Raw genomic sequence first — 142667 nt, 5'->3', positions numbered from 1 at the left:
TTAACATAATCTAAAAATAAATAAAGATAGTACACGAAATATCTCTTAACAACCTGGTACAATACTAAACGTTTTCCCGTGTTACATAACAGAGCATGACTCCCATTACTAAAAACACATCTAAAAGACTAGCTCCTCCGACTAACCCTTGCGAGAAGCTCCACTATCCTCGGTGCCTGAGCGATGTCGCATAGACCATCATTCCAACAGAAGGGTGAGAACTCATATCTTATGGATAAGCATAATAATAATCAGTTCAAAAGCTTATAAAATTTATCCATACATACATCATGCATAATTAAGAAAATAAATCATGAAATTTAATATAATCAATCAATTTCACAATATGTTAATACTTCATAATTATAGCTCAGATAAAGCAAATATAAATATCTCCAATTACCACAACAACAAATTCTCCAAAAATATCGCACTTGTCATTATTTAACGATCAACAGCTCCCTATAGTAACATATATGACTCAAGTGTGACTCCGTGCAAATGCCTTTGGTACCAAAGTGTTCTCATTAGCGGTATCACCGCGTCCACTCCAGACAGATAATCACCAATAAAGCCCGTCCACTAGGCTTTCAAAAAAATCTTCAGTTTTGGGACAAGTAACTAGCCTCCACGAGAACTAGCAAACATTGCCTCTTGACAACTATGCAGTGTATTGTGCAAAATTCAACAACCATATGCATATTTAGACCATCTCCAAATCCTAATTAATTTAGCATATTCATCTCCAGCTCAACAATACAAATCATCTCCAATTTCACACAACATAGCTTATATGTTATCAATTACACAACTAGCAGTCATAGTAACTTAGCAACTCAACACATAACATCAATTCAGAAACAGTACCATATAATGAACTTCAAAGTAACACCCTCCAAAAATTCTAATATATTTACCATGGGTTCTTTTACAAGTTTTATAAATCCATGTAATTTTTCAAGTCGAAATTCAAAGTATAAAATTCAGGAAAAATCTAACATTAACAGAGTTCGTGAGAAACGGGACAACTGAACTCATCCTCACTAAAATGCATATAACTAGAGCTACAGACGTCGGAACGACGCGAAGCCAACGGAAACAGTTTTATAACTTAATGGGATACAGCTTTTATGAAGACTACTTCTTCAAATTCAATCATTAACACAGTTCGAAAAGGGGTTCAAGAGCTCGTAAATTTCTGCTGAGTTTTCCTTTTCAAAACCGCGCCATGCTCCACGCGCTGCGCCTCCCGCGAGCAACCTGCGAATTAAGCGCGCGCCATGCACGCTACTCCCTCTCTTCCTCCCACAATTCGTAACCCTAAATTCAAACTATCCACTTTCAGTTTAGAAAAATCTGCATCCTAGGGTTCCTAAATCATGTTTTCTATCACTACCACTACTATACCAATTCAGAAAATATGAATTCAAACCCTCACCTCTAGTAGATCAGTTCTAGGTTTTCTCCACTTTTTCTCCCCTCCTTCCCTATTCACGTGTTCTGTTCTGCTCTTCTAATCCTTATTTTTTTTTCTTTCTATTTCACTCCTAACCCCTAATATAGTAGTACTAGTGGGCTTCACTCCATATATCACCTTAACTCAACAACCTTATCTAATTTAATCTTATCTCACTCAAATACAAATTAAATAAATTACTCATTCCATATATCATATAATCACTTAATTATCTAATAGGCTAAAAAGCACTTTTGGCCTCTGATGTTTCAAGTTTGTGCAAATTCTACCCCTACTCTATTTTTGTCGATGTTTCTACCCCTCATGTTTTCAAACAGTGCACCGTCTACCCTCCGTCAGTCAAACATTAAAAAACTAACGGTATGAGCTGATTTGGTTTTTTTTTAAATATTTTTCTGACCTGCCACGTGGAAATTACAAGTGAAATTGAAAAAAGGGGGCATGGGAGATTCAAACTCAAGACTTGTAAGTAACAAAATATGCATTTAACCATTTCAGTTACATACATAATTGATATATACATCAAGCAAATTTAATTTATATCATTTCCTTAATCATCATCAACTTCATATACTCATTTTCATCTCTCCAATCCATTCAGGAACCTCTCCTGAGGAAGCATGACTGACGGAGGGGTAGACGGTGCACTGTTTGAAAACATGAGGGGTAGAAACATCGACAAAAATAAAGTAGGGGCAAAATTTGTACAAACTTAAAACATCAAGGGCCAAAAATGCTTTTTAGCCTATCTAATAAAATCACATAATTACCATATATCATAATAATAATTAAAATACAATAGTAAATAACCTAATAACGAAAAAAATGGGGTGTTACAGTGAGGGTTTTGTGTCTAATAGAAATGGAAGAATGGTTGGATGTTCTTGTCAAAAAAACAAATTTGAAATATCGGGGCTTTCCACAACTTTGAAGTAGTTTGAGTGCCAATGTTTGAAGTTACTTTTTAAGGGGTGAAAAAGAGACATGTTATTTCAGGCGGACAAAGGCACCTATTTTGTAGTACCAGGATTTCTGGTGGCAGTTTTATAGAAGAAAACGAAGAGGATATAAGTTGGGGGTGACATTAAGGTGTTTGGAAAGAATTTCAAAGCACCGTATGAAACCTCAGGCATTAGGGAGTAGTTTCGAAGGGGCGACGTTTAAAAAACATAACATGTTGTAGATAAAAGGAGAAAAATGAAGTTTCAATCCTAACTTAAAAAAAAGTCCTATATGTAGAAAAAATGGGGCAACTTCATGTTCTCTAGCTGACGGAGTGTGATATGGTTTACCTCGCCGCATGGGGTGACATTCAGGTTGTGATCATCATTGCAGTTGGTTGTGGGGTTGATTTAGAAAACCCGCCACCAGAAATACGTTGATGGGCGATGCTAGAGGCACTACCCCAAAGAGAATCAACTAAGCACTTGTCAAGCACATGCTCAGGATCCAAACGTCATGTGATTGAAGGGGCTGAGTTTTCTATTGACAATATAGAGAAGATGAGCTCGGGCGACCTAAGCCTAGAAACTAAGTGTGACAGGCCAAAGACTTCTATAACAGAAGAAGATGAAGATTCATCTTGGGAAGGGGAGGACAATTCAAGAGAAGACATACTTTCACTACCTACTCCGATTTCACCAAATCTCATACAACGGTCTTCTGGGTAGAAAATTAGGAATGGTGAGAGGAAAGATGAAAAGTCGACAGTGAAAAGAAGAGTATAAGAAAACAAGGACAGGAAACTAGCCAGAGATGGACAGAAGCGACGATGAATGACCAGAGTTAGCGGGGGAAATGGGAAAGCACCGCACAATTGTGACAGTTGGAAAGTAAGAAAAGGAGGAAAGCTTCTTGGAGATTCTTGATAGCAACGACGAAAAGTGGCGGACTAAGGACTCGCCCAGAGCTTTTTGAGATCTTTTGAAAGTATGAAATGAGAAAATTGAGGGAACTCTTATAGAGAAGGTTGAAGATAGAGTGTAAGGCCCTGATTTTAATAAGTATTGTATTGCTATTTGAGATAAATAATGAATGTGGACTTTAGTGAATGATGATTTTTGTTTGATTGATTATGTGATGTGATGAAGGTTACTTGATGGTCAAGGCATAAGGTTTTGGCCGTGTAGTGAAGAGAAAAGAGAAGTGAATGTTTGCCTTGAATTTATCTTCGATTTATTTGGGAAAGATAGGGTTTTAGAATGAGGGAAGATGATTATTCTATTTTATTTATTTGATTCAGTTTTATTTAATAAAAGATGGAATAATTGGATTAAATTCAATTATGTTGTGAAGGGAAGAGAATAGGGTTTTGGAACCCTAATGGTGTTTGTGGCCGCCGGCCACATTAAGGAGATGGGGAGGGTTTTATTTGATTTTTATTTTTGATTAATTGCTAATTAATAGGATTAATTAGGTTGTCTTGGACTTGGGCTTGAAAGGAAGAAAAAAAAAACAAAACCTAGACCTAGACCTATGTGTGTTGTGTGCCGTCGAGTTTTATAAGGGAGAGGGGACATGTTGGAACATGTTGCCATGCATTTTGTCAAAACAACCGATTGTCGAAGCAGATGTCGTGGCATCTGATCTCGTGAAGCTAGGGCATCAGTCCTCAGCTTGTGTTTCTGTTGTGGGCCTTCTGAAGATTTACTGAAGATATGTTTTTGAGTTACTTGAGGAGCAAGTAGCTATTCCAGAAGGGTTTATTTGTTGGGTTGTTATTTGTTGAAACAATCTTTGTTAAAAGATTGGTTTCTATCTTTACTTGTGCAATAAGAAACCGAATCTATCAAGATTGTGTTTTGAATTGCTGTTACTGCAATCTGTTTTTTCAGCCCGTGCCAACCCTAAAGCCCATGCTACCGCTGCTGAAGTCTATAAAAGGATGAAGACCTAAAACATGAAGGTGTCGAAGCTGATAGAGAGAGATCGAGTGTTTTAGGATTTGTTAATTGTGCTTTGTCCTTTGTTAGTTGTGAATCTGTCTTTGCTCACTGGTTCTATAAAGCAAAGAGAGATTCTGTGTGTTTGTTTGCGTTCAAACTCTACTTGTTCATTGTGTTCACCAATCACTGTGGCAGTGATTGTGAGAAAGTGAGAGGGGCTCTCATACTTAGGTTGAGATTCTAAGTAGAAATACACTGGGTAGATTAGGAAGTGAACTATGAACTGAGTTGTTCATGAGTGTCTGTAATTCCTGAATCTTGAGATAGTGGATTTCCTTTCTTTGGGTGCAAACCCTCCAGACGTAGGTGAAAGTTTTCACTGAACTGGGTTAACAATTACTGTGTGTTATTGTTTCTGTTGTTAAGTTTTGTTTTGCTGTTAAGCGGTTGTCGAACCTCTTGTCCCAGCATCGTGTAGGACAATCGTATCAGAGGGAACCTGAATTACAATTGGCATCAGAGCAGGCACCCTGTTCTGGTTGGGTGAGCTCCAGGGATTTTTATTCAAGTCCTCCGATAACAAGGAGGGAGGATCAGTCAATAGGCCACCCATTCTGGATGGTACTAACTATGACTACTGGAAGGTTCGCATGACAGCCTTTCTCAAATCAATTGACAACAAGACTTGGAAAGCTATTGTCAAGGGTTGGAAGCACCCCACTAAGGCTGAGGTTGAAGGCACCTCTACTACTGTTGTGGAAAAACCTGAAGAAGAATGGACCAGTGTTGAAGATGAAGCTGCTCTTGGAAATTCAAAGGCTCTAAATGCTATCTTTAATGGAGTTGACAAGAATATGTTTAGGCTGATCAATACGTGTACTGTGGCAAAGGATGCTTGGGAAATTCTGAAAACTGCACATGAAGGAACTACTCGAGTAAGGATGTCAAGGCTTCAGATGCTTACTACTCAATTTGAAAATTTGATGATGACTGAAGAAGAGACTATTTCAGAATTCCACATGCGTGTCCGTGACTTGTCTAATGCTTCATTTGCTTTGGGAGAACCTATGTCAGATGAGAAGCTTGTAAGGAAGATCTTGAGATCTCTTCCTCAGAAGTTTGCTATGAAAGTCACTGCAATTGAGGAGGCTCAAGACATTGAGAACATGAAGGTTGATGAACTTATTGGCTCTTTGCAGACATTTGAGTTGAAATTGAGTGGAAAATCTGAGAAGAAGAATAAGAGTATTGCTTTTGTGTCAAACACTGATGAAGGTGATGATGAAGATTGTGAGGGTGAAAATCTTTCTGAGGCTCTGGCCATGCTAGCAAGAAAATTCAACAGAGCATTGAGAAAGATTGACAAAAGAACCAGGCCTAATGTCCAGGACATGAAGTTCGATAACAAACCCAAATTGTCCAATTCACAGAGGAAGACCAAAGAAGAAGAAAGATCTGGTCAGAATAAAGGAGTGCAGTGTCATGAATGTGAAGGATATGGTCATATCAGGTCTGAATGTGCCACCTATCTAAAGAAGCAGAAGAAAGGTATGATGGTAACTTGGTCAGATGAAGACACTGAAGATGAGGAGGAGATATCTGTAAACAAAGTCAATGCTTTCTCTGGATCCATCTATGAGTCTGATACAAGTGATGAGGACATTACAGATGAGGAACTGGCTGAGACTTACAAGCTGCTACACATCAAGTGGGAAGAAGCATGTAAACTTGTGAGAGAAAAGCAAAGTGAGATAGAACAACTTGTCTCTCAGAATGAAAGGCTGAAAGAGCTCAGCACAAAGCTGAAGGAAGATCTGGAGGAATGGCAAAGTAAGTTTAAAAATGCTGATGTTATGGTAAAAGCTAATCTAGTGTTGATTAATGCAGGACTTCAAGAGGAAGTGGCAACTCTGACAAGAAAGCTTGAAGCTACTCACAAATCTGTTAGAATGTTGAACAGTGGTTCTGATATGCTTGATGAAATTCTGAAAGAGACTAGCAAGCAAGGAAGGAGTTTGAAGGGAATTGGCTTTGACTATAGAACAACAAACAAAGAAAATTAGAAAGGTTCAAAGAAATTTGTGTCCGCTGCAAAACAAACTGAGTTCAAGAAGCCCAAAAATTATCAGCTGTCAGATTCATTGCCTCGACATGTACCTCTGCATGTGAAACCCCAACTTAAGCTTGACAAAACTGTACCTTGGAAGTGTCACTACTGTGGTAAGAATGGTCATATAAAGCCCTACTGTTACAGGTTATATGGTTATCCTCAGATGTACGATAAAAAGCCTATTCAGATGAGGAAGCAATGGAAGCCCAAGGGTGAAGTCAGATGTCAGGTAGCCTACACGTCTTTCAGAGCATCATCAAAGGAAGATTGATATTTTGATAGTGGTTGCTCAAAGCACATGACAGGAAACAAGAGTTTCTTGCAAGACATCAGAAGTCACTCCACCAACTATGTTACTTTTGGAGATGGAGCTAAAGGGAAGATCGAGGGAGTAGGAAAACTTGTCAGCACAGAATCTCCTAACTTGAACAATGTGTTACTTGTAAATGGTTTAACAGCCAACCTAATCAGCATAAGTCAACTGTGTGATCAAGGATATGATGTGAAGTTCAATAAGATAGAATGTGTTGTGACCACTGATGATGAGAGGGTTGTGATGAGAGGAGTCAGATCGAAAGACAACTGTTATATGTGGACATCAGAAGAAAAAGGTCATGTTTCCAGATGTTTGTTAACTAAAGAAGATGAGGTGAATGTATGGCATCAAAGACTAGAACATCTCAACTACCGAAGCATGCAAAAGATTCTTGCAGATGAAGCAATAAGGGGGCTGCCCAATTTGAGCTTGGGAGAAGGAAAGCTATGTGGAGAATGTCAGATTGGTAAGCAAATCAAGGTGCCACACAAGATGCTCCAGCATCAGACCACGACAAAGGTTCTAGAGTTGCTTCACATGGATCTCATGGGTCCCATGCATGTTGAAAGCTTGGGAGGAAAAAGGTATGTGTTTGTCTGTGTAGATGATTTTTCAAGGTATACATGGGTTGAATTTATGAGAGAAAAATCAGAGACTTTTGAAATATTCAAGAATCTATGTATGAGACTTCAGAATGAGAAGGACTGTGTAATTGTAAGAATCAGAAGTGATCATGGAAGGGAGTTTGAGAATTCAAAATTCTTGGAGTTCTGTGGAACAGAAGGTATTAGTCATGAATTTTCTGCCCCCATCACGCCACAGCAGAATGGAATAGTTGAAAGGAAAAATAGAACTCTCCAGGAATCAGCTAGAGTAATGTTACATGCTAAGAAGATTCCGCACCAGTTCTGGGCTGAAGCTTTGAGTACTACCTGTTACATACATAATAGAGTCACCATCAGGGCAGGGACATCCTCCACACAGTATGAGCTATGGAAAGGTAGAAAACCGTCTGTAAAATACTTTCACATATTTGGAAGTAAATGTTATATCCTTGCAGATCGTGATCCTAAGAGAAAGCTTGATCCTAGAAGTGATGAAGGAATTTTCATGGGATATTCTATGAACAGCAAAGCTTATAGAGTTTTTAACTCTCGCACAAGGACCATGATGGAATCTGTGAATGTGACTGTAGATGATGAACCAAGCAAGAAGGAAGAAGAAGTTCTGAATGAAGATGATGATGGTACTGATGTTCCAGCTGATGCTCCAGCAACCGCCCTCGACAATGAGTCAGAAACAAGTGCTGATGAAAAGGAAGACAAAGATATCACATCAAACAAAGCTCCATCAATCAGGGTTCAGAAGAATCATCCTCAAGAAAACATTATTGGTAACCTTCAAGAAGGGGTGACTACCAGATCCAGAAGTATAATTGCTCACAATTGTTTCATCTCTAAGATAGAACCCAAGAATGCCAATGAAGCTCTCACTGATGAATACTGGATAAATGCTATGCAAGAGGAGCTAGAGCAGTTCAGAAGAAATGAAGTGTGGGAGTTAGTTCCTAGACCTGAAGAAGTAAACATCATTGGTACTAAGTGGATCTTCAAGAACAAATCAGATGAAACTGGAACTGTCACAAGGAATAAAGCAAGGCTAGTTGCTCAAGGATATACTCAGATAGAAGGAGTTGATTTTGATGAAACCTTTGCTCCTGTAGCTAGACTGGAATCTATAAGACTCTTGTTAGGTGTATCTTGTCTCTTGAAGTTCAGATTATATCAGATGGATGTGAAGAGTGCTTTTCTGATTGGCTATTTGAATGAAGAAGTCTATGTTGAACAACCTAAAGGATTTACAGATCCGCATCATCCAGATCATGTGTACAAGTTGAGGAAGGCCTTGTATGGTTTGAAGCAAGCACCTACGGCTTGGTATGAAAGGTTAACTGAATTTCTTGTAAGCAATGGCTACAACAAGGGTGGAATTGATAAAACTCTGTTTGTGAAGAATGACAAAGGTAAGCTCATGATAGCACAGATTTATGTGGATGACATTGTCTTTGGAGGAATGTCGAACTCAATGGTGGAGCATTTCGTCCGACAAATGAAATCTGAATTTGAGATGAGCCTAGTTGGTGAATTGAATTATTTTCTAGGACTACAAGTCAAACAAATGGAAGATTCTATGTTCATATCACAGAGTAAGTATGCTAAAGGGTTAGTCAAGAAGTTTGGCCTTGAAAAGACTGGTCACAAGAGAACTCCTGCTGCTACACACATCAAACTTTCCAAGGATGAGCAGGGGGAAGATGTTGATCAAAGTCTCTATAGAAGCATGATTGGAAGCTTGCTGTATCTCACTGCTAGCAGACCAGACATCACTTTTGCTGTCGGAGTTTGTGCTAGATATCAAGCAGCTCCTAAAGCAAGTCATCTGCTTCAAGTCAAGAGAATTATCAAGTACATCAATGGCACAAGTGACTATGGTATTCTCTATACTCATGATACAAATTCCTCCTTAGTTGGTTTCTGTGATGCAGATTGGGCAGGTAGTGCAGATGATCGAAAGAGCACATCTGGTGGATGTTTCTTCTTAGGGAATAATTTGATTTCATGGTTTAGCAAGAAGCAGAATTGTGTCTCATTGTCTACAGCTGAAGCAGAATATATTGCAGGAGGAAGTAGTTGTACTCAACTCATGTGGATGAAGCAAATGCTGAAAGAGTATGATGTTGAACAGGATGTCATGACATTGTACTGCGACAATCTCAGTGCAATTAATATTTCTAAAAATCCCATACAGCATAGCAGTGAAGGTATGAAAAACGGTAGAAAGGGGGGGTTTGAATAACGTTTTCAGTATAAAACTTCCACCTTAAAGATTTTGACAAATCTTTCGAGAACTTAAGTGCTAAAGATAAGAGATAGAAAAGCACACAAGGATTTTATCCTGGTTCACTTGATAAATCACTCAAGCAACTCCAGTCCACCCGTTAAGGTGATTTCTTCCTTCTTAGAATGAAGGCAATCCACTAATCAGGTAAGAGTTACAACTGCACTTGAAACCTACAAGTGACTAACAATTACACTGACTTAGCTCACACTAAGATTCACTCTCTTAGTCTTCTCTAGGATCCGATCAACCTTGATCTCCTAAAGGAACTAAACAAACTGTTTATCAAAGAATTGTTTACAAGAGATTTGCTTCTAAAAAGCTAATAGTAAACTCAATGAATTTCAGATGAAAGAAAACTTAGAAGACTTTAAGATTGTCTTGCGCGTATGTGAAAGCTTCTTCTCGCTTCTTTCAGTCTTCAGCCTCTTTATATACTCCAAGGATTAGGGTTGAGCGTTGCATGGGAAATGCTACCGTTGGAGGGCAGTTCTGGAAAATCCAGCTTCTGCTATGTCTGAGACTGTTAGGTAGGTCGTCAGGATAGTACATATGCTTTTGTACTTGGATAGCGACGCGACCTTTAAACCTAGGAGACTTCTGATCAGGGGAATGCTTCATATTGGAACTTGTGAAGCCGGTTGATCAAAGTCAGAGGGAAAGCCCAGATCCTCTGACCATTGTTTCTTCTGATTCTGAACTCAGAGGGAAGAACATGGTCTTCAGAGTATCTTGCTTCTGGACATCAGAACTTCACTAATCAGCTTCTGGATCTTCAGAGTCTTCTACACCATCAGAACATCTGAGCCTTCAGTGTTTCTTGGTTATCAGACTTTCTGGATCTTCAGAGTCTTCTACACCATCAGAACATCTGAGCCTTCAGTGTTTCTTGGTTATCAGACTTTCTGGATCTTCAGAGCTTCTCGTGACTGAGTCCACATCAGAGTTTGTATAACTTCAGAACTTCTGAAGCTTTTCCACTGTTCATACTGAACATGGTGAATGCGAAAGCGTTGCTTGGGTAGCTCTTTATACACAGTGCTTCTGATTTGTGTGAGATTGAGTTGAGGTCAGAGCCTGCAAATAGTACACTCAGAAAAACACGTTAGAGTACCACAATTGTTCATATCAAAAGGTTAACTTGTAATCATCAAAACATAGAGTTGTACTACTAGATCAAAACTTGATCTTACAAGCAGGACCAAGCATATTGACATTAGACATCATTTTATTAGAGACTTGGTAGAGGATAAAATTGTTAATTTGGATCACGTTACAACTGACAAGCAATTGGCTGATATTTTCACAAAACCCCTTGATGCAATCACGTTTGAAAAATTAAGAGGAAGTCTAGGGATTTGTCTTTCTGATGCATAGCAATTAGCATGCTCCAGTGTGTTAACGGCTAGTTTATTCTTGGTCATCATTAACTGCCGTTGTGACATCAGCAGAGAGAAAGTTACTTTATGGTTCACTTACCCTATAACTACCTCCAACGGGCAAATTGTGTTCTCTCAACCGCTTGTGCATCTTCTTCAAGATTTATCATCTCTCATTTGCAATTCTGTTTCGTTGTTCTGTACTCTGTTTGTAATTGCTCTCGATTCATCATGTCTCAAAGTTCAGGAAAGAAGGAATCTGTCAAGGCCAAGATTGAAAGAACTGCTAAAGGAGTCAAGTGTATGGGTTTGAAGAGTGATTCTTCTCAACCATCTTCTGTGTCCAAGAAAGCTCCCAAGAAGATGAGATCACGAAACCCAACGTGTAAGGTCTACAAATCACAGGTCAAGAATAGCAAAGCTCCGAATGTTCCTATCCTTGAGGATGTTCCTGACGAAGAGGAAATCAATGATGAAGATTCGCCTGTGAAATCGCCCCCTGATGTTGTGCCTGATGTTGAGACATCTGGGTCTAAGGGAAGTTCTGCTCAAGAAAATTCTGGAAAGGATTCCACTTCTCATGAAGATTCAGGTGGTGCTACCCAGCCTGATATCTATGTATCATCCTCATCTAAGGATGCTAATTCAACGAATGATAACTCTGCGGGTATCAATTCTGAAGAGCCAATCCAGGCTCCAACCTCTGTTCAGGACATCTCTGATGATGCTTCTGATGATGTTCCTCTGACTGAGACTTTTGCTGATAGTGTTGCTGCGAGGATGAAGAAGAAAAGAAGGATTTCTTCTCCTGAAATCACTCCTACTCCATCAAAGAAATCCAGACAGGCCAGTGTGAAGAGTAAGGGAAAGCAAAAGGAAGAAAAGACTCCCACTGAGAAGAAGAAGAGGAAGATTTCAGTTGAAGTTGAAGACTCTGGGTCAGATGTTGAAGTCGGTGTCCAGGACATTCGATCTTCTGAGAAAAAGAAGTTTTCTGGTAAGCGTATTCCTCAAAATGTTCCTGCTGTTCCTATTGATAGAGTGTCTTTCCACTTAGAAGAGAATGTTCAGAAGTGGAAGTTTGTTTGCAAGAGGAGAATGGCCAAGGAAAGGGAAGTTGGTTCTGATGTTCTTGAATGCAGAGATGTAATTGCACTAATTGAGAAAGCAGGTTTGATGAAGACTATTCAGAATGTTGGAAGGTGCTATGAGAAGCTTGTGACAGAGTTCTTGGTGAATCTCTCTGTTGATGTAGGACTTCCTGATAGTACAGAATTCAGGAAAGTCTATGTGCGGGCTGAATGTGTGATGTTCTCACCTGCTGTGATCAATCAAGCACTTTGCAGAAGTGCTATTGAATTTGTTGATGAAGAAGTGTCCATGGATGATGTTGCCAAGGAGCTTACTGCAGGTCATGTGAAGAAGTGGCCCAGCAAGAAGTTGTTGTCTACTGGAAATCTCAGTGTGAAGTATGCTATTCTTAACAGGATTGGTGCTGTAAATTGGGTTCCTACTCAGCATACCTCTGGTGTTTCTGCAACGCTTGCCAAGTTGATCTACAGGATTGGCAAGTCTATTGCTTTTGATTTTGGAACTTTCGTGTTTGAGCAAACATTGAAGCATGCTGATACTTGTGCTGTGAAGCTGCCTGTGTCATTTCCTTCACTTCTTACTGAGATCATACTGAAGCAACATCCTCAGATTCTCAGGGCTGATGATGTGGCTATGTCTCGTGGTGTTCCAATCACTTTGGATCAACGTTTGTTTCTGGAGCCACATGTGCTAGACATTGCTTTACCAACCAGCAGAACATCTGCTCCTCCTGTGACTGAATCTAGCACTAAGGCCATAATTGCTGAATTACTGGAAGTCTCCAAGGCTTTGCAGGAGACAATCAGGGTGAGTACTGCCAGGAAGCTCAAAGTTGATGCGTTGCTACACAAGCTTCAAGAAGAAGAATGTCAAGGTGGTGAGCACAGTGCTGCTGCTACAGCTGCTCAGAAAGTGGGTAATGAAGAGGTGAAAGGTTCTGAAGAAAGTGCAGAAGGGTCTGGAGAGGAGTCAAGTTCTGAAGACTAGTTTGCTCTGATCTTGTGCTATTTTCTTTTGTTTTTGGATGCACCCTTTGCAAATTTGTGCTAAAAAAGGGGAGTAGTTAGTTGGATTGAATTGAAGACTGTAATGTTTTTTGTTTCTACTGTGAAGTTGTTTCTGATCGTGTTAGCGCTGATAGTGTTAGCTTTGGTTTGTTTAATTTGAAGACAAGTTCAAGACAATGGCTATGTTTGTTTCAAGAGGCATGCATGTTCTGATAGCAGTTTTTTTTTTCCTGATGGCAATTACTTCTGAAACGTTACTTCTGAAACGTTACTTCTGATAGTAGTACTTCTGATCATGTGCTGTCATCTTCTGATGGTAGTATTTCTGATACGATGATGTTCAAGCTGATCTATTTTGGTGTCATCATGTGCTAAGGCAGATTGTACTTCTGGTTGTGTGTTTGTGCTGCTAAGTGGTATGTTCCGACTATGCCTTCTGAAGTATGGTAGTTGGTTGTGTAGATGCATCAGTTTGAGGGGGAGCTCTGACTAAGGGGGAGAATTGTTTCTCTTGTTTTTATCCTCTCTGATTGTGAGTTGTTTTAGACAAAATTTGACAAAGGGGGAGATTGTTGGAACATGTTGCCATGCATTTTGTCAAAACAACCGATTGTCGAAGCAGATGTCGTGGCATCTGATCTCGTGAAGCTAGGGCATCAGTCCTCAGCTTGTGTTTCTGTTGTGGGCCTTCTGAAGATTTACTGAAGATATGTTTTTGAGTTACTTGAGGAGCAAGTAGCTATTCCAGAAGGGTTTATTTGTTGGGTTGTTATTTGTTGAAACAATCTTTGTTAAAAGATTGGTTTCTATCTTTACTTGTGCAATAAGAAACCGAATCTATCAAGATTGTGTTTTGAATTGCTGTTACTGCAATCTGTTTTTTCAGCCCGTGCCAACCCTAAAGCCCATGCTACCGCTGCTGAAGTCTATAAAAGGATGAAGACCTAAAACATGAAGGTGTCGAAGCTGATAGAGAGAGATCGAGTGTTTTAGGATTTGTTAATTGTGCTTTGTCCTTTGTTAGTTGTGAATCTGTCTTTGCTCACTGGTTCTATAAAGCAAAGAGAGATTCTGTGTGTTTGTTTGCGTTCAAACTCTACTTGTTCATTGTGTTCACCAATCACTGTGGCAGTGATTGTGAGAAAGTGAGAGGGGCTCTCATACTTAGGTTGAGATTCTAAGTAGAAATACACTGGGTAGATTAGGAAGTGAACTATGAACTGAGTTGTTCATGAGTGTCTGTAATTCCTGAATCTTGAGATAGTGGATTTCCTTTCTTTGGGTGCAAACCCTCCAGACGTAGGTGAAAGTTTTCACTGAACTGGGTTAACAATTACTGTGTGTTATTGTTTCTGTTGTTAAGTTTTGTTTTGCTGTTAAGCGGTTGTCGAACCTCTTGTCCCAGCATCGTGCAGGACAATCGTATTAGAGGGAACCTGAATTACAAATCCTTATTGATCACATGAGAAAAGTTGCCAATTTCCCACTATGTTGCTAGATTTGTCTTGGATTTCATAACATGTATTGGATCTGGATTTTTGATGAGACTTGATCATGAATCCCTACTGGAATTAGGCTAGAGAAAACTTGATCCAACAAGATCAAAGATTTGGAAAACCCTAGCCTAAGAATGCTCACGGCCGAACCCATTTTTAGGGTTTTCGGCGGATTTTTCTTATGCTCCTTGATCCATGAAATAGCTTGATGTTTTGGTACTGGATTTTGTATGATACATATGTATATGTGAAAGGTGTTGTTATTTGGCCGAAACCAATGCTCCCTAGGGTTAGGCGTTTGAACTTGTTTATGAGATGGGAGATGTTTGATAAATTTTCTGTTTTGGCAAGGATGGGTGAGAAGCCCTAATAATATGCTATGCATGATGGTTATTGGTATACTTTTATATTATCATATTAGGAGCCAACTATAGTGATGCGAACTTCGCTTGCAAGTAGTGAATGATATGGTTATAGTGCTAAGGTATAGGCTATGGACCATGAGAACGATGGTGCCGTTAGAGACAAACGGTTGATTGCACGCGAGGGAGAAACTTTACGGATTGACTGTGTGGTCTCCATGTGATTAACCCTGACAGAGTCATGGGTTAGGGATTGAATGTGTGGTCTCCCCGAGAAATGTGGGTTGACTGTGTGGTCCCCTCGAGATTGTTCATCTATGGATGATCGTGGTTGGCCAAGGTGAATGTGGTGGTTGTGTGATGATGAGGACGTTAGCCTAACTAAACTATTAGGTTCCTAACTGAGATATGAATATGTATAGTCCCTGTTTATTCATGTGATAACATTATGTGATTACCTGTTTTACTTGCGAGTATTGTATGGGATCTGACCCTCTATTATCTGTTATTTGTTTATTCTGGGGGGGGGGCAGATGGTTCTGACGAAGAGTTCGGTGTATTCTTCAACACCGAAACTTCACGATGAGGACAATGACGACGCTTGGGTGGTCGACTCGCGCCAGGTGCATCGTATTTATGTCGGCAAGGCTACGATCACGGGACGCGACAGCAGAGGAGTAGTCATCCAGACTCAGGAAATGGAACATGGGAGGGTGAAGGTGCCTTTTGCACCCCCTCGTTTCTATTTCCCTATGGACGTGGGATCCAAGACATCTTCTGCACAAGTTTCTGAGGAGGAGCTAGATCCTTCGGAGAATATGGAGATCGCTTTGGGGAGGCCATTGGCAGGGCCTAGTGCACCATTGGTACCAGTTCCGGAGGCCGCTCCCATCAAGCATAAGGCTAAGGAACAGGAAATGCCGCGGAAGAAGCTGAGGGGATTCTTTGATCGACTGGTGCCCTATGAAGTAGATGAAGATGAAGATGAAGAGGAGGAAGAGTGGTCCGAGTGACTTTACTTTACTGTTGGGTTGAGTGATCGATAGCACCGTACTTATTTATTTTCTTACGTTGGATTTTATTTCCTTTTGGAAATTTGTTGTAATCATACTTTGAGGATCTATTTTACGGTTACCTTTTTTGCGACATGATTTTCATTTAACGTTGAGGTTATGACTATCTTTTTATTCCGCAAGCGTTTTGGTTAAGTTTTCAAGAGTTTCGCAATAATAGAACTTTTGTCATTAATTCAAGATTAATAATTGAATCGACGAAAACTCTTTACGAAAATTGATTAATTGGTTATTGTGTGACACTCGAGAAATCGGGGCGTTACAGAGAGAAAGGAAAAACTGAATCGTCACGCCTCAAAACCCTAGGTTTTCACCAAACGATGCAATCCTTGGGAGTGTCTGAAAAAGTTACTCCATCAATGCTAATGATAGAAAATTCCTCGTAACTCACAAACGCGTGTTAGTGACTGAAGTGACGCTTGATTGAAAAGGCATGGTCGTTGGACAACACATCGAGCGATCAACAGGTAACTCGCCCACAATGAATAGAACTATTTAATGTTTGAAATTTTGTGCAGAAAAATAATCATAGGTGAAAATTGGGCGTTCAACAAAGACGCAGGTAGCATGCGGGAATGATACATAGATGCCAAAGAAAATTTCTAGTATTATGGAGGCGAGTAACAAGGGGACACTCGGGGGTTATGGTTGTGACTTCCAGCCGAAGAGTTATCCTTGAAACAGACCTTGATGTAACTAGAACTCCGCAGAAAGACCATGAAGACACCTTAGCTCTTAGACTTCGAGCATAATGTCTTTTGTTCAGGAAGTGCCTAGTTTTTCAAAGAAAGTTATCGTGAAATACAGAGGTGAGCATAGCGTCGTAAGGACATGAAGACATCTTAGCTTTTAGACTTCGAGAACAGTGTTTTGTGGGCTTGTGGACCGGATAAGCCCTTTAGTCAAGGGACTCACCTCAATTATTAGATGTGGCTATACAGGAGGATGGTCACGTATAGGGCGAGCCTGGAGTAAGGCAGGTCATTCGCATAGGACAGTCTTCCACATGAGTGGGTAAGACAGCCCCAATAGGTAGCAGTCTTAGAATTATATATGTAAGGGGAATCGGGCCAATAATTATGAGGCCGAATGACGCAATAGTTTAGGGTTTCAAACCACCCCACTATAAAAGGGAGGTCATTCATTGCATTAAGAATATTTTTGCTCATTTATGACATAACAATTTTATTTACATCACCTGCTATTTTTATGTTCTGCTAGGGTTTCCTATAAAGGTCTTTGGTCTTGGCTAGATCCAGGTCAGGAAAAATAATTTTTAACTAATAACAAATATACTTATTAATCTATAACTCATGAATAAAATTTATAATATAAGTTCTTAATAGTAATAAAGATTGATGTGTTAATATATTTAAAATTAAAAACAAGAATTGAATGAGAATGGAAAATAAAGTAGTACAAAGTAAAAAAAATAATAAACATATATGAAAAAAATAATGTTGTCGTTTGACATGACCGTAACAAATGTGAAAAACAAAAGAATAAGTATAATTAAAAGATTTTAAATAACATGAGATGTAAATAAATAACACAAGAAAGGGGGTTTGAATTGTGTTCTTAAAATTTACTTTTTAAAACTTAGGTTTGTGAAAAGAATATTAGTTCTTAAGAAAACGTTAAGTATGACTTTTCGTAAACCGTTTAGTGCAGCGGTTGGGCTACGTCCAGTACTTGGCCACCACCAAGATTTTCACTAGCAAGTATCAACGACTTTTCCAATACAAGTATTCACCAGGACTTCTCCCACAAGTATTATCACAGACTTCTCCAAGTATTCTACTAGACTCCTCCTACAAGTATTGTTCAGGACTTCTCCAACAATCTTAAAAAGATTATATCATTCAACAAGGTTTCTCTTCGTTCAAGAGTAATGGTAGATAATTTATGGCACTGGAACTCTAAGTGTTTGGGTTCAGATCTGACTTTGAAGCACTTAAGAGTTCTGAAACTAAGTGAGAGGAGAATAAAGAGATTTGACTCTTTTAAGGTACGAGGTTCTCTCTTTCACTTGCAGAAGTAAAAGCTTTGGTTTGACTCTTAGAAAATTTCTTCTTGAGCTTTGAATGCTTTTGGGAAGATAGAAATGAATGCTTGAGTTCTTGTTCTTTTCAAATTAATTCTCTTGGTCTTCAATTCTTCAAGAGTTCCTTATATACTCGCTTGCTAGTATTGTAGCCGTTGTGAGCTTTAATCTGATCGTTGCTCTTAGCTGTTGCGTAATGAGATCGAACAGTTGATTCAAATAGTTTTGGTTGGTGGCTTCATTAAATGTGAGCTCAGAGGCAAGTCTATCCTTTAGCCGAAAAGGTGATGTTTGTCAGCTAGTAGGTGGTGATAGACTTGGGCTACTTTTCAGACATGAGACAATTGAGAAATATGATGTTGACGGCTTGTCATTTTCCCTTGTTGGTCAGCGTGCCTTTAGCTGAAGCAAACTAGTCTTCACGTGGTCTGATTTGAATATTAGTCAATTGGTTTCCTTTTGATTTGAATGTATGGCAACTGGTTACAATCCAACTTCAATTTTGGCGCTCAAAGTTTATCTTCAATATATCTGACTGATGATGTGGCATTAGACTGTCAGAGAGTTGAGTCTTGAATTTGAATGAGTTTGCTTGCCAAACAGTCTTGTAACTTCTGAAGCTTTTCTTTTTGTGATGTTTGAACGTTGAAGCATATAACATAAGTTGAGTTTCTCCCGAAATTCAAATGTTATAATAAGTTTAATTTTCAATGAAATTTTTTCTATAAAATTGTTATGATCAAAATAAGATTTTAAAAACGTTATAATGAGTTTGAACTTAACATAACATGGATGAATGAAATTTGCTACTATGGATAATGTTTTGTAGTATTATGCAAGATGACACTTATGCTTTGTTTGGTGAAATGATGGAAGAGAGTTAGTAAAGAGAAAAGAGGAAAAGAGATAGGGAATTGTTATTCAGACCTCTCCCGCATCTATTCCAACCCCCTTAAAGTGTAAAATACTAAAATGTCCTTAATGAAAAAAATTATAAAAATTCATCACCTCATCCATACATTCTCTCTCCTCTCTCCTCCACCACCACCACCACTGTCACCACCACCGTCACCACCACTGTCACCACCACCACCACAACAACAACCTCCATCTTCTCCTCTCTCTCCTCTTTTCTGCTGTTATGTTACAGTTCATTTTTAGAATTTTTTTTTCTACAACCTATCGCACTCTGAAAGTGAGATCCTAACGCACTTTCAAAGTGAGACAGTTGTCTGACTTTGAAAATGTGTTAGGTGTGATAAGGATCGCACTTGCAAAGTGCGTTCGACAGAAGTATTTTTTGGTTTCTAGAATTGTTTGGGGTAGAAATAGATGTGAGGGGTCTGAATAACAATTCCCAAAGAGATATACATAGAGAAGAGAAATTCAACGAGGGTGCACTTTTTTTTTCTTTCATTTAAATTTCCACACATTTTCTTTTTATTCATTTTTACATTTTTTATTACATCATAAATGATATAACTTATTTCTCTTTTTTCTCTTCTGCATGGCTTAAGGCAATAGTTGAATTGAAAGAAGATTAACACAACATTATTCAAAACTCAACCCACCTCCGTTTGCTTTGAGGCCACCATGAAGAGAGATGAATTTTGGTAGGACACACCTACTTTTCTATTCTCTCCTATTTTGTGAAGAAAGTTGGTTGTGCATCTCCATTTTTTTGTTGACTTCCCATTATACCCTCACCTCTCAAAAACTCACGTGATATATATTGAAAACAAATTAATTTTCTGGAATCTAATTATTAGCTTGGTATTTTCAAAAGTAAAATAAAAATTATTGGCTCGGTACCTTCATCAATTGATTGTTCTATTTACAATTCAGAACATGACTAAATTACCACTTGATATCCAATGTGGAACATAACAGTTAGATCTAAAACCAAATAAAATAACTCTAGATATCCATATAATTTAAGTGGGCTAAAATAAATTAAAACAAATTAAAAATTGCAAAGTACAACTTTAAACGTTATAATGTAAAGTTCACTCCAAGGCACCAATAACACTTCTCTAAACAAATGAAAATAATTATAGAATTAATAAACGAATATTAAAATTTAATTTATTACACTAAGAATTATAGTATTAAAGTTACGAAAATATAAAGTATAAAACTAAAATATTCAAAACAAATAATTGGATAAAAATTAAAGGGTGAAAAATGTCATTCCATACAAAAATAGCTCTCTCTTCTCTTTTTCTATTCGACCAAACAAAACAAGAGAGATTTATGTCATTCTTTCTCTTTTATCTCTCTTTTCTTTCTATCATACCAAATAATCTATAAACTTACTCTATTTCTCACATCTTTCTTTCTACTCATATTCTCTCTTCTCTACTCTCTCTCTTCTATCTCTTTCTTCTCTACAAAACAAAGTATAAACTTGTCATTAATAACGTGTTTCCTCTTTAAAATAAATGTCTTTCATATTAATTTAGATCAAGACCACTTATTTGTTGTGGCGAAGACGTTGAACCCATGACTCGATAGTACCTTAGCGAAAATATAAAGTTAAGTTTAATAAAAAATAGAAAATGACTATTTTAATTTTCAAATTTAAACTTATTTTTACCAAATATGTAATATTTAATGGTGTAATCTTACACTATATGCTTTTATCGGTTATAGAAGGTCAACACGTCTTTAAAAAAAAATTAAAAAAGAGGATGTTTGTTTCTCCTGTAAAAAAATGTTTTGGTCTACTTTAACGGGTCAAAGTACATGTGCAAATTTGTACCACTTTAAATTACTGCATATTAGGGAACCCTATTTTTGGAAATATTTTTATGAAAATGTTGTCTAAAATTTAGGCATAAAAGATTTCACCTCTATTTTCTGTTTTGAGTAAAATTGAAAACAAAAACCACACAAACAGAACAGACCCTAAATTGTGATTTTATCGAAAATAAATCTCGATAACCCAAACAATCCCATAAATAAACATAAATAGTTGAGCCACGTGAACTTTAACATTATAATACTATCAATGAGTGAACAATGAAAGATTTGCCATGTCACTATTGTCCTTAGGCTGAGCAACTATATATAGATAACCTCGCAAGCCCTTAATCGATCATGGATCAATCCCAAATTAAAAAATCATTTTAGTTTGAAAATTAAATCATTTTTTAAGCTATGGGTCTTACGCCTGATTTTCTCTCTTTTTGCCTTGAATTCTCTTGGACTTTTTTGCTTGTTGTGATATTTTTCTTTATAATTTTCAAAGTCACTAAATCTCACTCAGTTAACAAGTCCAAGAAATACAAACTACCCCCAGGTCCCAAACCGTGGCCTATTGTTGGCAATCTCCCTGAGATGCTTGCAAACAGGCCTGCAACTATATGGATACACAAGCTGATGAAAGAAATGAACACTGAAATAGCGTGTATCCGCCTAGCAAATACCATTGTTATCCCTGTGACGTGCCCCACCATTGCCTGTGAATTCTTGAAAAAACACGATGCTTCTTTTGCATCGAGGCCAAAAATCATGTCCACTGATATAGCCAGCGATGGTTTCTTAACCACGGTTCTTGTACCCTATGGGGAACAATGGAAGAAGATGAAGAGAGTGTTGGTCAACAACTTGCTTTCCCCTCAAAAGCATCAATGGCTTCTAGGTAAAAGGAATGAAGAAGCTGATAACCTTATGTTTTACATCTACAACAAGTGTTGCAAAGATGTGAATGATGGTCCTGGCCTTGTGAATATTAGGATTGCGGCGCAACATTATGGTGGTAATGTGTTCAGGAAATTGATTTTTAATACAAGGTACTTTGGGAAGGTAATGGAGGATGGAGGGCCAGGTTTTGAGGAAGTTGAGCATATAAATGCTACTTTCACAATACTTAAATATGTTTATGCCTTTTCCATTTCTGATTTTATTCCATTCTTGAGGAGACTTGACTTGGATGGCCATAGGAGCAAAATCATGAAAGCTATGGGGATCATGAAGAAGTATCATGATCCCATTATTCATGATAGAATCAAACAGTGGAATGATGGCTTGAAGACCGTTGAAGAAGACTTACTGGACGTGTTGATCAAACTCAAAGATGCCAGCAATAAACCATTACTCACATTGAAGGAAATCAAGGCGCAAATTACAGTAATATATACTTAATTGTTTCCTTTAATTTTCCTCCGCATGCATTATTTTTGCTTACTTAGTACACTTTTCAAATATATTTGTCGCATGTTGTTATTGACGTTAAAAATATTTTTTTAATTCAGAAAATAGTTATGGTACGTACATACGTACAATATTACAAGAATATTGCGCAACACTATTTTTAACACTTTTTTTTTATCATTTTTTTATAGATAATGAAAATTGCAAGTATCTAAAAAGACCCCACAACCAAGAAAGAGAGACACTAGAAAAAATGCATCATTAAAACCTTATTAGAAAAAATCCTAGTAAGAAAAAATGCATCATGTGTGTTCCCTGAAATTAGAAAACTAAATATGAAAATAATCCACACATATGCTCTGCTATTCTATGTATTATTCTTAACATTTTTTTTAGTAATGGCATGCAACCTGTTACGGCTTTTAAGCCTGTATGAGAAACTTGAAAACCAATTTTTTCTTGCAGGAATTGGCGATTGAAATGGTGGACAATCCATCAAATGCTTTTGAATGGGCACTAGCAGAAATGCTAAACCAACCTGAGTTGCTCAAACGAGCCACTGAAGAATTGGACAATGTAGTTGGCAAAGAGAGGCTTGTCCAAGAATCAGATATTCCTAAGCTCCAATTTGTTAAAGCTTGCGCAAGAGAAGCTCTTCGACTTCACCCCATGGAGTATTTCAATGTTCCCCATCTTTGCATGAATGACACAATGGTCGGTGACTACTTGTTCCCAAAAGGAACTCAAGTACTACTAAGTAGAGTTGCTCTTGGTAGAAACCCAAAATTCTGGACTGATCCCCTCAAGTTCAACCCGGAACGCCATCTCAAGGAGGGTATTGATGTGGTTTTGACAGAGCCAGATTTGAGGTTCATTTCCTTTACCACAGGAAGACGTAGTTGTCCTGGTGTAACACTTGGTACCACAATGACTATAATGCTATTTGCTAGGATGCTTCATGGCTTCAGCTGGAGTGCACCACCCAACGTATCAAGCATCGATCTTACCCAGTCCAGTGATGACCTGTTTATGGCTAAGCCACTTTGTGTTGTGGCAAAACCAAGATTGGCTGCAGAGCTCTACAGTACTAATGAATTTAAATGAATCTTGATCATATGAAGGATCACCAAATATTTGATAAATTGATGGAGAAACCCCCAAATAAAAGATAGTTATGTCATGACTATCTTAGCTTAGTTACTTAGTTAATAAGTAACAATGGCTCATTTTAAGGCTACGCATAGGTTTGATGTTACTCACGCATGTGCATATGCTGAGTGATAACACCCATATGCTTAGTTAAGTTTCTGAATTATATTGTGTTTTTCAATTTCTCTATAGTTAGCATGTTTGTTCACATTGTAAAAGCCATGCAGTTGTTGAGTGCCTCAAGTATAAAATAAAGAAAGAGCAGAATCAATGACTTTTGCGATTCTGATTCATTCAACACATTTCAATGTTATATTTTATCTGTTAAATCTACCTTAAAATAATTTTTCTGTGGAGATTTTATTTTTCTTTGCTGAGGAGGTTTGTTAACTCTAATGATTAAAATAGATTTTTCCACAATTTTTAATAATAGCCCTTTTTCCTTTAATTTTGTGAAGTTATATATAATAACAGAGTCCAACGTCCCCGAATGATAGCTCAAGTGATAAGAGCCAGGAGACATGTAGGTTGGGTGAGGTAGGTCTAGGAATCAATCCATGAATGATGCAATTTATCTTTCTGATATAACAAAAAAATTAACCAAGCCCAACTAATTGACTTAATAAAACTATGTGAAAACACAAACAATGTCATTAAAGATGGAAATAGGTTAGGTTAGACTTTGCTTAAATAGGTTTGATCTACCAAAAAAAATTAAGACTCGAGTCTGGACCTTTTGAAAATTTGGTCTGCCTGGTAGCCTATATAAAAACTAGCATATTTAAAAACTTGTTATATAATCTCACATTTCTTTTTTTTTTCTCCATCGGAAACTAAATAGACTTTTAAAAAAACTTTTGAATTTTTTTTTTGTAAATAGCATTTTTTACATTATTAAAAAAATGGGTTTCATGCTAGTTGTTTGACATGAATGCCGGACCAAGGCCCAAAGGCAAGTCGTTAACCAAGTCCATGTTCTGGTCCAAAGCTGTGTTGTTTAACATCTTATGAATCCGTTTTTCTGATTTGCTTCTCTCTTTGGATTCAATTCGATTCTGTTCTCTGAAACATGTCTGGGGAAGAGGAAGAAAACGCCGCAGAACTCAAAATCGGAGACGGTAATTTCATTCTCGCTCACTCTCTTTTCAAGCATCAATCCCAATGTTGTTACATGGTAGAGTGGTAACTGGTTTTTTTGTCAAGGCTTCGTTTCAATTTTTATTTATTTATAATTCTATATGAATTTGGGAGTGTTTGATAAGGAAACATAGGGTTAGTAACATGTATATGATTTTTTTTACTATGGTCTCTTGCTAAATGCTTTAATTGTGTCATGTGTGCTGTTAAAAGCATAGTTAATGTACTTGGTGTGACAAGCTGCATCATTAGCTGGTGGATGTTATGTTACTTACATCAAAACAGAAGGATGGATGGATTGCAGATTGCATCACTAATGCATGTTGCACCAATAAGCTTTGGGATTGACTGGATATGTTCCTTTACCTTACATTTATCACATTGCTTGACAAAGAATTTTTGTGATTGTGTTGGAAGTTTAAGGACCGGGACAATAGGTCAATACTTCGAATTTCACATTCAATGTTTCGGTGTATTGTTTTTTCTTTTTTGGTGAGATAAGAAATTTTAGGGTGACTGGATGATGCCATGGTCCAAGGTTGGGGAAGCCTTTGGGTTCAAAAAATACTTACTCAGGACTTGCATTTACCTCACCCCTAGGAGATGAATGGAGGCTCGGACCTACAATTTGGGTGTATTGGTTTTAAGGTTTAGCGTAGAGCTTTCACTTGTGATCTTCATAAATTGTTGTAAATTTTGGCGTACAACTCACTTTAGGTAAAATCTTGTTAAAGTATGTCTATTTCTCTTCTACTTGCTCTCAGTTGCATATCTAGTTATAACATATGCACTGGAGTGAAGGTTCAACTGTTAGGTAAAGTCTAACCTTGAAAAGATTTGAATATTATAGTTGGGTAAAGTAAGGAAGCAGTTAAGATTCAGAGACTTAGAATCTTAGATATTCCAGGAAGTAAAGTAATATGTATTTTCATCTGAAATCTCTAAAAATTAAACTTCAGTTTACATTGTTTCTAACTTTCAGCTTTGGTGTTTCTTTTTGAGATTTAAATCAGTGCTGTCAATCCTGTCGCATAGTGGGACTGGGATGGTCGCTACGCTGATTTTTTTTTTATAAATTTTATGCAATATATGCTATATAATACTTAAATGCTTAAAAATACGTAAGACTACTTAAAATTCATGATATTCAAAATTAATACTAAAAAGCCACAAATGACATAAATAAATCATAAAAGTCGAACCTGTGAGATATTAAAAAGGAGTGAATAAAATCAAAATAGAGCCCAGTTGCCTGAATTGTTGTGAGCTAGCATCATGCACAGTTGCACACCTTCCACCTTGCAGATAACGAACTGATCGGTTCTATTGGTTTGATAGATGATTCTATTGTGTTACATCATGTTGGATTGCTTGAGCATGTTTTTAGTTTGGTATAATTGCTATCACCTTTTGATTTCACTCTAAACTCTAGATTTTTTTAGAGTTTTTGAAGGCAAAGTGCTTGATGAATTGTGAAGTTTCATTGATTCTTGAGCACAAGTATGAGCAGCTTCAACAGTCATCTGATGATCCCATGAATCAAGTTTCTCAGTGAGTTAATTCCTTTATCATGTTTTTGTGTTATTTTGACATAAAAGTCAAAAATACATTTTTTATGGCTTGAGAACAATGAGCTTTTACCTTAATAAAATATATAATCTGGTTTCTTAATGCTTCCAAGGTCTTTGTCTATTGATATAATTGCTGAAAAAAGTGTTCTACTGTGGTGTCCTTTAACTGTGATAGTATTCTTAAAACTTCCCAATCCCAGTTCACATTGATCCAATATTAGATTTGACATTGATTGAGATGGAAAGGAACAAAGTCGCTAACCATGATTAGCACCTTATATTGTATTGATATCTTCCCTCTTTTTGCAGGGTATTTGAAAAGTCATTGCAGTATGTGAAACGGTTTAGCCGGTATAAAAATCCTGATGCTGTTAGACAAGTCCGAGAGTATCCTGCAAACTGAGATGATGATTCATTTTCTATTTCTACTTTTCCTTATATATATTTCAATCAAGATTTGCTGGTGTCCATTTCATGTTCTTTCATAGTTATAATTGGCCTAATTTTCTTTTGTCTATTGACATGTATCTAAGTTAGTACATCTGAGATAGTTGGTCTATGTTAATTCCATTTTTCATGAAAGGGAATAATAAGTATACATTGAAGTTTAAATCCTTGTATCAGAATTGTGATCTTAACTGTCATAAAGAATTCTTGCCAGATACCAATTGGCCGAGTTTGAGGTAATATTCCGATTTCCTTCATGAACTCTGTTTAGGAAACAAGTTTTCACATTTAATTCAGAAAAAAAAGTGAGCAAGTTCTCATTTTACACAATACAATATATAACTATCGGTTTAATGGATTTACTGCAGCTGTGTGTCCTAGGCAATCTTTGCCCGGAAACTGTGGAGGAAGCTATTGCTATGGTTCCATCTATCAAGGTAGATATAATTCTCTTCTCCTTTGTGTAGATTTTTCCTTATTTTTCGTGTGCGCGCGTGAGGTTGTGTGGGAGGAAGGGAGTTTTTGGTGACTGACTTAAATGGTGGTGGGCTGACTTAAATGGTGAAAACCCCAAAGTTTCGGGCCATTTATGGGTACCTCTTCCCATGCTTGTTCATTATTTACAGATCGTTCACCATCCCCATTCATACCCGCCCACCACATGTTCCTTATTATGATGCTTTTCTTCTCTTGTTCAATATGATGGTTTCCGCCCACCACTTTGTCCTTGTGTAGTGCTTGTTCTGGTTTCATTTCTTCCTCTGAAACCTATGATAGACGACCAAAGTCATACCTTCACTGAAATTGTTTGACAAGTGCCTTTAAGAATCCACAACCTATATCATGTTTGTTTGCGCCATCCCCTCCCTATTATCAAGTAAGGGAAAGGCTTAGAATTTTCTTCCTTTGAAATTTGTTTTGAGCTTCTTCTTGTCCAGTATTTTCTTGATGTCTAACTGTGGCACCACTATGATTAGGCAACCATACTTATCTTTTCCATTGATCACTGATTCTCTATTGCTTCTAATGATCTGAAAATGGCTTCTCTCCAGTATTTCTAAACTGAACCTTGTATTGCTCTCTGGATATATGGAGCTCTAATACCATTTTTAAGATACTGAATCAGAACACAGAAGTGTTTATTGATAGAAAATCTCTATTACACCTTAATATTCACGAGAAAACCATCCCTCCCCATTTTCCTTTCCTATTCGAGGTAAACTCCCCATCCTTCTCCTTCTATTATTTTTAACCTACCATCATCTCAATCTCTCTACTAACTTCCTAACAAACTATTCCAGTCAACAAATGGAGTTATCTACCTCGTCATTTGATCTATTCAGCTAACTCCACCTAGTGGGAAAATATTTTAATCTTGGGTCATTGTTGAGTACAAAGGAAAAAAGAAATCATTTGGTGTTTTGTGAAACGTATCAATAAGCTAGACACATATTTTGAGTTGTTTCATTCCATAAATTAATTCTTAAGAAATCCACATTGAATAAGCGGATTCACTCATTTTACAACCAAAGAGTCTTCTGCTCTCGGGGCAGAAGCTATTTGTTAAGCTTTATGTCCGTAGTTTGTATAATTCTATCTTCGCAAACAAAAAACTCCCATAAGGCATTATGGTTATTTAGTTTTGATAAAGTCCCTCAATTACAGAGCTAACAAAGGTAAATGCTGATTGCTGAAAGATTTGGTTTAGTTGACTAGATATCCCTCACTTTCTTCCTCTTAATGGCATCTCAGAAAAAAATATCTTCGTTTATCCTCCGTCCATAGACGAGGCGTCGGTCACATTGTTCTCGTCATTTACTAAGCCCTCACACGCTTCAGTTATTTGCCACGTTGGACTTTACTCTAGAGATATTTTCCCTTAATTGATAAGCCTTCCTTTTTGGGTGTGTATGTGTTATCCAACTGAATTAGACCTTCCTCTGTTGGTTTATAATCACAGCACATCAATACAATTAAAATCCTATGCTTGTCGATTTCTTGTTTCACATGTTGGTTCTGATTTTTAGCATGTTACATTTTACGCACTATTTGGACGATAAATGTTTGGTAATTTTTTTTACCTGCAGACAAGAGGACGGGCTCAGGATGATGAAGCAATTGAGAAAATGTTAAATGACCTATCACTCATTAAGAAATTTGAATAAATGTCTTGCAATTGTAATTGGTACTGTGTAACAATAACATCTCACTTGCTTGTAAGCAAACGTGTTTTTCCTTGATTCTATTACGGAAGTCATCACTGGTAATTTTTGTTTTGTGACTTATATCAAGAATGGTTTGACAGAGATGTGTGTTGATGTATGAGATTGTCTCCAACCTGTTATAGTGTAATGAAGTAATTGTGATTATTGTCTAAGTCATGCCTTGCATCCTTCTATGTATAACAAAAATTAAAAAAACATGTTATCCTTCAAGTGATAACCCCATATAAAAACATGTTATCCTCCTATGTATAACAAAAATAACTCGTATGAAACAACCAGATAAATGCTTATAAGAGATGTCGTGGTTGTTTCATGGATTGTAAAGCTATTCATAAATTGTCACATTCTTATTTTTTATAATTGGAGTAAAGTGCACTCACCCCCCTTGAGGTTTGTTAGAATTACACTCCACCCCATTCTTATCTAAAATCTACATCCCACCCCATTTTATATAGAGGAAAGTTTAGTGACGAAAAATATTCTTCATTAATAATTAGTTATTATTTAAATTGTTAATCAATAATTTCAAAAACAAAAAATCAATATAATCCAATAAATTTAAAAATGAAAACATCACAATCCTCCTCATTCTCTCAATCACGTTTTTCCTCCGTAAATTCACAATGCAAATTATGCAATAACACACCTGCCCGATTTACAAACCATATCTCGAGCATAGTGAAACATGCTTGTGTTTTCATATTTGGTAATAATTCAATTTTAATCAAAATAATCTCTTTATACCTCCAATTTTCAAAATTGGGTTGTAGGCCAAAAAAGCAACACAAATGGGTGAAGAAAATAGAGAAACAAAATTATGAAAATATGAAGTGGATCTGAGGTTATTAGAGCCCAACGAGGCGGTGAAGCATCGTTTTTAACAAAATCCAACAATATCTTAGACCAACAGAGCGTTCGCTCACAACTTAAAGGGGTGAAATTCACAAGAAGTAGTTGAACAAGTGGCTTTAGGGATGTGCGATTCACGTTCTGGGGTTCACGTCGCAATAAAACTTTGAGGCATGGTGGTGCCATGGGGTTTCACATTGTGGGACAGTGAAGCCGTGTTAAAGGGAGTAAAGGCTTGGTGGTGGCCGTTTGTGGTGAGAAATATGATTTGAAGATAGATTGGACGTGGACTTAACAGACAGAGTGGATGGTTTTTTTAAATTTAATTCAGTAAAATTATTTTCATAAATTAATGTATGAGAGTGTATATGCATTAAATTTATTTAAATTTTTACTAATTAGTAATTAGTTTTTAGTAGTGACGAATTTGTTTTCGTCACTAAATTTTGCCTTTATAAAAAATGGGGTGGAGTGTAGATTTTTAAAAAGAATGGGGTGGAGTGTCATTCTTGCAAATCTTGAGGGGGGTGAGTGTATTTTACTCTTATAATTGATATATGTTTCCATGTTTGTGTGCGATATGAGTTAGTTACCTATGTATTGAAGAGTACATTGTTAAATTTCCAAGTTTTAAATATTTTCTTCTACAACATATTTAAAGAACTACAGTGTTATTTCACTCTTATTAGAATATTTTCTGTAACTCATTAAAATTAAGTTAAAGAAAATATTCTGTTAACAAGTATCAAAAAAAGGGTTAATTTTGAGAGGTGCATTAGTGAGTAAATTTATGTTAAGACCAATTTCACAAAGAGTAATATTACGCCTTATGATGCAAGAGTTGATATTGAATCATATTTGAAGTTAAAGTCTGAAAATAAAATAAAAAAACTGTGTAGCCTTGCATGGGTATTTTGCCCACAATGGGGTTACCTGGTATTTTGATTACGTGTTGTACTCGTGAGGAGGTGCCATAGGCTTTGGCACCAGATTAATGACGATGAGTGGTGGCTGAAGCGGAGGGAAGATGGTTTCGGGGAGAATTGAAAGAGGACCTTTTGTCACATGTCCAAATATTAATACATAAATGAGCTTAGTAAACACCTGGAAACCTTGGTAGATAAAAGCGTGAAATTTTTTTATTTTTCAGAAAAATGTTTATACCAGGTAAGGGTTCAACACTTCAACTCACCTTGTTCTAGGTTATACAAAGTGTTTTTTTATTGATTAGGCAAACCCAATAATATCAGCAATTTCCTTTCACAAATTGATCAAGAGAGTTTTTTTTCACACCACACACGTTTAAAGAGAGAAATGAATAAAAGACAGAAGTGAAAGATGTGATGAGAAAAAACAATAATAATTCATTCACACTTCATTTTTTTTATCGTCTCATTTTTCACACATTTTTCTTGTTACATTTCCTCTAACATCTCATATATATACCACTCAAGACTCAACATCATTAGGTGAAAATGCATTATCAACTCAAGGATATTCATTAGTTAACTAGCACTTGCTTGCTAAGTCGTAATCAATGCAACAATAGTCAAACTCTCTGTCCCATTGCTCTGTATGTTTGCGTTATTGCCTTGTCTCTTGCAGCATCAAGCATTGACTTCAGTTTAGTCCTTCCTTTCATCGAAACCGAATCAATGGCGTCTTCTTCATCCTCCTCCAATCCCCAATGGGCCTACGACGTGTTCCTCAACTTCAGAGGCTCCGACACTCGCACCAGCTTCGTCTCTCATCTCTACGCCGCACTCTCAAACGCCGGCATCAACACTTTCCTCGACCAAGAGCTTGCCAAGGGAACGGAGCTGCAACCTGAAATCCTGCGAGCAATCGAAACCTCTCACATGTCAGTGGTTGTTTTCTCCAAAAGCTACACTGAATCATGCTGGTGCCTTAACGAGCTCGAAACCATCATGGAATGTCACAGGGTTCATGGGCAGGTGGTTGTTCCTGTGTTTTACGACGTTGAACCCTCGGTTGTGCGTCATCAGAAGGGTGCTTTTGGAGAAGCTTTGGAAACACTCGTGCGGAAAAGGTGTTCAGGGTCAGGGTTGAAATATGTGCGGTCTTCTTGGAAGACTGCACTCACTGAAGCTGCAAATTTAACTGGCTGGGATGTCACCAAGTACAGGTAATATAAAATTTGAAACATGTTCTGTTTTCTTGGATCACTTTAGGCTTTATATGTGAGTTCTTAGGAGAGTGGAGGGGAAGAAGAGAAGGTAAACTCTCTTTGAGTCAATGAATAAATTATCCCAAAAAGTTAAGCTTAAGCTATTGGGTAACGGTTACCTGAATGATTTACACTACTTCATCCGTCCCCTATTATAAGACCCTTTATTGTCAGACAGTAATGAGTCTTATAATAAGGGACGGAGGGAGTATTATTTTTAACACCGTCCTCACACAAGAGCTCATTTGAGCTTACCCGTTTGGACTTGAAGCGCAGATAATGCACATGTCCACTGCCACAAAAGCCCACAAAACCCCCTAATTTGAAGGAATTCATAACACATCTAGAGTTTCTCTGCTAGCCAGTGCAAGCTCAAATATACAAAAATTAATCATTTACTAAAAGAACACTTGGATATTAAGTGATGAAAGAAGGGAAACACCCATGTTAAAGGGGACAAAATGGTGGTCTATTTATAAACAAGTGAAAGAATGTGGTGTTTTGATTAGGTGATAAAATGTTATCTGATTCAAAGAGAAGCTGAAATCATCATTGTTGTGTTTGTACTAGAACAATTGTTAGGACAACCTTAGGGTGGTTTCAAAGACATTCAATTTGGTTTGATCTCCTTATTCTACAAGTCAAAGTCCTTTTCTGAACTCTGTTGTTCCCATCATTATGGGTTCAAATCCCATTCATTGTTCATTTGTTTGTTTGACACACTGTTCCGCATGCAAGATTAAATCTATATGGAACTGGAGTGAAGATTAAGCAGATTGTTGGTCTGATGTAACTCTCTTAACTAATATTACTCGAGTTCTTGTTGCTAAAGTAAGAGTTTTGATTTTATCTGTTGCATTAGAGTACAGGCCAGATATTGGTTTCATTTTTTTTATACCGTAAAACAGATAGTTTGCATGAAATAGCTGAAAGGAAGGTTTTAGAAATTTCTCAAACCCTTCCTATCTTTTAAATACCTTCCACTCCCCTTTTATCCCCTCCAAATCTCAACTCACAAAAAGACCCTTAGTGTTTGAAATAGAAGTTTATTTGAGCTTATTTTGTGCGAACTTATTATCTTCAATAATCTTTGCGGATTCTGTGTGTTGAATAATTGTTACATAATGAAGGAATGAAGGTGAACTAGTAAAGAGAATTGTTGAGGACGTTTGGACAAAACTAGACTACACATTCTTGTCTATTACTGAATTCCCAGTTGGATTGGAATCCCGTGTGCAAGAAGTTACTAGGCTGGTTGAGAACCAAACAAGCATAGTTCGTATGGTAGGGATCTGGGGGATGGGAGGGTCAGGTAAGACAACCACAGCCAAATCCATCTTCAATCAAATCCATCGCAACTTCATGTGTAGAAGTTTCATTGAAAACATTAGAGAAGTTTGTGAAAGTGACAGTACCAGAGGACTTATTCATTTACAAGAACAACTTCTCTCTGATGTCCTGAAAACAAAGGAGAAGATGCATAGCATTTCCATGGGGACAGCTATTATCGAGAAAAGACTCAAGTCGAAAAGGGCTCTAATCATACTAGATGATGTTACCACATCTAAGCAGTTGAAAGCCTTGTGTGGAAATCGAGAATGGTTTGGATCGGGAAGTGTAATAGTTGTTACAACTAGAGATGTACGGTTACTTAATTCGCTTAAAGCTGATTATGTGTATAGAATGAAGGAAATGGATGAAGATGAGTCCCTTGAGCTTTTCAGTTGGCATGCTTTTGGAGAAGCAAGTCCAAGAGAAGACTTGATTGAACTCTCAAGAAACGTGGTTGCTTACTGTGGAGGGTTACCACTCGCTCTTGAAGTCCTTGGATCTTACTTGAATGAAAGGACAGAACAAGAATGGAGAAGTGTGCTATCAAAACTGGAGAGAATTCCCAATGATCAAGTGCAGGAGAAACTCAGAATAAGCTATGATGGTTTAAAGGATCATTTGGAAAAGGAAATTTTTCTTGATATATGTTGTTTCTTTATAGGTAAGGACAGAGCCTATGTGACAGAGATACTAAATGCATGTGAACTTTATGCTGATATTGGAATAACGGTTCTCACTGAGAGGAGCCTAGTTAAAGTTGACAAGAAAAACAAGCTTCGAATGCATAACTTGCTGCGAGACATGGGAAGAGAAATTGTCCGTGAAAGTTCAGAAAAAGAGCCTGGGAAACGTAGTCGATTGTGGTTTCATGAGGAGGTGCATGATGTTTTGACAAAAAATACTGTAAGAACTTTCTCTACATATATTTGAAACCTTTGATTGACCTCTGTAATCTTATCATCATCATGTGACGCTGTTTCTGAATTGTTTTGCTCTTATAACTATTGACTAAAAATTGTTGGGAACATGAGAGTATGTTTGCCTGGTCATATGTTCAGATCAAGATCATATATCCCTAATTGGTATTCCAATTATATATTCCCCTAGTGAAAATTTTTCCATGTCAATTGAAAAAGTGAGGGACAGTTACCAATTTACACGACGGTTTATATTTGACATATCAAAATTTTATTGGTTGAATAGAGAACGAGACACAGTTTGGGGACAAAAGATTTTTATCTGTCATGTTTACTAGAAGCAGCGCCGCGCTACTTACGCCTCTTTAGCTTTATGTATAACTTTCTAACAAGGAGAGGTAGAAGGTTTCCCTTACTTTTCTGTCTGTTTTGCTTCACATTCAGGGAACAGAAAAGGTTGAGGGATTGGTTTTGAAGTTGCAAACAACAGAAAGAGTTTGCTTCAGTACTGATGCTTTCAAGGAGATGAAGAAACTGAGACTTTTACAACTTGATCATGTTGACCTCTCAGGAGATCATGCATATCTTTCAAAAGAATTAAAATGGGTCTATTGGCAAGGATTTACCTTAAACTCTATACCTGATGACCTTTATCAAGGAAATCTCGTTGTTATTGACTTAAAATACAGCAATATAAAACAAGTTTGGAAGGAAACCAAGGTATAGTATTAACATTTTATTTTAAAAGTCAATTTTATTGACATTGGCACTTGTAGCCAACTTTTTTACCCATTTTCTTCCCTAAGTTTTATTTTAAACATTACTTGCAGTTGCTGGAGAAGCTGAAAATTCTCAATCTCAGTCATACTTGAAAAAAACCCCTGACTTTTCAAGGCTCCCGAATCTAGAAAAGCTCATTCTGAAGGATTGTCCAAGTTTGAGAGAGGTACACGAGTCCATTGGAGATCTCAGTAATCTTCTTCTAATAAACTTGAAGGACTGTGCAAGCCTTAGAAATCTCCCAAAGAAGATTTATCAGTTGAAATCTTTGAAAACTCTCATCCTTTCGGGTTGTTCAAAGATTGACAAACTGGAAGAAGATATAGTGCAAATGGAATCCTTGACAACATTGATAGCAAAAGACACAGCAATAGAAGAGATTCCCTATTCAATAGTAAGATCAAAAAGCATTGGATACATATCCCTGTGTGGATATGAAGGATTAGCACGTGATGTTTTTCCCTCCCTCATTTGGTCTTGGATGTCACCGACAACAAATGGCGTGCGTACTCCAACATTTGGGGGCTTGTCATTGTCTCTAGTTTCCATGGATGTACAGAATAATATTTTGAGCTACCTATCTCCTTTTATTAGCAGCCTTTCGGAACTTAGAAGTGTTTGTTTACAATATGACTCGGGGATTCAACTAACTCAAGAATTAAGAAGATTTCTTGATGATCAACGTGATGTAAATGTCATTGAATTGGAAAGTACATCAATTGCATCAGCCTTAGATCTTTCCTTGAGATCGCTTTTCATTGTAATGGGAAGTTGTAACATGGTCATAGATACTCTTTGCAAGAGCATATCGCAGGTTCCTTCTCTATCCTTCACATTTATTAATGCCATATTTTCATGAATCAAAAACATACAAGTTTTACACAATTGACTAAGCTTTTTGGTTTATGTCACAGGTATTGACAACCAATGGGTTAGATGATTTTCCTCTGCTGGGCGACTCTTATCCACATTGGTTGACTTATACAGGTGAAGGAAATTCAGTGCTTTTCACAGTTCCTCAAGATATTCATTGTCACATGAAGGGAATGACTTTGTGTGTTGTTTATTCATCAACTCCTGGAAACACGGTAGTTGAATGTATTATTAGTGTCTTGATTGTCAATTACACAAAGTGTAGCATCCAAATATACAAACGAAACACAACAGTGTCCTTTAATGATGAAGATTGGCAGGGAATACTATCTCATCTAGGATCGGGTGATAAAGTGGAGATTTTTGTTACTTCTGGTCATGAATGGGCTGCTAAGAAGATAGTTGTTTATCTGATATATGATGAATCAATTGACATGGAAATGGCTTCCCATATATGGCCCTACTCAACTCAATTAAAATTGCCTTCTTTGGAGAATGCATATGGTCTTGGATCAAAAAATTGCATGGAAAAGGTTCCTTCTCTGCAGCAAAGGAAAGAGCCTAAGAAAAGTTTGTTTGTAAGATTCATAAAGAAAATTGTAATGTGTAACTGTCATAAACCAATTATTTCAGAAGTTTAGTTCTTAAGTGAATATACATAAATGATTTTATATTATATTTGTTCTATAAGTAAGAGCCTTATGAAGAATCATTATAATGAACTGTCTATATAATTTAAATTATTAGGTATGTTGCGTCAACATGCAAGTTCCATGTTGTTTAAGTTAGTGAAGGATGAGGAGTCCAAAACCATATATAGACTCAAGCTTACCCTACAAGAAAGACTTGATTTAAAATCCAAAGTTAGCGTTTGGAAGTGTGTTCATACCTTGGTGGGGGGTTTTGGTTGACAAGGCTAAGGTGGGCAGCGGTGGGGTTGGCGTTCAGCAATGGAGGTCGAGGCTTGGGGTTTTAGTGATGGAGGTGGCATTCACGGTTTGGGTTGGTTGGTTTGAGGGGGGTTTGACACTTCTGTATTTAGGAAGGAGAGCATTAACCTCCCCGGCCACAACGGCTTTCGAGACTCTTTGGAATTTCTCATTTATTTCAAGGTACGAACTCCTCTGGCACACTAAACTAAAGGCTCACGCCTCCGGTCAAGCCAATTTCAACCTCGAGGATAAGAGCCAGATCCTTCACCCCTCTCTGCCACCTACTCGGCGTCTATGAGACCATTTCTTCCTTACTTGTACTGTGAGTAATACTAATCTCCCCAATTTCTCCTTATTTTCTTTGGGTGCATTTCTATTATTAGTTGAATGATTTTGATTGTTGTTCCTGTAGCTGCTCACTTTTTGTTGTTTTGATCCGTAGAAATTAAGAATAGTAATGATTTATTCATACTTCATTGCCTTCGCGCTTTGTTTGTCCTTTATATCTCGGCCCAAGAAAGCACTGACAACAACAAAAAGGAAGGGGTCCATGTAGCTGCTGCGTCTGCCCCGTTCTTAGAGCATCTCCAATGGAGTCCTTATTTACCAAAGTGAAAAATAAGGAGAGAAATAAATAATATAAATATATTGGGTACCGTGAGTCCAGTCAAAAGTAAAATAAGATCTCAACCACTAGAGTGAAATGTGCATAGAGAACTCATGAGTGTCTTAAATTCTATTTGACAATCTGAGCCCACAAAAAGTGAGTTAAATCCCAAAATAAGATCACTAGAACTGACTATTTTGAATATATAATCCAAGTGTAGAGTGGTCTCTCCCATCTCTTCTCTGTATATTTTTCTTTCTATACATTTCAATCATTGTTTAGTAATTATACTACGCCCTTTAATAAAATATACTCCAACATTTATCTGAATAAAAAAAGTCCATTGGTTGCCTAAGAATGTGATCGACAACTTGCAAGACGCTGAGGCGGCTGAGCTGGGCGAGCACGAAAGATAAAGAGTGGTATTATTGACCCATTGCATCATCACTCTGTAGTTTGCTTTCTATATTCATGGAATCCATGGGTTGTCTCTACGACGTGTTCATCAATTTTAGGGGTGAGGACTCACGAACGAGCTTGGTTTCTCACCTCTATGCTGCCCTCTCCAATGAGGGAGTCTCCACTTTCACCGACAAGAAGTTAACCAAGGGAATGGAGCTGGAACCAGAACTATTAAGAGCAATTTCTCAGTCTCGGATATCTATCGTTGTTTTCTCCGAAAACTACACTGAATCCAGTTGGTGTCTCATCGAACTTTGCGAAATCATGGAATGCCGCAGAAAGAGTCACCAGGTGGTTCTGCCCATATTCTATGGCGTTGACCCTTCAGTTGTGCGTCATCAGAAGGGTGATTTCGGAAAAGCATTGGAAGAAAGTGCTGCAAAAATACGCTTCACCGTGAAACCATTGTTGCGAAGTTGGAGGACTGCGCTAACTGAGGCTGCAAATTTGTCTGGTTGGGATGCCAGCAATTTCAGGTAAATCATATATGTAACTTTCTAATTTCTTGCTTCTGGTGGATGAAATGAAACCTTGTTAGATTGATAATTCTGTTAGTCGTTGAGTATAGGCCTCCCAATTTATAATATGGTATCAGAGCTTATCCTAGATCCATTTGTTGTTTGTTGTGGAGACCTTCCATATTTGGGTCACCCGTTGTTGTTGATTCTAGAGTCCTAGACGTTTGGGGTGTTAGAGAAGTCCCACATTGACTAGAGATAGAGCATAGATAACCTTTATAAGGGTAGTGCAAGCCTCAACTCTGGAGCTAGCTTTTGTGGTTGAGTATAGGCCTCCCAATTTCTAATAAATTCGAACTGCAAATTTTTATTTTAACTTCTTTTTTTTATTGAAGGAGTGAATCTGAACTAGTGAAGAAAATAGTAGAGCAGGTTGTGAAAAAACTAGACATCACACTCTTGTCTATTACCGATTATCCAGTTGGATTAGAGTCCCACGTGCAACAAGTAGTTAAGTATATTGAAAGTCAATCAAGCGAAGCGGTTGAGTTTATTGAAAGTCAATCAAGCAAAGTTTGTATGGTAGGGATCTGGGGAATGGGAGGGTTGGGTAAAACAACCACAGCTAAAGCCATCTACAATCAGATTTATCGCGTATTTGAGGATAGAAGTTTCATTGAAAATATTAGAGAAGTTTGTGAAATGGATAGCAGAGGGCATATGCATTTGCAAGAACAACTTCTTTCTGATGTGGTCAAGGCAAAGGTGAAGAAGATACATAGCATTGCCATGGGGACAACTATGATTAAGAAAAGACTTTCTGGAAGAAGGGCACTGGTTATACTTGATGATGTGACCACATCTGAGCAATTAGAAGCCCTGTGTGGAAATCGCAAATGGTTTGGACAAGGAAGTGTTATAATTGTTACAACTAGAGATGTAAGGCTACTTGATTTACTTAAAGTCGACTATCTTTATAAAATGGAGGAAATGGACAAAAAGGAGTCCCTTGAGCTTTTAGTTGGCATGCTTTTGGAAAAGCAAGTCCGGGAGAAGACTGGATCGATCTCTCAAGAAGCATGGTTGCTTACTGTGGAGGGTTACCACTAGCTCTTGAGGTCCTTGGATCTTACTTGAATAAAAGAACAGAAAAAGAATGGGGAAGTGTATTGTCAAAATTGAAAATAATTCCCAATGATCAAGTGCAACAGAAACTCAGAATAAGCTACAATGGTTTATAAAGGATGATATGGAAAGGGATATATTTCTTGACATATGTTGTTTCTTCATTGGTAAGAACAGAGCCGATGTTACTGATATACTAAATGGCTGTGGACTTTATGCTGATATTGGAATAACTGTTCTCATAGAGCGGAGCCTAGTAAGAGTTGACAAGAATAACAAACTTCGAATGCATGATTTGGTACGAGACATGGGTAGAGAAATTGTTCGCGAAAGTTCAGCAAAAGAGCCTGGGAAGCGTAGTCGATTGTGGTTTCATGAGGATGTCCATGATGTTTTGACCAAAAATACTGTAAGAACATTCTCTACATACAGTTTGAAACCTTTTATCATCCTTCAAAATCTTTTCAGGATCATAGAACTTTTTGATTGTTATTGAATTGCTTTTCTTGTCACATTTGCCATGTCATGTTCCTTACAACTGTTGTTTGGCTACGCTGCTGCAGCATTATGTTTCTCCTTATTTATCTACACGTACATGCAGGCAACAAAAACTGTTGAGGGACTGGTTTTGAAGATGCAAAAAACCAACAGAGTTTGCCTCAGTGCTAATGCCTTCAAGGAAATGAGAAAACTGAGACTTTTACAACTTGATTGTGTTGACCTCTCTGGAAACTTTGGTCATCTTTCCCAAGAACTGAGATGGATCTATTGGAAAGGATTTACTTTGAAATATATACCCAATGACTTATATCAGAGAAATCTAGTTGCTATGGACTTGAAGTACAGCAGTATTAAACAAGTTTGGAAGGAATCCAAGGTATAATACTAACATTTTATTGAAAAAACTTGATGACAAAAACTATTATTACCAGCATTTTCCCATTTTCTCCTCTAATTTTCTTTGAACAATTATCTTCTTGCAGTTGCTGGAGAAGCTAAAAATTCTCAATCTCAGTCATTCCAGGTACTTGGAAAACACCCCTGATTTTTCCAAACTACCGAATCTAGAAAAGCTCATTCTAAAGGATTGTCCATGTTTGTCCGAGCTCCACCATTCAGTTGGAGATCTCAGTAATATTCTTCTTATAAATTTGAAGGACTGTACACGCCTTAGCGCTCTCCCAAGGAAGATCTATCAGTTAAAATCTGTGAAAACACTCATCGTTTCGGGTTGTTCAAAACTTGACAAGTTGGAAGAAGATATAGTGCAGATGGAATCCTTGACAACACTTATTGCAAAAGATACAGCTATAAAAGAAGTGCCCTATTCAATAGTAAACTTGAAAAGCATAGGATATATATCCCTATGTGGATATGAAGGATTAACACGTGATGTTTTTCCTTCTCTTATTCGGTCTTGGATGTCACCAACAATGAATCCCCTATCTCGTATTCCACTACTTGGGAGCATGTCATTGTCTCTAGTTTCTATTGATATACAGAATAACAGTTCAGACAATTTATCATCATGGCTAAGCAGCGTATCAAAACTTCGAAGTGTTTTGATACAATGTCACTCAGAGATTCAACTAATTCAAGAGTCAAGAAGAATTCTTGATGATCAATATGATGTAAATTCTACTGAATTGGCATCATCATCATCATATGCATCACAAATCTCAGATTTTTCCTTGAGATCACTTTTGATTAGATTGGGAAGTTGCCACACAGTCATTGATACTCTTGCCAACAACATATCACAGGTGACTTCTCTATCTTCTCACATTTACCGATCTTTATTATTTATTTTCTAGATGCTATCTGCGCTTTGCACAAGCCTATATTAGTTTTTTATGGTAAAATAATGCATATTTTAAATTAAAATATAAGCTTTATTATAGTGCAATTTATGGCAGTTACTGAATATCACATAACAAGTATAAACACTATTCATGGGTAAATCATATTTTAACATGGTCCCTGATTGTTCTTGTTCAAGAAATACACAATGCATTGGGTTTTGGGTGAAAGATGTGACGTCCTTCAATAATGTGGTTTACTCCTCATCCATTATGGTTATAAAAGATGGGGTTGTCTAGGATACACCACGTGTTCGGGTGGTGTGTCAGTACACGGTTTGTAACTTGTAAACATACAATTTGTAATCACATGAAATAAGAATTGTGAGCAGAAAAAATTAAAAGCAAAATTATGAACAATATATTAGCTAGCAAATAGCAATGAATTTGCTTCATTTGTAGCTAATTCACAACTATTTGGCAGTAATGTATCAGTGTACCACCCAAACAGGTGGTCTACCCTAGACAACCTATAAAAGATATATCATGCCTCCTCTGATGCTATAATAGTGAGAGACACCCTCACATTATAACTGATATTACGGCCGGTAGTTGTGGCCCTGAGACGGACAATAAGATGATGACGGACACTTAAGGGGAGATTGTTGAGGCTTCAAGTGTGAATAGTAATAGTAATAGTAATAGTAATAGTAATAGTAATAGTAATAGTAATAGTAATAGTAATAGTAATAGTAATAGTAATAGTAATAGTAATAGTAATAGTAATAGTAATAGTAATAGTAATAGTAATAGTAATAGTAATAGTAATAGTAATAGTAATAATAGGTCCCACGTTGGATAAAAAAAAGTGTTGAATATTATGTAAGTGAAAAGGCTCGTACACCAATTCCTTAGAGTTTTCAGTGAAAGATGTCTCATTTTTCACTAATGTGGTTTACTTCTCATCTAAAGTGGTTATAAAAAGATATATGTATGCCTTTCTCATGCTGTAACAGTGAGGGATAACCTCACACCATACCTTGTCTCTCGTGGGGCGAGGCTGTCCCCACCCCCAATTCCCGGGGTAAATTTTTACCCATCACGGTTCCCCATAGGTTCTTCCTTGTCTCTGTGTTTCTTAATGCTACATACTATGATTATATTTAACATTCACCTTTTGGAATTCAGAATGACACAATGAGTGGTACAAAAACTCCATTTGAATGATTCAATAAATAACCGAGTATATATGTGCTTCATACAGGGATTGACATCCAATGATTCTAGTAATTTTTCCCTTCCGTGTGGTAATTATCCTTCTTGGTTAGCCTATAAAGGTGAAGGACCTTCAGTAAATTTTCAAGTGCCTGAGGTTTGTGATTGTTACTTGAAAGGAATAGTTTTATGTGCTGTTTACTCATCAACACCTGAAAATATGGCAACTGAATGCTTTACTAGTGTCATGATCAATAATTACACAAAATTGACCATTCAAATCTACAAGCAAGATACAGCCATGTCCTTTAATGATGAAGATTGGGAGAGTGTAATATCAAATCTAGATCCTGGTGACAATATGGAGATTGTTGTTGCTTATGGGCGTGGATTGACTGTGAAGGAGACAGCTGTCTATCTAATATATGGTCAGTCAATTACTGTAAAAATTGAGCCATCAATTACTATGCAAGTTGAATTTGATTCGTTAGTTAATGTGAGAATGGAGCCATCAACTGAAGTGAACTTGCTTCCATCACCTGATGTGAAAATAGAGCCATCACCTGAAGTGAACATGCAGTCATCACCTAGACTGAACATGCTGCCATCACCTAACAAGAAAATGGATCCATCAACTGAAGTGAACATGCAGCCATCACCTAATGTGAAATTGAAATCATCACCTAACATAAAAATTGAGCCATCACCAAAACCAAGTAAAAATTTCTTCACAAGACTTGCAAAGAGAATGGGAGAATGTTCATGCTTGAACCAAACTTGAGCTTTCAACAGCAGTTTTTTATTGGGTATGCCTTTGTCATTATATGGGATTTCCTTATCTAGAAGGGAGGACGGACAAAGCCATCTTCTGCATGCCAGGTTTATCTCTGCCTCCGAAGGTTCCTTTTACCAGGTTTGTCTCTATCATTGATGTTGATTTCTGTTCTAAGGATTCGTCCCTATTGTTGATTCTATTCTTTGATTCTGACTTTTGATTGTTAATTTAAAATCCTTGTATCGTATGTTATATCTCATCAATGATTGATTATTTTGTTTATTTTATGTTATTCCTTCCTTATCGTCCTCAATTTTTCAAGCATTTTTGACCTTTTAGCATTCATGTGATGTGGTGTTCCAGGTTCGTTTTGATGTTTAACGTTTTGTATTTCTTGGCTTTTTGTATGACTGTGAGGGTTAAAAGAATAAATGAGTTAGAAGTTTTGATAGGAGGGTTTGGTTACATACACAAAAACACTCTTCACTTCAGTCAGCCTTTTTACTGTTTAGAGACATGAAAGAGGCAAGGGTTACAGACATGCAAGATTTAAATTGAAAACTGGTTGAAATAATTAAGAATACTTTTAATCTACTTTAGAACATATCTTGAGCTTAATTTGGGTCAATAATCAGTATAGTATATTTAGTTTTCCAAAATTTTTAAAGATTTTGGAGTATGTTTTTGTGCGCTTAAGTTTTTCGAACCATCCATCAATGGTGTGCTTTGGAGGCATTTTGGTTAATATTTTAATTGATTGCTTTCAACTTTTACCAGAACAGACTTTGAGATAGTATGATTCTCCCTGGAGAAATTAACATTATATATGGTTAAGTGTCAGGAAAACATAGCAGCCTAATTTTGTTTTATAACTGAGGTTTACAAAGTTTAATTTTGAATGAAAAGGATGATATTGCCTAGAAACGACATAGACGTTGATAAGAACCTTGGGAGAACCACACCACAAAAGCTAGCTGTTGTAGTTGGAGAGCCCAAGGCCTTATAAATCCCACATTAGAATCCCATACTTCCAATGTGGGACTCAAGTCCCATACCTTGCAATGGGGTCCTAACAGACGTCAATCTCTTTTGTCTCTTGGACATAGATTTATGAGAGCTGTGTGCTAGAAAATTTAATTATATATATGAGATATTGAGATCTAATAATTTTCTTGTATTTCTTGTTATATATAACTATGCTAACCTTTGATATTCCCTTCCCAGAAAATGTTAGCCAAGCACCTCAAACTTTGCATAAACTGTTACATTTCCCACTATACCATCAATTACTGCAAAAAACTGTGTTTTAAAACTATCCTAAATGAACTTGTTAGGTGAATCAACTTAGCTAATTTTTTTATACTCTTTATTCAGTCAGGTAGGAAGAAGGGGATTTATACAATGACAGTAGTTCATATGGATATCATAGCCATAGCACTATGGGGTTTCTTGAATGTAATGTTTACTGATGATTCACTCATTGGTGTCTCAAACATGGATAGTCACTAGGTTGGATATCAGCAAAGGAGGTAAGTTTGAGTTTTTGTTCTTGCTACATTCTCATATGTTGATATACATGCGTTTTTCTTTAGTCAGTACTTTGTCACTTTGTGCTCTCAGGACATCTTTATGCATTCCAAATCTAAAATACAACTATAGGAGGGTGAAAAAGAAATACCTTAGCATTAAAAGCTGCGCGAATGAGAAAAAAAAGGTAGACCAGTAGTACAGCATCACAGGTTTTGATTGAACAATGAACAAAAACAAGAACTAGAAACTTGGGATAAACAAAGCAAAACAAATTCATTAAACCAGCTAATGAACATTATTTTTAAGTTTTAAATTCGAAAGGATTTGATATAAGCACTTGAGTTTATTAATAATTGCACTGAATATCATTCAGTTCTAAGGAATAAATTTAGTTCCAAAAATGAGCCTATACAGCACTGTTATTGAAAACAGAGATCATTGCATTTCAGTGGAAGACGAGAGGATAAGACTTGACTTTGTGCTATTTTTCAGGCCTCTCAGTTGAGAAGACTCCATACTAAAAAATTTCGCCTGGGAATCTCGCTGTGTTGGACTGCCCACAAACTCACTGCTGCTCTGCATCAAAATTTTGTGTTGTGTCAACTGATGTTGCCATTGGGGGCAATCAACCTTGGTTTGTATTTGGTTATCCGGGACGTTCACACACACTTAAAGATAGAAGGCAAACTGATCTCTTTTATGGATTGAGTTTGAAAGTCTGTTCATGCTGCATATTCAGACACACCTTGAATACGGAGACTTCCTCAGTTCCTTATCATTGATTGCTGAACACTAACTCCACCAGTGGATTGAAATGTGTGGAAATGAGATAGAAGAGAAAGTGAGGTGTGTATGTATCATTACTCATGCTTATATTGTGGTTGTCTTTTGTCCTGTCTGGATTATAATCATCATCTTCAGAATCATCCGATGGTCATTCTACTTCAGGATATAATGATAATTAATTCATTCTTGGGAGCAATTATACATTTCCAAGGGAACATGTCCCACTTTGAGATCTTGAGGAATCTGCACATTTTCTTTAAGTCAATATCAAGAAAATAATTATAGGGTGATAGGATTAGAGGTAGGCCTATAGTGAATGTGTATGTTAGGAGGCCTACTAAGGATAAATAAACTGAATACTCAGTTAGGGGTTTGGGAATAATAATGTGTTTGTTAAGGGACTTCAAGTCCAATTAGTAGAATAAGTACAGAGAGGCTATAAATAGCTGGTTAGCTGGTTAGTTAGGCAGTTTTTTGGTTAGTTGGAATTGGCATAACTGAATTGTGGAATTCAGTTGGGTTCTCTCTATCTCTGTAACCATTTCTGTTTCAGTTCAATAAGATTCTTCTCCATTTCTGGAGAATTCTCATCCTGTTTCCCAATTTCTCAAGGATCTTGATTACCAGTTCTAACACTGGTATCAGAGCACCGATCTTGGTGCCCTGATTCGCTTCCGCTGAAGGATTCGTGAACGCCGGAAGAATTTTGGAGATGGTGACTACTCGCGCGGTGGCGCAGGTCGGAGACGAAGGTTCGACGGAGAAAGAGGAGCTTCGAGCTCGCATGGAGCTCAACGAAGCCAGAACCAAGCGCATTGAAGACGCGATTCAGGAAAACGAAGCCCGAGCAAAGAGAATTGAAGATTCGCTCTTCGCGGTTCTCACAAAATTGGGGATTTCCCCTGTTGAAGAAACCCTAGCTCGTGAAGTGCAAGCTGAGGACGGCGTCGACCCCAATCCCGAACGCGACAAAGGTAGCAGTAACAGTAGATGGAGAAAATTGGAGATTCCAATCTTTGGAGGTGACGATGCTTACGGTTGGACTCACAAATTGGAGCGTTATTTTGCTTTGAGAGGAGTTGAGGAAGATGAACGCATGCAAGCAACACTCTTGGCCTTGGAAGGGAAGGTTTTAAGCTGGTTCCAATGGTGGGAGAGGTGTAATCCTGCACCTACCTGGGAAGGGTTCAAGCTAGCTGTAATCAGAAGGTTTCAGCCTGCGATGGTACAAAATCCTTTTGAACTGTTGTTGTCCTTGAAGCAAACCAGTACTGTAGAAGCCTATGTTGAAGAATTTGAGAAGTATGTAGGTGCATTGAAAGAGATTGATCAAGACTTTTCCAAAGGAATCTTTTTGAATGGCTTGAAGGAGGAGGTTCGAGTGGAGGTAAAATTGTATGAACTCTCTTCTTTAACAGCTGTAATTCAGAAATCACTGATGATAGAACAGAAAAACTCAGTCTTGCATAAATCTAGCTCAAACAATTACTCTAAGCCTAGTAATTACAATAGGAGCAACACATTTAATAGAGTTGTAACTGTGGATGCTAAGGGACTTAGTGATAAGAAAACTGAGTCAGTAGCTGGAACTTCTAATACTGGTAATACTGGAATTACAAATACAATCAGAAGTGGAGATTATAGGCATCTCACTAGTGCTGAAATGAGAGACAAGAGGGAAAAGAAACTCTGCTTTAGATGTGATGAACCTTACAGCAGGGAGCACAGATGCAAGAATAAGCAGTTGAGAATGATTATCATGGAGGAAGATGATGGAAGTGAGGGGGAGGAAGAGAACATGGATGTGGTACAATTCAAATCCATCCAACTGTCCATTTACTCCATGGCTGGCCTGACAACTGCCAAATCATGGAAGATTGCAGGAACTTTAAGGGGGCAATCTGTGGTGGTACTTATTGATTGTGGAGCCTCCCACAACTTCATTGCAGAGGAGACTTTATTTCAGTTGCAAATTCCAGTGTTGGCTACTCCCAAATATGTGGTAGAAGTGGGGGATGGACACAAGGTCAAGTGTCAAGGAAAATGCCAGCAGTTAATGCTGGATGTGCAAGGAGTTGAAATCTTACAAGATTTCTATCTCTTTGGGCTGCAAGGGGTTGATTTGGTCTTAGGACTTGACTGGTTAGCAAGTCTAGGGAAGGTGAAGGCAGACTTTGGAAAATTGGAGCTGTCTCTCAAACAGGGGAACAAGTGGATGAAGATTTCTGGTGATCCATCCCTGGCCAAAACCCAACTATCCCTGGGTTCTCTTATGCAAGTACTGAAAACTGAAGAGGAGGGATTATTACTACATTGTACAGGAGAAGTTTCAGAGAACACGAAAGAAACAACAGTACCAAAGGAGCTTTTGAAGGTGCTGCAGCAAGCTGGTAATGTCTTTCAAGATCTTGAGGGACTACCACCTTCAAGGGTGCAAGACCATGCCATACACCTTAAGGAGGGGGCACAAATGCCCTCATTTCCAGAAATCAGAAATAGAGAAGCTTGTGGGGGAAATGTTACAAGCTGGAATAATAAGGCCTAGCATAAGTCCTTATTCTAGTCCTATTATTTTGGTAAAGAAGAAGGATGGAGGATGGAGGTTTTGTGTAGATTATAGGGCTTTGAATAAGATTACAATTCCTAATAAGTTCCCTATTCCTATTATTGAAGAGCTACTGGATGAGATTGGGGGAGCTCAAGTCTTTTCTAAGCTTGACCTCAAGTCTGGTTATCATCAAATTAGAATGAGGGCTGAGGATATAGAAAAGACTGCATTCAGAACTCATGAAGGACACTATGAGTTCCTTGTAATGCCTTTTGGCCTTACAAATGCTCCCTCTACATTCCAAGCCTTAATGAACAAGGTTTTGAAACCATTTCTGAGGAAATTTGCTTTGGTTTTCTTTGATGATATTCTGGTTTATAGCAGAGATATTACTGATCATGTTTCTCACTTGGGCCAAGTGTTGGAGGTTCTGGACAGAAATTCATTAAAGGCCAACAGGAAGAAGTGTAGCTTTGGTCAAGGTAGCTTGGAATACATAGGCCACATCATCTCAGGGCAAGGAGTTGCTGCAGATTTGAAGAAGGTGGAAGCCATGCAGCAGTGGCCTATTCCAAAGGATATCAAAGGGCTGAGAGGTTTCCTTGGTTTGACTGGATACTACAGGAAATTTGTGAAGGATTATGGCAAATTAGCCAAACCTTTGACTGACTTGACTAAAAAAGATGGTTTCAAATGGAGTGAGGAAGCTACTCATGCTTTTAATTCCTTAAAATCTGCCATGGTAGAGTTACCACTATTGGTTGTACCTGATTTTTCCAAGCAGTTTGTAATTGAAACTGATGCTTCCAGCAAGGGCTTAGGGGCAGTTCTAATGCAGGAGGGCAGACCATTGGCTTATTGGAGTAAGGGTCTATCCAAGAGAACACAACAGAAGTCAGTCTATGAAAGAGAACTTATGGCACTACTAGTGCAGGCAGTACAGAGATGGAAGCACTATTTAATGGGCAGACATTTTGTGATAAAAACTGATCAGAGAAGCTTGAGGTTCTTGACTGACCAGAGGTTGTTCACTGATGAACAATTTAAATGGGCTGTGAAACTCATTGGATTGGACTTCGAAATTCAGTACAAGCCTGGGGTGGAGAACAAGGTTGCAGATGCATTATCCAGAAGAGATATGTATTGTGCTTTGTCTGTAATCAATAGTGAGGATACAGCAGCTTGGATTCAGGCAAATAAGCATAGAAGGGATGTGGTTTATGCTGTGGAGGATTGGGTTTACTTGAAATTGCAGCCTTACAAGCTGAAGTCCTTGGCACATAGACCCTATGCTAAGCTGGCTGCTAGATACTATGGCCCTTACCAGGTGGTGGAAAGGATTGGGGAGGTGGCCTACAAATTAGCATTACCTGCTCATGCCAAGATCCATCCTGTCTTTCATGTTTCATTGTTGAAGCCAGTCCTCAAGCCTCAACAGCACCCTCAGCCACTACCTCCCATGCTCAATGAGGAGTATGAATTAGAAGTGGAGCCTGCAGATCTGCTGGAATGGAGGAAAACTGCTCAAGGCCATTTGGAAGTTCTCATTTCTTGGCAGGGTCTCCCATCTTGTGAGAATTCTTGGGAATTAGCTACTGACATGTTGGCTGCTTTTCCTCAATTTCCCCTTGAGGACAAGGTCGTTCTTTTAGGGGGGAGTATTGATAGGATTAGAGGTAGGCCTATAGTGAATGTGTATGTTAGGAGGCCTACTAAGGATAAATAAACTGAATACTCAGTTAGGGGTTTGGGAATAATAATGTGTTTGTTAAGGGACTTCAAGTCCAATTAGTAGAATAAGTACAGAGAGGCTATAAATAGCTGGTTAGCTGGTTAGTTAGGCAGTTTTTTGGTTAGTTGGAATTGGCATAACTGAATTGTGGAATTCAGTTGGGTTCTCTCTATCTCTGTAACCGTTTCTGTTTCAGTTCAATAAGATTCTTCTCCATTTCTGGAGAATTCTCATCCTGTTTCCCAATTTCTCAAGGATCTTGATTACCAGTTCTAACATAGGGAAACAAAGAAAATTTGATAAAAACAAACTATTGCAGTAGGCGACACTTGTAATTCTCAAAGGCCATGGAAATCTAGGAATAGGACACAAAGTAACAGTCTCCATTGCAACCTAGCATGAATCCCATTGTTTCTATATTGCAATACAACAATTTTCTCACTAATGGTTAAGTATTGCAATACAAAAATTGTTTCTATTGCAATAAAATAATTTTCAGCTCCTTAGCATCTCTTTGACACAGAGGAGCTAGCAGAAATTTTTTGGAGACTGAGACAAGCTAAGGAGCTGAAAATTCCAAAATCAAGTAGAGACTCTAGCAAGCTACTGGTGTTAATATTCATCCATCCCAGAAAGGTTAGATGCCGAACCCCAGTCTAATTTGGGGAAGCTAGAAATGTCATTGCATCTACGAAATGGTAAATGGTTGAAGATTGTTTGTAGGAAACCCTCCCCCTAGGAAATGATTTTAGTTTAGAGCAGTATTTTATTTATGTGTCTAAGGTTGTGAAGATCCTGGTACAACTGTGGTAAAACTATGAGATATTTGAGGCTACAACAGTCTTGTGTATGAGGATCATGAACTGATGTGAAGACTTAAGAGGTACAAAGAAAAGGATATGAGAATGTCACAGCTATTTACTATGCAAATCTTCAAGTGCCTTGTGATGCCTATTAGCATGTTCATCATATTTATATGGACACTGAAACTGAAAGCAATGATTACTATCCATCCATTGATCTTTTAACATTAAATACTTCACGAACTATCTATTCAAAAGTGAAGGGAAGGGGTTCACGGTGTACAGTGTTATGTCTGATATAACTTTGCAATGTGTTGCTGAAGGTTACATGGTTTAGTTCATTCTTCATTAAGTTGATTAGTTTTACTACTTTTAAAGTTTTGGAGACCAACTATTGATATCAAGTTATTAATTAGTATTCCCTTCTCTACAATTTACACGTGGCTTCTGCTTGCTGATAAAAACATTGAAGCAGAACAAATAAACACACCATGTAAAAGTATAAAAGGGGAACACAGGAAAATAAAAAATAATCGAAAAACTAATATTTGTCCCCAAAGTAAAACATGGAAAGCTAATCAAGGATTAAAGTCAGGATTGAGATATAAAAATTGGTTCCATATGCTGTGTCCTAAGCTAATCCACAGTAATTATAAAATAAGTCCCATCAATCTTCCCTATGTGTCAAACCATGATTTCAAAGTGAGATATTTTAAGAAAAGTAATAAGAAAGTCAGTGGAATTAGATGGCTAATTTGGACTTTCAGAAACATACATGCGTCTTCCTTTTCAATCTTGTGCAAGGAAAGCAAGCTGCTAAAAAGTACTAAAATTATCTAGCTAGCTCCCGGGAACAAACAAAAAGAAGCAGAACAAAACTGATAAATACCAACGCTAAGCAAGACTGGTATGGTTGGCCTAAATGGAATTTTATATAACAAAACTTCTTAAGTCCAAGGTTCAAATCCTACGAGTAACGAATTTGCTCAACAAAAAAACCAGCACTAACCAAGGCCACATGTTCGGAGCAATTGAGCTGTAATTAAGTACTAAAATTTTGAACACACCTAGACACAGATAGCAACTTGGAAAACATTTTGCTGATTTTCTCTTCCTCAACTTTTACATGGAGCCAATAACTCAATAGAAATGACAATTATGACCTGACTTTTGTCTCTGTAAATGGTGAACGTTCTAGCTAGCAGCGTATCAATGTATGCTGTTATTCATCACATGGATCTCCTACTGCTGTGACAAATAGTAAGCAAATAGTAATAGTATCTAAGTGCAATTTAAGTGGAAATATAAGTACAAAAGAGAATTAGATTTGAAGGTTCATTCCTGCCAGTGGTATGTTTTAATTTTTCAGCTATAAGCTGTGTTTGCATGAATACATCAACAAATATGTAGTGTTTGATCCATATTGAAGAGCCTTTGGTGATGACTCCATTTCCTCATTAGTTGTTGGCTGCAAATTTACTTCAGGTGAAGGCTTCATTTCCACATTAGCTGATGGGAAATTCTGGAAAACTTGATTAACAATTGCATTAATTGCTTCAGCTTCACTCCTTCAATAATAATAATAATTATAATTATTATAATTATATTAAATACAAAACAGACTGATAGAATGAGCATAAATAAATAAGGAAAGCTCAAAATATGCATTTTTTTTTCAAATTAAAGAAGGTTCCATCAAGAAAGTAGAAAGAGTATTGATTTACCTATCAGTGCTCAATTCAAAACCAGACAAACTTGCAACTTCGTGGAGCGCGGCACTCCACCTCCTCACGTCCCTTTTGAATCCTGCTCCTCCCAAAGCAAAATGACCCTTCTGATCACGCACGTCCGATGGAATAACGTGGTAAAATATAGGAATAACCACTTGGCCATAGTTTTTGCGGGTTTCCATGATTCGGATGAGTTCATCAAGACACCATGTAGATAAAGCATAGTTGGTGGTGAGAACAACTAAAGATATACGAGAAAGTTTTACTGCTTGCACAAGTTGATGCACCTCATCTCCCTTTTCAAGACTCCCATCCTCAATAAAAGCTTTGATTCCCGCGTTTGAGAGGGCATCATAGAGATGAGAAACGAAGCTGGGATGGGTGTTTTCTCCATTGAAGTTTATGAACACGTAGAGCCATTGATGATTCGAGGATGAAGAAGACATTGTGATTCAAATTTGACAAAATGCAGAGTAGCTGGCAGGAAGGAAGGACACCTTTGTTTTGTGGACTGTGGAGTATATATAAGAATAAACTACACTACCACCTAAGTTTGCCAAAATAACACCTACCCCCATTTTTAGTTAAGAATAGAATATACGCTCCACTGAAGTTTGCCAAATTTGCTTTTCTGCTATTATGCCTTTGTAAGGCAGAGTCCATGATATTTGAGATAGAACTTAGTAGTTTTAGAGTTTTAATTAGAACTTATATAAAAATAAATCGACGGCATGGGCAAAGAAAGCATAATCCACTATGTCATATGAACTGTAATTAAGTGCTAAAATTATGAACACACCTAGACACAGAAAGCAACTTACTTGGAAAACATCTTGATGATTTTCTCTTCCTCATCTTTTACACGGAGCCTATAACTCAACAGCAATGACAATTATCATTAAGCAATCTGCTAGTGACTTTTGTCTCTGCAAAGTGTGAGCGTTCTATGCCTAGCAGCGTAAACGTATGCTGTCATTCAGCACATGGATCTCCTACTGTTGTGACAAGTGGTAAGCAAAAGTATTTCAGCTTATAGCTTGCATACAAAAATAGTCACATCTAAAGTCCAAGTCCAAAACACAACGAAAAGCTCAGTATTTTCTTACCGGTGTATAAACTAGAACTTTCACAATAAACAAAGAAGATAAAAGAAAAACAATATTATGACAGCTGCTTCTTGTGTTCGAGAGGATAGTGTTAGGCACAAGCATTCATAGTGGCTCCAAAATCTGATATGTAGATGCACTACCTACTTTTTAGTTCAACATAAAGAATAAGGTTTTCCTAGAAACCCTGCTTGATTTGTCCAAGGAAATGTAAACCATCAAACCTGATGAATCTTGGTCAAATGGTTCTCAAAGATATTATGATAGCATGCATAGTTAGAGATGATCACAGTCTTCTTTTCTTCAAAGGTCTAGAAGAATTAGATCTACTTGAATATGATAATTTCTGATATTTCATATATTGATAAACTTGTACAATATATATAGATGTAAAAGAGATATCTAAACTATATCTTCCTAAATCTTGAAGATACTAATCTATAATAGAAACCTAAGATACTAATCTATAATAGAAACCTATATATGAACCATAACTCTATTTCTAAACTAAATCTTAATAATAATATTCAACACTCCCCCTCAAGCTGGAGCGTTGGAGCATATATATCTAATGCATCCAGCTTGTTACATATATATTGTATCCTAGGACCTCGTAAAGACTTGGTTAACATATCTGCAAGTTGATCCCTAGATTGAACATAGGAAGTCTTGATTACGCCTGAGAGTATCTTCTCTCTGATAAAATGACAGTCGACCTCTATATGTTTGGTCCTCTCATGAAAAATTGGATTTGAGGAAAGATACAAAGCTGATTGGTTATCACAAGCAAGCTCCATAGGTCCTAACTCACAAAACTTCAACTCCTGAAGCAAGTGCTTTAACCAGAGCAATTCGCACGTAGTATTAGCCATAGCACGATACTCTGCTTCTGTACTAGACCTTGCAACAAGAGTTTGTTTCTTGCTTTTCCAGGAAATTAGATTCCCTCCAATAAGAACACAATAACCTGTAAGGGATCTTCTATCACTAACATCACCTGCCCAGTCTGCATCAGCATATGCAATGACATCAGTATGATCCTTGTCTGTATAGACAAGCCCCTTTCCAGGTGATACTTTAATGTATTTTAGGATCCGGATGACTGCATTCCAATGACTATCACATGGTGAATTTAGAAACTGACTCACAACGCTAACTGGGAAGGCAATGTCAGGTCTAGTCATTGTAAGATAATTCAATTTCCCAACTAATCTTCTATATCTCCCTGGATCAGGATATGGCTCCCCCTGATTAGGAAGAAGCTTCACATTGAGAACATAGGTGTGTCAACAGGTTTACAATCAAGCATTCCAGTTTCCTCTAGAATATCAAGAACATATTTCCTTTGAGAAATAGCAATACCTGCCTTTGATTGTGCCACCTCAATCCCAAGAAAGTATCGTAACTGACCAAGATCTTTGGTTTGAAAGTTCTTGAACAAGTGTTGTTTCAACTTCTCAATACCCTTTTGATCATCACCTGTAATGACAATATCGTCCACATACACGACAAGATAAATGGATTGATTGGATGATGAGCGTTTAAGAAACACAGAATGGTCGGCTTCACAACGAATCATGCCAAACTCTTGAATGACTTAACTAAACTTCCCAAACCAAGCTCGAGGTGACTGCTTTAAACCATATAGAGATTTCTTCAACCGGCAAACCTTACCTAACTCCCCCTGAGCAACAAACCCAGGTGGTTGCTCCATATAAATCTCCTCCTCTAAATCACCATGTAAGAAAGCGTTCTTAATAACAAGTTGATACAACAGCCAATGGTGAATGGCAGAAATAGCTAAAAACAAACGAACAGATGCCATCTTAGCAACGGGAGAGAAAGTATCACTATAATCCAAACCATATATCTGAGTGTACCCTTTGGCAACAAGTCGGGCCTTTAAGCGATCCACCTGTCCATCAGGGGCAACCTTAATGGTAAAGACTCATCGACATCCAACTGTAGATTTACCATGAGGAAGTGGAAGAAGTGTCCACGTATGATTGGCTTCCAAGGCAGTCATCTCGTCAATCATAGCTTGTCTCCATCCAGGATGTGAAAGTGCTTCTTGAACTGTTTTAGGAATAGTAACAGAAGACAAGGCAGACACAAAGGAACAATAGGAAGGTGATATAGGCTGGTCATCAAGAGGATCAGGGAGGACCGCAGCAGGAGGAGATGGTGGAGCTGGATTTGAATCACGAGTCTCAACTGTAGGAGAAGGTCCTGATATGTCTGATCGTCGTCGCTCATAAGTAATACCAAATCGACGAGAGTCAGCGAGTGGCACAGGTAATACTGGAGATGTAATACCAAGGTTAATAAAATCCTGCGAAGCCACGTCGGATGCTGAGTCAAAGAATGGTTTATCCTCAAAGAAAGTAACATCCGCACTCACATAGAACCGTTGTGTAGTTGGTGAGTAACACCGGTATCCCTTCTGACAGCGAAAGTATCCAAGAAATATACATTTAATAGCTCGTGCAGCCAACTTGTCACATCCAGGGGAAAGATTATGAACAAAGCAGGTAGAGCCAAACACCCGGAGAGGAACAACATAAAGAGTGTCTTGAGGGTGCAAAATACTGTGAGGAACCTTATTACCAAGAACAGCAGATGGCATGCGATTGATTAAATAACATGCAGTAAGAATGGCATCACTCCAAAACTTCAATGGTGCGTTAGCAGTGATTAATAAAGTTCGGGCTGTGTCTACCAAATGACGATGCTTACGTTCAGCCACACCATTTTGTTGTCGTGTATGAGGGCAACTGGATTGATGAATGATGCCATGAGATGCCAAGAATGAAGTAAACTGTGCAGAGAAATATTCTTTTGCATTATCGTTGCGTAAAGCGCGAATAGTCTTTCCAAATTGGTTCTTGATCTCAAAACAAAAAGTCTTAAAAACATCAAATAACTCAGAACGATCTTTCATTAAAAATAACCAAGTACATCTTGAAAAGTCATCAATGAAGGTAACATGATACCTAAATACTAAAACTGACGTAACACGACTTGGACCCCAAACATCAGAATGAACGAGGTCAAACGGTGATACAGTGGGACTACTAATACTAGATGGAAAGGATGCTCTAACATGCTTTCCAAGTTGACATGACTCACACTCCAATGTCTTCAAGTGAGAAAGCTTCGGAACCATTTGCTTCAACCTTTCAAGACTTGGGTGACCCAACCGACGATGCAAAAGATCAGGAGACTCGGAGACTGCACATAGTGTTGATAGATAAGGTTGCATGTAATAGAGACCACGTGATTCATATCAAACTCCAATCGTCTTCCCGGTACTTCGGTCCTGTATGAGAAAAGAATCAGAAACAAAGGTTATGGAACAATTCAAAGCACGAGTAAGTCGGCTTATGGAAATTAAATTAAAAGGGGAACCGGGTACAAAGAAGACATAATCTAAGGATAACGAGGAAAGGGGTGAAGCTTGACCAATGCCCTTGACTTGTGCTTTAGATCCATCAGCAAGAGTAACACTATGAGGTGCTTTAGGAGGTGTCAAGTTATTGAAAAGGGAAGGATTACCAGCCATATGATCAGAAGCACCAGTTACTAAAATCCACGATCCTGCAGATTGAGAGAGACAAATGGTAGAATTACCAGCATGTGCTACGGTGGCTGAGGAAGAGGATTGTTGAGCTTCCTTAAGTTAAAGAAATTCCTTGTATTCACTAGCAGAAAGACGATGTTCCTCAGATTCGAGCTTTTGTTCAGTAGCATGTACCGGAGATTGAGCAACAGTGGTAGTTTTGCTAGGAAACCCAACTAAGTGGTAGCAACGATCCTGAGTGTGGCCGTCCATATCGCAATAGGAACAATGAAGATTGCTTCTTCCTCTACCACGACCTCCATCTCTACCTCCATATCTACCTCCACGACCTCGACCAGAGGAGTTAGAGGCCAAAACAGATGACTCGGAAGCGATGTGAGAATCCATCTCTGGTGGCGGAACCCTAATTAAACGACCAATAAGCTCTGCAACTGTAGGAATTTGTCAGAGTTTGATTTCGAATAGATTCATAGTCTTTATGGAGGCCATGGAGAACAAGTACCATGAGCATATTATCAATCTTCTTTTTCATCTCCTTTACATCATCATTTTCCAACATCAGTTTGACTTCATCACAAAGAGACTGAGCCTTCTTCAGATAGGAGGGCAGGTCAGAATCTGTCATATGAAGAGACGATTTACCTCGAGCTGTCTCATAAAGCCTTTGAACATCATTCGCATAAAAGGTTTCAGCTGTCTTCCAAATATCATAACAAGTTTTGTAAGTGTGAAAGTGAAGAATCAAACTTGGTTCAATCGACTGCCATAACAAGGATACAAGCTGAGCATCAACTTTCTTCCAATCGTCTTTTTTAGAAGCATCAATGTCAGAAACCTTGTATGAAAGATGGTCAGATAATCCCTGACCAACAAACCAAACCAAACTTTGCCAACAATGAGAGGTGGCACGAAACAGGGTCAAAACAGAAGACCCACAAACCAAACGTGGCCAAAAGGGAAAGAGGAAGGCCGGGCGATCGCTCTGGTGGCGGAAAAACGGCGCGTGGCGGCCTGGAGCTGTGGTGATGTGGCGGCGCGCGGGTGGTCAGACGAAGTTGAAATTTCGCCTGAGAGCAGATCGGCGGCCTCTGGTTCTGATGGCGGTGGTCATGAAGTCACTTAACCACCGGAAAAACGAGCGGAAGCAGCACAGTGGCTGCTGGAACAACAAACCAGTAAAGAGAGAAAGAAACCTAAAAATCTAGCTCTGGATACCAACTTGAATATGATAATTTCTGATATTTCATATATTGATAAACTTGTACAATATATATAGATGTAAAAGAGATATCTAAACTATATCTTCCTAAATCTTGAAGATACTAATCTATAATAGAAACCTAAGATACTAATCTATAATAGAAACCTATATCGGAACCATATCTCTATTTCTAAACTAAATCTTAATAATAATATTGAACAGATCTGAAGGTTCATTCCTGCCAGTGGTATGTTTTATTTTTTGAGCTATAAGCTGTATTTGCATGAATACATCAACAAATATGTAGTGTTTGATCCATATTGAAGATATCAACTTATTTTACGTTGGCTGCCGAGGCCTAACACAACCCTCCTCCTTTCCCCGGGCTTGGTACCGGCAATGCAAGCATAGGCGGAGTTTGTGTTTGCATGAACAAAAGAGAACATTTATCACAACTTACAATCCGTTATTGAATGAAGTATGGGTAAACCACACTGCATGCAGAAAAAAAATAACAATACAACTACATTCATCGTGCAATTGACTTCATGTTCTCCATTTGCTGAAGTTCACACAAATAAAACTGCAGTAAACTAATAATACCTCGCACCAACTCTAGACTTTTGCGTATGAATCTCGTCTTGTGTAAAGCTTTTCCTGTTTCCCACGCGTCCAGAGGATGCCAACCTAAATTTAATGTGTCAAAATATTTGGAAGTCAGTACTGTTGATTCTCACAAGATAAGAAATTATAATTAACAAATAAAGGCACTTACTCATCAGAAATTGCCCCATTTACCCATTTCTCTTGAATGTTAGAAACATAAATAGAGAAGCTGCTCCAAGCTCGCTAGTGGACTTATGCTTAAAATTGGAATGTTTATATAATTATATTCTACAAAACATTTTCAGAATCACAATAAACACATGAATTCTTCATTATGCATATACAACATCGCGTTGTACTTCCTCCTTACTTGAAAAATATTGCAGTACACATAAGACAATGGAATCCCATATTAGGATAAAGGCATTCCCAATCAAAAATTGTTGAAACCTCTTTTCTGGCTCAAGCATGAACATTCTCCCATTCTCCTTGCAAGTCTTGTAAAGATATTTGGCTTTGGTGATGACTCCATTTCCACATCAGCTGATGGCTGCAAATTTACTACAGGTGAAGGCTTTATTTCCACATCAGATGATGGGTGCACATTCACTTCAGGTGAAGGCTGCATTTCCACTTCAGGCAATGGCTGCAAATTTACTTCGGGTGAAGGCTCCATTTCCCCATTAGGTTCTTAAAACTATCACCGATCAAAAAGATTACAAATTTCTAAGTCAGAAAATTCTCGTAATTTGTTACCAAACCAACCAAACCAGGGAAGTCGATTACCACAGAACGGTTTAGAGGTAATATGTTACTAGAGAATGGTAATCTGTTACCAAAAAGCAAAGTTCATGCAAATCTCATATTTTTACGACGGAAACGATATTAACATCTAATTCAACCATTCATAAGATTTATGCAATCAAAAGCAGCACATATAATGAATCAATTTGAACCATATTAACTTGCAAACTCAAAAGCCCCAATTTTTTAAATAAGAACTCTAAAAACCAAATTAATTGCAAAAATTAAAGAAATGAGAGTTGAGAGGATCACACCAGAGATTTATCCTGGTTCACCTCAACTGTTTGGATGAGGCTACATCCAGTCCCCATCTTGGTAGATGGGATTTTTTCCACTGTGATAAGAAACCAAAGCAATTACACCAAGAACCTTACATCTTATCAACCAAGCAAGAACAAGAACCTTATATGCTCTTCCACACCAAACTCTGTGGTGCACAATTCAATTCTTGAATTGATCAATGAAGAAGAAGAGATATGCAGGCAATGACATTCATCCTCATTCAATTGAGAGAGAAGACCAAAGATAAAGAACACTTGGAATCCTTTTGATAATGGGCTCTCAAATCTCAAATCTAATGTAAAAGTGTGTTGTGTGTTTATGGAAGTGAGAAAGCCTTATATGTTCGTGCCCAACCTCTCATACAATCATATTCAACTTCTTATATGACCCAAGAGAGAAAAGAAAGTGTTTTTAACAAACACCTGTGCTACCACTGCACTGTTTCAGCCTAGTAATCTATTACTGAAATCTGGTAATCTGTTACCCAGATTGGTTGTTTGCACCATGAAGGACTTAAGTGTTTTTCATTAGAATTAAAAACCTACTAAGTAAGCAATAAAGAAAGCAATAAATCTAGTTATTACAACCTTCACTCCTCTAACTAGAGGTCTTCAATTCTTTTTCTTCTTTGTAGTGTTGTTGTGATCATCAAAACCATGCCTAAAGTTGGAGGAGCAAGACCTTTTCTTCACAACATTTACTTCAGGTGAATGCTCCATTTCCACCTTAGCTGATTGTTGCACAATCACTTCAGGTGAAAGCTCCACTTCCACTTCAAGCAATGGCTGCATATTCACTTCAGGTAAAGGCCCCAGTTCCACATTATGTAATGATACCACGTTCACTTGAGGTGATGGCTCTATTTTCACCTTAATTGATGGCACAATTTCTATAGCATTTGACTCACCATATATTAGATAGACAGCGGTCACTTTAACAATCAATCCATGGCCAAAAGCGACAAAAATTTCCACATCGTCACCAGAACCTAGATTTGATATTACACCCTGCCAATCTTCATCATTAAAGGACATTACTGTGTCTCGCTTGAATATCTGGATGGTAAATTTTGTGTAATTAATAATCAAGACACTAATAAGACTTTCAGTCGCAATGTTTTCAAGTGTTGATGAATAAACAACACATAAAAGTATTCCCTTCATGCTACAATCACTATCATGGTCAGGCACACCAAAATGTACTGAAGTTCCTTCACCTGTAAAGGCTTCCCAAGAAGGATAATTGTCACCCGGAAGGAAAATGTTGTAAGAATCACTGGATGCCAATCCCTGTATGATGAACATATTTTTGGTTATTGAGGTTTAATTATGTTATCCAGATGGACTTTTTGAGCAACTTATAGTGCAATAGGTACATATAATATATGAAAAGGTGGGTGAGTGGGTTCGAAAATATTAACATGACACACCTTCAGCTTATAAGTGAAGAAACAAAGAGACATGGAAAAAAGAGGAATTGGGTGGCACCGCCTAAATCTTGACTCAATTTTAGGGCCGCAGCGAGCATGAACCAGCTAAAATAGTGATCCATGGGTGCACCACCAAGTAAAAATAAAAAATTCAAAATTAAATAACACTCAATTTTGCTAGAATGTTCCTTTCTTCAACAACTGATTTTACAAACCCTAAATGCATACCTACCGCTATCAGACCCACCATTGACGGTAGGTACAGATGCTTAAATTGCTTAAATGACTGAGTTAGGGCTTGTGCATGGAAGCAGAGTCTCCCACATCTGGTGTTCTAATGTCTGGTTAGAATATGTTATCTAACATATGAACTTTATGTTTGATGATAGAAAACAATACAAGGTTTGTACAACATATAGGAAACTAACCTGACTCAATTATGGAATCTCCTAATTACTAGTAAAAATATGAACAAATAATATATCGCCTAAAAATAAGGAAATAGATCTATATATGAATGAAATCAAGCAATCCAATAGTTTTTCGTATAGATGCTTGAATAAATTCATATCATATGGGAACTTTTAGTTTTAAGGAAAATAAATTCAAATAGAAAACTATCCCAAGTTTCCTAATTAGTACAGATCAGTAAAGGTGAGAAGATAGAAAAGGAACCTGTGCTATCCTTTGACCAAGAGAATCGGTGACTAAGTGGCAACTTCCCATTCCAATCAAAAATGATCTCATGGTGAAATTTGAGATTTGCGATGTATGTGATGTTGTTGTTGTTTCAGCAAAACTTACATCATATTGATCATCAAGAAATCTTCTTAATTCTTGTGTTAGTTGAATCCCCGAGCCGCATTGTATCGTAACACATCTAGGATTTGAAAGGCTGGGAAGCAATGGTGATATATCACCAGAATTATAATTTTGCATATTCATCGAAACTGGACACAGTGCCATGCCCCGACATGGGGAGATCCGAAATTGGTAATTTATTGTTGTTGATGGTGACATCCAAGACCAAATGAGAGAAGGGAAAATATCACTTGATAATCCTTCATATCCACATAGGGATATGTATGCAATGCTTTTTGATCTTATTATTGAATATGGAACTTCTACTATTGCTGTGTCTTTGGCAACCAATGCTGTCAAGGATTCCATTTGCACTATATCTTCTTCCAGTTTGTCAATCTTTGAACAACCCGAAAGGATGAGTGTTTTCAAAGATTTCAACTTATAGATTTTCCTTGGGAGATTGCTTAGGCTTGTACAATCCTTCAAATTTATTAGAACAATATTACTAAGCTCTCCAATGGACTGGTGCATCTCTCTCAAACTTGGACAATCCTTCATGATGAGCTTTTCTATATTTGGGAGCCTTGAAAAGTCAGGGGTTTTTTTCAAGTACCTAGAATGACTGAGATTAAGAATTTTCAGCTTCTCCAGAAACTGCAAGAAGTTAAAATGTATAAGAGAAATTTTCGAGAATAAAATGGAAAAAGAATAGGTGGTAGAAATTACAATTGTCATAAACCACTGAGTTTAAAAACAAAATGGTAATATTATACCTTGTCTTCCTTCCAAACTTGTACAATATTGCTGTGTCTCAGGTCCATAACAACTAAATTACCCTGATAAAAGTCACTTGATATATGTTTGAAAACACATCCTCTCCACCAGACCCATGTCAATTCTTTGGAAAGATGCCCATAATCGCCTGCGAGTTCAACATTATCAAGTTGCAAAAGTCTCAGCTTCTTCATCTCCTTGAAAGCATTAGCATTGAAGCAACCTCTGTCTGATCTTTGCATCTTCAAAACCAATCCCTCAACAGTTTCTGTTCCCTACACGTGACAAAATAAAAAAACAGAGAAAAGTAAGGGGGCAGCCCTTTTCATTTGCTCACATGAAAATGAAACATAAAGTTGCAGTGGTGATACTTATTCACTATTACTCACCCAAATTACTATAATTATATCTCTCACACATCCAATTTTCACATATCTCCACACCAATTACTTAACCTATTAGTATCATTATCTCTTTTACATAATTCACTTAATAAATAAGGATATTTTAATCAAGATATATAACTATCAAAGAGCTCTTACACATAACCTTAAACAAAACAAAAAAAAAGAGAAACGGAGTTTGTTGATATGTATAGAAAAAAGTAAAATATAAGTAGTTGTATCAAAGTTTCAGAGTCTATATAAGAGAAGTTCTTACAGTATTATTTGTCAAAACATCATGTGCATCTTTGGGACACCACAATCGACTACGCTTCCCAGGCTCCTTTTTTGAAGTTTCACGAACAATTTCTCTTCCCATATCTCGAATAAGGTCATGCATTCCAAGCTTGTTATTATTTTCAACTTGTAGGAGGCTCCTCTCTATGAGGACAGTTATTCCAATATCAGCATAAAGTCCACAGCCATTTAATATCTCTGTAACATAGGCTCTGTCTTTACCAATAAAGAAAAAACATATGTCAAGAAATATATCCTTTTCCAGCTCATCCTTTAATCCATCGTAACTTATTCTGAGTTTCTGTTGCACTTGATCATTGGGAATTCTCTCTAGTTTTGACAATACACTTTTCCATTCTTTTTCTTCCCTCTCATTTAAGTAAGATCCAAGGACTTCAAGAGCTAGTGGCAACCCTCTACAATAAGCTACTACGTTTTTTGAGAGTTCAATGAAGTTTTTTCTTGGACTTGCTTCTCCAAAAGCATGCCAACTGAAAAGCTCAAGCGACTCATCTTCATCCATTTCCACCATTTTGTACACATAGTCAGCTTTAAGTGAATTAAGTAACCGCACATCTCTAGTTGTAACAATTATTACACTTCCTGATGCAAACCATTTGCGATTTCCACACAAGGCTTTCAATTGCTCAGATGAGGTCACATCATCAAGTACAACTAGAGCCCTTTTCGAAGAAAGTATTTTCTTAATCATAGCTATTCCTCTTCCAATGCTATGTATCTTCTCCTTAGTTTCCAGGACATCAGAAAGAAGTTGTTCTTGCAAATGAATAAGTCCTCTGGTACTATCGCTTTCACAAAGTTCTCTAATGTTTTCAATGAAACTTGTACACATGAATTTGCGATGAATCTGATTGTAGATGGCTTTGGCTGTCGTTGCTTTGCCCAACCCTCCCATTCCCCAGATTCCTACCACACAAACTGTGCTCGATTTGCTTTCAATCAACTTAATTACTTCTTGCAAGCGGGTTACTAATCCAACCGGAAAATCTGTCATGGACATCAGTCTCACATCTAGTTTCCGGAAAACGTCTTTAACAATTTCATGAATTTCTTCAGCTTCACTCCTTCAATAATAATAATTATGATAAATACAAAACTCACTAACAGAATGAGCATAAATAACCCACAAGGGGTGGTGAATGTGTATTTCCTTCTAGCCCGGGTTCGATGATTTTGGCGATTTCATCAAGACACCATATAGATGAAACATAGTTTGGGGAAAGAACTGCTAAAGATATTCGAGACCTTTCAATTGCTCGCAACAGTTTTGGTTTCAGCTCATATCCCTTTTCAAGACTCTTATCATCAAAGAAAGCGTTGATTCCCGCGTTTGAGAGGGCGGCATACAGATGAGAAACGAAATTACCACGGGTGTCTTCTCCCCTGAAGTTTATGAACACATCGTAGATCCATTGATGATGATTATTCGAGGATGAAGAAGCCATTGTGATGAGACGAAGAAACTAGAAAGGAATTCAAGTCAAGTCAAGTCAAGTCAACTCTTCGAATAAGATAAGGCAAAAATGCAAAATGGTTTACACCCTTTCGTCTATTATGGATTTTATTTTAGGTGACTACTGTTATACCCATGTGATACACGGGTTATATTTTATATTACTTTATTTATAGATCTATTGATAGAGTAATGATACATAATTACATATACATTTGATTTTCTCTTTCATCTTATTTTCACATATTTTTCTTCATGCATTTTCTGTCATATCATAAATCATATAACTCATTTCTCTCTCATTCTACCTTATCTAATCAAGTGGAGTGGAGTTGGTTTGTCAACTAAATATTATTCTATATAGATATATTAGGAAAAAAACTTTGAAAATTATATTAAAATTTATTTTTATTTATGTTTTCAATATTTCTCGGAGATTAATCATCAAATTAGTCAATGTGTTTGTGAATTGCAGGGAATCATGTGTCACGTGAGGTGGCAGGAAACACAAATTGACTCAGGCAACACAGATTTCATGGCAGAGATTCTCTCCTTGTGATGCATCTTAGAAGCAGTTCACATTGATCGAAGCAAAATCCACAATTCTCATTGAGTGAAGTGACTTTCATATATCGCTTTCATTCAAGCGAATTGTTTTCGATTTATGGCAATCTTAGCCATTCTTGTGCATTTTTTCCACGCATGAATTCACTCTCACCCGTAAATAAAACCACCACTCTAGTGCATTTTTTATTGAAGCAAATTGCTCCCAACAACTATAGTCTTTCTTTGATATTTCTAGCTAATCATATGGCTGGAAGACTAACCCCTTTCGTAACTATCACTCTATGAGTAGTGGAGGGTATTAATAATCATAGCATGATAGCATTAAAGGCAAATTAGGGATGATTACAATTTGATTATCTAAAGTCTTACAGGTTAAAATTTGCTTTATTAGATAACTAAGTTTGCAGCCTTCCTTCCTATCTCGGATGCTCTTGAAGAATTAGAGTTGTATGTTGATCCCTGTGCTGTGTGCAAAGTGTTTTATCTTTTGAGCTTTAAGCTGCATTTGCATCAATTAAAGAAAACATTTATCACTCTAAATACCATCTGTTATTGAGTAAAGCATGAGCACAACAATGCATACATATAAATGGTTATAGAGATAAAATAAAAATCACATCAAAACGCCAGCTAGGCAGTGAATATAATAGAGCAACATACATCATAGAATTGATTCCATAAAACTGCAGTGTGCATACATTATTATTCACATGATTCCCTCAGAATCCAATACTTCAAACTTCTCCACTCCACACGTAAAACTGTTGTATACTAATAATACCCAGAAATCTTGAGGGTCAGAATAACAAGAATGAACTCTTAACAAAATTTTCAGAACCATATTGATTTAAACACACAGCAACCACATGAATTCTCCTCTATGTTCATAAAACATAGCGTTGTTCCTCCTCCCTCCTAGAAAATATTGCAAAACACATAAAACAAGGGAATCCCTTATTATGATCGACAAAGCCTTGGCCAATCAGAAATTATTGAAATCTCAATTCTGGTTCAAGCATGAACATTTTCCAATTCTCTTTGCAAGTCTTGTAAAGATAGTTTTAGTTGGCTTTGGTGATGGCTCCATTTTCATGTTAGGTGATGGCTGCATGTTCACTTCTGGTGATGGCTCCATATTCACATTAACTGATGGCTCAAATTCAACTTCCACAGTAATTGATGGCTGAATTTCCATATTGATTGACTGAGCATAAATTAGATACACAGCTGTTCCCTTAACAGTCAATCCACGCCCAAAAGAAACAACAATCTCGATACTGTCACCAGGATCAAGATTTGATTTTACACTCTCCCAATCTTCATCATTAAAGGACATTACAGTATCTTGCTTGTAGATTTGAATGGTGAATTTTGTGCGATTATTTATCATGACACTTGTAAGACATTCAGTCGCTATATTTTCAGGTGTTGATGAATAAACAGCACATAAAACTATTCCCTTCAAGCAACAATCACGATCCTCAGGAACTTGAAAATGCACTGAAGGTCCTTCACCTTTATAGGCTAACCAAGAAGGATAATTACCACCCGGAAGGAAAAAATTACTAGAATCGTTTGTTGTCAGTCCCTGTATCAAGAACATACATTCGGTTATTTAATCATACAAATGGACTTCCCGTGCCATGGAATGTGTCATTGTTAATTTCAAAAGGTGAATGTTAAATACAGTGATAGTATGTTGCATGAAGAAAAAAATAGACAAGGAAACTAATAGTTTTGTAACACAATCATTAACACTAGAAAGTTAGAACCTATTCCATGCATCAATGAAAGCTACAAAACTGTTACAAAAAGAAAAAAATTACCACAATCTCTAACTCTGAGATATAATTATAACAATGTTCTAAAGGTCGACTTCCACCCCCCCCCCCAAGCTGTGGAATGGATTCCAGTATTCCTTTCTTGGCAACAAAACTCCTACCATTATACCTTACACATAAATTTACCATAACTGAAATTTATTACTTATGTTATGATTTTTTATATGCGCTGAAATTTAGTGTTTGTTATGTTCAATAAGTTCAATAGTCAAGTGGTGAGTTGCTTAAAGTTGATCTAGAGGCAAATTGGAGTGTTATATGTACTACATGTCAATCTATAGACCTATTATCTTGTTCAATCTATAAAGTTCATTTATGAAGTATTTTGTGGCGTTTACAATGTGCCAGTAAAATTTGAGCTTAGTACAATGTAGGCAAAATTCAGGGGCATTTAATAGCTGCCAGTAATTGCTGAAGCAATTTGTGGCATAAATATACCGCCGGCATTTAAGCAAAAACAGCCACCAAACCAGTTGTGGCATCCGTGGTAGTTACATTTAAGATAAATGCCTATAATAACAATTGTGGTGCCACAGGTGCCACAATTTAACAGTGTGTAGATCGTGATTCAGTGTAGGAAAAAAAAACAAAATGCAATTATTAAAACAACATTGGTCCACTTCTATGTGACAGACGTGACCATATAATCACACTGAATTAGTTTATCGCGCAGTTACTTAATTGTATAAATTCGTATCATATGGAAACTTACAACTTTAAGCAAACAAATGAAAATAGAAAATAATTCCCTAAAGTATCAATGAAGATCAATAAAGATCAATAGAAGGTGAGAAGGTAGAGAAGACACCTGTGATATGCTGTTGGCAAGAGTATCAATGACTGTGTGGCAACTTCCCAATCTAATCAAAAGTGATTTCAAGGAAAAATCTGATATTTGTGATGCATATGATGATGATGCTTCCAAGTCCAAAGAATTTTTATCATATTGATCATCAAGAATTCTTCTTGACTCTTGGGTTAGTTGGATCTCCGAGTGACATTGTATCCAAACACTTCTAAGTTTTGACAGGCTGCTAAGCCATGAAGATAAAATGCTTGAACTATAATTCTGTATATCCATAGAAACTAGAGACAAAGACTTGCCTGCAAATAGGGGAATACGGTAAAGGGGATTCATTGTTGGGGAAATCCAAGACCGAATGAGAGAAGGAAAAACGTCACGTGTTAATCCTTCATATCCACATAGGGATATATATGCTATGCTTTCCAATCTTAATATTGAATGAGGCACTTCCTTTATAGCTGTATCTTTCGCAATAAGTGTTGTCAAGGATTCCATCTGCACTATACTTTCTTCCAACTTGTCAATTTTCGAACAACCCGAGAGGATGAGAGTTTTAACTGACTTTAACTGATAGGTCTTCCCTGGGAGATTGTTTAGGCTTGTACAGCCCTCCAAATTTATAAGAAGAAGATTATTGAGATCTCCGATGGAATGGTGTAGCTCGATCAAACTTGGGCAATCCTTTAGAATGAGCTTTTCTAGATTCGGTAGTTTTGAAAAATCAGGGGTGTTTACCAAGTACTTTGAATGACTGAGATTGAGAATTTTTAGCTTCTCCAGCAACTGCAAGAACATAAATGTTTATAAGAAAAATTAGGAGAAATGGGAAAATTGTGGCAACACTATCTATAGTCATCAATCTTTGAGTTCTATACCTTGGTTTCCTTCCAAACTTGTTTAATACTGCTGTACTTTAATTCTAAAACAACTAGCTTTCCCTGATAAAAGTGATCGGGTATAAATGTGGAAGTAAATCCTTTCCAATAGACCCATCTCAGTTCACGGGACAGATGCCGGTAGTCTCCGGTGAGGTCAACACATTCAAGTTGTAAAAGTCTCAGTTTTCTCATTTTCTTGAAAGTACTAGCACTGAAGCAAACTCTGCTGGTGTTTTGCAACTTCAAAACCAATCCCTCAACAGTTTCTGTTCCCTATAAGTGAAGAATATAAATAAACAGAGAAAAAGTAAGGGAAACAATTTTTATTTTCTATACATAAAGCTTCAGCAGAGCAAAACAAAGAGTTTTATGATCCTGAAAAGATGGTGGGGGATAGGCCAAACTCAAAAGTTTCAATATGTATTCTTACCGTATTTTTGGTCAAAACATCATGGACATCCTCATGAAACCACAACCGACTGCGCTTCCCAGCATCTTTTGTCGAACTTTCACGAACAATTTCTCTTCCCATATCTCGAACAAGATCATGCATTCCAAGCTTGTTATTCCTTTCAACTTGCAGGAGGCTCCTCTCTATGAGGAGAGTTATTCCAATATCAGCATAAAGTCCACAGCCATTTAATATTTCTGTAACATTGGCTCGGTCTTTACCAATAAAGAAACAACATATGTCAAGAAATATATCCTTTTCTAGCTCATCCCTTAAGCCATCGTAACTTATTCTGAGTTTCTCTTGCACTTGATCATTGGGAATTCTCTCTAGTTTTGACAATACACTTCTCCATTCTTTTTCTTTCCTCTCATTTAAGTAAGAACCAAGGACTTCAAGAGCTAGTGGCAACCCTCCACAATAAGCTACTACGTTTTTTGAGAGTTCAATGAAGTTTTTTCTTGGACTTGCTTCTCCAAAAGCATGCCAACTGAAAAGCTCAAGCGACTCGTATTCATCCATCTCCTTCATTGCGTACACATAGTCAGCTTTAAGTGAATTAAGTATCGCATATCTCTGGTTGTAATAATTATTGCACTTCCTGATCCAAACCAATCGCGATTTCCACACAAGGTTTCAATTGCTCAGATGTGGTCACATCATCAAGTATAACCAGAGCCCTTTTTCCAGAAAGTATTTTCTTAATCATAGCTGTCCCTCTTCCAATGCTATATATCTTCTCCTTAGTTTCGAGGACATCAGAGATAAGCTGTTCTTGCAAATGCATATGCCCACTGCTACCATTCTCACAAACTTCTCTAATGTTTTCAATGAAACTTGTACACATGAATTCGCGATGAATCTCGTTGTAGATGGCTTTGGCTGTGGTTGTTTTACCCAACCCTCCCATTCCCCAAATTCCTACCATACAAACTTTGCTTGATTGGCTTTCAATCAACTTAATCACTTCTTGCAAGCGAGATACTAATCCAACCGGAAAATCGGTAATGGACATCCCTTTGATGTCTATATTCCGCAAAACGTTCTTAACAATTTCATTTATTATTTCAGCTTCAGTCCTTCAATAATGATAATAAAAAATAGTTAATAAATACAAAACACACATAAATAAGGAAAGATCATAAGCTCAAAAGAGTATTGATTGACCTAGGGGAGTTGAAATCATAACCCGACAAATTTGCAACTTGGTAGAGCGCGGTCCTCCACTTTTGCGCATCTTCATATGTGCATCCTCTTTTTTCAATTGCGCTCAAAGACATAGAACCCTTCCAATAACGCACGTGTGACGGGTCAACGTGGTAAAATATAGGAATAACCACCTGGCCATGATTTGCATGTGTTTCCATGATTTTGGCTAGTTCATCAAGACACCATCTAGATGAAGTATAGTCTGGGGAAAGAACAACTAAAGATATTCGAGACCCTTCTATTGCTCGCAGCAGTTCTGGTTTCAGCTCATCTCCCTTTTCAAGACTCTTATTGTCAAGGAAGGTGTTGATTCCAGCGTTTGAGAGTGCAGCATAGAGATGAGAAACGAAACTGCTACGGGTGTCTTCTCCCCTGAAATTGATAAACACTTCGTAGAGCCATTTATGATTTGAGGATGAAGAAGTCATTGTTATTTGATTTCGGTGATAGGAAGGAATTGAAGTCAACGATTCAGAAGATATTGCAAAAATGCAAAATGCAGAGTGGCTAGAAGGACGCCTTTGTTTTGTGGACTGTGGAGTATATATAAGAGTTTCTTTTCAAAGGCAAAGAAATTGCGTTAAAAAGAGGCACAAGAGGGTGCCCAATACAATAATACGAACAAGAGAAAACAAAGAAACATACCAACTAATACTATAAATACTTAACAACTACTAATTAGCTAGATTCAAGATATCGTATATAAGTAAACTACATTAACCCCTCCAAGTGCTGTTATTTAATTATTTTTTTAAGTCAACTACCCAAGATGGGGACATGCACATCATGATGGGAATAAAGCCAATTATTTTTTTAAAGTCAATTATTTCTTTTGTGCTTATAAGTATTAGAGTAAAATATACCCCCTCCCTTGACACATACACTTGTTACACTCCCCTCCCCTCTTATTTTAAAATGCACTCTCCCCTCCCCTAGAAGGAGTGGTTCTCCACACCCCTTTTAATTTACTCCTCAGTAGCTCGTATTCATCCCATCATCCGTAATCTATGAACCCAAACCCCCAATACTAGTACCACTCCTTCTCTCCACCAATACTACTTGTTTCTGCATATATACAAATAAATTAAGAGTTGCAACAAAGCTAGTTAAATAAGCAAAATGGTCAGACTAGTGCATGATCTGTGAATGAAAAATCTAAGAAAACTCAAACTCAAAATTGGATTGGGGTGCACGTTGATCATGTAGTGTTAATTGAGTGTGATTATAGGCACCACACAGCACACAAAACAACTGAGCATGTGCAAACAGATAGATAAGACACAGATCAACCTGTAACATGTATGGCTTATGCTCTTGTAAAGTTCAAGTGTCTTCGTTGATAAACATGCAGCATCCATGGGGGAATATTTTTGAACTAGTAAAAGCTTTTTCAAATGTCAAAGATAAACACATCTAAGGACAAAAGAAATTGAATATACTTCCTGCGTTCACAGGAAACTCCTTATATCAGAAATAAGGAGATAAGTGAGAGGAAGGAGTTTTTAAATTTTAAGTTCCCTTAAAGATCATATGTGATACGCTATCCGCAAGTATACGGTACGCTCAAAGTAATATAAAAGAATTGTCGAACCACAGGGATTGGGGAAGCACCAATTCACAACAGCAAGAGTTGTTTAGAACAAGGAAAAGTAAAGACAAATTATAAGTTTGATGGGTAGAGAACTTAGTTTGCAGAATCAAAGAAGAACTTATATTGTTTTCTTTTTCATATTCTGAACACTAAACTCTTAGAATAAATTAATCAACAACTATCCCTGTGGTTCGGCAATCTTTTGTATTATTTCGATCAATCCGTACACTTGCGGAATTGCTATCATAAACTACGTCATAAGCCACCAACCTAACCTATAACCATCTATATTCATAATGCACATTGTTGTTTCCTGCCTTAGCTTTATAAAAGCATTTTCTTCAGGCTTCTGCTTTGAGGAATCATGGTTTCTCACATCAATTGATTCACCCTATATAAAATATAGATAGATGTCTTCTTGACAGAGACTATATGTATGTTCATAAAAGCTTCTCCTAGAAATGAATTTCAAACGACAATATAATATTAAAAGGCAAGTTAGGGATGATTGCAATTTGATTATTTAAAGTCTTACAGGCTAAACTTTGCTTTATAAGATAGATAAATTTGCGGCCTTCCTTCCTATCTCGGATGAGTTGTAGGTTGATCCCTATCTGCAGAGTGTTCTATCTTTTGAGCACTAAGCTGCATTTGCATGAATTAAAGAAACATTTATCACTACTAATTACCATCTGATATTGAATGAAGCATGATCACAGTAATACAGACATAAAAATGGTAATAGAGATAATATAAAACTCACATCAGCACAACCTAGGCAGTGAATTTAATAGAGTAATGGAATTGACTGCACAATCTTCCATTTCATAAAATTTTGAAGGAACAATAACCTCCTGTAGTGTGTATACATTATTATTCACATGATTCCCTCTGAATCTAATACTTCAAACTTCCCCACTCCACACATAAAACTGCTTTATACTAATAATACCCAGCAACCTTCTCTAGACTTGCACATTTATACCATCTTTTATCTAGCTGTTACATAGCATCTAGTCCAGAAATCTTGAGGGCCAGAAAAACAAGAAATGAACTCTTAACATTTTCAGAACTGTATTCATTTAAACGCACATCAACCACATGAATTATCCATTTCTCCTCTATGTTCATAAAACATGGTGCTGTCCCTCCTCCCTCCTAGAAAATATTGCAAAACACATAAAACAAGGGAATCCTATATTATGACAACACCTTGCCCGATCAGAAATTGTAGAAATCTCAATTCTGGTTCAAGCATGAACATTTTCCAATTCTCTTTACAAGTCTTGTAAAGATAGTTTTAGTTGGCTTTGGTGATGGCTCCATTTTCAAGTTAGGCGATGGATGTATGTTCACTTCAGATGATGGCTCCATTTTCCCATTAACAGATGGCTCAAATTCAACTTCCACAGTAATTGATGGCTGAATTTCCATAATGATTGACTGAGCATAAATTAGATACACAGCCGTTCCCTTAACAGTCAATCCACGCCCAAAAGAAACAATAATCTCCATATTGTCACCAGGATCAAGATTTGATTTTACACTCTCCCAATCTTCATCATTAAAGGACATTACAGTATCTTTCTTGTAGATTTGAATGGTGAATTTTGTGTGATTATTTATCATGACACTTGTAAGACATTCAGTTGCCATACTTTCAGGTGTTGATGAATAAACAACACATAAAACTATTCCCTTCAAGCAACAATCACGATCCTCTGGAACTTGAAAATGTACAGAAGGTCCTTCACCTTTATAGGCTAACCAAGAAGGATCATCACCACCCGGAAGGACAAAATTACTAGAAGCGTTGGTTGTCGATCCCTGTATCAAGAACATATATACATTCGGTTATTTAATCATTCAAATGGACTCTCCATGCCATGTAATGTGTCATTCTTAATTTCAAAAGGTGAATGTTAAATATAATGATAATATGTTGCATGAAGAAAAACAAAGAAAAGTTAACTAATAATTTTGTAACGCAATCATTAACAATAGAAAGTTAGAACCTATTCCATGCATCAATAATGGCAGCAAAACTCTTACCGAATGAAAAAGATTACCACAATCCCTATAACTGAATATATAATTCTCATAATGTTCTAAAGATTGACTTCCAACACTCCTTCTCAAATTGTGGAATGGATACAAGTCATTCCTTTCTTGCCAACAAAAGACTGTTGAGAATGTGAATCATCACCTTCCTTAGAGTTAATTTTGAGAATGGATATAACTACTACCATTATACCATACACATAAATTTACCATAACTGAAATTTAGTGTTTGTTATGTTTAATAAGTTCAATAATCAAGTGGTGACATGTTTAAAGTAGATCTAGAGGCAAACAGGAGTGTTATATATACTACATGTCAATCTATAGGCATATTATCTTGTTCTTTTCGTATAATATGAGATAGTTGATCCTCACTATGTTACATGTTTCTAGTACTTTGTGGCATTTACAACGTATCAGTAAAATTTGAGGTTAATACAATGGTTGGTGCAATTTGTGGCCTTTTCATGCCATTTAAAAGCTGCCAGTAATTACTGAAGCAATTTGTGGCATAAAAAACGGCATTTAAGCAAAAACAGCCACCAAACCAGTTGTGGCATCCGTGGTAGTGGCATTTAAGATAAATGCCGAGAACAACACTTGTGGTGCCACAATTTAACAGTATCAATGCCACTAAAAATACATTTTTTTAGTGATTCAGTGTAGACAAAAAAACAAAATGCAATTATTGAAACAACATTGGTCCACTTCTATGTGACAGACGTGACCTTATGATCAAACTTAAATTAGTTTATTGCGCAGATACTTGAATAAGTTCGTATCATATGGAAACTTTCAGCTTTAAGCAAACAAATGCAAACAGAAAATAATTCCCTAATTAATAATAAAGATCAGTAACAGCTGAGAAGGTAGAGAAGACACCTGTGGTATGCTGCTGGCAAGAGTCTCAATGACTGTGTGGCAACTTCCCAATCTTATCAAAAGTGATTTCAAGGAAAAATCTGAGATTTGTGATGCATATGATGATGATGCTTCCAAGTCCATAGAATTTACATCATATTGATCATCAAGAATTCTTCTTGACTCTTGGGTTAGTTGGATCTCCGAGTGACATTGTATCCAAACACTTCTAAGTTTTGATAGGCTGCTAAGCCATGAAGATAAAATGCCTGATCTATAATTCTGTATATCCATAGAAACTTGAGACAATGACATGCCCGGAAATAGGGGAATACGGGATAGGGGATTCATTGTTGGTGAAATCCAAGATCGAATGAGAGAAGGAAAAACATCGCGTGTTAATCCTTCATATCCACATAGGGATATATATGCTATGCTTTCCAATCTTAATATTGAATGAGGCACTTCCTTTATAGCTGTATCTTTTGCAATAAGTGTTGTCAAGGATTCCATCTGCACTATATCTTCTTCCAACTTGTCAATTTTTGAACAACCCGAAAGGATGAGAGTTTTAACTGACTTTAACTGATAGGTCTTCCCTGGGAGATTGGTAAGGCTTGTACAGCCCTCCAAATTTATTAGAAGAAGATTACTGAGATATGCGATGGAAGGGTGTAGCTCGAACAAACTTGGACAATCCTTTAGAATGAGCTCTTCTAGATTCGGTAGTTTTGAAAAATCAGGGGTGTTTACCAAGTCCTTTGAATGACTGAGATTGAGAACTTTTAGCTTCTTCAGCAACTGCAAGAAGATAAATGTTTATAAGAAAAATTTGGAGAATATGGAAAAATAGTGGTGTCCACCTATAGTCATCAACCTTTGAGTTCTATACCTTGGTTAGCTTCTTCAGCAACTGCAAGAAGATAAATGTTTATAAGAAAAATTTGGAGAATATGGAAAAATAGTGGTGTCCACCTATAGTCATCAACCTTTGAGTTCTATACCTTGGTTTCCTTCCAAACTTGTTTAATGCTGCTGTACTTTAATTCTAAAACAACTAGATTTCCCAGATAAAAGTGATCGGGTATAAATGTGGAAGTAAATCCTTTCCAATGGACCCATCTCAGTTCATGGGACAGATGCTGGTAGTCTCCAGTGAGGTCAACACTATCAAGTTGCAAAAGTCTCAACTTCTTCATCTCCTTGAAAGCATTAGCATTGAAGCAACCTCTTTCTGTTCTTTGCATCTTCAAAACCAATCCCTCAACAGTTTCTGTTCCCTATATGTGACAAAAAAAAACTGAGAAAAGTAAGGGGGGCAGCCCTTTTCATTTGCTCACATGAAAATGTAACATAAAGTTGCAGTGGTGCAACCTAATACTTATTCAAAACCAATCCCTCAACAGTTTCTGTTCCCTATATGTGAAGAATATAAATACAGAGAAAAAGTAAGGAAAACAGTTTTTATTTTCTATACATAAACCTCCAGCAGAGCAAAACAAAGTGTTTTATGATCCTGAAAAGATTGTGGGGGATATTGAAAACTCAAAAGTTTCAATATGTATTCTGATAGGGTCAAGAGGATGCAGAAGCCTCTTATCAGTAAAGTCTATGTCAGACGCAATAAGGGGAATTAGCTGAGTGCTTAATAATTAGATTAGTGCTTAATAAACCTTGTGGTTAGAGAGACTATAAATAGGAACCCATGGTTCATAGTTAGTTAGCTTTTGCATATTGTTGGGTTGTTGATTCAGTTAGGTAGTTAGAGAGCTTCAACTGAATTGGGATTCAGTTGAGCTTCTCTGTTTCTGTTATCTTCTTCTTCCTCAGGATTCTTCTTCAATCAAGCTTTCATATTCAGAAATTGTTCCAGTTCTGCATTTTCTACTGAGTATTCTGCAATCTTGTTAGCTTTTGATTTGCCAGTGCTATTCAAAAAATATATATATGTATGTATTCTTACCGTATTTTTGGTCAAAACATCATGTGCATCCTCGTGAAACCACAACCGATTGCGCTTCCCGGGATCTTGTGTTGAAGTTTCACGAACAATTTCTCTTCCCATATCTCGAACAAGATCATGCATTCCAAGCTTGTTATTCCTTTCAACTTTTAGGAGGCTCATCTCTATGAGTCTTGTTATTCCAATATCAGCATAAAATCCACAGCCATTTAATATTTCTGTAACATAGGCTCTGTCTTTACCGATAAAGAAACAACATATGTCAAGAAATATATTCTTTTCCAGCTCATCCTTTAAACCATCGTAACTTATTCTGAGTTTCTGTTGCACTTGATCATTGGGAATTCTGTCTAGTTTTGACAATACACTTTTCCATTCTTTTTTCTCCCTCTCATTTAAGTAAGATCCAAGGACTTCAAGAGCTAGAGGTAACCCTCCACAGTAAGCAACTACGCTTCTTGAGAGTTCAGTGAAGTCTTGTTCTGGACTTGCTTCGCCAAAAGCATGCCAACTGAAAAGCTCAAGCGACTCATCTTTATTCATCTCATTCATTTTGTACACATAGTCAGCTTTAAGTGAACTAAGTAACCGCACATCTCTGGTTGTAACAATTATTACACTTCCTGATGCAAACCATTCACGATTTCCACACAAGGCTTTCAATTGCTCAGATGTGGTCACATCATCAAGTATAACCAGAGCCCTTTTCCCAGAAAGAATTTTCTTAATCATAGCTGTCCCTCTTTCAATGCTATGTATCTTCTCCTTAGTTTCTAGGATATCAGAAAGAAGTTGTTCTTGTAAATCAATAGGCCCTCTTCTATCCTCATAAGCTTCTCTAATGTTTCCAATGAAACTTGCACACATGAATTGGCGATGAATTTGATTGAAGATGGCTTTGGCTGTGGTTGTTTTACCCAACCCTCCCATTCCCCAAATCCCTACCATACAAACTTTGCTCGGTTGGCTTTCAATCAACTTAATCACTTCTTGCAAGCGGGATACTAATCCAACCGGAAAATTGGTAATGGACATCACTCTGATGTATAATTTCCCGAAAACATTCTTAACAATGTTATTGATTGCTTCAGCTTCACTCCTTCAATAATAATGAACAAATGATAAATACAAAACAGAATGACAGAATTAGCATCTCTCTTTTTTTCAAGAAAGTAGAAAGAGTATTGATTTACCTGTCGGTGCTCAAATCGTAACCAGACAAATTTGCAATTTCGTGGAGCGCGGTCCTCCACCCCACCAGGTTTTCCCTTCGGCGTCCTCTTCTTCTTGAATTTACTTCCAAAGCAAAAGGACCCTTCTGATAACGCACGTCCGACGGCTCAACATGGTAAAATATAGGAATAACCAGTTGGCCATATGTTCTGCGGCATTCCATGATTTTGATGAGTTCATCAAGACACCATTTCGATGAAACATAGTTTGGGGAGAGAACCACTAAAGATATACGAGACCCTACCCTTCTATTGCTCGCAACAGTACTGATTTCAGCTCATCTCCCTTTTCAAGACTCTTATCGTCAAAAAAAGCGTCGATTCCAGCGTTTGAGAGGGCAGCATGGAGATGAGAAACGAAGCTGTCACGGGTGTCATTTCCCCTGAAATTTATGAACACGTCGTAGATCCATTGATGATTCGAGGATGAAGCAGCCATTATGATTCCAATTCGACACGAAACGAAGAAAGGAATTGAAGTCAACGATTCAGCAAAAATGCAAAATGCAGAGTAGCAGGAAGGATACCTTTGTTTTCTGGACTGTGGTGAGTATTTTTTTGAATGGCAAAGAAATAGCATTAAAATAAGGCACAAGAGGGTGCCCACTGCCCAGTACAATAATAGGAACATGAGAAAACGGGTAAATGGTCAGATTGGTCCCTAAATGTTCCCACCAACTTCAAAGTCATCCTGAAAGAATTTTATTAGGCTCGCGGTCCCCAGATGTGGCAAACGTCCGTCATATTAGTCCCTGACGTTAAAAACCTCTAACGGACGTTAGCCCTTTACTGACATGGATTTTTTTTTCCCATTCAATGCCCACGTGGAAATAGACGTTGGGGTTTATGTTTAACCCTTCAAATTAGTCCCTGAAATCATCTATATGAAGATGAACCGTAACATTTGGCGGAGAATCCCAAATTCATCAACCTTTAATTTGTGAAGCTTCGTTGTTTGAATCCTGAAATTTCATCCGCCATTGAAAGGGATTGAATGGGGAAAAAAAAATCCATGTCAGTAAAGGGTTAACGTCCGTTAGAGGTTTTAACGTCAGAGACTAATATAACGGACGTTTGCCACATCTGGGGACCACAAGCCTAATAAAATTCTTCCAGGGATGACTTTGAAGTCGGTGGGAACATTTAGGGACCAATCTGACCATTTACCCTGAGAAAACATATAAACATACCAATTATAAATAGACTAAAGATATCGTATAAAAGTAGGTGACCCCTAATGGCTAATATACACTTTTAAAGGGGTGTAATTTTACACCACTTTTTTTAACCTGCTGTAACAGGTCAACACATCTTTTCTTAAACAAATTTAATATATAACAAACTTTTAATAATACTTTTTTAAAAAAAATAATGTATTGACTTACTATAACTGGTCAAAGTAAGAGGTGTAAAATTGCACCACCACTCCAAAAGTGGTGCATATTAGGGGGGACGCCCTTTTAAGGGACAGAGAGGAGTTGTAGCTCCGTCAAAGTATGGGGCTCGGCACCCCACTTAAAGTGGGAAAATTACGTTAAAGTTCATACCACTTATTCGATACGAGATATAAAATTTTGTATCCAATACGGGATATAAAATTATGTAACTGTTTTAGTTTGTAAAGGCAGAGACATTTTCAAATTCATTTCATTTGCTCCAAACTTTTCCTCTCCTTCAAACCCTTTCCCCCCCCCCCCCTTTGAAAAAAAACTTCTTGCCACTTCTGATTGATCCAAGCTTGTTGGGTTTTGATATTGGGACTTCATCATCTTCATCAAAGCGTCCATAACCTCTGTTCTTCATCATTTTCAACCTAGAGGTAAGTTTTCATTTTCACCATTTTACTTTAAATTAGTTCAATCATTCAACCCCGGGCTAGTTTCATGATGATTAATTAGAGTTTTTTATGGCTGGAATGGTTTGTTTTGGCAATGGGTAAGTTTTGCAACTGAGGTGGTCATCAATGGAGGTTTTGATCGATACGGAATATAAACTTTCGTATTGAATACGAAATATAAAATACTGTATTCAATACGGAAGTTTAAAACTTGTATTGTCATTATTTAGTAATTGTTTAGTTTTAATTAACATAAAACATTTTATCTTCATTAAGCAACGATTTTTTATTCTCTTTCTTCTTACTTTTTGATTAAAAAATTATATTTTCTTTTTCATTCATGAACTTAAGTCATGACCTTAAAATAATATAAATATATGAGGTATAGTAGGACCCAAATAAAAGTAAAATAAGCAATCTTGGTTGGAGCAAATTATACTTGGGTTGCTTAAATCCAATATGTCAATTTGGGCCCACCAGAATAGTATTTAAGCAATCTAATTAGCAACCTTGCATCTCCCATGCTGTAAGGAAATTATTTTAGCTCCAGGTTAGAGCATAGCTCCGGTTTAGAGCAGTCATATATTTATGTGTCTAAAGGTGGTATAGATCCCGGTACAACTGTGGTAAAAGTAAGAGAGATTTGAAGCTACAACTGTCTTGTGTATGAGGATCATGAAGTCATGTGAAAACTGAAGAGGTAGAAAGAAAAGGATATGAGAATATCACAACTATTTACTATGCAAATGTTCAAGTGCCTTGTGATGCCTATAACTATAAGCATGTTCATCATATTTATATGGACATTGAAACTGAAAGCAATGATTACTATCTATCCATTGATCTTTTTACATTAAATACTTCACGAACTATCTATTCAAAAGTGAAGGGGAATCAGATGGCTAATTTGGGCTTTCAGAAGCATGCGTCTTTCCTTTTTAATCTCGTGCAAGGAAAGCAAGCTGAAAAAAAAAGTTTAGGTTATATACAGTGAAACTAATTATCCAAACAACTCCCTGAAACAAACAAAAAGAAACAGAACAAAGGCCACATGTTCGGAGCAATTGAACTGTAATTAAGTACTAAAATTGTGAACACACCTAGACAGAGAAAGCAACTTGGAAAACATCTTTGATGATTTTCTCTTCCTCATCTTTTACATGGAGCCTATAACTCAACAGCAATAACAATTATCATTAAGCAACCTGCTAGTGACTTTTGTCTCTGCAAAGTGTGAACGTTCTACGCCTAGCAGAGTATCAACGTATGTTGTTATTCAGCACATGGATCTCCTACTGCTGTGACAAATGGTAAGAAAAATCTCTTAGAGGATTTGATCTCCAAGTGCAATTTAAGTGGAAATATAAGTACAAAAGTTCTTCAGCTTATAGCTTGCATACAAAAAGAGTCACATCTAAAACCCAAGTCCAAAATACAACAAAAAGCTCAGTATTTCCTTACCGGTGTATAAACTAGAACTATCACAATAAACAAACAAGATAAAAGAAAAACAATATTATGACAGCTGCTTCAAAACAATATTTTGGAGTATAATTAACAAATAAAGACACTTAGTCACCAAAAATTGCCTCATTTACCCTTATCGCTTGAATGTTAGAAATATAAATAGAGAAGCTGCTCCAAACAATTAAACTTATGCTTAAAATTGGAAAGGTGCTTATAACCTCCTTTGAGTTCAACACTAACAAGTTGCAAAAGTCTCAATTTCTTCATCTCCTTGAAAGCATTAACATTGAAGGAAATCCTACCGGTTCTTTGCAAGTTCAAAACCAATCCCTCAACAGTTTCTGTTCCTTACATGTGAAGAAAAGAAAAAGCAGAGAAAAGTAAGGGGAAGCCCTTTTCATTACTCACTAGAAAATGGAGCATAAAGTTGCGGTGGTGCAACCTAACTACACTTTTGAATGAACATGACAAGGAAAAACATCATGTGCATATTTATGAATAGAAAAAACAAGTAAAAAAAAATAATAATCATCTCGATAAGATTATGGAGAGTAATGAAAAGTTTGAAACTCTATACAGAGAAATTTCTTACAGTATTATTTGTCAACACATCATGTCCATCCTCAGGAGACCACAATCGAGTACGCTTCCCAAGCCCTTTTGTTGAACTTTCACGAACAATTTCTCTTCCCATGTCTCGAACCAGATCATGTATTCCAAGCTTGTTATTCCTTTCAACTTTCACAAGGCTCCTCTCTATGAGGACAGTTATTCCAATATCAGCATGAAGTCCACACCCATTTAATATCTCTGTAACACAGGCTCTGCCTTTCCCAATAAAGAAACAGCATATGTCAAGAAATATATCCTTTTGCAGCTCATCCTTTAAACCGTCATAACTTATTCTGAGTTTCTCTTGGACTTGATCATTGGGAATCATCTTCAGTTTTGACAATACACTTCTCCATTCTTTTTTCTTCCTCTCATGTAAGTAAGATCCAAGGACTTCAAGAGCTAGTGGTAATCCTCCACAGTAAGCAACTACATTTCTTGAGAGTTCAATGAAGTCTTTTCTCGGACTTGCTTGTCTGAAAGCATGCCAACTGAAAAGCTCAAGGGAGTCATTTTGGTCCATTTCCTTCATTCTACAGACACGATCAACTTTAATTAAATTAAGTAGGTGTACATCTCTGGTGGTAACAATTAGTACGCTTCCGACACCTAACCATTCACGATTCGCACATAGGGCTTTTAATTGCTCAAACGTGGTCACATCATCAAGTATAACCAGTGCCTTTCTCCTAGAAATTTTCTTCTTAATCATACTTATCCCAAATGCAGTACTATGTATCTTCACTTGTGTTTCCAGGACATCTGAAAGAAGTTGTTCTTGTAAATGAATATGCCCTCTTCTATCATTTTCACAAACTTCTCTAATATTTTCAATAAAACTTGTACCTTCAAATTCACCATGAATTTTATTGTAGATGGATTTGGCTAAGGTTGTCTTACCCAATCCTCCCATTCCCCAGATCCCTACTGTAAAAACATTTTTTGTATGATCTTCCCTAAACCCAATCACTTCTTCCACTTGAGCATCTAATCCAACCGGATACTCGGTAATAAACAAAACCGCCTTTTCTAGCTTTGTCAAAACATCCTTAACAATTTTGTCAATTGCTTCAGCTTGAGTCCTTCAATAATAAGTAATTACAAAACAAACAAAAATGAGCATTTTTTTATAGGTAAATGTTAGTTGTTAGAAATGTCAGTAGATTAGTCTTCCTCAGGATTCGAATCCTGGACCCTTCACCCTTCATTTCACTCAACCCTTATGTCCCCTAGCTTTTACCACTTAAGCTAACCCTTATGAGCATAAATAAGGAAATGCTATATAAGGTCAAAACCTGCTTCATTTTCAAATAAAAGAATCTATGAAGGAAGGAAGTATTGATTTACCTAAAGGTGCTTAAATCCCAACCAGACAAATTTGCAACTTGATTGAGCACACGCATCCACTTCATCCCCACGTCTACCTCTACGTATCCATCTCCTCCAGCTGCTGCCAAAGAAAAAGCATGCGTACCCTTACGTACGTGTGATGGATCAACTTCATAAAAAATGGGAATAACAATCTGGCCATAAGTTCCACGGCAATCCATGATTTTGTCGAGTTCATCGAGACACCATCTTGATGAAGTATAGTTGGTGGAGAGAACAACTAAGGATATACGAGAACCTTCTATAGCTCGCAACAGTGATGGTTTCAGATCGGATCCTTTTATAAGCTTCTCATCGTCAAGGAAAGTGTTGATTCCAGCGTTTGAGAGTGCAGCATAGAGATGAGAAACGAAGCTGTGACGGGTGTCTTCTCCTCTGAAGTTTATGAACACGTCGTAGATCCATTGATGATTCCAGGATGAAGACGCCATTGTGATGAAACGAAGAAAGGACTTGAAGTCAACACTTCAAAGTTGAAAACAGTGTCTGATTTGAATAATAATGCGAACATCAAAGCTGCTCAATTTTTATTTTTTAACACTAAAGTTTTAATTACACTTATTATGGTCCCTGAATTAATGTGATTCTTTAATTTTGATCTTCTTTGTCTAAAACGAGCGATATGAAGTATCTATGATTCGTAGATGTGGATGCGTCGGCTCCCTTATTCCCTAGCTAATATACAAAGGTGGATGTGATCTCTTGCGTTGCGAACTCCAAAGCCTTTTGCATCGAGCACCTCTTTCAAGAACTCCTCCACTCGTCATAGGCAGGGACGGATCCAGAAATTCGATGTAGTGAGGGCAATGTATACGTATAAATTTATAACAAAAAAAAATAACACATACTATTAAAAGTGAGGACATTTTTTACCAAAAGAAACATAAGTTAGGATATTTTTTGCCAAAAGAGCCATCAAAAAACACATATTTTTACTACTCAAGTGAGGACATTTAGCAATGTGAGACACAAGTGAGGGCATTTAGCAATGTGGAATATAAGTGATGGCATTTTTTATCAAAAGAGTTATAAAAAATCACATACTTTTACTACTCAATTTTTTTTTCTTATGTTTCTTTCAAAATTAAGTGAGGGCACTTGCCCTCATATCAACACACTTGCATCGGTCCTTGGTCGTAGGGTTCCCTGAATTGTGAAAGTAAAAGCATACTTATAAACAACCGCTTTGACACAATGGCATTTAACTTACCACACAACCAACAATCGGACGCATGGAAGCAGGTACGAGAAAGGGATGTGGTACCCAGAAATACCAAACCATATACTCAGGTATTGTCTCTGCTCGGGGGTGTGGAGAACCGTCTGGATGTACCCAAATTGGCTGAGTTCCTTCTTCGATAGATAACGATGTATGATATTCCCTACTCTAATGTACCATGAATATAGGGACATATCCTAGCCACGGACGATGCTCCCTATGACCATGGTACGCTCTCTACGCCACGACGTGCGCATCCATGTCATCCGTTTTACTCCCTCTCAGTCTTAGGGACTCAAACATGTGCATTTATGAAATTTGAGGAAGTATTTCATAGAACAAAAATTTGAGAGACCAAAATCAATAATTCACAATTTATAGAGATCAAAAACATATTTAACGCAAAATTAAAACATCATCTTTTTCAGAATATAAAAGTATGTAACTTTAAAAAAAAATCAACTTAAAAAAAATTGTACGCTTTTTTTTTTTTTTTGTGGCCACCCTCAACCGGAAAGTCTGTCTCCGCCACTAATCTTTGCTGATAAACTCAGATAAAAGATGAAAAGAAGAAAACTATGATATCTTCCTAATGAGGCAGAAACTAGGTCAAGACTCACAAATGGTTGTAAGAACTAAACATGTAAACATAATTTATCATATTCCTATTACAGCTTAAGTGACTTCTCTTGTAGGCTTCATGCTTTCCTTGTCATTAGTGCATATATTTCTGGGCTCAACAGGAATGAATATCCTTTGATTGCCAATCCACATTTGGAGTAGACATCGACCAAGATAATATCAAGCTCAACCTCATCTTCAAAATCTTTTTCATGAACGTAAGAGTGAATCTATTTGCGGCGTTAGTGCCACCTACAACAAAGCACATGTTAAGAACACTCACCAAAAGAGGCTAATCTAACTTCATACGTGAACACCTGATCATCTCGTGAAAAAGGTTCGGGACCTTGAGAACCAGATAGCAAAGGACGAAAAATCAGACCAAACCAAGCTAGAAGATAACTTGGTGCTGTTTCAGCTCAAAATTCAAGTGACATTGGTAAAACACACAGAATCCTTCTAAAAGACCACAATTGAGAAGTATTCTGAGAGAAGGCCCTCGTGTAGCTCTTCCATAGATGGAAAAGAAAACATTGCTAGAACAACCTCAATGAGGACAAATATAGAAGGCCTGACAAAACCAAGAAGGGGATTCATTGCTGAGAGGCTACCACCTGCACCATCCAAAATTCTTCAGCAAAAAAGGCGAATTTCCATAGCTACCCAGGTGTGAGACACCAATTAGTGAACAATCATTAAACATTACATTAAAGAAACCCCATAATGCTATGGCTATACCATCCATATGAACTATTGTCATAATATTAAGCCCCTTCTCCCTACCTAACTGAATAAAGAGTATAAAACAGTTAGCAAAGCTTATTCACCTGGCCTGTTCATTTAGGATACTTTTCTAGCACAGTTTATGCTGTAACTGATGGTTCAGTGGGAAATGTAGCAGTTTCTGCAAGCTTTGAGGTTCTCTGTTAACATTTTCTGGGAATCGGCGAGAAATAGCAAAGGTTAGCATAGTTATATATAAAAAAGAACTAAAAGTAAAAGTAAATTATTAGATCTCATATAAATATTTAAGTTTTCTTCCGCACAGCTCTCATACATCTATGTCCATGACACAAAAGAGATTGATGTTTACGTCGTTTCTTTTGCACAGCTCTCATAAAACTGTGATCAAACCAAATTTTGCTGTTATGAAATCCTGATACTTAACTACATATATTGGGTTTTAATTTCCCCCGCAAGAATCAAACTTTCTGAAAGCCTTTTCTGGTAAAAGTTGAAAGTAATCAATTAAAATATTAACCAAAACACTCAAAAACATACCATTCATGGATGATTAGAAAAACTTATGTGCAGATAAACATACTCCAAAATGTTAAAATAATTTGACAAACCAAATATACTATACTGATTATATTTTGACCCAAATTAAACTCAAGATCTGTTCTGTCATAGATTAAAGAACACATCAGTAAAAGTTATCACAATCATGAAAGATGCTTGAAAAATTGAGGACACTAAGGAATAACATAAAATCAACAAAATAATCAAACATTGATGATATATATATAACATAAAATACAAGGATTTTAAATTAACAATCAAATGTCAGAATCAACAATAGGGATGAATTCTAAGAAAGAAGAGAGACAAACCTGGTAGAAGGAATGCTCGGAGGAAGAGACAAATCTGGCCTACGGAACATAGCTCGGTACATCATCCTTCCTAGAAAATGTTCCGAAACACATATAACAAGGGAATCTCAGATTATGACAAAGGCATAACCAATCAAAAATTGTTGAAAGCTCAAGTTTGGTTCAAGCATGAACATTCTCCCATTCTCTTTGCAAGTCTTGTCAAGAAATTTTTATTTGGTTTTGGTGAAGGCTCCATTTTCCTGTTAGGTGATGATTTCAATTTCACATTAGGTGACGGCTGCATGTTCATTTCAGTTGATGGATCCATTTTCATGTTAGGTGAAGGAAGCATGTTCACTCTAGGTGATGGCTGCATGTTTACTTCAGGTGATGACTCCATTTTCACATCAAGTGATGGAAGCAAGTTCACTTCAGGTGATGCCTCCATTTTCACATTAACTGACAGCTCAAGTTCAACTTGCATAGTAATTGATGGCTCAACTTTCATAGTAATTGACGGACCATATATTAGATACACAGCTGTCTCCTTAACAGTCAATCCACACCCATAAGCAACAACAATCTCCATATTGTCACCAGGATCTAGATTTGATATTACACTCTCCCAATCTTCATCATTAAAGGATATCACAGTATCTTGCTTGTAGACCTGAATGGTGAATTTTGTGTAATTAATGACCAGGACACTAGTAAGACATTCAGTTGCCATATTTCCAGGTGTTGGTGAATAAACAGCACATAAAACTATTCCCTTCAAGCAACAATCACGATCCTCAGGAACTTGAAAATTTACTGAAGGTCCTTCACCTTTATAGGCTAACCAAGAAGGATAATTATCACACGGAAGGAAAAAATTACTAGAATCATTGGTTGTCAATCCCTGTAACAAGAAAATATTAGTCGGCTATTTATTTAATCATACAAATGGACTTTTAGTACCTCTTACTGTGTCACTCTGAATTCCAACAGGTGAATGTTAATTATCATTTATAGTGTATGTGTTTTGCATGAATAAAAACAGAGGCAAGAAAACTAATAGTTCTGTAACACAACCATCAACAGGAGAAAGTTTGAACCTATTCCGGCATCCATAAAAGCTGCAAAACTCTTACCAAAAGAAAAAAAAATTGCAGAACTTGTACGTCATACATGTCTGAACATTTATGGGTAAATCACCCTTTTTTCATGTTCATTCATACTCTATATTTCATACTCTCTATACTGCTTTTCACCTTCCATATGCTATTCATGATCCCCACTTGTATAAAAAATTTGCACCTCTATCTTAATTTCCTGTTTGCCATGGCCATCCCAGTTCAGTCATCATTCATCTATTGCTTTCTTTAGCTGACTTTAGACTAAAGCAAACAAATGCATTAGGGAAATTATTCCATCTTTTCCTAATTATAAATAAAGATCAGTACAGGTGAGAAGATAAAGAAGTAACCTGTGATATGCTCTTGCCAAGAGTATCAATGACTGTGTCGCAACTTCCCAATCTAATCAAAAGTGATCTCAAGGAAACACTTGAGATATGTGCTGCATATGATGATGTTGTTTCCAATTCAGTACACTTTGCATCATATTGATCATCAATAATTCTTCTTGACTCTTGAGTTACTTGAATCTCCGAGTGACATTGTATCCAAACACTTCTTAGTTTGGACAGGCTGCTAAGCCACGATGATACATTGCCCGAATTAGAAACTAGAGCCAATGACATGCCCCCAAATTGGGGAATGCGGGATAGGGGATTCATTGTGGGTGACATCCAAGACCGAATGAGAGAAGGAAAAACATCACGTGTTAATCCTTCATATCCACATAAGGATATATATCCTATGCTTTTCAATCTTAGTATTGAATAGGGAACTTCCTTTATAGCTGTATCTTTTGCAATAAGTGTTGTCAAGGATTCCATCTGCACTATATCTTCTTCCAACTTATCAATTTTTGAACAACCTGAAAGGATGAGAGTTGTCAAAGATTTCAACTGATAGATCTTCCTTGGGAGATTTCTAAGGCTTGTACAGTCCTTCAAATTTATAAGAAGAAGATTAGTGAGATCTCCGATGGACTGGTGTAGCTCGGACAAATTTGGACAATCCTTTAGAATGAGCTTTTCTAGATTCGGTAGTTTCGAAAAATCTGGGGTGTTTTCCAAGTACCTGGAATGACTGAGATTGAGAATTTTTAGCTTCTCCAGCAGCTGCAAGAGGATATATGTTTAAAAGGAAAATTAGAGGAGAAAATGAAAAAATGCTGGTATCAATTGTTATTGTCATCAAACTCTGAGCTTTATAATAAATTTTAGTACTATACCTTGGTTTCCTTCCAAACTTGTTTAATACTACTGTACTTTAAGTCTATAACAACTAGATTTCCCTGATATAAGTCATCAGGTATATATTTCAAAGTAAATCCTTGCCAATAGACCCATCTCAGTTCTTGGGAAAGATGCCCATAGTCTCCAGAGAGGTCAACACAATCAAGTTGTAAAAGTCTCAGTTTTCTCATTTCCTTGAAAGCATTAGCACTGAAGCAAACTCTGCCGGTTTTTTGCAACTTCAAAACCAATCCCTCAATAGTTTCTGTTCCCTGCATGTGAAGAAAAAATAAACAGAGAAAAATTTAGGGGAAACAGTTTTTGTTTTCTATAACTACACTTGCAATGAACATTACAAGGCAAACACTCTCAGCTCAGGTCATGAATCCTACAATTTTCATTCAGTAATTAAGATGAGCAAAACAATTCAGAAACAAACAAAATATTTTATGATTCTGAAACGATTATGGAATATGGAGAATAATCAAAAGTTTCAATCTGTATTCTTACAGTATTTTTGGTCAAAACATCATGGACATCCTCATGAAACCACAATCGACTACGCTTCCCAGGATCTTTTGCTGAACTTCCACGAACTATTTCTCTACCCATGTCTCGTAGCAAATCATGCATTTGAATCTTGTTATTCTTTCCAACTTTGACGAGGCTCCGCTCTATGAGAACAGTTATTCCAATATCAGCATAAAGTCCACAGCCATTTAGTATATCTGCAGCATCGGCTCTGTTCTTTCCAATGAAGAAACAACATATGTCAAGAAATATATCCCTTTCCATATCATCCTTTAAACCATCATAGCTTATTCTCAGTTTTTCTTGCACTTGATCATTGGGAATTCTCTTCAATTTTAACAGTACACTTTTCCATTCTTGTTCTGTCCTCTCATATAAGTAAGATCCAAGGACTTCCAGAGCTAGTGGCAACCCTCCACAGTAAGCAACTACATTTCTCGAGAGTTCAATCAAGTCTTCTCTCGGACTTGCTTCTCCAAAAGCATGCCAACTGAAAAGCTCAAGGGACTCATCTTCATCCATTTCCTCCATTTTATAAACATAGTCGACTTTAAGTAAACTAAGTACCCGTACATCTCTGGTTGTAACAATTATAACACTTCCTTGTCCAAACCATTTACGATTTCCACACAGGGCTTTTAATTGCTCAAATGTGGTCACATCATCAAGTACAACCAGTGCCCTTCTTCCAGATAGTCTTTTCTTAATCATAGTTGTCCCTGTGGAAATGCTACGAATCTTCTTCACCTTTGTCTTGACGACATCAGAAAGAAATTGTTCTTGCAAATGCATATGCCCTCTGCTATTATTTTCACAAACTTTTCTAATATTTTCAATGAAACTTCTATCCTCAAATCTTCGATGAATCTGGTTGTAGATGGCTTTGGCTGTGGTTGTTTTACCCAACCCTCCCATTCCCCAAATCCCTACCATACAAACTTTGCTTGATTGACTTTCAATATACTCAATCACTTCTTGCACGCGTGATTCTAATCCAACCGGAAAATCAGTAATAGACAAGAGTGTGACATCTAATTTTGTCAAAACGTTCTCTACTATCTTCTTCACTAGTTCAGATTCACTCCTTCAATAAAACAGATCAACTAAATGAGCAAAAATTCGAAAAATCAAAACCTAAGAAAGCTTAATACCTTAAAATATGCTTCATAATCCAAAATCGAAACACAAGCAAGAAACTAGAAAGTTAAATTTAGAGTGAATGTTCAATTTCGTCTCTAAAAGTGTAAGGTTCAGGGTCTGGCAAGTTAGTCTCTAGAAGAAGGAAATACCCTCGCAGTCTCATTGTGTCAAATGTCAGTCAAGTACAAGGACTAACTGAACAACATTATTCTTTATCTAATGGTAGGGACTAGGGACTAACTTGACTGAATTTGACATAGGCCCCTCGTTTGGGAAAACAGCTTAATAAAGCATTTATAGTCCTAAGCGACCATAAGGGCTTATGACATAAGCGCTTATTCATAAGCTATTTTAAAAAATTTATTGAAATAAATTGAATAAGTTATATATAAGCATAAGCTCTTTTTCATAAGCTATGCTGAGTAGCTTATGAAAAGAAGCTCAAAACAGCATAAGCTCTCCCACACACTTGCACAAGCGCTTATGCTATCAGATAAGCTCAAATAATCACGGACTGCTATGGTATTTCCTTCTTCTAGAGATTAACTTGTGTGACCCTTACACCTTCAAGGACAAAATTGAGGATTCACTCTACATTTAAGATTTACCTGAAATCGGTGACATCCCAACCAGACAAATTCGCAGCATCTGTTAGCGCACTCCTCCAACTCGACAGCAACTTGCTCATATCTTCTCCGGTGCGAATTTTTACAGCACTTGCTTGCAACGCTTTGCCGAAAGCACCTTTCTGATGGCGCACAACTGATGGATCAATGCCATAGAATATGGGAAGAACCACCTGATCATGATCTCTATGGCATTCCATGATCTTGCAAAGCTCGATGAGACACCAATTAGAATCAGTGTAGTTCTCCGAGAAAACGACGATGGATACACGAGAAGCTTCAATTGCTCGCAAGAGTTCAGGACCAAGTTCCATTCCCTTGGGGAAGGTCTCATTGTCAAGGAAAGTGTAGGCTCCTGCATTGGAGAGGGAAGCATAGAGGTGAGAAACCAAGTTTCTGCGTGTGTCTTCTCCCCTGAAATTGATGAACACGTCGTAGATGCATTTTGGTTTGTTTTCTTCATCAGACCAATAAGCCATGGATTTTGATGAATGAAAAATTGGAAGTCAACGGTTAGAAATGGAAAGCACAACTACCTACAAAGTCCAAAGTTGAAATAGAAGCATGAATTTGAAGAGTTCATGCAAGTTGGTCATTTTTTTTTCTTTGTTGTCGATCATATTGTTGATCTTACGCAACCAGTGGAATTTTGATAGAAGAAAATCATTGCAATATGGGGTTCATTCTATTTTATATTTTAGCACACAATTGATTATATAAGAATTTATTAGAAAATAATTTAGGTTTTTATTTCTTTTTTAAATCCAAAGAGCTATGAAAAGAAAATAATTAAGGTTAGAAAAATTGACCCGAGCTAGGCTTTGTGTAAACAGACTCTACCTACTTCGAGATTTTAAAGCATAACTCTGGTTTGTACTTGTCAGTTGTCATAGACTTTTTTTTTCATGTCTCATTTAACACTTCTGAAAGTTTGGTCTCGCTGGTATCCTATTTAAATTTTAAAGGCATGTGTTATAATAACATGTTTACAACTAATTACCATCTGATATTGAATGAAGCATGAGCACAGTAATACAGAGTTACAGACATAAAAATGGTAATAGAGATAATATAAAACGTATCACATCAGCACAAGCTAGGCAGTGAATATAATAGAGCAACATACACCATGAAATTGACTGCACAATCTTCCATTTCATAAAAATTAAATGAAACAATATCCTCCTGTAGTGTGCATACATTATTATTCACATGATGCCCTCAAAATCCAATACTTCAAACTTCTCCACTCCAAACATAAAACTGCTGTATACTAATAATACCCAGCAACCTTCTCTAGACTTGCACATTAATATCATCTTTTATCTAGCTGTTGCATAACATCTAGTCCAGCAATCTTGAGGGCCAGAAAAACAAGAAATGAACTCTTAACGTTTTCAGAACCATATTCATTTAAACACACAACAACCACATGAATTCTCCACTATGTTCATAAAACATGGCACTGTCCCTCCTCCCTCCTAGAAAATTTTGCAAAACACATACATAAAACAAGGAAATCCCTTATTATGACAAAGCCTTGGTCAATCAGAAATTGTTGAAATCTCAATTCTGGTTCAAACATGAACATTTTCTGATTCTCTTTGCAAGTCTTGTAAAGATATGTTTTGTTGGCTTTGGTGATGGCTCCATTTTCATGCTAGGTGATGGCTGCATGTTCACTTCTGGTGATGGCTCAATTTCCATAGTAATTGACTGAGCATTTATTAGATACACAGCTGTCTCCTTAACAGTCAATCCACGCCCAAAAGAAACAACAATCTCCATATTGTCACCAGGATCAAGATTTGATTTTACACTCTCCCAATCTTCATCATTAAAGGACATTACAGTATCTTGCTTGTAGATTTGAATGGTGAATTTTGTGCGATTATTTATCATGACACTTGTAAGACATTCAGTCGCTATATTTTCAGGTGTTGATGAATAAACAACACATAAAACTATTCCCTTCAAGCAACAATCACAATCCTCAGGAACTTGAAAATGCACTGAAGGTCCTTCACCTTTATAGGCTAACCAAGAAGGATAATTACCACCCGGAAGGAAAAAATTACTAGAATCGTTGGTTGTCAGTCCCTGTATCAAGAACATACATTCGGTTATTTAATCATTCAAATGGACTTTCCGTTCCATGTAATATGTCATTCTTAATTTCAAAAGGTGAATATTAAATAAAATGATAGTATGTTGCATGTAGAAAAACTAAGACAAGGAAAGATAGTTTTGTAACGCAATCATTAACACTAGAAAGTTAGAACCAATTCCATGCATCAATAAATTTAGTATAATGGCTGCAAAACTTTTACCGAAAGCAAAAGATTACCACAATCCCTCTAACTATGATATATAATTCTCAAAATGTTCAAAAGATTGACTTCCAACACTCCTCAAGCTGTAGAATGGATACCAGTCATTTCTTTCTTGACAACATTAGACTCTATTGAGAATGTGAATCATCACCTTCATTAGAGTTTATTTTGATTAATTGTATAGCTCCTACCATTATAACATACACATAAATTTACCATCACTGAAATTTTATGATCACACTAAAATTAGTTTATCGCGCAGATACTTGAATAAAGTCGTATCATATGGAAATTTTCAGCTTTAAGCAAACAAATGCAAATAGAAAAGACTTCCCTAATTAATAATAAAGATCAGTACAAGGTGAGAAGGTAGAGAAGACACCTGTGATATGTTGTTGGCAAGAGTATCAAGGACTGTGTGGCAACTTCCCAATCTAATCAAAAGTGATTTCAAGGAAAAATCTGAGATTTGTGATGCATATGATGATGATGATGATGATGCTTCCAAGTCCATAGAATTTACATCATATTGATCATCAAGAATTCTTCTTGACTCTTGAGTTAGTTGAATCTCTGAGTGACATTGTATCCAAACACTTCTAAGTTTTGATAGGCTGCCAAGCCATGAAGATAAATTGCCTGAACTATAATTCTGTATATCCATAGAAACTAGAGGCAATGACATGCCCGCAAATAGGGGAATACGGGATAGGGGATTCATTGTTGGTGAAATCCAAGACCGAAAGAGAGAAGGAAAAACATCACGTGATAATCCTTCATATCCACATAGAGATATGTACCCTATGTTTTTCAATCCAAGTATTGAATAGGGCACTTCCTTTATAGCCGTATCTTTTGCAATGAGTGTTGTCAAGGATTCCATCTGCACTATATCTTCTTCCAACTTGTCAATTTTTGAACAACCTGAAAGGATGAGAGTTTTCACTGACTTTAACTGATAGGTCTTCCCTGGGAGATTGTTAAGGTTTGTACAGTCCTCCAAATTTATTAGAAGAAGGTTCCTGAGATCTCCGATGGAATGGTGTAGCTCGAACAAACTTGGACAATCCTTTAGAATGAGCTTTTCTAGATTCGGTAGTTTTGAAAAATCAGGGGTGTTTACCAAGTACTTTGAATGACTGAGATTGAGAATTTTTAGCTTCACAAGTAACTGCAAGAAGATAAATGATTATAAGAAAAATTAGGAGAAAATGGGAAAACAACAAACTATCTACAGTCATCAACCTTTGAGTTCTATACCTTGGTTTCCTTCCAAACTCTTTTAATACTGCTGTACTTTAATTCTAGAACAACTAGATTTCCCTGATAAAAGTGATTGGGCAGATATGTGGAAGTAAATCCTTTCCAATAGACCCATTTCAGTTCATGGGACAAATGCCCGAAGTCTCCAGTGAGGTCAACACAATCAAGTTGTAAGAGTCTCAGTTTTCTCATTTCCTTGAAAGCATTAGCACTGAAGCAAACTCTGCCGGTGTTTTGCAACTTCAAAATCAATCCTTCAACTGTTTCTGTTCCCTGCATGTGAAGAATAAATAAACAGAGAAAAAGTAAGGGAAACAGTTTTTATCTTCTATACATAAAGCTCCAGCAGCATAGCTTAACCACACTTGCAATGAACATGATAAGTCAAACACTCAAAGAGTTTTATGATCCTGAAAAGATTGTGGGGGATAATCAAAAGTTTTAATATGTATTCTTACTATATATTTGGTCAAAACATCATGGACATCCTCATGAAACCACAACCGACTACGCTTCCCAGGATCTTTTGTCGAACATTCACGAACAATTTCTCTTCCCATGTCTCGTACCAAATCATGCATTCGAAGCTTGTTGTTCTTGTCAACTTTTATGAGGCTACGCTCTATGAGGATAGTTATTCCAATATCAGCGTGAAGTCCACAACCATTTAGTATATCTGTAACATTGACTCTGCCTTTACCAATAAAGAAACAACATATGTCAAGAAATATATCCTTTTCCAGCTCATCCTTTAAGCCGTCATAACTTATTCTGAGTTTCTCTTGCACTTGATCATTTGGAATTCTCTCTAGTTTTGACAATACACTTTTCCATTCTAGTTCTTCCCTCTCATTTAAGTAAGACCCAAGGACTTCAAGAGCTAGTGGTAACCCTCCACAATAAGCAACTACATTTGTTGAGAGTCCAATCAAGTTTTTTCTTGGACTTGCTTCTCCAAAAGCGTGCCAACTAAAAAGCTCCAGGCATTCTGTTTGGTTCATTTCCTCCATTTTATAAACGTTATCGACTTTAAGTGATTTAAGTAGGCGCACATCTCTAGTTGTAACAATTATTACACTTCCTGATCCAAACCATTGATGATTTCCACACAAGGCTTTCAACTGCTTAGATGTGGTAACATCATCAAGTATGATGAGAGCCCTTTTCGACTTGAGTCTTTTCTCGACCATAGCTGTCCCCATGGAAATGCTATGTATCTTCTCCTTTGTTTTCAGGACATCAGAGAGAAGTTGTTCTTGTAAATTAATAAGTCCTCTGGTACTATCGCTTTCACAAACTTCTCTAATGTTTTCAATGAAACTTCTACACATGAATTTAAGATGGATTTGATTGAAGATTGCTTTGGCTGTGGTTGTCTTACCTGACCCTCCCATCCCCCAGATCCCTACCATACGAACTATTCTTGTTTGGTTCCCAACCAGCCTAGTCACTTCTTGCACACGGGATTCCAATCCAACTGGGAATTCGGTAATAGACAAGAATGTATAGTCGAGTTTTGACCAAACATCCTCAACAATTATCTTCACTAGATCACCTTCATTCCTACAAATATGTAACAGTCATGAAGCACACAGACTCAGCAAAGATTATTAAAGATTATAAGCTCTCTACCAAACAATACACCTCATATACACATCACTTTTCTCACAATCTCTAACTTCTTATTACATCACATCAGAAAGAAAAATTGTTCTTGTAGATGAATATACCCTCTAGTTCTATCACTTTCTCAAATTTGCGATGGATTCTATTGAAGATGGCTTTGGTTGTGGTTGTTTTACCCCATCCCCCCATTCCCCATATCCCTACCATAACTTACCTCAACAGCTTCAGCTTGACTCCTTCAATAATAATAATGATAACAATAAACAAGTACAGAACAGATAGAAATGAGCATATAGGCTTTATTTTCAAATAAAAGAAACTATCTAGCAAGCAGAAAGTACTCGCTCCGTTCCTTAATATCTGTCACTTTTTTGAACTTAATATCTGTCATTTTAATGTTGTGCTACATGTATTAAGGAATATCATATAATGTTCTAGTTTTATTAAAATTATTATTAAACTTTGTAATATATCTCTTATCTCTCTTACTAATTCTCTATTTTCAATTTTCCTACCACTAATAAGTTAGGGTACAATTAGTAAAACATAATTAATGCTCTTTTCAAATTGTAAAAGTGACAAGTAGTAAATAGAAACAGAAGAAACATCAAAATAGTTACAGTTATATAGAAACGGAGGGGATATTGATTTACCTAAATTTGCTCAAGTCCCAACCAGACAAACCTCCAACTTTTGTGAGCGCGTTTTTCCAACTCAAGCCAACGTATGCATCTCTTGCTGTCAAATGAAAAGCACCCACCTGACGTCGCACGTGCGATGGATCAACGTTGTAAAATATAGGAATTACCAGCTGCCCATATTTTCTGCGACATTCCATGATTTTGATGAGTTCATCAAGACACCATCTAGATGAAGCATAGTTTGGGGAAAGAACAACTAAGGATATACGAGAACCTTCAATTCCTCGCAACAGTTCTGGTCCAAGTTCGAATCCCTTTTTAAGCTTCTCATCGTCAAGGAATGCGTTGATTCCAGCGGTTGAAAGGGCAGCATAGAGATGAGAAACGAAGCTTTGACGGGTGTCTTCTCCCCTGAAATTGATGAACACGTCGTATATCCATTGATCATTGCTGGACGAAGAAGCCATGGATTGGATCAAAGAAAATCAAGCTACTACAGAAGAGAAGAAGAGAATGGAAATCAAGCTACTATAGTCTTTTGAGTCAAACTTTTGCTTATCCACTTTTTTTCTGACCATTCATTTTGTCTTAGAAATTTCCTAGTTGCTGGTGGCAGCTGCAGCATAAATAGAATTTTTTTTTTCCTTTAAGTCTTTTTTTTTAATCATACCGGTCCACTATTTAATTTCACGGTTAATGACACGAGGGGCGGTCGTAGTGGAAAAAAATATGAGTTTAATTTTGATGTCCAGACGGTGTAAAGTTTTTTTACACCGTCAACCAATCAGATTTCAAGGATGTGACATGTCAATTAAAGAAATTAAATGAAAAGAGAGATTTTCTCACATCCTTGAAATCTGATTGGTTGATAGTGTAAAAACACTTTACACCGTCGGTGGATCAAACTTTTTCTCAAAATATATTACCTCCATTCATATTTAACTATTCAAATAGAGAAGAGAAGAAACACATTTGTTTTTTATTTTTTTTCATATATCAGAATGATAAATTACATCCGTACTCATATATCACTCCGTTCTTACTAGCAATCATTCGGGGATAAAAGAAACACGTTTATTAATAAGTGCAGTTAATTTTGTTAATTTTCATAAAAATGTTATCCGTTTTCCTATTTTTTTCTTTCCTCGTTTATTATCCTACAATGGCATTACTCGGAAAAAGTAATGATCACTAGTATTTCTCTCGATGAAGGCTCGTTTCAGTAGAAGGTATTGACAAAAGACTCACTTGGTTGAATTTTTGTGAAGCATTGAAAGTGCTATTTGGTATTGAGTCTGATTCCCCTATGGAAGAACTTGAAATACTTCTGCATAATGGTAGCCTTGAAGAGTATCGAGAAGCATTTGGCAATTTGGCTTGTCACACTGAATTGTCTGAGCAATAGAAGTTGCAGTGCAATTTGGGTGGCCTTAACACTGAGCTTGAAGAGGAGGCTACTTGGGAGGTTCTCTACGACTTGCAGAAGATGTTCTCTTCTTTCGATCGTATTGCTTCTCCTTGAGGTCAAAGAGGATTTTGAGGGGGGATATGATGCAGATGGCTAGTTAGTGGGCAGGGGAAAGAACAATTAAGGATAAAGTTAGTTGGTTAGTTGACAGTAACTGAATGATTAATTTAGTTATATAGTTGTTGTGTAAGATGGTTAGAATCAAAATGAAACTTCAAACTCGTTGTGTTCCCTCTTATTCCTTTTTTTTCTCTCTATCTTTCTTTCCTATCATAATTCAAAGAATTTGATGACTATAAAGCATGTGTAGCCCAGCTCACAGCATCTTCCAAGTTGGTTCTTTTTTTTTTAAAGTTGCCAGTCATACTCTTACGCAACCAATATAAATTTTGATAGAAGAAAATCATAGCAATATAGGATTCATTTTATTTTATATGTTAGCAGAATTTATTTTAAAAGAATTGAGGTTAGAAATTTTGATTTGTGATTAATTGGGATGCCACTCAAATTGGCTGAGACCTCTATTGTGGTTCCTTCATAGTGCACATTAGGTTTTATAAAAGCATTTTCTTCAGCTTCCAGGAAGCATGCTTTCTAGCATCAATTGATTCACCATATATAATATATAGATGGATGTCCGTCAAAAAAATATTAGATGGATGTCTTCTTGGCAGTGAATTCACGCCCAAAAGCTACAAAAGTTTTCCTCTTTGTCATCTTTTCCTAGGATATTTCTGTGCCTTGCTTGTGTGTTTGAATAGTGCACCTTGTGTAAATTATCGATCATGACACCAATTAGACCTTCAGGTGTCACATTCTAGGGGAGTTGAATAAACAATACATCATGCCATTCACTTCATGCCACAATCACTAATTTGAGGAAGTTCCAAATATATTGGATGTCGACCTTCACCTTTATAGATTAACCGACAAGGAGTGTTCTCACTTGGAGAAAAATCAGCAGGCCCTCTCCTAGTTCATCCCTCTGTATCATCATCATCAAGAGCACAGTAGGTAATTCTATTCAAATGGACAATTTGTGCCCTTACATTGTGGACTGGTAGGGCGATGTCTAGGGAACATACACCTTTTTTTTTGTCAAACGGGAACATACACCTAAAGAAGCTTAAAAGACACACTCCGCCTCAATACTTAAGGTTCAGTGTCTTGGGGGCTTGTAGACGGGTTTGGACAACCTTGGGTCAAAGTCCTAAGTTTGAGCCCATTGGAGATAGGCTCAAGCCCAAAAGCTCGCCCACTAGCGACTTTTCCTCAGGGTTACTTCTCACAATTTCTCTGGATTTTTTTTTTCAGAATTCCAAACTAGCTCTCCTTGGGGGAGACACCAAGGAGATCTTGGACGCCACATATTAACCCAAAGCCTTAAGGTTTTAGGTTAAGATATGGCGTTGATATCTCTTGGTGTCTTGCTCCTCGGCCCATGGGCTCCCCTGTCTCCCCCAACATGTGGAAGTTTTCTTAATACATGTATCAAAAAGTTAAGTTACAGATAATAAGTAACTGACTTTCAAAAAAAAAAAGACAGATAATAAGTAACTGAGGGAGTAATAGATTAATATGATAATATCTATCACACCCCTCAGTCACAAGAAAATTTTAGACCTGAAGCATATAGATAATGTAAAAGCCCATTTTGCTGAAATTTTGTTCAACTATGAAAACAGAGGACATCAAGGATAAAAAAAATGCAGCATAAATAGATTTCTTAACTTAGAGCTTAGCAGTTCACCAGTTCACCTGGATCACCAAACTGAACTAGTAGGAAAAATCTCCATGAAGAATCAGAGAGACAGAAATCCAAACGAAATGTCACAAAAATAATTTCCAACAAGATAAGCCATAAAATGCATATCAAATTCAGCTGCAAAATTATTTCAAAGCATATAAAAGCCGTTTAGAAAGGGAATCCTCTAGTAATGCACTTCTTTGCTGACTCTGCTAATCTCCTTGTTTCCTTTGTCCTTTCATAGAACTCCATTAATTCATTGGCAATTTCCTTGGGCTGGCATTTGATAAACGAATTTAGAAACCTCTCCTCTGTCATCCTCAGTGCCCTAACTATGGTGGGTACTCCCTTGATTTGCAAATTAGGACATATCTCTTCTACCTTCCATGCTAAAAGCAATCGCGGCTTCAGAACAGTATCCACATTAGCATACAAGAGATATGGGTACTTAAGGATTATCTTAGCCTCAAGCTTCATTGTGCCTAAAACGAAAGTCATGTTCCTCTGAACCTTATCAGTTGAAAATGTCAAAACATGAGGCTGCCTCCCAACAAGACCAAATACCTCATCCTTAGAAAAACCAAACTGTGTGAATTTCGATACTTTCTCGCGAATAGTTTCCACGCGAGAGATGCCTATTAGTGTCACCACATATTTGTACAGCTTTGATTCCTTGGACAGCCCTGTCATGCTTATATATTCTAGCTTCTCAGCATCAAAGGAAGTCCTCGCTAGGATCGTTGGCCGCAGAAGTAGCATCTGAACCAAGTCCCTTTTACTCACACCTAACTCTTCGTAGAGTGCAACAGTAGCTTCGATGTCATAGCCATTCTCACATATCAGAGAAGGATTTCTCACAATGGCCTTCTGAAGCATCTCCTTCGACTCAAATAATGACATAAGAGAGGCAAGCCTTTTGTCGAAGAAGCTATCGCTAATCCGTGTCCTGAAAAATCTAGGCCTACAATTGGTGATCTTCACAAGTTCAGATGCCCCAAAACCCAGGTCACTCAGCAGGCATAGTTTAGATTGAACTTGAGTAGGATCGGCATTGCGCAATGCAGGGCAACGGGCAAATATTCTCATCAAATCATCATCACTACAACCCCATTTACTCAAAACTTCAGTAGCATCCTTCCATTTGTTTCTTAATTCCTGCTGTTCAACCTCAACTTCGGCTAGGACATTCGTCGAATAGGTGGTGGGTGTGAACACTTGCAAAGCTTTTATAAATGGAGTGTGTCTAAAAGGCTGAAAAATGCTTGACCCGTTTGAAATAAACCGAAGCATGAGTGACTGTTCCAATCAGATTGAAAATTTGATTACGAATTGCAAATGGGTGTTGCTGAATTTTGCAGTTAGAGTGCAGTGACTGTTACTTCGAGCTTCAATATTTGCTACTATGAGTTACAAACAAGATGGGCCTATTCGATTGAATATGCTACAAAAGGAAAAGGGGACAGTCGCTATGGATGGGTTGAGAAAATTCAATTGAGTTACTGACAAGTACAATCTGATGGGTCGGAAAATGACGGAAAAGAAAATCAGAGAAAACATACAGGGAAGAAGAGAAAATAAAATAAATTTAGTTTTTGTTATGAATATATGGATGTCCATGTGAGTTAGGAGTCCATGGGGCAGGCCCACATGTATACTTGTTCAATACTCCAAACCTAATAATATAAATACAAGGGACTCTGCACCTAGCAGAGGATCCCATTAAACTATTTCTCTATCTCTCATACATATCTCTTCCTCTCTTTACATACTTGTGTACTCTTTATTCATAACACGTTATCAGCACGATAGTTATCTTCAGAATTTCTAAGTTATTTCATTTTTTCTTTCAGGCATGTAAGAATAGCAGAGTAAGTATCACATACTTGTGTACTCTTTATTCATATTTATTCATAACACGTTATCAGCACGATAGTTCTCTTCAGAATTTCTAAGTTATTTCATTTTTTCTTTCAGGCATGTAAGAATAGCAGAGTAAGTATCACTTCCAGAGTAAGTACCACATCCATGTGGAAGGTTATAATTTTAAACTCTTTTTTTCTTCCTCCTTCTTCTCCTTCTTCTTTGAATCATTTATATATGAATCCAAAAGTACCAATTTTTGCATGAATCCTGAAGATTCATAGCATTACAGTCCAACTGTAATTGAATTATTTTGCATGAATCAAGAAGATTCATAGCCTTACAATCCAGAAGCATTGTAATTGAATTATTTTGCATGAATCAAGAAGATTCATAGCCTTACGGTCCATAAGTACCGTAGTTGATTATCTAAAATATGAATCCGGAAGATTCATTGGAAAAAATATATGAATCCTGAAGATTCATAACCTACGAGTCTGGAAGTACCGTAGTTGATTATCTAAAATATGAATCCTGAAGATTCATTGGAAAAATATATGAATCCTGAAGATTCATAACCTACGAGTCTGGAAGTACCGTAGTTGATTATCTAAAATATGAATCCTGAAGATTCATTGGAAAAATATATGAATCCTGAAGATTCATAACCTACGAGTCTGGAAGTATCGTAGTAGAATTTTTTAAATATGATTCCTGAAGATAATATCCGAATGGTATTGAGATATATTCTCTCTGAGCTATGAGTCCAGAAGTACCATAGCATGAATACACAAAGAACTTCTTGGAGAACAAGACGTTTAAGAGAAATTACTCTATGATTTAGTTGATTTGATCATTCTTCATTCCTTCCTTGATGGGAATGGAATATTATTGAATCTTACCACCAGAAGTGGAAGAGAAAAAGAAAGATCATGAGATATATCATAACGAGAAGTGATCAAGAAAAGATTCATAAAATATACTATATTTAAATTGGATAAATTGAATTGACTACTTTTTATATAATTTGTTACATGAATCCTTTTATCATAATTGATTAAGTTAAATTGTAATACCTTATCTTTTAATTTAAATAGATCACGGTTGTTTTCTTTTAATGTCAATGTCAAATTACTTTTCCTATCTCCACAATAACAAGATAAAATCTTATACCTTATTTTTTTTACAGACAGATAAAATCTTATATTTTTTTTTCATAAACAAAATCTTATACTTATATCATCATACTGTTTTTTTTTATTGCTAATCAATTTAAATCCAAATTAGATGTAAAGATATTATCATGAGTTGTATACTGTTTTTGTTTGTAAAATAAATGAATAAAACAATTCTTGGTCCGTGTTATTTCGATATAGTAGTTTTCTTTTTCAATTCCTTTTCATTATAATAATCTATTTATTTACTTGAATACACGTAGAAAAAAATGTGTATGTGGATTATGCATATATTTGTAATTAGTACATAAATATTAAATTTTAAAGAATGAATTTTGGAATTCGTATAAATATTCATGAGATCATGAAGAAGTATATTTATGAATAAAATTAGAAGTTTGTTATACAATTATTTTTATTATTCATTATAAACAATTTTGTTTACATATATTTTGACTTCTTCTTTCTCTTAAAATATTTAAACGAACTTAGCTATTTGAAATAAACAAAGGAAGAAGATCATTTTGTCAATATATTATAGTTCCTGAAGAACTATATCGTTACCCTTATAAATGATCAAGTTGATGTAAGCTACTGAAGTAGCTATATTAAGGAATGATTGAGATATTCTCTGAAGCGAATATTTTAACAATGACAAAAGTTAGAACGCATGGTTAATTGTCCCTGAAGGACATCCAATGGTATATTTGATACTGTTTCATGAAATGAAACTTTGTGGTGGCTCTCTAGAAGAAGCCTATGAAATTTCAAAGCAATATCCTAAAAGGGGATCATTGATGCTCTTGAATAGGTCCATTGATCAATAATCTTATATTTTTTCAAGAAATAACCCCAGATGTGGTTGCAATCCTAGAAGTGGTATTAGAATCAATGATTAATGTGACCATGATAATGACTCCTTGTCTCGGAAGTCTTCTTGACACAATGTGGTGGTCAGGCGACGTGTCTTATTGGCACGATGATGAAGTGAATTGCATTGCAATTGCTAATAGCTTATTGAGGGGGAGCATAATAATATGTCTGTGACTCAACCTTAGGGGGAGAATGTTGAGAATTGAAGTGTGAGTTATAGTCTCACGTTGGCGCATGATCTCATGCTTTCTACTCCCCTTATCCCCCTAAACTGGTATCAAAGCATGGAAAATAAGGAGCAGTATAAAAACTATTGTTAGATGTTGCTTGGATCAGTAGTAATCCAGACATGTAGAGAAGTCAAACCTATTGTGTTTTCCATGCGATGAATATGAGTTAAAGGAAATTATGAGATGTAATAATCTTGTGACACAATTGTCATGTACACATATTCCTTATTAATTTGAAAGTCTTGAAGGACTTTATTTACATCTAATTGATGTAACAATAAACTATGGGTTGAAAATATCAAAATCCTTGAAGGATTTAAAATGCCAGAAAATTTTACTTCAAACATTGAAGTACTATTTTGAATGAGAAAGTTCTATATATAGAACAAATTAATGTGATTGGCAGGACCGGTTAGACCATCCCGAGTCTTATGATGCGAAAGTATATGAATTCATATGAGCACTCATCGAAGAACCTGAAGATTCTTCAATATAATGAATTCTTATATATTGTTCTCATGACCAATTAATAATTGGTAAAAAGATGGGTTTGAATCTCACATACTCCTGAGTATATTTGATGCGATACATGTGCACGTATTCACTCTTTTTATGGGTCATTTAAGTATTTCATAAATTTATTGATGCATCGACTAAATGACCAAATATATGTCATCAGCTCTCAAAACTGATAGAATGAAAATTCCAACCTTGATCAAGTTGGTAAGTGACATAATTTTGAATATCTAGTTGCACATGTTCGTATTCAAATGATCTAGCTAAGTTGTTTAGTTAAATGCCTCCTATTTATAGCTAGACTATTACATATGAGAACAAATATCCTTATTTATTGACATGCGATTTTGCATAGCAGCATTGACACGCATCAAGCCAACAATTCATTAGAATTCTCCCCATTGCAATCGGTTCATGGTCAGGAACCTAATATCTCTCATCTAAGAATTTTCAATGTGCGTTATATATTTTGAATTGCTCCACCACAACGCACTAAGGTGAGACCACAAGGAAAGCTGAGATTATGTAATCAATTTGAGCCATTATCGATAGATATTTCATATCTTACTTGTTGTTTCTCAGCATTAGGGGGAGAAGAAATTAAGCAGCTCTAGAAATTTGTAAAGAATGCATATGTATACTCTATGAACCAGAAGTTCAAAAGATGCATTCTCTGACCTAAAAGGAATTATTAAATTCCTTATATGCTGCAAATACCCTTCTCTAACTTAATATCTCAATTCGAAAATTTGTCATTATTATTAGACTAAGACATGTCTAAAACTTGGTTCAAAAGATATATCCTAGAGAAGGAAGATGGTCTTGTTGAGGAGGCAAATTATCTTGAAAAGTGTAGAGACTACAAAAATGTTTATTCCTCCTGAAGAGGTTCAGGTACCTGTAATTAAATATTTAAGATATCTCATATGTGTATGTCTCTACAAGTTAAAACAAGGAACCAAGAACATGAAGAATTGTCGACATCATGAAGTAGCGCTCAATATTAGAAATATGTGCGAGAATCTTGAACCCGAAAATGAATGGGTGTGATTGGCCATAAATAGAAAGAAGCAATTCATTTGCTAAATTTAAGGGTATTGGGACCTCATGTCTATACCCTAAAGGTATAAAGACAACAAGACTTAAAAGAGTCTTTGTAGTAAAGTGAAATAATGTTGTCATATTTAAGACACATATGACAATCGTGGTGGATACTTGGAGTTACAACTTATTTGTATGACTCACTTGAGATTGATATCTATATAAAACTCCTTGAGGATTGTAAGATGCCTAAGGCACAATTCATGTTCTCAACAATGAACAAATTACTAGATCGAAGCAATCTAGATGATTATTTGCTTAAGGACGGTCACAAAATGACCCAACAAACTCATGCATATTTATGATGAGATGTGAGATTGCTTATGTCATAATGAATGTTAAAGACAATGATTTATTGGGACTCTAGAAGAGCTACCAAAGTTGTAGATTTGCTAAAGAAAGAATCTGAGATAAAATGGTTGATAATGAAAATTTTGTCTAGCCTTATCAATTGATTATCTAAAGGCTGAGGTATTTATTTACCAAGGGACTTATATTGCAAAGGTATTAAAAGGAATCTATATGGACAAATCAGGTCCATTGTGTACTCTATTAATTGTAAGGTCATTAAATGTAAATAAAGATCCTTTTAGACCTTGAGAAAAGAATTAAGAATTACTTGGCCCTGAAGTACCACATCTTAGTGCTATCAGAGCATTAATGTATCTTGCTAGTCATACTCGACTTGATATATCATTTGCTATTAATTTATTAGCAAGATATAGTTCTTCACCTACACGAAGACATTGGAATGGAATAAAATAAGTCTTTCGTTATCTTAAAGGCACAATGGATATGCGTTTATTTTCCCCTATATGTCCAAGCTTGATCTAATTGGTTATGCAGATGCTGGATATTTGTCTAAATATCTCAAACAGGTTACTTGTTTACATGTGGAGGAACAACCATTTCATGGAGATCAGTGAAACAAACTATGATAGCCACATTAGCTAACCATGCAGGAATATGAGCATTACATGAGGCAAGACGAGAATGCGTTCGGCTGAGATCCGTGATTCAATGCGTACTTGATATTTATGGTCTGTCCTCTGAAAGGATGCCGCCAACAACTATATATGAAGATGATACTACATGCACTGCTCAATCAAAAGAAGGATACATCAAGGGAGATAGGACAATGCACATATCACCGAAGCTTTTCTTCACTCATGATCTACCAAAGAATTGTGACATAGACATCCAACAAATTCGTTCAAGTGATAATTTGGCAGACTTATTTACGAAGACTCTTCCAACAACAACATTTGAAAAGCTTGTGCGGAATATGAGAGTTCGTCGGCTCAAAGATCTCAATTAAAATGCATTGCACTCTTTTTTCCTTAACCAAGTTTTTTCCCATTGGGTTTTCCTGGTAGGGTTTTTAATGAGGCAATGTATAAAGACGAACTATAGAATGATGTACTCTTTTTCCTTCACTAGGTTTTTATCCCACACTGGGTTTTTCCTAGTAAGGTTTTAATGAGGCACATTCTTAAGGGATGGTCATCCAAGGGGGAGTGTTATGAATATATGGATGCCCATCTGAGTAAGGAGTCCATGCGCCAGACCCACATGTATACTTGTTCAACACTCCAAACCTAATAATATAAATACAAGGGAGTCTGCACCTAGCAGAGGATCCCCATTAGACTATTTCTCTATCTCTCATACATATCTCTTCCTCTCTTTACATACTTGTGTACTCTTTATTCATAACAGTTTTGGAATAAAAGAGTAATGGTAAACTACACTAACTCCCTCATGTTTACCAAGATAACACATAACCTCATTTTTAGCTAAAATATATACTTCATTAAGTTGATCCAAGTCCGACTTTGTAATATATTTAGGGTTAAGGTCCTTATCTCACTATAAAAGGCAAGACCCTTCATTTAATAAGATAGGTTCTCTCCTCAGTTAAGCAATGGTTGCACAAACCTTAGATCTAGAATTCATAAGTCGCGAAGAGAATATTTTGGGCGTCCACCGTGGGACTAGGTAAAACTTCCCCACCCCCACAAGTCCTAGCAACCACGGATCCACCATGGTCTTCTCTCCATTTTAACGAAATACCACATTCATCATTTACTCTCGCAAAACAAAGAGGGCAAGATGAACGAGCGGGAGGAGGAGCAAATGGGTGATGATGAAGAGGAGAACAAAAACAAGCCAGGAACTAAGTCCAGATAAAGGGAACGAGAGGAAGAGTGAGAGAGCGTGGAAGGTAGAACGGTGAAAGGAGTTTGCAAAGCTCTGGATCTATTGATTACCACTCTCAACTATATCTCACTGTCATTATATCTCCTTCATTCTCACAAGATATTTTCACAACGCCCCTAGTTAGTTTCTTGTTGTCACCATTGTTGTTGCATCGAACTTCGACGAGAATGGTTGGGGCCCATGTGGTGACCATTCCAAAACACGAATTTTTAAAACTTTTCTCACAACTCTTATATACCACACGTTTCGCTCTCTCACACCCACTTATGCACTCATTTTTTCTTTTTACAATACATATACTCACTCTTACTTTCTATCAATCATCTTATCCCTAACCTATTTTACATGATATGAACCACTTACACAATTAAATCATACACTTAAATCTAAACTCTTTACTCCACACTTCCTACTCACTGATAACTACCATGGCTCAATAGCTTTTACATGTTGTCCCAAGCCCACCTTAAAGTTGTATTTGAAAATATTAACCACGATGAGGGAATGAGCTACTAACATGGATGATAAATATATTTATGCCACGAGTCTCATTTAGACTAACGACCTATCAGTTATTCCATGATCACTAACAAGCACATACGCAAAATCATCGATCAAGCATCATGTTAACATTCGCACAATAAATAGTTAAATACAATTATCCAATGCTCCACACCCAAATGAAAAAAAAAAACTGTATGTCTTAGTTCTTTATTGTTTTTTAAAAGTATGTCTTAGTTCTTTGATTATTGTTTTTAAAATACAGCAACGAGTTTTATGTTATTATCCATGCAGTGGTCCCACGTTACGTATTACTCCAGTATGTTTTTCTGAACAAATTTGGCAGATTTGTCCAACAGTAAGAGTTTCAACTTTCAAGTGATTTTAATGGTTCAGCACTTTCAGGTGTAAAAAATCTCCTATTCGCCGCAGAGAAACTACGATGTTCATTTGCCGCATAAAAATAAATTATCTTTCTCAGCATCCTATCAAGACTCTCCAATCAACTTGATTCCAACTTTTTATTTATTTAAAAACTATAAAAATATACAGAGTCCAATATCCATGGTCAAAACCAAAACATCAAAAATAATCCATTACTACAAAAATATGTGATCCAATCCATCATCTCGTACGGACAAAAACAGCGCCACGCTTAGTCACCTCCGAAACGGCGTCGTCGAACCCCACAAATCTACACATAGCGTCACTGAAGGCCGGGTGAGCCCTCTGCTTTTGAACCGGGTTTCCTTGAACCGGGTTCACAGTTCTCCGATAAGGCCCGAACCACTTGTTCTGCATATACCGGTTCTTCCTCCACGGAGGAAGGTTACGCCCTCTGCTTTTAAAACACCGTTTCGCGGCACCACACAGCACCGAAACGGTGCGTTTCACCTCCTCCGCGGTTCCGACGAAAACTCCGGGAACGAAGCTCAGAATCTCCGAGTAACGACTCGTCGGCCGGGCGATCTCGAACTGTCCGGCGAAATCAACGTCCACGAAGTACCGGCTCTGCCACGTGGACGGACCAGATCGCACCACGTCGATGAACTCGTAGTTGCCGGCGGTGATCCCGCCGCCGGAGGATTCCCACCGCGTCTTGCAGATCGCCGCATTGTGCCCGTTCTCCCGAAGAAACGACATCACGTTCCGCCGGAACAGCGAATCGCTCATCTCCCTCACAAACGAGAATTTCACCACCGCCTCCGAAACGTGCTGTTGAAGCAGATTCTTGTAACCGTCCTCCACGGTGGTGCTCGCTGCATTTAGCCTCAGCAGATCCTCCACCGAGTCAGCCCTCTCGGCGACCGAGTCGACTCGCTCCGAGTCAAACTCGTTCATCACCGGAATGTCACTGTCACAGTCACAGTCATCCCCGCTGTTGTCCTCCAGAAAACCATGCACGAGCTCGGACAGGCAAGGTGAGTCTCCGTCGCCGGAATGTTCGCTTCCGCTGCTGACGCCGCTGAGCTGGCGGTGATCGCCGCCGAAGAGACGAGCTCTGGCCTCGTCGTCGAAAAGATCAGTGACTCGTTTCCTTCTAGCAAATCCCGCCATTAATTTGAAAACGATGTTTCTAGAAGTTATGGAGAATTTTGTGACTCTTATGGTTGTGAGGAGTTAGCACAGTGGAAGAGCGTGGTGTGAGAGTTGGTTATAAAGATGATGGAATCGTTGGAATTTTCTGGGGAATATTCGAGGTTGGAAAACTGTTTCGACTTTCGAGTTTCCACTAGCAAAAGTGTACTTGAATTGAATTTGATCCAAGTTAGTGTGATTTGAGAGTTTGACGAAGGTTAAGTTAAATAGGGATATGCGGGTACGATCCGAATGTGGGGTTGCATGCATTATAGATGCTTGGCATATCCATTTGCAATTCGGGTTATGCCATGGGTGGGTTTTGGTTTGTGACGTGTAAGAGTGTGATTTCACCATGTGTGTGTGAGGGAAGGGTGAGTTTGCACGAGTATGGCACGTGGGGTGGAATGAATGAGACCGTCGTTGGATAAGGTAGTGAGTGTGTAATAAGGTGGGGTCGTTTTGAAGGATAGGGTTGCCGTTTAGTACTGAATGAACTTGGTCTTTGTTGTTGGGTGATAATAAATAGTGTTGTCATTATTTTGGGAGGGTCAAGAACTTGCATAGGAGATGAATAAGTATGTTAGACAGGAATAAGGGAAGGTTTATGATTGATTAATGTGTGAACTTTGAAGAGGAATATGCCATGTGGTTGTTGGGAATGATGATTATCCACAAATCTTTGTTATTGTTTATTTTAAATTTTGGATAAGATGCGAAGATGTCAAGTAATTAATATAAGTTTCCAGATTTGGGAATGTGATGGACTAGTTCCTACAAAATGGAGTCACAATGAACAAATGATGGTCATGTTAATTTGTCACCTTTATCTTTTACTTTGAAAAATTCTTTAATCGGATTATTACAAATGTCGACATACACACACAGCTCTGTCACTATCACAATGTTAAAATATTTCTTGATTAATAAAATGTTGAAATATTGAATTTTTAATAAAAGCCAAGCAAGATAAACTGTGTCGTTATAAATAATATATAAAATTATTCATGATTTTTGTGTAACAACTTAAATTTTGAAATAATTGGTTTATAACAAGAGCTTTTAAAATTAAGTGGTTTAGAGTTCAATTTTTGTTGTCCCATTATTTTAATAAAGTTAAATTTCAATATATGATAGATGAGTTTGAGCATTGTCCATGCTCCAAACGCAAGTGGCCTGTTATGTATGAAGACGTGCGTGCTTGAAATAATAATATCAAAGTATTCATATGACCCTTAGAACAACTTAAGTTTTTGTAATATTACATAATCCAGAAATTTGTTTAAAAAAAGGTTTTAGCAAGAACTTAATTAAGAGCACAAGCACTTTTTTTATAAGCCAAAGAGTACAAGCACTTATATTTGAGTAATGATATATACACACCTCCTTATTATACACTTCATTTCCACCTATTTTTATTTTTATCTCTCTCCTCTTATCATCTATCACATCTTATACTTTCTCTCTCTTACTTTTTCTTTTCTTCCTATCTCTCTCCTCCTCCACCTCTTTCCACCTCAATTTAGAGGTGTGGACAAATAATTATTGCTTATATTTGGTAAGTTCAAACTTCCAATATACACTACTAGAAAAAGGACTTTTCACATCTGGGTTTTCACATCGGTGGATAAATTACCTGATGTAAAAGATAACACAGTGGCACTATTGAAATTATAGTGAACTTTTATTAGAGTTTTCACATCAGTTGAGAATATGTCTAATGTGAAAAGTAATTAGTAAACATTTTTTACAACGGTTGTTACAATAAGCGATGTGAAAGCTAAATGCGGTGACATTTTTGAAATTTTAATGAAGTACTTTTCACATCAGTTATAATATAACCGTTGAGAAAAGTCCCTCTTTTCTTTAGTTTTTACATCGGTATAAAATAATCGTTGGGAAAAGTCACTCTTTTCTTTAATTTTTACACAAACCGTGATACAAAGGATTAGGAAACGTTGAAAGCTTTCTTCCTCACGAGAAAACCTAAGTCGCCTACGCTCTTGCTCCTCTTTTACCGTTGCTCGCCGTCGCTCTTGCTCCTCTTTCGTCGTTGTTCACCGTTCACCTCACTCTCATTCTCTCTCGGTCTCCAATTCCCTTGCTCCACTTCCGCCGTCACTCGTGCAGCTCTGTGCTCGCGTTCTTTGATTCCTTGCGTTAAGGTGTGTTGTGCAGCTCTGTGCTCGTATTTCTTCTATGTTTTGCTTCCCAAACGTTGTGGCAGTACTCAACAGTTGCTCGTGTTCTTTGTTTCCTTGTGTTGCTTCCTTGTTCTCTGTTTCCTTGCGTTGCTTCCTGTGTCTTGTTCTATGTTTCCTTGTGCGTTGTGTGTGTAACTGAACGCTCTGTGTTCTTTGTACAACATCCCTTGCAGAAGCTGAAGCAGAAGCTCTGAGATTCACTGATTTCTGAGATTCACTGGCTTCACTTGTAGTGATATATGCCACAGTAATTGAAATTTTTCAACATGTAAATCTCTAAAAAGAAAATGAATTGACTAATTACTTGTATATTGTTAAAGTTGCTAAAGAAAAATAGTTTAGCTTGGGAACAACGAAAATGAAAAATAATGTAATTTTAGCTGCAAAAATTCATGTGGCCGGGAGAGAGCAACGTGCATTTGATAATTAATTCTTCAAAGCAAAAAATGCATTACCTCTATCGAAAAGATGTTTTTTTTTTTATGAATTGGATTTAGCAACTGATGGCGTCACCTAGCGACTCTGCTAGGGTTGGGAAAACAAGTGGCGATTTGCGGAATTCGACACCGGAAGAACTGGATCAAATGGCTAGGAGCACTAAGAAAGTCAAAACGACTGGGGAGGAGCTCACAGTGGATGATGCCATGCCTCAAGTCCAGCTTGAGCTGGAAGAGGAGGTCATTTTTGACAGATCTGAAGTGGATTCTAATCTGAAAGCTAGTAGCAGAGTCTCGTACCGGGACAAAGTGGTAGAAGGAGAGGGTTTTAACCAACCCTTCACCCCTCAGGAAATCCTGGAAGCGGTCCAAGAGGAGTTGTGCTTGAACGACGGAGGTGATGATGGATTGGGGAAGGCTAGAGGGCCCTTCAATCCAAACCCTGTCATACCCATCTCGTTGGAGGAATACAATGAATGGTGCAAACCATGGAGAAACTCACTTATTGTGAAGCTTTTTGGAAAAAAGATTGGGTACAAATGGATGGATCAGAGACTCCATCGCCTTTGGGCCCGTGAAGGTGATATCAAGGTTCTTGACCTGAGTGAGGAATACTTTCTTGTTAGGTTCTCAGCTGAGAATGACTACAAACTAGCATTGTATGAAGGACCATGGATGGTGGCTGATCATTATCTGATGGTCCAGAGGTGGAGACCTATGTTCAAGGCCAATGACAACGAGGTGAAGAAGATTGCAGTCTGGATCCGGTTGCCTAACTTGCCTGTTGAGCTCTACACTGAGAAGTTCCTCTGGAGACTAGGCTCTAACCTAGGGACTATGTTGAAAATTGATATGCACACTTCTGTACATTCCAGGAGCAGATTTGCTAGAATCTGCGTAGAAATTGACTTGAGCCAGCAATTGACTCCTAATTACACAGCTATGGGTGAGGAACATGCTCTGGAATACGAAGGGCTCCACTCCATCTGTTTTAGATGTGGCAGATATGGTCACAAAATGGATGGGTGCCATGAACCCTTGGCAAGTGTGCAAATGCCCTCTGTGGTTCAACAAGCTAGCCTACCTGTGGAAACCCATTCTGAGACATTACCAATGGTGACTGAAGAAACTACGACTATCTCTAACCACCTCCCCACCCATGTGGAGAAATATAAGCAGGAGAACAAGGAGAACGAAATCACCACAGGTTTTGGGCCATGGATGCTTGTAAAGAAGTCTGTTAGAAAGAAATCCGGGAAAAACTTGTCTCTTGGGGAGCAGCACCAGAATTCTGGATCGAGGTTCAATGTTTTGAAGGATATAACAGCATCTGGCCAAGTGCCTGAGGCCTCAAACTCACCCCCAAGCCAAGTGTACTCACATAAAGAAACAAGGGAAAGCTTCCCCAAGTAGCACTAGGAGGAGTGCAACTAAGCCACCAAAACAGAACACTTCCAAAGGTGCTGGCCAAATGAAGGAGACAAAAGATAAAGAATTGACCCAACACTGGAAAATGACCAGGAGTTCTGATCAGACCTCCTCTATGAATGACAATGAAAAGGTCATTCTTGAGGAAGTTAGGAAGCATCAACATTGCTATGGGAAGAGTTCAAGGCTGGAAGAGGACCTAGTGATTGGTTAGAGGGTAGTGCCGCTGACCCTAATGAAGAGGAGCTTCAGTTGATCAAAGCTCTTCTCAGAAAGAAAGGAATCCCTGAGCCTCCCCCCGAGAATCTTAGGAACAGTGATCTAATGAACGAAGATTCAAGCTATATGTCTGAGAATAATGATGAGATCATTCCACAGGAGGCTTCTATGGAAGAAGGCCCTGACGCTCCCTCTTTGTGAGGTCTGTTTTTGGTTCCCACCCCCTCCAATGTTAGTTATGATGAATTGGCTAATATGGAACTGTAGAGGTGCGGGTAAGAAAAACTTTGTGAGTTTTGTGAAAGATTGTACCAGGATTTATAACCTGGGATTTGTTGCTATCCTGGAGCCCAGAATTGGGAATTTCAGAGCTGACCAAGTTATTAAGAGACTAGGCTTTGAGTGTGTTGTCAAAGCTGACCCAGTGGGGTATTCTGGAGGCATTTGGTGCTGCTGGAAGCCCTCAGTGATTTCTATCAGAGTGATCAATGTGTCTCGTCATTGTATTCACCTTCATGTGGATCCAAATAACCAAGGAGGTTGGTTCATGTCCATTATTTATGCTCATCCTCAAGAGAGTCTTCGACTTAGCCTCTGGGAGGAGCTCAAATCTTTTAAGAACCAGCTGCAGGGCCCTTGGTGTGCAGCAGGAGACTTCAACTCTATCTCTTGTGAATCTGAAAAACAAGGGGGTAGCCCAGCTAATAGAGCTGCTATTAACAGGTTCAAGGATTGTCTAGATTACTGTGAATTGGCAGATTTGGGAGCAAAAGGTCCCCCTTTTACTTGGCAAAGGGGAGAACTCCTAGAAAGGCCCGATAGGGTGGTTGCAAACCCTCTCTGGAGGAGCATCTTCAGTTCTGCCTCAGTTACAAACATTACCCTGCCCCCCTCTGACCACTGTGGTCTCTGGCTCAGGATGAACCTTTCTACTCAGGCTAGTCCCAAGCCCTTTAAATTCCTTGCGTCTTGGATGGACCACCCAGACTTTAAGGATCAAATCAAAGCTAACTGGATACCCTCAGACTCCTGGACTGGTAACATAACCAGAAATGCAGATAACCTTCGCCAATGGAACAAAACTGTGTTTGGGAATATTTTCTTAACCAAGAAAAGGCTCCTAGCTCGAATTGATGGAATTCAAAAAAAGCTGGCAGAAGGCTATAATCCCTTTCTGATTCAAACAAGGAAAACTCTTTGGGAAGAATATACTACCATCCTTGATAGAGAGGAGGTGTTCTGGGCCCAACATGCTAAATCCAAATGGTTGAAATTGGGAGATAGGAACACCAAGTTCTATCACCAAAGTGCCCTTTGCATACAGCAAAAGAACCAAGTGGAAGCCCTTCTCAACCTTAATAATACTTGGGTCTTTGATGCCAAAGAGCTCCAAAATATGTTTGTCAGCTACTTTAAAGAACTTTATTCTGATAATCAGAATTTGGAAATACATTACCAAACCTCTTCTTCACACCCGCGGCTTGATGAGGAAGAGAGTCTTCAAATGGTTCAGAATATTTCTCAAGAAGAGATAAAAAGTGCTCTGTTTGGGATTGGGAACCTAAAATCTCCTGGTCCAGATGGCTTCCATGCTGTCTTCTTCAAGCACAATTGGGATACTCTTAAGGACAGCATGGAGAGATTTGTTCTAAATGTTTTTTCTCACCCTGAAGCTATTGCAGATGTGAACCAAACAGTGATTGCTCTTATTCCAAAAGTGAATTCCCCTGAAAGAGTAACTCAGTTTAGACCCATTTCTCTTTGCAACATTGTGTATAAAGTGGTAACCAAGATTCTGGCTAGTAAAATGTCAACCTGCCTCCCTTCTCTGGTCTCTCCGAATCAAGCCAGCTTTGTCAAAGGTCGTAGCACAACTGACAACATCCTCATCTTTCAAGAAGTCATTCATTCTATGAGAGCTTTAAAAGGCAAGAAAGGTATTATGGCTATCAAGCTTGACTTAGAAAAAGCCTATGATAGGTTGAGGTGGCCCTTCATTGTGGATACTCTTCAATTCTTTGGATTTGATAGGAATTTTATTAAGCTGGTTGAGTGCTGCATTTCCACATCCTCAATTGCTATAGCTTGGAAATGTGACTACTCTGAACCCTTTCTTCCTACCAGGGGCATCAGGCAAGGAGACCCAATCTCTCCTTACCTTTTTGTCCTCTATATCGAGAGATTAGCGTTGGCTATCAAAGATGCTTGTACTGAAGAGAGATGGAAGCCTTTCAGAATTGGTCGCTCTGGTCCATCCCTCTCTCATCTTCTATTTGCAGATGATGTGGTTCTTTTTTCTGAAGCTTCCCTTGACCAAGCCTTGTTAATTGAAGAAATCTTAAATAAATTCTGTGAAGTATCGGGCCAGAAGGTTAGCAATCCTAAGTCTAGAGTCTTCTTTTCTAGGAATGTGAAGGACTCAAAAGCTGACCAGATCACTACCACTCTTGGTATCCAGAAAACAACCAACTTGGGAATGTACCTTGGAGTTCCCCTCCTTCACACTAGAATGGTAAAGGAAAACTTCAACTTCATCTTGGATAAAGTTAGGAAAAGGCTGTCTGGTTGGAAAGTGAATACCCTTTCCTTTGCGGGTAGAGTTTCTCTGGCTCAAAGTTGCCTCCTCAGTTTGCCAACTTATGTGATGCAAACCACCCCAATCCCGATTGGAATCTGCAAGGAGATTGAGAAGTATTGCAGAAATTTTATATGGGGTTCCACTGTGGATAGAAGGAAATGTCATCTTATTAATTGGGATACCATTTGCTCCCTTAAAGACCAAGGTGGTTTAGGGTTCAGAGACCTGCACACATTGAACCAAGCCTACATGGCTAAGCTAGCGTGGGGAATCTTATCTGACAAGAACTCTCTGTGGACCAACGTGTTTAGAGCAAAGTATAATTTCAACCCTGCTCTTAGGATTTCTCCTACCTCTAAAGGTCCTGATTCACCTACTTGGAAAGGAATTTGCAAAGCCTGGCCGGTAATTGAGCAGGGAGTTATGTGGACTCTAGGTAATGGTTTTAATGCTTCCGTCTGGAAAGATTCCTGGATACCAAATACTGACCCTCTGCTGGCCTACATGCCGGATAACCTCGCTAAAGAATGGGCTGCTAATATTCCAGTAGCTGGATTTGTCACCCAAGGAAATTGGAATTGGAACCTTCTCTCCCAAATTCTTCCCGCAGAAGTGTGTAACAGAATCAGGGCCATAAACCCTCCCTCTCTAGCTAGAGGGGAAGACACTCCTTATTGGGGCCCTAGTGCTGATGGAGCTTTTTCTCTTAACTCTGTCTACCCGATTTTAATCCCCTCCTTATTAAAGGACCCAGACAAAATCTTTGAAATTGTCTGGAAATTCAAAGGTCCCCCAAGGGCCCAAGCTTTAATCTGGAAGATTGTTCATGGTAAGTTGTTGACCAATGCAGAACGTGTGAAGAGGAATATGTCTGATGAAGAAACCTGTCCTAGATGTGGTCTGGTGGAAGAATCAATTATTCATGCGCTTAAAGACTGTGATGCTGTGAAAGAAGTCTGGGAAATGTTTATTAAAGAGGATGATTGGAGTAGCTTCTTCAGTCAAGGTATCTCAGATTGGTTACTCACAAATCTGGAAAATGATTATGTTCATAATCGAGGTATGAGCTGGCCCATCCTCTTTGGTATTACCCTTTGGCAGCTTTGGAACGACCGTAGTGACCTCGTTTTCAACAAACACACTTCTGTTCCAGATTCTTTTGCTGTCATGACAGTTAGCTTGGCTTCCCAGATAGTTAAACACCTTTCCCGGCCTGATGCTCCCCTGCGCCTTCCCAGAACTGAGAAGCTTATAGGCTGGAAGCCTCCTAAGCCAGGCTTATGGAAGATAAATTCAGATGGTTCAGTGATTGAAGCTAACTTTAGAGCTTCTTGTGGTGGCCTCATCAGGGACCATACTGGCAGACCTATTGCTGGTTTCTATACTTCGTTGGGCCTCTGCTCTATAACCCGAGCTGAGCTTTGGGGTGTCCTCAAGGGTCTCAGGTTAGCCCTCCCCCTCTCCCCAAGTGAAATAGTAGTCGAAATGGACTCAAAGACAGCCTACAACCTCATTACAGTCAGCTGCTCTCACGCTCACCCTTGTGCTGACTTAATAAGGGATATTCAGTATCTTGCATCTCTCAGTTGGAAAGTGTCTTTCCAATTCATTTATAGGGAAGCCAATTGCTGTGCGGACCATCTTGCCAGACTTGGCCATAGCTCTTCAGGAGAGGAGTTCCACAGGGATAATATCCCTCATTCTCTTTTCCAACTTTTGAAGGATGATGTTATTGGGGTTTCCTTCCCCCGTTTAGTGTTGTAGTTTGTTTCTTGTTCTCTGGGCTTTGCCCCCATTTTAATCAATTTTTTTGAAATCCTATCGAAAAGATACATTATGTGAACATGGTTTCTGCAAAAGAAGCGAATGAATTTATTTACATTATATATAAGATATATAATATGTTCATTTTTATAAGACTATATTTCCCGTATATAAACAATGCACTATAGCTATTGGAAGGGGAAAAAAAGTAAGATAAAAATTAAGGAGTATGAGAGGAAAAAAAGATGGGGTCGTTTTGGAAGATAGGGTTGCCATTAGATATTAAATTGTTAATCATTATTTTGGGACTTGGGGTGTTTAAAAAAGGTATAAGGGAAGCTTTGAAGATCGACGAATGTTTGAAGAGGAATATGCCTTATGGATGATGATTATCCATGAAGCTTTATTATCGTTTTATTGTTCATTTCAAATTTTGTAGATGAAGCCAAAATTAAAGTCATTACCAGATCTGGAATGTAATGATGACAGTTGCAAGTTGCAACTCTAAATGGACTCACAATGAATTAAGAATGTCTTAACGCAAATTGCTTACACCGGTTCTTACCATTAAAGACCGCTGCTTAATGTTTTTTTTTTATACAAATTAGTGGTTTGAAATGTTAGTAAATTAGTCTCTGCTTTGGGTTCGAACCCGGGAACTTTCACCATTCATCTCTCTCAACACTTATGTCTCTAGCTCTTACCACTTGAGCTACCATTCGGAGACTAGGGGTGCATATGGGCCGGGTCAACCCAATGAATCCATCCAACCCAATCCGATACAATGACAAAAATGCGGGTTGGATTGGGCAAACGGATATACCGGATGGATTTTATTACGATCCAATCATCTTTGGATCGGATATCGGATTTCATAATAATTTATTCAACCCAACCCGAAATCCAATCATATAATAATAATATATTATTTAGTATATATTTTTAATAATTTTAATTTTTACTAACCTACTAGTAGGGAATGTAATTTATGGATACTTGAAGTCCTACTATTTGAGTGATTTTAAGCAGACTTTGAGACTAATTTGTTTGCAATTACTCTTTATATTTAAAGACTTAAAGTACTAGTTTAGTTATGTGTTGTTGTATAGATGTGTGTAAACGCTAGTTATGAATTTATGATGTAATTGCATGTTAGAGACTTGAAATACTTGTTTTTTAATATTTTTTCAATATTTTAGATTTATTTTTATTTTAATATAGCGATCCAATCAATCCATCCAAACCAACCTGAAGATTGTCGGATTGGGTTGATTCGGGTTCGTAGGTGAAAATTCACGAAATCTAACCCAACATAACCCAAACAGTTTTGATCGGTTCGGATCATGATTAGCCTGAAAATCCATCCAACCCAACCCATGTGCAGCCCTATCGGGGACAATGTTTAGTTGGACTTACTTGTTGCTTAAATGACAAATGTAACGAGATACTAGTGTTGGGTCTAGGTGGGTCAGTATTCTGTCTACTGTGTGATCGGTGTATGAAATGGGGGTTGGTTGCTACGCTATAAGAAATAATGTTGCGCCCTCACTAACACAAATTGATCTTGCCGTAGTGGTAAGCGCGTGATCCAAAAAGTGGTATCTGAGCAGGTCCCGTGGTCGAATCCCACATAAGGCATGTTGTGCAGCTGGGTTGGCTGGCAGGTGCTGGGTGATTGTTGAGTCCAGGTGGGCCAGCATCCTGCCTACTGTGTGATCAGTTTTCGAAACAAGGCGCTGGCTGCTATACTATAAGGAAATAACGTTGTGCCCTCACTAACACTAATTGGTTTTGACATAGTGGTAAGCACGTGATTCAAAAATGCAAAATATCTTTTAGTGGCAATTATTAAAATCATCACAAATATCTATTATTAATTTTTTCTAGCAAAATTACAACTATAACAACAACATAACGACACAAAACATAGGGTTTTAGTTGAGTTCATCATCTTCTCCTTGAAGATTAGAGCATGGCTTGTAAGCTTGAACTCCTTCAAACACCTAAGATACGATTCACAACAAGAAAAGTGTTATTTTTCTTAAGAATATCAATGATCAAAGTCCAGAAACAAGTTTAAGAGGACAATACTTGCGAAACACAAATCTGGGAATTTTCTGGCAAAAGTCCCACTGGAGATGATGGTGCGCGGCGGTCCAAGGTGGCTCTGTCGCCGGAGAAGAAAAAAGGTAGTGGATCTTCATACTTTCATGACCATAAATATGACGGTGGCGTCCATTTACCCAAAAGCTCAACCATTTCATCAAAAACCTCAGTTGCAGGTCGGGTTGCTCGCCAGAGATGCTCTAAGATCTTGGAGAGGATTCCTCTTATGGCTTCCTAGGTTATTCCTCTTTGCGTTGGATGTCAGAAGTGACAATTTATGTTGATGCATTGTATTTCATATAACATTTTGTAGCTCTAGAATTATTACCTGTGTGCGGTTAGCACAGTGTAGTTGAGTGATTAACTCAATGTATTAGTTGGCTAACTAGACTTGTTAGTAGTCTAAAACCTTGTAACTAAATTAGTTAGAGCTGTTAATAACAAACTATTCTTTTCTCTCTCAAAGATACTTTTCTCTCGTTTTCTCTCTCTTTCTCTCGAGTCTGTGTGGCGTGTGTGTTCATCAAAAAAGAACCTTGTTGGTTCTAACAATGGTATCAAGAACAAGACGATCAAGAGCTTGTGGTGGTGCCCGCAACGGCGCAAGGTGGTGCCTGCAACGGTCCAAGGAGTTCCAACAATGGAACTCAAGGCAACAATCAACAAACTTGGGAGAATTAAAGGGAATTATAGCTCAAGAATGCGATGTTGAGTTCGAACGCGCTTCCCATGAATCAGGGGTTCAAGAAATCACTGAAACTTCCCCTAAAGCCCAGAAATCGGCACACCGAGAAGAAAAGAAGAAGGATTGCTAGGAGATCTTCTTGATTCATCAATGTGTTGATCTTGCGAACTTCGAAAAGAGATCAGCTGCCACATCTTCCAAAGAAGCATGGGAGATACTGGAGAAAAGCCATTCAGGGGTGAAGAAGGTTCGGCTTCATACAATGAGAATGCAATATGAATTGCTTCATATGGAGGACCAAGAATCCATTCCATATTACTTTACTCGAACTCAAAGCTTGACCAATCAGATGAAGAGTTATGGTGAGAACATGCCAGATCAAGGGATTGTAGAAGATGTACTCAGAACTCCTCCTCCTAAATTTGATCATGTAGTAGTAGCAATAGAGGAATCTAAGGACACTGAAACTCTCAAGATTGATGAGTTACAAGGCTCCTTAGAGGCACATGAAAAATGATTTAAGGAGAGATTGGTTGATAGGAAAACAGAGCAAGCTTTGAGTGCTCAGTGGAGAGATAAAATGAATTATGGGAAAAATGATAAACATAAGAAATATAAGGGGGAGTGGAATAGTGACAAGAGGAAGGATGTTGGAAGTTCAAGCTCACGTGAGCAAGGATCTTAGAAACCAAATTCTGATTCGAGCCATGCCAAGAAAGGGGGGAATCAGAACAATGGCAGCACGTCATTTTCGGACAATTCAAATCGTAACCGAAACTCTTCAGTGGCGTCATGAATTTATTGTTCGAATTATGGATGCAATAAACCATAAAACTACATCTTTAATTAATGTATTTATATATAAGTTTTTTCCCAATGAGAAAGTAATAATCTCTCACGATACAGAGTCAAACATCGAAGTGTGTTTGACCCTTTTCAACAATATTTCTCTATAGATTGAACCTAGGACCACATCGTATGAGATTGGCCCCCTTTCCACCAAGACAAAAAATGTATTGGTATTATTAGCTATGATGCTAATAAGAAATCAAATGACATAGAAATTTATTAATTCACAAAGTAATTTTGGTTAAATTAGACAAACGCATCCCATCAGTGTTTGGTACAATCTGTAGGCTTAAAGGAGAGCACCTTTTTTTGGAGGTCATAACCAACCAAAAAGTTTTGTTGTGCTAAGTTCCCAAAGATTACGCTAGATTGAGTTGAGGCAAAAGCGAAGCATACAACCCCATCATCAACTTCAACAAAAGTGTTTAGAGCATTCAACTTGACATCTGCACCTCGGAAATGAGCTGTGATTATGAGAGCTTGAAGTTGTCTTAATGTTGTTTTGTAGCAAAGGCTCAATTGTTGAGTAGGATCTTCGACTGGCTTTAGTTTTACCGCATCCTTCACTGCTGATTCCAACTTGGAGTAAAGATAATCTGGTAATAGAGTTAGTGTTGTGCCCGAGTCAATAAGATATTTGCATCTTCTGTAGATCCCAAAGAAGAGATTCCAAAATTTATTCTTTTATTTCCCACGCTAAATGCTTCCAAGGTTAGGTAGTAAAATATGTCTTGATCATATTGTAATATAGGAGTTGAGACAGTCCCACTTCCAAAAACCATAGCCGCATCGCCAAAATTGAGTTTGCTTGAAGTGTTAGAGTTTGAAAATATTGGCACCAAACAATAGGAGAATTTTCCACCAATTGAAGAACCTAGTTGAGTTATAAGAGACGAAGGTCCACCTCCAAGGCCAACTACGCCAGAGTTTTGCCCCTTAAAATTCACAGAGTTTCTATGTCCACATCCAATTACAGTTTTTGGAAATGAGATAGGTGAGCCACTTGTGGAGTATAAAGTGAGAGTTTCCACACTAAGATCTCCTTGTGACCTTGACCTATCACTATAGTTGATTGTATATTTACAAATTGGCACATTATTATTAGAGCAAGATGTCTCAGGGACAGATTTACAATTAGAAGAATTGCAAGGAATGGTTCTATATGTTTTGGATTTTGTTGGATCGAATATGGTAGAGGTTTGTTTGTAACAAAATTCACAAGGTTTACATTGTAACCAAATAATACCACTACCAGTATCAACAATGGGGTTCCAACTGAATAACTCATGAGATATTCACCTCCATCTGGGCTTATAACTGATTCAGCTGTGTTTGTAGAGACAACGACTTTAGCACGATTGATGGAGCGACACAAAGCATTGGAAAATTTTTGAAATTGGGTTTTAGAGGGACTGTAGAATGGTGATTTTAAAGAGTCACGGTGAATGAGTTCCACAATGAAGCCACTGTTTAGAGATTGAGCGATAGAGATGAAGCAATGGAGGCAAATCAAACGTAGTGCAATAACTGAATAAGGCATCATTGCTGCTATGACACATGAGATTAAGTTTAAACTTCCAATTCGATATCAATGGCTCTTTATTTAGTGGGTTTTTATAAGGCTCTTCGGTGAAAATGTAGGTTAAAATTGTGAGAAATGAGAATGTACATACAAATGGGTGAATCGATAAGCTGAAAAGTTGTGATTGGTCAATGTTTCCTTTGTGTGATTATTATTTCATTCCAAGAGAGTGAAATGAAATGTTTTAATGTTGATATACTAATATATTTTTGGCTATGATATTGATATCATTCTTACGTTTAAAGAATACTACAATATATGGTTTTGACGGTAAGTATAAAATTAACTATTATGATTGTTTAATTGAAATTTGAATATGAATATGGAGTCATTTACAAACTTTCCACCTCAACTTAATTTGACTTATTGAAATTTCTATAGACTTTTTTAATTAATGGTCATTAAAAGTTGAAATCATACAATAAATGTTTTGTTGTTACAACATTATCGTGGGAGTTATTAGATAGAACAATCAATCAATGTTTGGTATCTAAATGTTCCAAATGAGAGAGAGGGGGCGAGAGCGAGAGCGAAGGAGAGATAGGGGAGCGAGAGGGGGAGGTTATGGTGGTGCAATCCGTTCTGCTCAGGGTAGGGTGGCTATTAGTGGCAGGTATTATGATAATGGCAATATCACTTCCTATTTTTTCACAAATTTTCCTGAAAACTTTGATGAAAAGAGTATGTGGGGGGTGTTTCAGAGGTATGGGAAAGTTTGGGCAGTATTCATCTCACCCAAGCGGGATAGAAGAGGAAAGCGGTTTGGGTTTGTACGCTTCTTGCATGTGCAGAATTCCAAGCGGTTTGAACGGGAACTGGACACCATTATCATTGGTTCTACAAAACTCCATGTGAACGTTCCTCGATTCTCCAAGGGAGTGAGGAATGGTCATTTTGTTGACGGCTCTAAGCTGAGACAGGATCGTTCGCGGAAAGGTAGTGTGGTTGGGGTGAAGGATGCTACTGGTGGTGCTGTTGGTGCTGTTGGGGTGAAGGATCCTACTGGTTCTCAGCGTTCGTATGCGCAAATTGTGTCGGGGAAAGGTGTCTCGGAAGGTACTGGTAGTTCCTTGGGGAATGCTCTGCGAGGCATTCCGGTTGAAAATTGGAGTGGCCCAGCTGTTCCTGTTGCTGAGGATTGGTTGCAGCGAAGCTTGGTGGGAGTCCTAAGGAATCCGAAGTGGATTTCTTCGGTACAAGATGCTTTCATCTTAGAGGGTTACCATACCATTCAGGTGCGGTACATGGGTGATGATATGGTGCTCTTGACTGGCCCGGCGGATATCAATCTTGAGGAAGCTCTTGCTGAGTCCAAGGAGTGGATTGAGGAGGTATTTCAGGTTGTTTACACTTGGTCACCGAATGTGACGTTGGATCATAGGCTTGCATGGGTCCAGTGCTCTGGTCTGCCAATTCATATGTGGACTAGAGAATGCCTTGAGCATCTGGTTCTGCCGGTGGGGAAGCTGGTGGCGGTTGATCAGGCAACGGTATCGCTATCGCGGTTGGATTTTGCCCGGGTGCAAATTCGAACCACAATTCTGGGGCTCGTGGCTAATTCCTGGAAATTGAACGTGAATGGGGTTGTTTACACGGTTCGTATTATGGAGGATGCTGGTGGTGCAGCTCCGGTTCCCGGAGCCAGTGTGGTGTCGTCCGAGGGAGGGGAGTCTAGCGATCAGGGATGGTCTGCTAATGAGGCTTATGATGAGGTGGGGTCGATTTTCTCAGAGCAGCCGCCGGAGGCAGAGGTGGACGGTGGTAACGGCGTGCGTTTGGACTTGCAACCACAAAGGTCAACGGTGGCGAATTTTGTGGAAACCGTTTCTGAATTGAAGGAGCCAGCCGCAAAGTGTGCGGAGCGATCTTTTAGCACACGTGCAACTTCAAAATTAAATGATGGTGTGGGCCCAGGAAAACTTCAAATTCTGAAACGGAATAACAGTGCTGCCTTACTTTCTATTATTAATGGGAAGGATATTGTGGGACATTCAGCTGGCTTAGTGGATGAGGCTAGAAGTTTGGGATTGGGCCAGCCCAACCAAAGTCAAATTGGTGATAAGGCCCATAAGGAGGTGACCCATGATGCAGCTTTGTTTACTCCGGATAATGCCTCTGCTTGTAATGTTAAGGGCATTGTTGATGCTGGGTCCCACACTACTGGTGGGGTGGAGGTGAATGTTAACCCCGTGCCAGCTAGAACGAATGGGGATATTTCTCCTTTGGTTCACGAGGACAGTGATGCTAAAGATGCAGACCACATCCATTCGCGGCCAGAAGCGGAGGGTGGTGGTGGCGCTGGCTTGCCCGGCGACGGGGCTGATGATGCTGCGTCCTTGCCCAGAATTGTTCAGCGTGCTTTATCGTCTGAGAGCACTTGGCTCATACGGAGTGCAGCGGCCCGGAAAAAGGTTAGACAACAAATTTCCAATTCTTTGTCTAACTCTAGTTCTGATGGAGTGGTAAATGGGGGTTTGAAGTCTGTGTGGTTGAAGGATGTTGAGTCTGAGGCCAAGAACATTTGGAAGGAAGGGAAAGAATTGGGTGTTTCGGTTTTGGGGAGTGAGGAGGATATTGTTAACCGTTTGGTTCAATTGGAGCAGCGTGATGCTAAGGTGGTCCATGCCGGGTTCACTGCTGCTGCAAGAGGGATTCAGGGGGGTGGGTTGTCATGAAGATGATATCTTTTAATGTCAGAGGCCTGGGAAACAGGGCTAAGAGGAGGGTGATTCATGAGCTGGTGGTTAGGGAGCAGGTTGAGTTTCTTTGCCTTCAAGAAACTAAACTGGAGATTGTTGACAGTAACTTATGTACCCAACTTTGGGGTGATTCTGATTTTGAGTGGCAGTTCCAGCCAGCTACTAATAGTGCTGGGGGGCTTGCTTGTATTTGGAAGAGGGGAGTGTTTACTTTACAGGATTGTGTTTCTCATCCTGGCTTTCTCAGTTTGGTGGGGGGTTGGAGTTCGGAGGGCATTAGCTGTGTAATTGTGAATGTTTATTCGCCTTGTAGCTTTCATGAAAAGAGGGAGCTTTGGGCGAGTCTTGTTAATTGGAAGGGAGCTGTTGCAATTGATTCTTGGTGTGTGGTTGGTGATTTTAATGCAGTGAGGTGTGTGGAGGAGCGGAGGGGTGTTTCGCAGGGATCGGTGTCTCAAGGTAGGGAGATTGCTGAGTTCAATAATTTCATTGCTGATATGGAATTGTTGGATATCCCATTATCTGGTCGTCGGTTTACGTGGGTTAGGCCGAATGGTCAGGCGCAAAGTCGGATTGACAGATTTTTGGTTTCTCAGGGATGGCTTCATTTTTGGCCAGCATGTTCACAGTTAGTTCTGGATAGGGACATCTCTGATCATTGTCCCTTGCTGCTTCGGTGTGTGATCCAGGATTGGGGTCCAAAGCCGTTTAGGGCACTGAATTGCTGGTTTGATGATTTTCGTTTTGCACCTTTTGTGAAACGATCATGGGAGGAGTTTCAGGTGGATGGTTGGGGCGCTTTTGTGCTGAAAGAAAAAATGAAGGCTCTCAGGTTTTTGGGAATTTGCAAACTCGTCGAAATATGGCTGTTCAGCGCATTAATGATCTTGATAGGTTGGAGGAAACATCAGGCTTATCAGAAGAAGAGCAGCAGGAAAGGCGGAAGCAGTTACATGAATTCTGGGGTGTTTTAAAGCATCATGAGTCTCTCTTGTGCCAGAAAGCGAGGTCAAGGTGGCTGAAAGAGGGGGATCAAAACTCGAGGTATTTTCACTCTTTGATTAACTGGAGGCGTAGGACGAATTCTATGTTGGGGCTAGTGATTGATGGTATTTGGGAGGAAAATCCGGGGAAGGTGAAGGAGGAGGTTACTAGTTTTTTCAAGAGGAAACTCTCTGCTGATACTGGTGTTGGATTGCGTTTGTGTGGTGTGCCTTTCAAATCATTGTCAGCTGAGGATAATGTCTTCTTATCTGCAAAGTTTGAGGTGTCAGAGATTAAAGAAGCAGTTTGGGGTTGTGAGGGGGATAAGAGCCCGGGTCCAGATGGGTTTAATTTCAGATTTATTCAAAAGTTATGGGAGCTTTTAGAGTCTGATTTTAAGCGGGTTATTGATGAATTCTGGTTGCGGGGAGTGTGGCCAAGAGGTAGCAATGCTTCTTTTATTGCTTTGATTCCAAAGGTGGACTCTCCTCAAAGTCTTAATGATTTTCGGCCGATTTCTTTGATTGGTTGCATGTATAAGGTAATCTCCAAACTCCTAGCCAATAGACTTAATAAGGTGTTGTCTAATTTAATTAGTGAGGACCAGTTTGCTTTCTTGGGTGGGAGGAACATGTTAGACAGTGTGGTGATTGTAAATGAAGCGTTGGGAATTGCGAAACGTAATAAAAAGGCTTCAGTGATTTTTAAGGTGGACTTTGAAAAGGCGTATGATTCAGTCCGCTGGGATTTCCTTTTGTACATGTTGACCCGCATGGGGTTTTGTCAGAAGTGGATTAATTGGATTAAAAGCTGTCTTGAATCTGCTACAGTTTCTGTTTTGGTTAATGGGAGCCCGGGGGATGAGTTCAAGATGGAGAAAGGGTTGAGGCAAGGTGATCCATTGGCTCCGTTCTTGTTCTTAGTAGTGGCCGAGGGTCTTCATGGTTTATTTCAGCAAGCTGTTAGCAAGAGAATGTTTTCTGGGTTCAAATTGGATAGGGCAGGGGAGTTGGAAATTTCTATGTTGCAGTTTGCAGATGACACTATTTTCATTGGGGAGGCTACTGTGCGGAATATAACTTTGATTAAGTGTGTCTTACGGTGCTTTGAGCTGGCTTCTGGTCTCAAGGTTAATTTTCATAAAAGTAAATTGGCAGGTGTGGCAGTGAATATGAGACTTTTATCTAGATTTGCTTCTATTTTAAATTGTAAGCAGATGTCTATTCCTTTTGTTTACTTGGGCATTCCAGTGGGAGGAAATTCAAGGAGACTGCAACACTGGGAACCTGTCATTCAGAAGATAAAGGGAAGATTGTCGGCTTGGAAGCAGAAAACAGTGTCGTTTGGCGGGAGGGTTTGTCTTATTCAAAGTGTGCTTTCTTCTTTACCGTTGTTTTATCTGTCTTTCTTTAAGATGCCAGCAGGGGTGATCAGAATTTGTAACTAGCTTATGAGGAGGTTTCTCTGGGGTGGTTCCGAAGGTATCGATAAAATTGCTTGGGTCAAATGGTCGGACATCTGTAAGCCAAAGAATTATGGTGGGCTGGGGTTAAAAGACTTCTCAATCTTCAATAAGGCTCTTATGGGTAAGTGGAGGTGGCGCTTTTTAAATGATCCTGATACTTTTTGGTGTAGGGTGATTAAAGCTCAGACTGACTGTGGTGTGTCTCGGTCCCTATGGTGGAGAGATGTGCTCTCATTGTGTTCAGATGAGTCTAGGCACTGGTTTGATGAAGGTCTTGGGAAGTCTCTGGGGGAAGGAGATAAAACTAGTTTCTGGTTAGAAGATTGGACGGGCCGGGGGCATTTGGAAGGTCGGTTTCATAGGCTATATAACTTATCTAAGAATAAGTATGCTGCCATAAAGGAGGTTGGGGAGTGGCGGGATGGAGTGTGGCGCTGGATGTTGACATGGAGGAGGGGGTTGAGGGGGAGGGAGGAATTGTGGTTGCATGATTTGCTCCAAGGGGTTAATAGTGGTTGTTTGCGGGAAGGCAGGCTTGATAGGTGGTTGTGGGAGCCAAGTGGGGAAGAGATTTATACAGTTAACTCAGCTTATTCTTTTTTGCAGGTTGCAGCTGTGGTGGATCCAGAAATTGATTTTAATCTGGTTTGGACAGGCCTTGCTCCTTCAAATGTTAAGGCTTTTGTTTGGCGTTTGTTGCTGAATCGAGTACAGACAAAGGTTAATCTTTGGCGGCGTCAAGTTATGTGAGATGCTCATGACTTGCTCTGTCCGTTTTGTCACTTGGTGGATGAGAGTACAGATCATTTATTTTTCTCCTGCGCATGCTCCATGAAGGTTTGGCAGGCAGTGTGCTGCTGGTTTGGGGTTTCTACTGCTTTGCCTGGTCTGTTAAAATCCTTATTTGTTCAATTTCCGTTCTTTAGCTGTCGGAGATCGCAGAGGGAGGCTTTATTGACTGTTTGGATGGCAACTTGCTGGTCTTTGTGGTTAATGCGCAATAACATCATTTTTAAAGATGGAGTTTTTGATTCTAGTTTGCTTTTGGAGTTGATTCAAGTCCGGTCTTGGCATTGGATTAAAGCTAAGAGGAAGGTGTTTTGTAATTCTCTGTTTGAATGGAAATTGAGTCCTATGAATTGTTTAGCTCCATTGTAAGTTTGGCTTCTCGATGGTGCAGTTTGGTTTGCCCTGTTAGAAACTGGTTTTGTGTGTCTGTGGGCAGGGATTGGTCTTGCTGTGTTGGCTATCTTGTTTCCTTTTGGTGGTTTTGGGTACTCGGGTTTGGGTAGTGAGTTGTTGTTACTGGTTTGCTTTTGTGGGGGATTATTTAGTTTGTTATTTGTATTGGGTTCTTTTCCTTTCTCTTGTTTTCTTTGATCTCTTTGTATTTGGGTTTGACACCCCTTGTGCCAAGTTTGAATGCAATTTTTGGTTTATCAAAAAAAAAAAATGTTTGGTATCTAAGACATTAAGGTTGAGATTTCAACAGGTAGATTATTTGACTAAGTCATTAGTAAGTATTAGCTCTTATGGGCATTTTTAATGTTTACTTCAGTATATTGGTTAAGAATAAGTTGTAAATCAAGTGAACTCATTTTCTAAATACATTTTCTTCTGGAAAACTTCTTTTATTGTTTTCTTTACTTTTTTTTTTTCCAATTTAAAACTATTTCAATTTTTGGGTGGTTCAATGCTAGTGAGATTAGTAAGTAACAAGCAATCTCTATGGTTCGATATCTTTTATTACTACGAAACGAATATGTACACTCACCTAGGATCAGTATGTGAGGATTAAGCCCATATTAAGGGAAGGGAATAGTTTGGCTGATTTTTTTGCCAAAGGGGATTGTGATAGAACTAATTCAATATGGAGTTTGTGTGAGTTTGTAGAGTTGTTCATATATATGAGAGGGTTTTTATCATATGTCTTTTCTCATTAAATACTGTTTTATTTCCAAAAAAAAAATATAAGGGTAATGATGAAATTTTATTAAGATGATAAAGATAAAAAAAATTCAATAAACTGTTAGTTTTAAGCTACCTCGGGTAGCTTACAAAAAATCATTAAGATACTAAAATTAGCTCCTTTATCTAACACTTTTAAAGGGTTTTTAACCTAGTCAAATAAGCTTCAAGCTAGCTGAAATGTCATGCTAAACATATCCTTTAACATCACATTTTGTCTTGTTTTTATAAATTCTACTAGTGACACATGCGATACCTTGAGATATTCATCTTTGTTTATAGAGTGATATTTTTCAAAACCTGTGTTACTTTTGTTATGTTTATTAAAATGAAGTTTATGAATTGAAAGAACTTGACTATACCTCCAGCGCCAAACTCACCAAAGAACTGCCATAGTCAAAATATGATTTTGTTATTGCAGAAGTGAAGATAACTCGTTCATAACTGAGAAATGAATAGCTAAAGGAGGCTGCAAAAATGCATCCACACATCTCTTGCTCGCACGCTATGATGAAACTGGTGATCCAGATCTTCTATCTCGATGGAGAAACTTTTACAAAAAGCATCACCACTAAGATGATAAGTATGGTGTTTACGATTGGTGGGAAGTGAATTTTTTCGAATCAGCCAAAAGAAAAATCGCACTTTCTCTAGAGCATAACACCTCCATATCAGCTTCGAAAACCTCGAAGCAAGTCCGTCATCATTCGAGTCAACCATAAGCTAATTTTGTTGTGAATTGGCCATTACTCGCTCCTTCCAAACTATAATATCATCCTCATCCAACACTACTGGAATTAAAAAATCGTTAAGTGGGTGTGGTGGTGGGTGCGAGGAGGAACATGAATGAGACAATGGTGGGTTGATTTTCTGAGTCGGTAGATTTGAGCTATGAAAGAAGAAGATGGAGGAAGATGAAGGACTAGGTGGAAGAAGAAGGTCTAAATGTACCAACAAAATTACAAAGACAAAAACTAATACGAAAACTCCATGTGGTCTTCCCTTAGCTGACTGGGCCCACCTTGTGTAGATGTTATTTTGGTTACAAGAGAAAAATTAACAACTAAAAACTGAAACTAGCTGACAACATCCAGGTACAAAGACGCATAAACAAATGAAAGGGGTCGCCTCTAGACTTGTTTCTGAGCACCTGACAAACTAGTCTGACCTGCCAAACAATCCGTTGTGTTATACTTCTCATGCTGAACATACAAGAATTGCACACTCAAGAACCTTGGCACCATATCTCTGATTCGCTAGTGAACATCTCTAGCCCAGAAGGTTTTGATGCCGACATTCCTTTGGACAATAGTAACCACATTTAAACAATCAGAAATGCAAACAATGCTATGATAACTCAAATCAAGAGCACACTTCATCCCAACTTCTACGACCAATGCTTCAGTCATGAAAGCACTGCCCTAACCCAAGCTCCTTGAAACCCCTGGAACTCATTCACCATCCTTATCCCACACAGTCGAGCGTCGGGTTCTAACTACCATCCACTGCTACCAAGATTCCCGTTCCGCCATCAGTGAAAAACGTGCCTGCTCTTTCAAGTTGAGGAGGGGGCTGAAGAGATAGAGGTTTTTTTTTTTTGGTTACTGAAGATATAGAGGTTTTTTTTATAGGAAGATATAGAGGTTGCTGGTGTATATGTTTAATTATAATTATTAAAAAAAAAAATTATTGCTGGAACAAATATACACCTCAACTCCAACTAGGGATGGCAATGGGTCGGGTAGGGTGCGGGTTTTGCCAAACCCAAACCCAAACCCGAAATCAAAAACCCACACCCGCACCCGCACCCGAACCCGAAATGGGTGGTGAACTTAAACCCACACCCGAACCCATTGGGTTTCGGGTTCACCCGACCCGTACCCACACCCGCACACAACCTCAAACAAACAGTTGAACTCGGAAACCCGACCTGAAAAAGACTGTGAAGAGAGCTATATTATGTAATGTAACATTGTAATTGCCATGTTACTGTTAAATTAATATGCAAGATGCTGCATATATTGTATTGCACAAGCAGAATACTTAGGTTTCACTTATACAGATCCGGGTTCGGGTAGGGTTCGGGTGCGGGTTTGGCCAAACCCAAACCCAAACCCGAACCCGAAAGTGATCGGGTAAAACCCGAACCCGAACCCGAACCCATTTAACTCGGGTTTTCACCCAAGAAATCGGGTCGGGTCGGGTCGGGTGCCCATGGGTTCGGGCTTCTCTGCCATCCCTAACTCCAACTCAACTCAACAAGGTCAGCCGCTACTCGTCTGCCACCGCCGTCGCTCTCTCGCTGTCCACTGTTCTTCAATTTCAGAGTCGTACTGCTCCACCCTGAATTCCTCCGCTGCTCTCTCAGTGCCGCTGCCGCCACTCAGCCACTTCCCCCGTCCACTGCTGGGAGGTAGGTATTATTTGATTTCATGTTCTATATCTGTCAATCTTCTCAATCAGTTTGTTGCGATTTTTCAACTTATACTACAATGTAACATGAAAGTTAGTCTGAATGGTAAAGCAGTTAGGTTGTTGTTGCTGCTATTTTTCTTTCAGATTATTTGATAGTATGTCTTGGTTTCTGTGGTTTGTGTTGAACAATCAATTAGTTTCTCAAATTTAAGGTTTTTGTTGAATCCCCAAATCCAAATGTGTTTCTCACTTAGGATGAGTTTATTGTTCTGTGCTTAAGTCATGTTGTCTCTTATCACTCTGGTTTATAGTCCCCGGTCCCCGAGGGTTGGCTCAAGTGATAAGAGCTAGGAGACATAAATGTTGAGTGAGATGAAGGGTGAAGGGTCTAAGGTTCGAACCTGAAAATTGACTAATTTACTTACTAACATTACTAACATTTTTGCCTATAAAAAAACACTTTGGTTTATTTTATATTCCGAATGTAAAGGTTAAACTTGTGGGGAAGCAAGCAACTAAATGCTACTACAGATGAGTTACAAAGTTATGGGTTTGTGTTGTTTCTAGTTTGGATTGTGGTACTAGTAATGTAACAATGTAATGTAGTGTCATTGAAAAGTACTTAGAATTGTGTATTTACTCTTTGGATGTTGTATAGATTGCAGACTACTACTACCTTTGGCAAAAGGAAGGAAGATGAAGACAATTTATGGAGAATGTCATTCATTTAAAGAAGTACCACTTTCAAAATCGAAAAAAATTCTCTCGAAGTTTGCCTCGGCTGACAATGGTGCTTCAGAAGTTGTCAGTGCATATCTTCACCGTGCTTCTTCATCTTTCATTGAGCTGGAGAATCACCATAAGGAGCTTAAGTCAAAGAAGAGGCGCAAAAGGCAAACAGAGATGGTTGTAGATGGTGGGAGAGTCATTGGATTTGGAAGACAGCCATTTGGTAATCAGAAATCAGAATGATGATGTGGATGATGAAAAATCAACTCAGTTCTATGAAAAAGTGAGTCAGAACAATATTGAGTGTGAAAATAGACTAGTTGGTCCTCAGAACATTAGAGTGATCCTTAATCTTGGTTGTTTTTAAAATTCACTTACTAGATTTTAAAGTTAATTCTTTGTATAATTGATGAGAAATTTATACTTGTTGCATTGCTTACACCGTGACATCGCTTTTTATACAATCATGTCATTAAAGGAATTTGGTTTCTTGATTTCTTTTCTACTTAGAAAAGGCAGTGCTTCTATTAGTTGCAAATTTTCAATACTAAATGATTTAGCAAGGTACGTACTAAATGTTTTCTTAGAAATTTTCTCAAGAAGCACGTGAGTGAAGACAAAACGTATTGAAAAAACTCATGTTGTAATTGTGAGATCAGTCGTCAGATCGATCAAGAAAAGTTGGGAGCTTGTTCTAATGAATTATTTGAGAGCTTTTGTGGTTGATTCTTTGCATCAAAACTTTGAAAAATTTATTGAATTTCATTATATTTGCTTTCAGTTGTGACGTGTCATAAAGGTTGACATCAGTGGTTGCCTATAAAAAAAACATCAGCAGCTAATGTTTCTGTGTTATTGGAGTTAATATGTGTTTGGCTAACTTGAACGTAAATACAAACACAAACTTTAATTGAATGTAAATACAAGTTTCACTACATTTTCATCTTTCTAAGGCAGCAGCGACCACGTTTCAGAGTAGCGGAGGCTCGGTGTCCGGTTCAGGCCACCAACCCTACTCCTGCCTCGACCCAATTGCTCTTCCATCTCACGATCTGTGTTAAGGGCTGTAAACCAGTAATGCCGCTGTTCATTAGTGAGCATTTCATGATCTTGATTTATGTGGGGATGGAAGTAATTGTATTGTATCTCTTTTGATTTATGTGAGCATTTACATGCTCTTGAATGATGATGAGGACACTGTAATTCAAGTTGTACATAGTTTGCAATGTTAATCATGGAATATCAGAAAATTATGTGAGCATTTACAAGCGCTTCTTTTCCTCCCTTTCTTTCTTTCTAATTCCTTCTGTTTATATGAGGGACTGGTGGCAGATTAATGCATCTTACAAAATAAAGGAATGTCGTGCAATAAGAATAATTTGGTGAGTGCAATTTCCCTTGCGAGAATTATTACTAATATATATATTAGTCTTTTTTTTAAAACAAAATATATAAGTTAGTCAAAATTTCTTAAGATATTTAACTTTTTATTTTACATGAGGAAATTACGATATTTAACTTAAATCAGAATCATATTTGACTCTATTTTTGGTTACAAATCAAAATCATAATTGACTCTATTATTAAATCTTTCAATTCCTAAATTAATTGAAATTATTCTGTGTATTAGCTAGCAACATAATTTATTTACCTATATAAGTAACGCCACACACCAGTCTTATACACTGATAAATTCAAAAATTCAGGAGTTGAAGCTAGCCCTTGACTTGTTAGCAATGGCTGCAGATTCTACCGCTAAGGTTCTTGGCATTGTTTTCTTCCTTGTCCTTATTTCTCAAGGTAATGTTTTTTAATTCCCAAAAATTCACAAATTTTACAAATTGTTGTTCATAATTTTTTTCCCATTATTATGTTTCAGGCTATGGTCAATATTGCTCCCTCAAAGATCTCTCCCTAAGCCAATCTAAGACAGGAGCTAAGGTTCAAGGAAAGCCAGAATATAGCGTGTCTATCACCAACAAATGTGCCTGTGTCCAAAGCGACGTGAAGTTAAATTGCCGCGGTTTCAAAACCGTCGAGAAAATAGATCCATCACTTTTGCAGGTCTTAGGCGATGAGTGTCTTGTTAACTATGGTAACTCTATCTACCGTGATGCTGTCAACTTCACATATGCTTGGGATCGGCCTTTTCCATTGTTTCCAATTTCTTCACAGATTAGTTGTTCTTAAGTAACACATGTATTTTGGCTATGACCTTTTGCTATAGTATGGTTTCCCTGGGATTGTAATTCCTGAATGATGAATTGAATAGTGTGTACGCTTAAGGTTATTGTTGAGATATAAATTATTTTTTCAAAAAACTACTTGCTAGTTCAAAAATAATTCTATTTTTTTTTTATATTGCCCTGTTTGTCTCCAATTTTTTCATATTTATATATCCGTGTGTTTTATTCACTCACCACATCCCTCATTTCCTATCTCGTCTTTGGAATCAGATCCATCGCACCATGGTGAGTGACAAACATTTTAGTTACCACAAATCTTTGTCCTTTTATTTTAATATTTTTGACGTTTAAATGAATATTTTGTTAAACTGAATCAAAAGACTATACATTAGGAACTCTCTTTTGCTTGGTATCTTTTTTTTTTCTTTTAATCTCGTGTTAAGTGGCAAGGTAATGAAGTAACGGATTTTTTAATCAGCAAATCTTTTATTTCTATGAAAAGTGTGATTTGGAGATTATCCTATTATACCCCTCTTCTTCTTAATATGAGACCTGTCTTCTTCTGATATTCCTTGTTATTTGTTTTTTCTATATATCGAAAAAAAAAAGTTGCACCCTTTAGGGAAAGATCCCCTGGATCAACCCACCCAACTCACATTGTCCTAGCTTTTTCACTTGAGCTATCATTCGGAAACCCTTATTATTTTCGGTATATCAGAAAAATAAATTGCACTCTCTATGAATTGATCTTCGACCTCCCCACCCCACCCATATGTCTCATAGCTCTTACTAATTGAGCTATCATTCAGAAAGTTTTCACTCTCTATTTAATATATATATCAATTAATTAAAAAACAAAATATTAAACTAAACTTTTTTTGGTCTTGTAAACTTAAATTAAATAATATTAATTTTTTATAAAGCGTATTAAATAAAGAATCACATGTGACCAAAATAATAATAATAATAAAGATCACATTTATTTTTAGAGTTTAATGAGTATGCACTGTCGGTGTAAATCAGTTTTACACTGATAACCAATCACATCATGCCAGGTAGGTCGAATAATAAATTTTACCTTAAATTTTAATTAAAACAAGAATATATTTACTGATGTGGCAGAATTTAATTGTATGACTTACACTGACGGTGTACACACATTAAATTCTTATTTTTATGGGCATAAATGTCAATTTATCTCAAGTAATTTTACACCTCATTTTTTCTTTTATATTTCTATTATACCAAACAACCTATAAGTCACTAGTATAGATAGCCTAAATGGTACTTTGATGGATTAAAATTTCTCAAGTCAGGGTTCAAATCCTACATGTATCTTGATACGAAAAAAAAAAAAAAACACAACCAGTCTACCATATTTCTCACACCTTTCTCTCCTCATGAATATAGGACGAATTGACGAATGCTGAAGTGGCTTAATCTGATACCCTTAATAGCCATCTCTCCAATTTTAAATCTACCTTTTATTTCCATTAAAAAAATTGCTAGTGTATATATAATCTCGTTTCTGTTCCTCTCGTGTCATGAATCAGCACTCCTTTACTCATATTTTATCTTCTCTTCTCACTCTTCTCAACCTAACAAAATGTGATTGTTGTTGTTGTCTTGAGTTCTTCCTACCAAACACATTGTGAAAGTTAGATCAGCACGTGGCTTATTTTGCTATACAAATGGCAACAACCTCCTATACATTGCAGTTCCAATGAATATGACCCCGTGCTTACCTTACAACTTATATCTTCTTAGTCAATCAAATGCATATAACTGAAGAATAAACCACCAAAGCAGGGGACTTAAAAGACTTCCAATTTTTTCCCAGTGCAAGAATTGTGAATTTTCTGTGCTTGCTGCATTCTCAGTCTTCAGTAATTTCTGTGAGTTAATAATTCTTCATCACGCACTTTCTCCTCCAAATCATGACATTGTTAATGTTTCTTATTGTTATTATCATTAAATAGTTAAAGATTTGCAGTTTGTTACTGGACTTGAGTTTCTGTTGAATTTCTGATCCCCACTCTCCGTGTAGATATTGACCGTCAACACTCAACAGCTAAGAAAAATTTCTATAATGAAAAATATATCAATAACGTTGTACACGTTGAATTTAATAAACGTTGCCTATTGTTGAATTTTTTTATCTTAACAATACAATCACTTTCTTCTCTACCAATCATAGCATTAATATTCACAACATTTTAGCTACTGCTGTCTATAAAGATTGTACTTATCTTAATCCTTTCAGTAACAAAATTTTTCATCCACTCTCTACAAATACTGTAAAGAGCTGTTTGGCTTAATTTTTCAGGCATGTACTTGCATACTTGTTCACTTTATATAGTATGTTCTAGTCCCCATTCACATGGTGCTTGCCACAATATATTTGTGTTATACCCACTTAATTATTGAACATTGTATAAACTTGTGAAGCAGGTTCTATGTACTGATCATGGATTCAAATGCTGCAACAGAAGTTGGAGAAATGGACATGATTAGCAATTTGCATGAAAGCATTCTTGGTCACATACTCTCTTCCCTTCTGACTATAGAAGCGATTCGGACAAATGTGTTGTCTAGAAGGTGGATTCATGTATGGAAATCTATAAAAAGTCTAAAGTTTGATGACAGTTTGCTCATTCATGGAAAGAAGATGCAGAAAGAGGAATTTGTGTGTTTTGTGAACACAGTTTTATTTCACCTTGCTAATTCAACCATCCAGAGTTTCTCTCTTTGTTTAACATCTTATAATTATGATTCACCCAAAGTGAGTGCATGGATCTCCTCTGTCTTAGAAAGGGGAGTCCAGAAGCTTAACATTCAGTATGCTGATAATGTCCCTCTTTCTTCCAATTCCCTTTTTAGCTGCAATTCTCTTGTAGAGTTGGTGCTTCAAATGAGATGTACTCTTAATGCTCCCATCTCTTCTTGTCTCCCAAACCTTCAAAGCCTTCACCTTTCCGGGGTTAGGCTAGTGAGTGATTCCCCCACTTATTCCAATGACATAACTCTTAGCTTTCCGGTCCTCAAAGTGTTTGAAGCTAGAGTATGTGAGTGGTCAACTATGCAGGACATTTGTATTCAAGCACCTCTACTTGAAAGGCTTTCCATTAAGAACTCCCTATCAAATGAAGCTTGTAAATCTGCCATTCAGGTTTTTAGTACATGTCTAACAGATTTCTCTTATGAGGGCGATCTTGAACAAGAGATCATTCTATTTGATCCGTCATCCATTCGTAGTGCTTCTGTTGTGATTGTTATTGATGAAGATGGTAATGACAGAATCGAAGAACTTGTGTTTCAAGCACGAAAGCTTCTCGGACAAATCCATCAGGTTGAACAACTGAAATTATTGTTTTACAAGGTATGATTGGGTTTCATGATACGTGAATGACAAATTATGCCGAGAAATGTGTGGAATAGTAGTTTTACTTATGGTTGCATATGCATAGCATAAACTTGTTTTGTGATAATGACAAAGCTTTGTGTTTTGAAATGTATTTCAACTACAACCAAAGGCATCTACTAATCTGGTATGGAGAATGAACTATTAAGAAGAGCTTTTGGCTGTGCCTACCTTGCAGCTAAAATGTAAAATAAAAATTAGGATCTCAGAATTTGAATAATTTTTTGGTTGTCATACAGGTCTTAATCCATGCTAAAGATATCTTCACCCATTTGCCTGCCTTTGGAAGGTTGAATAATCTGCAACTGAATGAGGTTACTGGTGAAGCACTGTTGCACTTATTCCACCATTCTCCATTTCTTAATACTCTTGTTTTACTTAATGTGAGTTTTCTTGCTTTACTTAACAGAAATTTAAACTCCTTGTCTATGTACTTGTTATATATAATACAATAGAATGATGAATGACTCATTGTACCAAAATAATTTCAGGGAGTGTGCGATTTAAATAAAGATGTTTTGACTGCTGCATCAGTGCCTCATTGCTTTTTGTCAAGCTTCAAAGTATTTCAGTTTAATGGATTTAATGTGAAAGAGCCTGAGCTTTGTCTGGTAAAATTTGTGTTGGCAAATGCGGCAATCTTGGAGCGGGTGACTATATGTACAGCTTTTTGGTTGCGATATTCAGATATTGACATGGGGAAAGTTAAGGAGCAGATACTTTCATTACCAAAATGTTCCAGATTATGCAAGATAGAATTTTGTGATGTCAACGGTTTCTGAAGATTTCATAACATCCAAAGAGTACTTGTTTGTACTGTTTCTTTATGAATAACGGAAAAATATAACAGAAGCTGTCAAAATTTAACTGACACCTTAAATGCCCCAGCTTCACTCTTGGTATCAGTGTTCATATTTTTAGCATCTTAAATACTTTCATGAACTACATGGTAAAATGCAGATGGGGAACATTTGATTGCTGTTGCTTCTGTTGTGATGTAATTCAAAGTGGTTATGGACTTATGGTTATGTTAGGTGTTGTTATGTTAGTTGCAAGAGAATGTATATAGTTTGGAAGTTGCCACCAGTGTAGTTTGGTAGTTGCCAATCTGTTGAAGTGTTAGATAACTAGTTGGTTGTAATCGTATTAGTGAGTGAGTTAGTACATTAATAAAAAAGTTCATTCACCAATTACTCTCTCACTTTCTATTAGCTTCTCATAATTATTTCCCCAACAGATTGGTATCAAGAGCCCTCACGATCTTGGTCCTAGAACCTTGAGAAATTGCGTGTGAGCAATTGTTGACGTTGCTGATGCTCTAATGGAAATCTTCTAGGCTGAAGGAGGCATGGGAGATACTTGAAAAGTGCTAGACAAGAGGGCGAAAGACTCAAGAACGTGAGGCTACAGACACTCAGAAGGCATTATAAGTTGCTGTAATTGGAGATTCAAGAAAGTGTGGGAAACTACTTCAGCCGAGGGCTCTCCATCATCAACCTTATGAAGAATTGTGGAGAATCAATCAATGATATCATGATCATTGAAAAGGTAATTGAACTCTCACACCCAAGTTCGATCATACTGTTATTGCTATTGAAGAGTCAAATAATTTGGATTCTATGAAAAATGAAGAACTCTAAGGTTCTTTGAAAGCACATGAGCAACGTTTGAATGATATCGTGGATCGTGAAATCTCTCATAGGTAGCTTCTTCATTTTAACCCCTAACTAAGAAGCAATGCTTGCATGACGATTGCGGCTAGGTAGTGTCCTTAAGTAGGTAGTTTAACTATAGCCTGACGGCGTAGTTGGCACTTGAGAGGTAAAAGTTACTCATAAAGGACTCTAGGGATAACATATATAAAATTGGGGGATATGATTCAAATACTTTGGAGTCTAATGGCTTGTTTAATAGGCTTGTTTAAAAATGGCGGATATGATTCATTTGGCTTTTCCTCAGGTTCTTCAGC

The 142667-nt window shown here is 37.6% G+C and overlaps 12 protein-coding genes, 1 long non-coding RNA gene and 2 pseudogenes across 21 annotated transcripts; 7 read left to right on the top strand and 8 right to left on the bottom strand.

Moving 5' to 3' along the window:
- Window positions 1-21240: 21240 nt before the first annotated feature.
- On the top strand, window positions 21241-23743 carry LOC130748715 (isoleucine N-monooxygenase 2). Its single transcript, XM_057601957.1, has 2 exons — window positions 21241-22270; window positions 22760-23743. Exons 1-2 carry the CDS (start codon window positions 21299-21301, stop codon window positions 23396-23398), a joined length of 1611 nt encoding a protein of 536 aa, XP_057457940.1. The 5' UTR covers window positions 21241-21298; the 3' UTR covers window positions 23399-23743.
- Window positions 23744-24402: 659 nt separating this feature from the next.
- Window positions 24403-28975, top strand: LOC130748976 (DNA-directed RNA polymerase II subunit 4). The gene is made up of 6 exons (XM_057602229.1): window positions 24403-24561; window positions 26023-26131; window positions 26461-26538; window positions 26801-26834; window positions 26967-27035; window positions 28686-28975. Exons 1-6 carry the CDS (start codon window positions 24513-24515, stop codon window positions 28761-28763), a joined length of 417 nt encoding a protein of 138 aa, XP_057458212.1. The 5' UTR covers window positions 24403-24512; the 3' UTR covers window positions 28764-28975.
- Window positions 28976-31172: 2197 nt separating this feature from the next.
- LOC130743581 (uncharacterized) lies at window positions 31173-45711 on the top strand (annotated as a pseudogene).
- A 452-nt stretch (window positions 45712-46163) lies between these two features.
- On the top strand, window positions 46164-47996 carry LOC130743580 (uncharacterized). The gene has a single exon (XM_057595823.1). It carries the CDS (start codon window positions 46164-46166, stop codon window positions 47994-47996), a length of 1833 nt encoding a protein of 610 aa, XP_057451806.1.
- Window positions 47997-51754: 3758 nt separating this feature from the next.
- LOC130749022 (TMV resistance protein N-like) lies at window positions 51755-53665 on the bottom strand. 2 transcript variants are annotated; one of them, XM_057602287.1, is made up of 3 exons: window positions 53371-53664; window positions 52259-53259; window positions 51755-52102 (listed from the first exon to the last, which is right to left on the bottom strand). In XM_057602287.1, the coding sequence occupies exons 2-3, from the start codon at window positions 52708-52710 to the stop codon at window positions 51904-51906; spliced, it is 651 nt and encodes a 216-aa protein (XP_057458270.1). In that variant the 5' UTR covers window positions 52711-53259; window positions 53371-53664; the 3' UTR covers window positions 51755-51903. The 2 variants fall into 2 exon arrangements, with proteins under 2 accessions (XP_057458270.1, XP_057458271.1); XM_057602288.1 differs by having other exon boundaries at window positions 51904-52102; window positions 52259-52775; window positions 53086-53665.
- A 232-nt stretch (window positions 53666-53897) lies between these two features.
- Window positions 53898-54554, bottom strand: LOC130743579 (secreted RxLR effector protein 161-like). Its single transcript, XM_057595822.1, has one exon. The coding sequence runs from the start codon at window positions 54552-54554 to the stop codon at window positions 53898-53900; it is 657 nt and encodes a 218-aa protein (XP_057451805.1).
- A 5631-nt stretch (window positions 54555-60185) lies between these two features.
- On the bottom strand, window positions 60186-72963 carry LOC130743578 (uncharacterized; annotated as a pseudogene).
- A 187-nt stretch (window positions 72964-73150) lies between these two features.
- Window positions 73151-79016, bottom strand: LOC130745922 (disease resistance protein RUN1-like). The gene is made up of 7 exons (XM_057598350.1): window positions 78709-79016; window positions 78425-78613; window positions 77232-78330; window positions 76273-76548; window positions 76161-76181; window positions 75290-76069; window positions 73151-74173 (listed from the first exon to the last, which is right to left on the bottom strand). The coding sequence occupies exons 1-7, from the start codon at window positions 78900-78902 to the stop codon at window positions 73586-73588; spliced, it is 3147 nt and encodes a 1048-aa protein (XP_057454333.1). The 5' UTR covers window positions 78903-79016; the 3' UTR covers window positions 73151-73585.
- A 1985-nt stretch (window positions 79017-81001) lies between these two features.
- On the bottom strand, window positions 81002-84245 carry LOC130745923 (disease resistance protein RPV1-like). 7 transcript variants are annotated; one of them, XM_057598352.1, is made up of 5 exons: window positions 83727-84245; window positions 82360-83461; window positions 81986-82114; window positions 81401-81598; window positions 81002-81262 (listed from the first exon to the last, which is right to left on the bottom strand). In XM_057598352.1, exons 1-3 carry the CDS (start codon window positions 84197-84199, stop codon window positions 82085-82087), a joined length of 1605 nt encoding a protein of 534 aa, XP_057454335.1. In that variant the 5' UTR covers window positions 84200-84245; the 3' UTR covers window positions 81002-81262; window positions 81401-81598; window positions 81986-82084. The 7 variants fall into 7 exon arrangements, with proteins under 7 accessions (XP_057454335.1, XP_057454334.1, XP_057454337.1 ...); XM_057598351.1 differs by having other exon boundaries at window positions 81401-81595; XM_057598354.1 differs by having other exon boundaries at window positions 81986-82108.
- A 1137-nt stretch (window positions 84246-85382) lies between these two features.
- On the bottom strand, window positions 85383-98310 carry LOC130743576 (uncharacterized). Its single transcript, XM_057595821.1, has 12 exons — window positions 97723-98310; window positions 95902-97006; window positions 95441-95716; window positions 94563-95351; window positions 93420-93947; window positions 91830-92353; window positions 90061-91165; window positions 89547-89822; window positions 88672-89433; window positions 87222-88104; window positions 86436-86544; window positions 85383-86222 (listed from the first exon to the last, which is right to left on the bottom strand). Exons 1-10 carry the CDS (start codon window positions 98175-98177, stop codon window positions 87373-87375), a joined length of 6552 nt encoding a protein of 2183 aa, XP_057451804.1. The 5' UTR covers window positions 98178-98310; the 3' UTR covers window positions 85383-86222; window positions 86436-86544; window positions 87222-87372.
- Window positions 98311-100807: 2497 nt separating this feature from the next.
- Window positions 100808-102503, bottom strand: LOC130749727 (uncharacterized). Its single transcript, XM_057603104.1, has one exon. The coding sequence runs from the start codon at window positions 102213-102215 to the stop codon at window positions 101094-101096; it is 1122 nt and encodes a 373-aa protein (XP_057459087.1). The 5' UTR covers window positions 102216-102503; the 3' UTR covers window positions 100808-101093.
- A 7400-nt stretch (window positions 102504-109903) lies between these two features.
- On the bottom strand, window positions 109904-111507 carry LOC130749800 (uncharacterized). Its single transcript, XM_057603167.1, has one exon. It carries the CDS (start codon window positions 110956-110958, stop codon window positions 110026-110028), a length of 933 nt encoding a protein of 310 aa, XP_057459150.1. The 5' UTR covers window positions 110959-111507; the 3' UTR covers window positions 109904-110025.
- Window positions 111508-134194: 22687 nt separating this feature from the next.
- On the top strand, window positions 134195-135514 carry LOC130748483 (uncharacterized). Its single transcript, XR_009022703.1, has 2 exons — window positions 134195-134360; window positions 135021-135514. It is a non-coding gene; the product is annotated as an uncharacterized LOC130748483 (long non-coding RNA).
- Window positions 135515-136796: 1282 nt separating this feature from the next.
- LOC130742666 (uncharacterized) lies at window positions 136797-137325 on the top strand. The gene is made up of 2 exons (XM_057594769.1): window positions 136797-136891; window positions 136971-137325. The coding sequence occupies exons 1-2, from the start codon at window positions 136828-136830 to the stop codon at window positions 137279-137281; spliced, it is 375 nt and encodes a 124-aa protein (XP_057450752.1). The 5' UTR covers window positions 136797-136827; the 3' UTR covers window positions 137282-137325.
- A 1620-nt stretch (window positions 137326-138945) lies between these two features.
- On the top strand, window positions 138946-141891 carry LOC130749459 (F-box/FBD/LRR-repeat protein At3g14710-like). 2 transcript variants are annotated; one of them, XM_057602826.1, is made up of 4 exons: window positions 138946-139172; window positions 139726-140656; window positions 140938-141081; window positions 141190-141891. In XM_057602826.1, the coding sequence occupies exons 2-4, from the start codon at window positions 139745-139747 to the stop codon at window positions 141478-141480; spliced, it is 1347 nt and encodes a 448-aa protein (XP_057458809.1). In that variant the 5' UTR covers window positions 138946-139172; window positions 139726-139744; the 3' UTR covers window positions 141481-141891. The 2 variants fall into 2 exon arrangements, with proteins under 2 accessions (XP_057458809.1, XP_057458808.1); XM_057602825.1 differs by having other exon boundaries at window positions 138950-139172; window positions 139729-140656.
- The last annotated feature ends 776 nt before the right edge of the window (window positions 141892-142667 follow it).

The sequence above is a fragment of the Lotus japonicus genome, chromosome 3, assembly GCF_012489685.1.
Source record: "Lotus japonicus ecotype B-129 chromosome 3, LjGifu_v1.2".
Lineage (NCBI taxonomy): Eukaryota > Viridiplantae > Streptophyta > Magnoliopsida > Fabales > Fabaceae > Lotus > Lotus japonicus.
The sequence above is the reverse complement of the archived record's forward strand: the minus strand, read 5'-3'. Positions and strand labels throughout refer to the sequence as shown.

What these genes read in the sequence shown, in the direction of transcription:
- LOC130745923 (XM_057598352.1), bottom strand. Translation starts at nt 84,199, where the DNA reads ATGGCGTCTTCATCCTGGAATCATCAATGGATCTACGACGTGTTCATA. An exon ending in TGGGATTTAAGCACCTTTAG is followed by an intron (nt 83,462 to 83,726) that starts GTAAATCAATAC and finishes TTATTATTGAAG; the next exon opens with GACTCAAGCTGAAGCAATTG. An exon ending in ATGTGTTGACAAATAATACT is followed by an intron (nt 82,115 to 82,359) that starts GTAAGAAATTTC and finishes TTCACATGTAAG; the next exon opens with GAACAGAAACTGTTGAGGGA.
- LOC130749022 (XM_057602288.1), bottom strand. Translation starts at nt 52,710, where the DNA reads ATGTCTTCTTCATCCTCGAATCATCAATGGCTCTACGTGTTCATAAAC. An exon ending in TTTGAATTGAGCACTGATAG is followed by an intron (nt 52,103 to 52,258) that starts GTAAATCAATAC and finishes TTATTATTGAAG; the next exon opens with GAGTGAAGCTGAAGCAATTA.
- LOC130743580 (XM_057595823.1), top strand. Translation starts at nt 46,164, where the DNA reads ATGGTGACTACTCGCGCGGTGGCGCAGGTCGGAGACGAAGGTTCGACG.
- LOC130742666 (XM_057594769.1), top strand. Translation starts at nt 136,828, where the DNA reads ATGGCTGCAGATTCTACCGCTAAGGTTCTTGGCATTGTTTTCTTCCTT. An exon ending in CCTTGTCCTTATTTCTCAAG is followed by an intron (nt 136,892 to 136,970) that starts GTAATGTTTTTT and finishes ATTATGTTTCAG; the next exon opens with GCTATGGTCAATATTGCTCC.
- LOC130749727 (XM_057603104.1), bottom strand. Translation starts at nt 102,215, where the DNA reads ATGCTTCGGTTTATTTCAAACGGGTCAAGCATTTTTCAGCCTTTTAGA.
- LOC130745922 (XM_057598350.1), bottom strand. Translation starts at nt 78,902, where the DNA reads ATGGCTGCTTCATCCTCGAATCATCAATGGATCTACGACGTGTTCATA. An exon ending in AAGTTTGGAAGGAAACCAAG is followed by an intron (nt 76,182 to 76,272) that starts GTATAGAACTCA and finishes ATCTTCTTGCAG; the next exon opens with TTGCTGAAGAAGCTAACCAA. An exon ending in TTGCCAGCAGCATACCACAG is followed by an intron (nt 74,174 to 75,289) that starts GTGTCTTCTCTA and finishes TTCTTGATACAG; the next exon opens with GGATCGACAACCAACGCTTC.
- LOC130749459 (XM_057602826.1), top strand. Translation starts at nt 139,745, where the DNA reads ATGGATTCAAATGCTGCAACAGAAGTTGGAGAAATGGACATGATTAGC. An exon ending in TGAAATTATTGTTTTACAAG is followed by an intron (nt 140,657 to 140,937) that starts GTATGATTGGGT and finishes GTTGTCATACAG; the next exon opens with GTCTTAATCCATGCTAAAGA. An exon ending in ATACTCTTGTTTTACTTAAT is followed by an intron (nt 141,082 to 141,189) that starts GTGAGTTTTCTT and finishes AAATAATTTCAG; the next exon opens with GGAGTGTGCGATTTAAATAA.
- LOC130748715 (XM_057601957.1), top strand. Translation starts at nt 21,299, where the DNA reads ATGGGTCTTACGCCTGATTTTCTCTCTTTTTGCCTTGAATTCTCTTGG. An exon ending in AAATCAAGGCGCAAATTACA is followed by an intron (nt 22,271 to 22,759) that starts GTAATATATACT and finishes TTTTTCTTGCAG; the next exon opens with GAATTGGCGATTGAAATGGT.
- LOC130743579 (XM_057595822.1), bottom strand. Translation starts at nt 54,554, where the DNA reads ATGACTAGACCTGACATTGCCTTCCCAGTTAGCGTTGTGAGTCAGTTT.
- LOC130749800 (XM_057603167.1), bottom strand. Translation starts at nt 110,958, where the DNA reads ATGGCGGGATTTGCTAGAAGGAAACGAGTCACTGATCTTTTCGACGAC.
- LOC130743576 (XM_057595821.1), bottom strand. Translation starts at nt 98,177, where the DNA reads ATGGCTTCTTCGTCCAGCAATGATCAATGGATATACGACGTGTTCATC. An exon ending in GAGTTTGGAAGGAAACCAAG is followed by an intron (nt 95,352 to 95,440) that starts GTATAGAACTCA and finishes ATCTTCTTGCAG; the next exon opens with TTACTTGTGAAGCTAAAAAT. An exon ending in ATGTTTTGACCAAAAATACT is followed by an intron (nt 89,823 to 90,060) that starts GTAAGAATACAG and finishes CTTCACATGCAG; the next exon opens with GGAACAGAAACTATTGAGGG.
- LOC130748976 (XM_057602229.1), top strand. Translation starts at nt 24,513, where the DNA reads ATGTCTGGGGAAGAGGAAGAAAACGCCGCAGAACTCAAAATCGGAGAC. An exon ending in ACCAATTGGCCGAGTTTGAG is followed by an intron (nt 26,835 to 26,966) that starts GTAATATTCCGA and finishes GATTTACTGCAG; the next exon opens with CTGTGTGTCCTAGGCAATCT. An exon ending in CTATGGTTCCATCTATCAAG is followed by an intron (nt 27,036 to 28,685) that starts GTAGATATAATT and finishes TTTTACCTGCAG; the next exon opens with ACAAGAGGACGGGCTCAGGA.